At 37.8% G+C, this 142,822-nt stretch overlaps 12 protein-coding genes across 20 annotated transcripts; 4 read left to right on the top strand and 8 right to left on the bottom strand.

Moving 5' to 3' along the window:
- Nucleotides 1–341: 341 nt before the first annotated feature.
- On the top strand, nt 342–31,867 carry LOC129731514 (glycerol-3-phosphate acyltransferase 4). 3 transcript variants are annotated; one of them, XM_055691585.1, is made up of 7 exons: nt 342–781; nt 16,856–17,140; nt 17,196–17,444; nt 17,585–17,821; nt 18,633–18,748; nt 18,807–18,947; nt 29,775–31,867. In XM_055691585.1, the coding sequence occupies exons 1-7, from the start codon at nt 629–631 to the stop codon at nt 30,070–30,072; spliced, it is 1,479 nt and encodes a 492-aa protein (XP_055547560.1). In that variant the 5' UTR covers nt 342–628; the 3' UTR covers nt 30,073–31,867. The 3 variants fall into 3 exon arrangements, with proteins under 3 accessions (XP_055547560.1, XP_055547561.1, XP_055547562.1); XM_055691586.1 differs by lacking the exon at nt 17,585–17,821 and adding an exon at nt 18,256–18,489 and having other exon boundaries at nt 344–781; XM_055691587.1 differs by lacking the exon at nt 17,585–17,821 and having other exon boundaries at nt 344–781.
- A 26,774-nt stretch (nt 31,868–58,641) lies between these two features.
- LOC129731515 (uncharacterized) lies at nt 58,642–68,190 on the top strand. 3 transcript variants are annotated; one of them, XM_055691590.1, is made up of 4 exons: nt 58,642–58,987; nt 59,048–59,250; nt 67,380–67,500; nt 67,564–68,190. In XM_055691590.1, the coding sequence occupies exons 2-4, from the start codon at nt 59,109–59,111 to the stop codon at nt 67,754–67,756; spliced, it is 456 nt and encodes a 151-aa protein (XP_055547565.1). In that variant the 5' UTR covers nt 58,642–58,987; nt 59,048–59,108; the 3' UTR covers nt 67,757–68,190. The 3 variants fall into 3 exon arrangements, with proteins under 3 accessions (XP_055547565.1, XP_055547564.1, XP_055547563.1); XM_055691589.1 differs by having other exon boundaries at nt 58,642–58,972; nt 59,097–59,250; XM_055691588.1 differs by having other exon boundaries at nt 58,644–58,987; nt 59,097–59,250.
- A 10,220-nt stretch (nt 68,191–78,410) lies between these two features.
- On the bottom strand, nt 78,411–79,442 carry LOC129728893 (uncharacterized). The gene is made up of 2 exons (XM_055687366.1): nt 79,141–79,442; nt 78,411–79,086 (listed from the first exon to the last, which is right to left on the bottom strand). Exons 1-2 carry the CDS (start codon nt 79,440–79,442, stop codon nt 78,411–78,413), a joined length of 978 nt encoding a protein of 325 aa, XP_055543341.1.
- An 80-nt stretch (nt 79,443–79,522) lies between these two features.
- Nucleotides 79,523–82,006, bottom strand: LOC129728894 (uncharacterized). Its single transcript, XM_055687367.1, has 2 exons — nt 81,539–82,006; nt 79,523–81,493 (listed from the first exon to the last, which is right to left on the bottom strand). Exons 1-2 carry the CDS (start codon nt 82,004–82,006, stop codon nt 79,523–79,525), a joined length of 2,439 nt encoding a protein of 812 aa, XP_055543342.1.
- A 1,047-nt stretch (nt 82,007–83,053) lies between these two features.
- LOC129728895 (uncharacterized) lies at nt 83,054–83,770 on the bottom strand. Its single transcript, XM_055687368.1, has one exon. It carries the CDS (start codon nt 83,768–83,770, stop codon nt 83,054–83,056), a length of 717 nt encoding a protein of 238 aa, XP_055543343.1.
- Nucleotides 83,771–89,788: 6,018 nt separating this feature from the next.
- LOC129731516 (SAM50-like protein CG7639) lies at nt 89,789–92,070 on the bottom strand. The gene is made up of 7 exons (XM_055691591.1): nt 91,830–92,070; nt 91,580–91,752; nt 91,340–91,521; nt 91,144–91,282; nt 90,393–90,933; nt 90,213–90,339; nt 89,789–90,151 (listed from the first exon to the last, which is right to left on the bottom strand). The coding sequence occupies exons 1-7, from the start codon at nt 91,848–91,850 to the stop codon at nt 90,000–90,002; spliced, it is 1,335 nt and encodes a 444-aa protein (XP_055547566.1). The 5' UTR covers nt 91,851–92,070; the 3' UTR covers nt 89,789–89,999.
- Nucleotides 92,071–93,649: 1,579 nt separating this feature from the next.
- LOC129731518 (OTU domain-containing protein 5) lies at nt 93,650–105,309 on the bottom strand. Of its 2 annotated transcripts, none has more exons than XM_055691593.1 (7): nt 104,875–105,309; nt 104,715–104,797; nt 95,669–96,158; nt 95,372–95,528; nt 94,658–95,309; nt 94,419–94,597; nt 93,650–94,344 (listed from the first exon to the last, which is right to left on the bottom strand). In XM_055691593.1, exons 1-7 carry the CDS (start codon nt 105,019–105,021, stop codon nt 94,196–94,198), a joined length of 1,857 nt encoding a protein of 618 aa, XP_055547568.1. In that variant the 5' UTR covers nt 105,022–105,309; the 3' UTR covers nt 93,650–94,195. The 2 variants fall into 2 exon arrangements, with proteins under 2 accessions (XP_055547568.1, XP_055547567.1); XM_055691592.1 differs by having other exon boundaries at nt 94,416–94,597.
- Nucleotides 105,310–110,010: 4,701 nt separating this feature from the next.
- On the bottom strand, nt 110,011–111,865 carry LOC129731519 (U3 small nucleolar RNA-associated protein 15 homolog). The gene is made up of 2 exons (XM_055691594.1): nt 111,620–111,865; nt 110,011–111,559 (listed from the first exon to the last, which is right to left on the bottom strand). Exons 1-2 carry the CDS (start codon nt 111,707–111,709, stop codon nt 110,054–110,056), a joined length of 1,596 nt encoding a protein of 531 aa, XP_055547569.1. The 5' UTR covers nt 111,710–111,865; the 3' UTR covers nt 110,011–110,053.
- A 2,406-nt stretch (nt 111,866–114,271) lies between these two features.
- On the top strand, nt 114,272–114,880 carry LOC129731521 (protein kish). Its single transcript, XM_055691599.1, has 3 exons — nt 114,272–114,432; nt 114,494–114,603; nt 114,655–114,880. Exons 1-3 carry the CDS (start codon nt 114,430–114,432, stop codon nt 114,758–114,760), a joined length of 219 nt encoding a protein of 72 aa, XP_055547574.1. The 5' UTR covers nt 114,272–114,429; the 3' UTR covers nt 114,761–114,880.
- Nucleotides 114,881–115,299: 419 nt separating this feature from the next.
- Nucleotides 115,300–126,664, bottom strand: LOC129731520 (ras GTPase-activating protein 1). 3 transcript variants are annotated; one of them, XM_055691597.1, is made up of 8 exons: nt 126,490–126,664; nt 126,044–126,243; nt 125,877–125,990; nt 124,829–125,814; nt 124,425–124,771; nt 117,072–117,984; nt 116,847–117,000; nt 115,300–116,679 (listed from the first exon to the last, which is right to left on the bottom strand). In XM_055691597.1, exons 2-8 carry the CDS (start codon nt 126,207–126,209, stop codon nt 116,528–116,530), a joined length of 2,832 nt encoding a protein of 943 aa, XP_055547572.1. In that variant the 5' UTR covers nt 126,210–126,243; nt 126,490–126,664; the 3' UTR covers nt 115,300–116,527. The 3 variants fall into 3 exon arrangements, with proteins under 3 accessions (XP_055547572.1, XP_055547573.1, XP_055547571.1); XM_055691598.1 differs by having other exon boundaries at nt 126,044–126,248; XM_055691596.1 differs by having other exon boundaries at nt 126,044–126,294.
- Nucleotides 126,665–130,710: 4,046 nt separating this feature from the next.
- LOC129731522 (iron-sulfur cluster assembly 1 homolog, mitochondrial) lies at nt 130,711–134,081 on the bottom strand. Its single transcript, XM_055691600.1, has 5 exons — nt 133,854–134,081; nt 133,745–133,798; nt 133,613–133,688; nt 131,715–131,789; nt 130,711–131,654 (listed from the first exon to the last, which is right to left on the bottom strand). The coding sequence occupies exons 1-5, from the start codon at nt 133,935–133,937 to the stop codon at nt 131,551–131,553; spliced, it is 393 nt and encodes a 130-aa protein (XP_055547575.1). The 5' UTR covers nt 133,938–134,081; the 3' UTR covers nt 130,711–131,550.
- A 2,772-nt stretch (nt 134,082–136,853) lies between these two features.
- LOC129731524 (protein prenyltransferase alpha subunit repeat-containing protein 1-B) lies at nt 136,854–142,289 on the top strand. Of its 2 annotated transcripts, none has more exons than XM_055691604.1 (4): nt 136,854–136,962; nt 137,027–137,233; nt 139,407–139,852; nt 141,101–142,289. In XM_055691604.1, exons 2-4 carry the CDS (start codon nt 137,139–137,141, stop codon nt 141,805–141,807), a joined length of 1,248 nt encoding a protein of 415 aa, XP_055547579.1. In that variant the 5' UTR covers nt 136,854–136,962; nt 137,027–137,138; the 3' UTR covers nt 141,808–142,289. The 2 variants fall into 2 exon arrangements, with proteins under 2 accessions (XP_055547579.1, XP_055547580.1); XM_055691605.1 differs by having other exon boundaries at nt 136,900–137,042; nt 137,120–137,233.
- The last annotated feature ends 533 nt before the right edge of the window (nt 142,290–142,822 follow it).

The raw sequence follows: 142,822 nt of genomic DNA on the forward strand, positions 1-142,822 counted from the left end.
GTTATTCGCGTTGAAAGAGATTTTGAAGGCTGTTCGCACCTACGTGAACACTCATATGTAATTGTCAAAATGTGCGTGATGACAAAAGCAAAAGTATTTCCTTCCTCCTTTTTCGCATGCAAAAACCAAACAAATATCAGCAACACCGTCAACGCGAATAAGTGAGTAAGCTTGTGGATTACATTCATTCTTACGTTTTTTTTAAATATCGAATAAAAAAGTATCGACGCACGATAATATTCTCTGACAGTATCGATACATAATAATCGGTAAATCGATAGAAAAGTATCGATGGTTCTGGTATCGATAAAGTATCGCACATCCCTACTTTTGATTAAAGCACCAGCAGTTGCAGCGACGCAAAATATTGTCAATTTGTTGAATGTGCTGGCCGATGAAACATCATTTCGCGTTGTTAGATTTCTGACACTGCTAAGCTTGTGTTACTAAAAAATTGTAAACCAACCAATTTTTCCTTCTGTGAATTAATAATGATTGTGAAGTGGACGATTACCAATCAAGAACTTTCAGCAAAATAAAATCGGTGATATCGAGTGACGCTTCAACGTTCCTACTGCCAAAAAATCCGCTGTGTTGTGAATTGTACCAGCAAAGTGAAACCATCAAAATGTTTCTTCTGAGTTTGATCAACATCGTGTTGTCGATGATTACGATGACATCGGTACTAACGTTACTTTTCTTCATCATATTTCTCGCCTCTATGGGTAAATCAATCGGCGTTCGAAGAAAATATGTAGAGTTGTTGGTGAAGATTTTCGAGGTAATACATTTTTAGTTTTAGAAACAGTTCTATTTTCGAGAACCTTACCATATGCATGCCAGCAAAGGTCAACGTCGTCCACAGCATGAAGAAAAATCGATTTTTAACCTCATTCATAAAGAATCCGGTAATCATTTTCTGTAGACCTCCTTAATAACCGGTCTACTGTTAAACTTATACTGCTGTTTCAGGGGTTTCATTAAATGTGAATTTTAACAGGATCCAATTATAATATTTCAAAGTTTTTCTCCATAAGCAAAGCCGTATTGGAATGAATTTTTAATAAATCTGTCAAATCATTCACAATGTTAGTGCTGCACCATATCCACATTTGTACTCTTCATGCACAGCTGCTGTACAGTTAACCGATTCAATACATTTAAATAGAAGGTCAAGAACACCGCCAATAGTCAGTATTGTGAACATACTTTGTAAGGCACTTTTATTTCTGCATCGAGCGTTTAGAAACTACCGTGCACTTATCATCATGTCCGATTACTAATTATCAATTACCTAACACGTGTAGTAAACAATATACCGCGTCCTGAACTGTTGCTAGTCAGAGGCTATTTACTAACTTTCATCCAGTGAAAACAAAAATTGGCTAGGTGTACAAGTTTTTCTATCAGCAACATTGTGAGAATATAGCTTTTATTTTGAATAGCTACAAAAGTCTGCTTCAGCATTATACCTAGCAGATAATATAAAATAACCTAAAATCAGGCAATTTACATTAATCTTAACATTCCAGAGCACTGTACTAACAAAATAAGCAAACAATATTTTAACAGGCAAGTTATCCTGCGGAAAATATGAGTTTAGTAATTTGGTTAATTTGGTTTGATTACGAGAAAAGAACATTGAAAGTATCTACCAGTGTCGTGACACCATCATCCGACAGCATACTCAAGTTCACTGACAATGATAAGTACACCATTACCTAATTACGCGCATTTAAATCACCCAGTGCTGTTGCGTGTATAACTTCGAACTGTGCTCATGGAATAAAATTGGTGTACGAGAACATTCATATGTTTTTGAAATTCGGTGAACTCAAATCAACGTTGATTGCTCAGCCCATTGTTTTAAAATAAATAAATTTTTGTTTATTGTTTCTAATTTGACAGCTCGGTTGTGAACAACCGGGCAGTAACTATAAGATACTCACATTCAACGAAAACAAGCAATAGGCCAATTCAAATAGGTGACTACGTTGTCTTTCTCGAAATTATATTTATTTTATAATTTTTATAAGCGATAGTTACTCCATACTATCCTCGAATTCGCCGGCCTCTGTCCGGGTCTCTGATGAATATTACCTTTGCCTGTCGCTTATCAGCCATAGCTACGTGACCAGCCCACTGTAATCTGCTGTGTTCTCTCCTGGAAACCCCAAGTGTTTGCCGATCGACCCCTTTCCATGTACACCAAGAAGATCTGCGTTCTGTAGAACGCAAATTTTGTGCGGATCTGTAGGCTGCAGGACACAATCCATAATAAGCCCTGTTCGCTGCCGCAACCCGTCTCTTCACTTAACGACCCTTTCGTTATCACACGTTACTAGTGTACCTAGATGGACAATTTCAGCACCCATTTCGAAAAAATCTCCATCCATGACCAACGCCCGTAGGACTCCACACTCTCTGCCAGCCACCATGTACTTCGTTTTGGCAATGTTTATGCTATGTCCTATTCTCACAGCTTCCCTTCTAAGAGCCGCAAAGGCCTTCTCCACAGCATCTACAATTAACACCGATTATATCACTGTCGTAAGTATAGCCAAGAAATACTTCGTGATGATGCATACCTGCCCTTCGTACAGCACCTCCCAAGGCAATGTTGTACAGCAAGGTTGAGAGTTCATCCAATTGCTTAAGACCAACGCCACTAACGCGTACGAAATTTCACCCGTTGTCCTGACGCTTGATGTGAAACGTTAATCAACAACACTTCGAAGCGTTGTTTCCAATGTCTGGCCACAAGCGACTTGTCGGTAATCAGGTTCCTCTCTATGTCATTATACATGGCAGGGACTGGCACGATAAGGCACACAAATTATGTAACGCATGAAGGGGGAAGAGGGGGGTTCAGTCTGTGTTACTTATTGTTACGTAGGGGGTAGTAGAGACAGTTACGTAACTGATGTTTGCTCGAAATTGAAAATTTCGGAGGGGAATCAGGTTGATCAGCGTTACGTAATTTTAGGGGGGGAGTCATGTCGAACGTTACCTATTGTTACATAGGGGGGAAGGGGTCTGAAATCTTGATGTTTAGCGTTACGTAATTTGTGTACGACGCCTAACACCGTCTGGGGCGCTGTCATGCATTTTCATACATATTTTGTTGTTCCCAATGTGACACATGCACCTACTCTAGATGTTGAAATACAAGACGCTTCGCGAACACGGCGGCAGATCGTGCTAGTGTTTTCTATCGTAAAGTGCTAGTAACATCCGAACGTTGATTTTATTGAAAATTTGTTAGAAGTGCTATGTCTATTAGTCTGTGATTCAACTCAATCTCATAATGTGATATAAGTATAATTTTTAGATCATGCTTTTTATCGAATAAAGAAATAAAGCCGGTTAGTTAAACTCTAGAGTGGAGTCCCAAGTAAAGGTTAATTATACACCTAGGGATAAAACTACTTTATTTATCTGACCTTTTTGTACGAATAACTAAATCTTTAAAAAATGTAAAAAATTGATAAAATAAATCATTAACTAAAAATTTTAAACAGAATCTTGCGCACTTTTTTAAATCCAGTGTTGATGTCTGTTTCAATGTTGTTTTCCGAAATGTACAAAAAAGTTATAATAAAAGCTTGTGGTTTCTATACACTCTAATGAATAACTAATGGTTAGCGACAATTAAAAAGTTTGTTTGTCTATGCGAAGTGAAAACTCCTTTGTGCTATCACGCCATATAAATCATGTTAAATCAAAACAAAATCATCAATCGTCAAAAATGCAGCATCATTACCGGTGCTGATTTTTGAAGGTTTGTCTTTGTATATACCGGCTAATGCGTGATCTTCAGCTTATCAATGTTATATGTTATTGTGCTTGTTGTGAATTGAGCTCCGATTGACCCCTTAGCATATTGCTTACGCAGAGGCGACGCGTGACCAAGTGGGCTACCTGTTCAATCAACATTTGCAACACTGAAACAACAGTATCGTGATAACAGTTTCGAAAACTTTTATCTCTCTACATTTATATATATATATATATATATATATATATATATATATATATATATATATATATATATATATATATATATATATATATATATATATATATATATATATATATGGCAAAATATGGCAAAGAAATATATATATATATATATATATATATATATATATATATATATATATATATATATATATATATATATATATATATATATATATGGCAAAGAAATTCTAGGGTCTATTATGACCGCGAGTTTTCCGATAATTTTCTCGTAGAATAATGATATCTGCATCATTTCATAGAAAAAATCTTTATCCACATTTATCACATCATGATTCTCAATGATCGGTTTTAGTCGTAAATAACTCTTGATCCGTCGAAGAACTAGAAAAGTTCGCTCGATGGATGGCGATGTGATAAGCAATGTCAGTATCATTCAGGTTTTGTCCAACGATAATTAAAATTATGTTTATGATCTTTTTGCCTCTAAACTATCGCATGAGTAAAAACCTAACCTTTGTTTATCAAATCTTAGTTCAATGCTAAAGCGTTTCCTTTGACGATTTTAAAATTTTAACCTAAAAAGAAAGCAGCGCGTAAGAAGACAAACGTATACTATGCGGACTATGCGAGGTTCAAGTTTTCGAATGAACAAAATGGGTGTAGAGGTTTGAATGAAACAATACATCGACGGAAGAATTCCACCACATTGACAGAAATAATTAATGAATTTGCTCGTTTTTCATTTGCACTACGAAAGCTCTGAAGATGGATCTGCGAACTCTCGCGGCCACGTGGTCTCTCTCAAATTTCAATGACGTCGAGAGAAGAAACGGAAAGGCATAACGAAACAGATTACCAGACACTGAAGAGAGGTGGTGTGTAATGAATGTTTTCTCTCGCTGACATCGGTTTTGTTCAGCAGAAAGTTTGAACCAAAAATGTCATTTTTACGCGAGGCGTCGCATTAGTAGTGGTGAGCATAAATGACTGCGTCTACCCTGCCGCACTTGAAGGTGCAGAGAAGTGTTGAACGACGGTTAGTTCAGGTGAAAGGTCTGAACAAACGGTCGTCATTATTGCGTGTGGGTTGCGTTGCGTGTGAGTTGTATGGCGTAGTCTGAAGTGTAGCCCATCAGGTTACATTCTTCACGGTGCATAAATTTCCACTACGTAGAAAATAAAATAAGGATGTTCGGGATAACATTGAAATTACAAATAAATTACCTTCGATGATTTTTCATCCACTCTACAAATATGAAAAAATCACTTTTTTCTGAGATTGTCTACCTGTCCTATGAACAGGTTGAACAGGTCGACGAGACGCCTCTGTGCTTACGTACAGCGGGTGTATGGCTAACGCTATTTCTAGTACACTTGTTGAGTGATAAGATAAGACAGGTAAAACCGTGAAGCCATACATCATGCTTTGAGGTTGTTTAGTTACTATCATAAACCTGTCGTGGTTCGGTAAACGATAATGTTTCAGCACTTAATCGAAACTGAAAAAAAAGTAGATATATATAGTATAGATCCCGATCCACTAAAGCTCTCCAGTCTCCAGCCTTGTATACTCCTTGAAACGACCGTTAAGCATTACACCGGAGAGCAGTTCTAGTGCTTTTTTAAATTTCTAAGGCCTTAAAACTGACTGCTCTAGGACAATCTGGGAGATGGCCGCGCTTACTGCCTTACTTCCTTACACTCGGGAAACGTGGGGAATTTCACGCGCCCGAATCTAAGTCTAAAGCAAACATAGCCTGACAGGATCCGTGTCAAGTAAAATGTAATTTCTTATAGCGCCCCGACCCATTCCGGCACCACCGGAATAAATCGGTGCGTCCATCTACCCTTCGTTGAGTTGGACCATTCCCGTTGCCATTTTCTTTAAACTAAATCTCCTTTTTATTATGGCTAGTTTAAAGCAGTAAACCTGTTACAAACAAATTTCATTTTTTTAGATGATCTTTCAATATCATGCGCATTTAAGGGTTAAAAGCTATTAAGCTAAATGCAAATATGTATGTACTAATTACTTTTTAATAACTATCTGGTATTGAAACGCGTACTAGGTGTATCAAACTTGGAAACCTTTTGGAATATCTGAACACATTGGTACAGATAAGAGCTCAGTTTCTGGCGTAAATAATGGGACTTGAAATCTCTATTGAAGTATCAATCAGCAATGTGTCAAACGGTTATCAATAACAAAGTTGTTTTCAACACATTCATGAAGTTTAACCATTGTAACCATTAACCATTGTAACGCTTGTTTTCGTTTCCGACAACATTTTAAATCTATTTTTTAGTTAATTGCATATTTTCGAATATGAATTTCATTCGATAGGAAGTTTACTTTAAATTTATAAACGTTGTTTTGGAAATCATCAGTGGCGTTGGGTCCACCTGTGCAACAGCTTCCCTGCTCCCCAATATCCGGACATATGCAATTATCGAATTGAAATAACCTTCAAAAGCTAGTAAGCATACGAGCGAAAGACTTCAATTTAAAGCATCAAGCACTTTGGTTTGGTTCTCTTTTTTCATTTAAGGTGAAAGAAATTAAATGAATGTATAGTGCACATGTGACGAAATGAACCACGCGACCTCTGGAAATCATATAAAATTTTCATGACTAAACTCCGCACTATTTTAGTCAATTGCATTATATTACAAGGTATATTTAAATGTCGGCGTTTCTTCAATTTTTTCTATACATGCTAGAATAAATCTTTCACCATCTTTGGATTTAGAAGACGTTACTCTATAAATATAGAGCTCGAAAATTGGAGAGCTAAGTTGAAAACTACCGTGGGAGACTGAGAAAATCAGGTTTCCATGAAAATACGTACTTTAGTGAATTTAAACTCGTTTTTCTCAAAATGTTTGCATGCTAAAATAAATATTTCATCGCGTATGGATTCAGGAGACCTTACCTCAAAAATGTAGAGCTTAAAATTTGAAGAACGGTTTGGTTATTTGAATTTTTATGAAATTACGTAGTTTTGTGATTTTGAACTGAAATAATTTAGAAACTCCAAAATTCAACCTTACATACCATATTTCATCTACCTGACATAATTTGATACATGGAGCAATTGATACGTATGAAAATTCCCAGTGTTTGCTCAATCTGTTTGAAAAATTAGAAAAAACACAGACATATTCGCGTGTCACAGAAACGGGGAGGGGTCCAGAGGGGTGGCACCTTAACCAAAACTTAGAGCAACTCTTCCCCTTGAATAAAATTCCAAGTTTTCCTAAATCGGCCGTTCCAGTGCTGAGAACAAGCATTTTCAAAAAACAAGTTCCGTCCCGGGTCTTACGGGTTAAAGAAAAAAGCAGCTAAACTAAAAGAATGTCAGAGAACAACTTGTAGAGTAGACTCCAATGTTTAATTTTAGTTGACGACAAAATCCATGTTTTTCACACATTTCAGAGAGAAAATTGCAGTTTAGTTCTAAAAAAAACATTTGATTTCACATTTGTCTCTTTTTAAATGCTTCTTATTCTCTCTAGTTTGACGGCTCTAAGACACTATTGATTACGAAATTTTCTCAGCTTTCCAACGAAATGAACAAAATTGAATAACCCTGCAATAGTTAAATTTTGGCCATATGCGTAGAATGATCTTTTTCATCAAATAGGGTCCTCTATCACCCCTTGAAGGTTTTTAAGTGAGCTTCCTAACATCCTTTTTTTTGAATGGTAACCCATAGAGGTAACCCAATTGATGGAATATGGGAAACACATATTTATTCGAATCGTCTTCTCCGTGAAACTTCACAGATTCTTCATTTTCTATTGCAACTTCGGAAACATATTCATTATCACTACCAACTGAAAAGTCTTCATTGCTCGACTTTTTTGAAAAACGCCTAATTTTTTCATTCGATATTTATTCCATCCGACTCTACAATTCAACGAAATACTTTTTTTTCTTCGTTCGAAATAGTGGAATTGATGATTCTACGAATGTAAACAACAAAATTACAATGGCCTATGGAATGCCATATCCATGAAAATCGCACTACAAGATGACGGAACGAAAACGACCCAGTCTAACCTAAAAGGTCCCGAAATCAAATATTACTTCTGCCATAGAACAGAAAACATCTGAAAGTGTTTTTTTTTTGCGTTAATGTTCAAGCAACATTGTGAAGAAATTTCAGCCAAATATTATAATCGGTTCTGAAAATATCGATTCCCAAAAAAACATTTTGGGTTGAAAACGACCCCAACGTAAGTCAATTTATTCAACGTAGATCTGTGGTTAAGCTTTTGTAAAAACAAACTAATATATAACACTGACTAACACAGGATTGGTCCTTAGCTGAATTTGGAAAAAATATTAAATATTATAGCTTTTTAATCATTTGATGCCCCTAGAACAGATAATTTTTTCAGAGCCTTAAATGAGTCTTATCGTGAACATAACGTTGAAGCGACGATCCCGGCGAGCAATCACTATACGACACTCTGATGCACTTTGACGCACTTCTGCATACACCATGGGCTCTAAAATTCACAGCAATGGTTAAAAAGCTATAACCTTTCTAGGGCAACTATTTTGAGCTTTAGACCCGTTTACTTTTTTCTCTTTTGCCAACCAGTGTAATCTAAGATATCTTAAAACTCTGAAAATTCGTGCGAGATTCCTGTCTTTATCCCAATCCTCATCTAAGTACTTATTTTCATTCCATCGTAAGCTACCTATTACACATAACTTTATCGACAATTTATCTTTATTCTCATGAGCGCGGCATGTGCTTTAAGAAGGTGCTTATCTTTCATAAACAAAGTTTAACTTTTCAGTAGTGATATCGGAATAATCTACATTTATCAGTGCTATAGGAATGATTGGTCAAAACCTTTTTTGAAAGATAAGCAAAAAGTACCCAAACCACAGGGATTGTCAACTATTTCATGAAAAAATATGTTTTGGAAAAAAGCATTTCCGCCACGTAGTGAGGAAGTGTTTGGCTGTTTCCTCGTCGTGGGCAAGCTGCTCTCAATAACATTAGTAGTAAATTGTGTTTAACCCGCCTCTAGTCGTACTTGAAAAGCCAATATTGCGAGGCTTTTACACGTAATGCAGCTGCAATGATTAACTGTGAGGTGTAATCAACGATAGTACGGAGACCTGCTTGCTTACCTCGCGTAGACATCAAGAATGAAATCAGGTTATGTTGCGTAGCGTAGTGAACGGTTTGACGAAATACGTTTTTCCTGTTGATAGATGGATTTAGCGTAACATGTCTTTCAAATAAAAAGAACACTTTTTTGTGAGTTTCGAACAATCCTCTCCATCATACTACCTCTGCATGTTTTTATACAGGTTTATAATATTATTGTTTACAAATATTTTTATAAAATAAAAATGCGCTTAATTTGTTTGATTTTTTTATATTTTGTCTCTCTATCAATTTATCCAATTGTTTTCTTATTGTTAACAATACTTATGATGACCCCTGCTGTCGAAATGCAGAAATTTGCAATACAGTAAGCACATGAAGCACTACAACCTGTACTAATCAACTCAACTTCGAGGGACAACAAGACTTGTTTTTCTTGAAACGCCATAGCAATATTATCTCTCCCGCAAACGGAACGATGTCCAGCTGATTACGCAAAGAGTGAAATCTTTAGTCTATCGTTTGCAGTTATATTTTTAACTTAATCAGTTAAAGATGAACTGATATTCTGATATTATAACTGATAGCTGATCAGGGGGGATCTATCTGTCAAACATCGTGTAACCAACATATTCGGCAACATGGCGTTTGTTTTGGTTTTCGTTCTTTTTGTTAATAAAATTGATTGATGTGAAAAATTATAAAACCGGAACGTTTTTAAATCAAAACTCGTGAAACCGCGAAAAACTTTCATGAATGTGTTATGTAGTGATTTTTCCCCCATTATTGTTCATAGTTACAAACGTCATGGACCAGAGTTTATCTGCGATAACGCACACATATATGAAATTTGACAGCAGTGAATCCCCTCTGTAGCTGATATTATTCACTGTAGAGTGGTTGTTAATTAAACCCTATAAAATTTATTGATTCATACGTAGTTTTAATTAGGTGAAACTGGACGGTAGCTTTTTGCATACAATTTTTGAGGTTAGGTTTCTTCTCACTTGACGATTTTGAGCTTAAAAACCTCAGCTTCCACCACTGGCGTAGCGTAGGGGCGGTCCGTCCCGGGTGTCACCCTCTAGGGGGTGACACCCATGAGGGAAATTTTAATATGTGTCACCTTCAAAAGGGTGATATTCGTGAGATTAACTATCAGTTAAGTGGAGGTCGCGGTGAAACCCTCGAAAACTATATAGATTTGCTCCTAAGAGTATAATCTCAACATTTTTTTCAAAAATGGATATTGTACACGTTTAGTTTGATTCACCCCTCGACGAAATATCGGACAGAGTTGCCAAACCTGGAACACGCAACAGCAATCAGGATTGCATCATCATTTTTTATTATTCATTCCATATAAAACTTCGGAGCGTACACACGCATTACCAAGAGGAACAATAAACCACGTTTTTATTTGAGAAAGTGATCTTTATTTAAGAATTGCTATCCAGTAGCTTGTTTATCATCGCCTACAAGTTGGTCCTTCACACCCGGATAATTCAGATCAGCCGCGCAATGGAACAAGCAGTGAAAAAACGAGATACATTATTCGCGAAATTGCAATGGGAATATGAAGTGGCAAAAACTATCCAAAATCATCACCCGCATTCATCGGAAATCATCGAGCGATTAGAGAAGCTGCTGGATACTCGTTCGGCCTTTGAAGAAGCACAAACGGATATTGAAATGGCCACGGAATCCCTCCAAGAAATTGCTACGATTTTTAACTATCGGATGGAGTTCGAGCGCATTTATTATGAGGTAAAAACAACCTACGCAACAGTTTTGGATTTGATCAAGGGCCCACCCAGTTCGGTAGCTGATTTGCAAGATGATTTTAAATCGGCTATAAGATCGCTGGTGGAAACACAGGAACGTTTCCTTCAGGCTCAAGCTGCAGTTTCAACTAATCTAGGAGAGTTAGCTGTCCAGCGACGCCAGCCACAACCGGAAATTTTGCCTATTGATGGTGCTCCAACACTAAACCCGAACACGAATGTAAGGTTGCCAATGTTCACCATTCCAATTTTTAAAGGTGACAGAAAAGAGTGGCGAAGTTTTAAGGATCTTTTTGAAACCGGAATTCATAATCGAGAAAATATAAGCAATACGTTAAAATTACAGTACTTGCTTACATACCTTGAGGGGGAAGCAAAAAGCCTCGTCAGTGCCTTTCCGATAACAGATGCTAATTATGAACCTGCCTGGACGAAACTGAAAGAGCACTATGACAAGAAAAAATACGTTGTTTACTCCCTCGTACGGGAATTTGTTGAGCAGCCGACTGTTACGAATTCAAACACAGGTGGACTACGGAAATTGGTTACATCATCCGATGACGTCATAAGACAACTGAAAGCTCTTGGAGCAGAGTATGAATCAAGAGATCCGTGGTTGATCCATTTGCTGCTCGAAAAGGTTGACAAAGAAACAAGGTCACTGTGGGCCCAGAAAGTTATATTTATCGATAATCCATGTTTTGAGGAGTTTTTGAAATTTCTACAGGACAGATGCGATGCACTGGAAATCTTTTCTGCTCTAGCAACAAAATCGTCGCACGTTAATTTGGATAGAAAGGATAAGAGTGAACAACAAAAGCAGCCACCAGCAAAGGAAAAAACCTTTCAAAGTTTTCAAACAGTTTTACAACAGTGCGCGAAATGCGAGGCAAAAGATCATTCGATATACAGTTGCCCAGTCTTTCGGACCCTTGATGTAGATGCACGACGAGAATTTGTTCAGAAATCACGACTTTGTTTCAACTGTTTGAGGATAGGTCATCCAGCACGTAATTGTCAGTCATCTCCTGTATGCAAAAATGATGAATGTAAGCAAAGGCATCACACTATGTTATGTCAGTCGGTTCAATCAAAGGAAACCAGCACTCCTGTGGCAAAGGAGCCTGCATCACACGAACATACGGATGATAGTAGTACCAATCAAGTGGTAGCCTGCACTGGCGGACTAACGGAAGTCTCAAAGCTTCACACAAATCGTGTCATCAATATTTTACCGACGGCTTTAGTGAAAATCAAAGGAAAGAATGGCACACTACATGAGGCCCGAGTGTTTATCGACTCTGGATCTCATGTGTCATTAGTTACGCAGGATTTCGCAAAGCGTTTGGGTTTACCAAGAAGGAATGCGCGACTAGTCATTACTGGTCTCTCACAGCTAGCAGCAGGAACAACTAAAGGAGTTATTCAACTGATCGTTTCATCTCGGTTCAGCGACTAACCACTGACGCTTACATACTCGGACAGCTCACAGCTCCCTTGCCTCATCTGGTGTATGAGGAAATTCAGTACAGGTATTTGGATAAGCTCACACTTGCAGATCCTTCATTCTACACATCACGAGCAATTGATGTTATTCTGGGTGTTGATGTATTTTTATCTATCTTACGTGACGGACAAATCATGGATGAATACGATAAACCCATTGCGCAAAACTCAGCTTTTGGTTGGATAGTAGCTGGCAAGACTGGCAAACAGGCCATTGATCAGCAGCAAGTAATCAATCTAAATAGCGATATCGATATCGACAAAACTCTTCGAATGTTTTGGGAAACAGAGGAGTTACGAATGGCGAAACCTTTCACAGTAGAGGAACAGTGGGTAGTAAACCATTTTAAATCGACTTACAAACGAAACTCAGACGGGCGATTTGTGGTGCGACTACCATTTAATGAAAGGAAGAAGGATATTGGCGAGACTTTATCAGCAGCAGTTCATCGATTACGTGCGATGGAGCGCAGATTCGAACACAATACAGACTTGGGAAAACGCTATCGAGATTTTATGCAAGTATACATAGATATGGGTCACATGGAACGCATTCTTCCATCGGATATTGATGTGGGCAATAATTGTTTTTATTTGCCTCATCATGCAGTTCTAAAAGAGCAAAGTCTTACAACAAAATTACGTGTCGTATTCGATGGATCGTCTTCTTCATCTACTGGCATTTCACTCAATCAAACGCTACACGTAGGGCCCAACATTAATCCAGATTGATTGGCAGTGCTCACGCGTTTTCAATCATATTCAGTGGTGTTCGTGGCGGATGTAGCCAAGATGTATCGACAGGTACTAGTCGATCGTTCTGACACAGATTACCAGCGAATTGTTTGGCGTTCAAATGCAAATACTCCAATAGAGCATTATCGGTTACTGACGGTAACGTATGGAACTGGTTGCGCTGCATATTTGGTAATAGAGGCAATTGTTCATGCAGCAAAACACGTAGAAGAAACATATCCCGAAGCCGCAGAATGCATTATTAAGGATCGTTACGTCGATGATTTAATGTCCGGTGCAAACGAGCTGGAAAAGGCAAAGCTTTTGAGACGTCAAATAAGTGATATTTTGGAGAACTCTGGATTCCATTTGCGAAAATGGGCCACGAACGTGCCTGCTTTGCTTGATGGTGTGTCAGAAGTAGCAACCGAGTCAATTCCTTTGCAATTGAATGGTGAACCATGTACAATCAAAACACTTGGAGTACAATGGTCCCCGCGAGAAGATGTGTTTAAATTCAAGATTTTGCTTCCAGATGAAGCTGGTGTGACTAAGCAACAGCTTCTTTCTGAGTCGTCGAAGTTATTCGATCCTAATGGATGGTTGGCACCAGCGATTGTCAAGGTAAAGATCTGTTATCAACAAACCTGGTTGTATGATTTGGAGTTCGATGACCCACTCCCCCAGGCTGTTCTTCTAGAATGGCACGAGCTGAGAGAAAACATTCACCTTTTAGAGCAAGTACGGATTCCACGATGGATACCAAATCACAATGGGCGTTTGCAATTGCATGGCTTTTCCGACGCATCGGAAGTTGCATATGCTGCTGTAGTCTATGCAAGGTCGATCACCGACAGTGGAGAGGTGCAAGTGCAGTTATTTGCGGCGAAAACCAAACTTGCACCAGTAAAGCAGAGAACTCTTCCGAGACTGGAATTGGACGTGGCAGTTCTTTTGACTGATCTTATGGAACGACTTTCACAAGCTCTTCAGCATCTTCAGGTAGAATATTACGCTTGGACAGATTCGGTTATAGTATTGCACTGGTTATCATCTGTACCTAAAAGATGGAAAACATATGTGGCAAACAGAGTCTCAACCATTCAAGAACTCCTTCCTAGAAACGTTTGGAATTACGTCTGGACGAAGGATAACCCTGCAGATTGTGCGTCTCGTGGAATTTTCCCGGCAGAACTGGTGAATCATAGCTTGTGGTGGACAGGGCCGTATTGGCTCCGTGAAAGCTCAACGGCATGGAACATACCGACTCCTGATTCTGTAACAGAAGAAGAGTTACTTGAAACACGTGATAATCAAGTGGTGGCTCTTCAAATGTCAGTAAATTAAATAGTGTCTACTTTCGAAATTGAGAGAAGCATATTAACGAAATTTTCGCGGCTTACTAAAGCAACTCGCATTTTGACTTACACGTTCAAAGCATTCAGACGAACAGATTCGTCGAACATGGCGTTTTTGACTGCAGCGGAGCTTCAAGCAGCGGACATGGCGTTCATTCGAATGGCCCAACATGATGAATACAGTGCCGACATTGAACGATTGGAACACGAAAAGGAGGTTTCTCAGCGACGAAGTCATTTGAAGGAAGTGTACCCTTTCATTGACGGTTACGGGGTATTAAGAGTTCTAGGACGGCTACAGAATTCAGACGTTTGCTACGATATGAAGCATCCAATAATACTGCCTAAGAACCATCGTTACACTTTGTTACTTCAAGAAAGGATTCATATCGATAATTTGCATTGTGGTCCAACCTTGCTTACTGCAACAGTCAATCAAAGATTTTGGATTTACGGTAGTGCTTCGTTAATTCGCCAAGTAATTAAAAACTGTTTGATCTGCTGTCGTCTCAAGGGACAAACTGCTTCCCAGTTAATGGGCCATCTGCCTGCCGCGCGCGCAACTGCTACACGAGCCTTCGCCCACGTAGGGGTGGATTACGCTGGACCACTTCTGCTAAAGTCCAGCAATTTGCGAGGTTCGAAAACCACCAAAGGGTACATTTCAGTATTTATTTGTCTTGCCACCAAGGCCATACACCTTGAAGCAGTGGGAGACCTATCAACAAATTCATTTTTGAATGCTTTCACAAGATTTGTATCACGGCGTGGATTATGCTACGAGGTGTGGTCAGACAATGGCACAAACTTTGTGGGTGTGTGTCGTCAGCTTCGCGAAGAATGTGAAAATATGGTGGACGATAAAGACCTGAAGGAAATATATGAACTGTTTCAATCTAATTCACACAATGATGCGGTCAGTAGATTTCTGGCTAACAAGGGCATACGCTGGAGTTTCATAACGCCATCTTCTCCGCACAAGGGAGGAATTTGGGAAGCGGCAGTCAAAAGCAGCAAGAAGCATTTACGAACGGTGATCGGTAAAGCACCACTCACATTTGAGGAATTGACGACGGTACTGGCCCAAACAGAAGCGTGCTTGAACTCTCGACCACTATGTGCGCTATCAACATCTCCAGAGAGTACAGAGGCGCTTACACCAGGCCATTTCTTGATCGGTCAGCCGATCAATCTAATTCCCGAGCCCGGTGTAGAGCACATCCCCATTAATCGCTTGAATAAATATCAGGAATTGCAGAAGTTTACCAACGACATCTGGCGTCGTTGGCGTGATGAATATCTTTCTACTCTACAGATTCGTCAGAAATGGACTCAAGAACAACCCAATCTTGAAGTTGGTAATTTGGTGGCTGTGAAGAATGACAACCTTCCTCCATCGCAATGGGACTTAGCACGGATCATCGCCGTTCATCCAGACAAGGAAGGAAGAGTCCGCATCGCTACACTCCGACGAGGACAAACTGAGTTCGAGAGACCAACCAACAAGTTGTGCCCTTTGCCATGTATTTGAGGCAGATGCCTCAAGGGGGGGAGAATGTACACGTTTAGTTTGATTCACCCCTCGACGAAATATCGGACAGAGTTGCCAAACCTGGAACACGCAACAGCAATCAGGATTGCATCATCATTTTTTATTATTCATTCCATATAAAACTTCGGAGCGTACACACGCATTACCAAGAGGAACAATAAACCACGTTTTTATTTGGAAAGTGATCTTTATTTAAGAATTGCTATCCAGTAGCTTGTTTATCATCGCCTACAGATATATTTAGTGCAATTGAAAACAAACGTGCTAACTCTCACAATTTTGCTAACAAAATGATTCTACTGAAACCTGGTGGGGGTGACACACAGGAGGGAAGGGGGTGACACCCGAATTTTCCGGCCCGGGTGTCACCTGGTCACGCTACGCCACTGGCTTCCACCTAATAAATACCGCTTGAATTGCTGCTTTATGCATGCGTCAGCGGTGCAAACAATTAATCAAAGTTTTACACACGCAGAAAATTTTCTTGAAAAATTCGGGCACGGAGTTTCGCCATAAATCTTTCTTAAACAAAAGCGCTGAGACATATTGTTTATTCCTTTTTGCTACTCATTACATTCAATCTACAAAATAATTACCGCAGGTAGTTCGGCATACAAAACAATAATCGTTATATTTGCTTGGAACGTCATACTTTATCTAACTACAACAAAACTGAATTTTCCAGATTACTGCTGGAGAGGTACAATTGATTTAGTTCAATTGCATGGATGATATTTGCGCAATTTGTTGACGACCCGCAGCAATCTACTACTAATATTAACATCTTTCAATTCTATTTTACAGTACGGTCGTCAAAATATCGAATCGATTCGCAAACAACAGTATGATCATTTGAACACGTCGGATGACAGTGATTTGCTAATAAATACAGAATCCGATGTGAGTCTAACTGATGATGCAAAATCCAAAACAGAGATTACGCAAAATCGAAACGTGGAGAAGGCTCCTAGTAACGGAATTAACCTTGTTAACGGAGGAAACTCTGTGATCAATCGAGTGGAGTCGTTAAAATTGCTTCCTGACGTGGAAGGCGTTCGTAATAAAAACCGTGAATTGAACAATGAAGAGGTATGGACTAAATAATTCTTTTGAGAAAAAAAAATTCAGTTCCAATTTATTTTAGGAGAATGGATCACTTGAATTCAATCTTTCCAACTGTTTGGACTATGTGAAAACTGGGATGGAAGCTATCATTGAGGATGAAGTAACGAGTCGTTTCGAAGCGGAAGAGCTAAAAAATTGGAATCTTTTAACCCGTACTAACAGACATTACGAGTTTATATCCTGGCGTCTAACAGTAATCTGGGTGATAGGATTTTTTATCCGCTATGTTATTCTGATGCCTTCACGAGTTTTCATTTGCTTCATTGGCGTAAGTATAATAATGAACTATAACAATAGTTTGAGTAACCACATTTTCGAATACTTTCCCAAAATTTAAAATCAGACAATACTCTTTATCAATACAATATTATACATTTCACTCACCATGTAATATGGATGTCACTTTAGGTCGTGTATTGCGTAATAGGCTTTGCCTTCGTCGGGATGTTTCCTGGACGCAAGCTCCGCCGGAAGATAAACGACTATGTTTTTAAGCACACCTTCCGTATAATCTGCCGGTCTTTATCCGCGGTGATTCGCTTCCACAATGCGGAGTATAAGCCAAAGAGCTGCGGCTTTTGTGTCGCAAATCACACAACACCAATTGATATAGCAATACTTTCGACCGATAACTCCTACTCATTGGTAAACCAACTACAGGCAAAATATATATTTTAGCCTGAATTTGATATATTTTAATAATATTAATGCATTGGAAGGCATAACTTCCTGGATTGGCCATTTTATATTGTGACGTCCTATACTCAGAATGCATATTGAATGCTTGATTTAGCACTGCAAGGTACAAAGTGAAATAAAAGCACTAAAAAGCCCACTTTTGATCGAAACGTTACGAATCTGTTTCGGAACCGAATTCACACAGAGTAATGTTATGATCAATTACAAAACAGTCATTGTAAGCGTCCTCATTACCTAATTACACCAGGTCTGTAAATTGGCTTGAACACAGTTCACTCCCAAAACACATTCATATACTAATCATTTATATATTCTATTGCACTTAATTCATTGCATTGTAAATACAACAACCTTTTATCTGTTAAACATTGCTCGTCTAGGTAATATGGTTGACATTATGCACAGCAGCTGTTGGTTGTCTACCTGATGGATCCACTAAACGATGGATGGTGAAATTAGTATTAATACAATGTTTCGGTGTACTTTCAAGTGCATTGTCATCCGTCGTAAATTATCATAACATTGAAAATCGCCCATTGAACGGTATCTGCGTTGCAAATCATACCAGTCCCATCGATGTATTAATGTTAATGTGCGATAACTGTTATTCCTTGGTGAGTAATGAATGCTTTGGCTGCATCCGTTTCTAGCATGAATGAAAACTATTCAACCTCTACCAGCTTAAACAGCTGGTTAAAAAATTATATGTTCATGGTGAGAAAGTTTCCTTAAATTGTATTTTTCAATATAATATTAGATTGGTCAAAGGCATGGAGGTTTTCTAGGAGTACTCCAGAGAGCACTGGCTAGAGCGTCACCACACATTTGGTTCGAACGGGCGGAAGCAAAAGATCGTATGGCGGTCGCAAAACGGTTTGTGATCGCTCGCTCGAATGCAGCCTGAATTCACACTAAATGTCTTATTTTTTAGGTTAAAGGAACACGTTTCAGATCCCAACAATCCACCAATTCTAATTTTTCCCGAGGGCACCTGTATAAACAATACATCCGTGATGCAATTCAAAAAGGGTAGTTTTGAAGTCGGTGGTACGATTTATCCGGTAGCAATAAAGTGAGTATATTTGTTTGGAGGACTCGTTGTATATTTTGGAAGCATTTCATGACCATCCGGACTACTTTGTGATTAGAGCGGAACTAGATAGCAAAACAAGGCAACGATTCGCACTTATCACGAAGTAGTCCGGCAGGTACTATTTTTTTCGTTTTGTGCTGTGTATTTTTTTGCGCTTTTTTATTCATGTCAAAATGAAGCAGTCTTTTCACTGCATACTACACAACTTTTCGCTACAAAAACCTGTTCAATTAACTGTTTAACAATAATGAGTATAATCGTTTTAACCAGTTTTTTGACAAAATGACTATTTTACATTGTTTGTGAAACATTCGAACTGAAAAGACGATCAAAACAATTTTCATACATTTTAGCAAAGCAAAGCCTTGGTTCTACATTCCGATTTGGAACTCGACCTTCTGTTTATTTATACACAAACTTCGAAGCCAAATGTTTAATGTACAGGGCAATTGCGGGGCTAGCGCTACTGACACTAAAGCCTGTATCAAGCCTGTATAGCCGTATACCCACCGATCGGGTACGGATCTATCGCGGCTGCTTTATCAGATTAACAATATTCTCATGTTGATATGCCATAATGTAGTTTCGGGAGAACCAGCGGCCTACAGAGCGCGAATTTCGTGTAATCGAGCAGACTGCGGGTTCTCAGTTGCCTACGTACTGTAACTCAGCTAACTGGGCGAAGAGCACTTCCCACAAACGACTAGAATGATTTTGGTGACTACCGGGCTAACGCCTGCTTCGCTATCGTTAAAGATTTTCCCTTTTAAGTTGATCGCCAGACAGAAAATTCGATTAAACAAAGTTCGAGTTGACAATCAATAATAAATAAATAGATCGAATTATATTTCCGTCATTAACGGGTCCGAAATTACACCCGTACGAATCGGCTTAATCAGTTTTGTTGAGAAACCGTGTGCAAGAATAATTTTCCATAAAGCATTGCGCTTAATCAGGGCTGCAAGTTGGTCACTTTTTAGTGACTTGGTCACTTTTTTTAAGCTGGTCACTCAAAAGTCACTTTTTTTATCAAAAAGTCACTAAAGTTACTTTTTTCCGAAAAATAGTCACTAAAGTCACTTTTTTACCAACTTGACCAGCCCTCATCAGCCCTGTTTTTTTGAATGAAATTTTTGATGCCAAATATCTCAGATATGCATGATACGTCGAGATCTGTTCTCTCAAAAAAATTTTTTTTAGGAATAACCGACTTTCTGGCACTAAGAGAAAATTTTCGAAACGGGAGAGTGAATTGAATTTAACATAAAAGATTTGAATGCAATTCCTTATACGGCCAAATACCGATCGCCAATAGTGTTGCTTTGCAAAACTTAAAGTTTGATAAGTCGCAAGCAAGGTTTCGCTACCATTTTTATTCTAGCCTGTGTCTCTGGAAGGGTACTTACCCCACGGTTCCCCTCGATAAATCCGGAACAACGGAAAATTTCGAAATGTCTTCTACTGTCCTAAAAACTATGATAAATTTGTGATCTTTTGAGAAAGGTTCGATCAAAATCGGTTCAAATCTCGTGGAATGGCAGGTAAAAGAATTTTCATTTTTTCGGCTGCGGAGGGGTTGAGTACGCAAGTGTTAAAGTGCTCGACATCGGAACGAAAAGTTAGGTCTGGATTTTGTTGTTGTCTGGTCTGATTGAAAATCGGAACGAGCCTGGTCCTCGTGGTTCTGTGGTAAGCGATGTCGGTCGGCTAGCTCTCCCACACGGTTGTGATGTCGGGTTCGATCCCGATCAGGTCGAGGATCTTTTCGAGCTGGAAATTTTCTCAACTCAGCACTGGGGCACGGTGTATCGTTGTACTTATCCTACAACATGCAAAATGTTGCAAAAACAATATCGATAACGAATTCTCTCAACTCATAATCTAGTTGATCGAGACGGCATTAGCCCTCCAGGCTAGCGTGCGATATTGTTTATTGTTCTGTTGCGGTCCGTTTAGGGTGCAGTTCGTTTGGTTTCGTTCCGGTTCGGCTCCAAGTCCGGTACGGTCTATAATTTGGGAACGATTGTTGCCAATGATTTCAATAAAACGTTATTTTAGTGAAAGAATCAATCATAAATTCATATATGCATGTTAGAAACTGTTTGATTCAAAAAGAACAATTCAAAACAAGTTTTACTATTTATAACTATTTTTAATTTGATGTATTTGTTTATTAAACAAATTGAGGACTAAATAGTGACACACAAGGCTGACTTAACAGTTTCCCTAACGAATGAAATATTTATCGAATTCTAACTCTGCTTCAGGGGTTGCGATGTTTAGTGTTGAGAAATCATTATTTGTGATTGGACACTAGGGAGTCCCAAAAAAAAAAATCGATGTTGAAAAATTCAAGGTTCTCAGCCCTAAATTGAAAGATGATGTTATTTATAGCATTTTTGTAGTACATTTCGACTTTCTAAAAAATTGTTTTCTGGTTGCCCAAACGTGATTTATGAATAAATGACTTTTTTAAGCTACAAACCCACTTTTTTGCACTTTTTTCAATTCTGTTCGATTCCTACCTTTTTTCGTACATTTTTTTTATTTTTGTGGGGTTGTTTTTGAATATTTTGCCTGATTTGGTTCAGCATTGTATTCAGTTTTTTGACTCCCAGAGCCCATTAAACATCACAAAAAAATTTTTTTTTCTAATAATTTTTAGATAAAATCCTTCAAAACACAAATAAAAAATCACAGGAGGGTTGTGTGCAAAGCCACGACCGCGAGGTTGAAGTAGAATACTTTTACACAGCTCTACTTACGGCTGCACATTAACCTACGGCCGGGCGAAACGGCTCACGCCGCTTTTCGCGTTTAGCCTGGCAGAGGCCTAATGTGCACGGCCAACACAATAGAAAGGTGTTTTCACATTTGAAATTAGACACGGCTTTACTGGAGTAAGTGTTGGCAAATGCATCTACCGCTAATACCGCCGCTATCGTACGAAAGCGCTTCGTTTCATGTGGGGAATAATATCAACAACGAAAAATGACGCGCGTCTAAGCACACCCGAACTGTTTCGCCATGCCGCTTCCATTTACTTCCTTATAACATCCGCCTCATGGAAGTACCGGCTGCACTTACTGCTGAGGCTGTTACCATACTGCTACTGGTACCCAAAACTATCAACTCTTCAAATTAAGTGTTTTATTTGTTCTCAAAAGAACAATTGTTCAATTCCATATCGGATATAATGCAATCGCAGCTCTGTAATATTACCGACAGTAATAGTCTTCTGAACAAAATGATCCAACTTTTCCATTAGATGAAGTGCCGGCTGTTGTACTGCAAAAATCTCGCCCGATCGCTCGCGTTGGCGTTCGTTCTCAGGCAGAGGCCTGAGACGAAGTGACCAACCACAGGGCAAGTGATTTGTTTAATTTGAAGGCAGCCACAGGCGCAATCCGCTGATATATTCTGTTACCGCAGAGTGCTGATATCTGCTGCTGCTACTGTCAACGTTGTGGACGGTCCATCCAGCTCACCTTCCGACTAATGAATGTAGCTAGTTTTCCCAGAAACACTCTTTTATAGCCGAAGGGTGCTACGAAATAGGCCACGCCCTATCAGTTCAGTTGTTCCACTCCCTAATGTTCTTCAGACAAATTATTCCACAATTCGCATTCGATTTTTGTATCCAGCGAATAAACACGGATGGTGCTCTCACACACGCGACGGTTTTAACCCGTATCTTATTGCGGTTTGTAACATCAAGCGATTTCGTTTGCTCGCTGTTGCGTGTTGCATCATGTTGCAACTTGGCAGCTGGGAGACGACTAAATTCTGTTCATGCTGATTGATTGAATCGACTTCATATTAGCTCTGCATAGTCGAACTGACGGTCTTTGTGAATACGTTCTAACAAGGTAGTTTGTTATTCAAAGTCGGTTATGCTGATCGCAGCCTTGCGCTATCCCTACAGTGGGGGGTTTACTAAATAAAGTAGAAATCAGACAACTACAACAGAATTTGATTGCATCCCGCACAGAATGTCTGCTTGTGTTGATGCCAGAAAATTAATTACCTTCAATTATTTTTTTATTTGCCTTGAAAAAAGGCATTTTGCGGTTCAAAATCGGTTGCTAATTACAACCTTTGAGCTACCCTAACATTGGGGGAATTAAGATACACGGACAACATGCACTGTGGAAGCTTTTTCACATTCAGTAAATTAGACGGGTGCGACAAATTTAAATTGCTAGGATGCCACACAGAATGCTTGCTTGCGTTGACAAAAATTATTAACTTTCAATGACTTGTTTATTTGCCTTGGAAGAGGCATTTTGATGTTCAAAATTGGATTTCCTGATGGCAATCTTCATGCTGCCCCAACACGGGGGGAATAATGGCAGTCTGGCGACACACGCTGAGAAGAACCGCGCTGCTCCTGAGACGTGGTGACCAACCACAGGGCTAGTGCTGCTGCTAAGGAAGGACGACTGCTGTTGTCGCTGTCTAGAACTAATATGAGCGGCTCCGGCTGAAACAGGCTCTTATATAGGCCAAATACAGCACTCGTGCGCTAATTGCACGAAAGTTGCAGTGCAACTAGCGGATGGGCTTTTTAATTGCATGAACTCAAAACTGTCAAAAATTTTTAGGGGGTGCGCTAATGTTTGGTTTTCGTGTATCCGTTTACGAACCAATTTCGAACCAGTCAGATTTTTTCATGCATTGCAACTTAGTTGGAGTGTAACGCACATTACTGTATTTCAGAGAATCCCACGTTTTCAGAAGCTGTTCAGTGTGTGGACAGCTTAATGCGACATTTCAGTGAGGATTCGACACAAGTGATCAAATTGAAATTAATTAGATCGACTATAATTGAAAACAAATAGGGCAAACGTGCAATGTGATTATGTATATTTGTTATTTAGTACATACAACCGGAATCTAAAATAACAAAATTAAAAATTTTGAATTTATTTTCAGGTAATTAAATATTTCGCGCATTCAGTATCCCCTCGCAAAACTTGACAGAGAGACATTAGCTTCAAAAACCACGTGTAGTTTGACGCAAAACTGCTTTTTAATTGCACTTTCGTGCAACTAACGGACGTGCAATCAAAACGCAGTGCAACTAAATCGCGTGCAATTAGCGAACGAGTGCTGTAGCATGTTTTCAATTGCAAGGTATATGATCCTGTCGACCGTGCTTGGGAAGCAAGCATAAAACGACCAATCAGAGGTCGAATTTTTCGTTTTGACAAGGCTTGACTATTTTCAATAGTACAATAGTGTGAATAATAAATTTACAATTATCTTCTTTTGGGAAGAATCTTAGAAGATTTTCCAATCTATTGCTGCAAGAACGAAAGAAATCTATCGAATACTAACCGATTTATTAGGATTTGAAATTGGACATATTTTTCACTTTTTTCGCTTTTAGATTTTCATTTCACATCCCTATGTAGCCGAACTTCCTGAGAGAAGTATTCTACTTCAAAAAAATTGAGCAAGAACTGAAATTTTCATTGCAGAGCGGGATTTACCACGAAAATTTACACGAAAAAAGATCCTTGATATCTTATCGGGGAGCTGGAATATTGGCATTTTTCTATGTGATGGAAAACTATGCATTTTAACAAACATGTTAAATAACTGTTTTATTTTGGGAGATAAAAAATAACAATGTTCGGTAAACGAATGCATTTTTTGATGGCTGATAACTTAGTAGAAGGTTTCAAAATTTGGAAAAATCTGCGAAAAAAGTTAGAACGAAAATTTTAATTTTTCGTGCCTTCTAATAGAAAACTCAATGCTGCTCGTAATATGTAAGAGATAGAAACATAATGTCTTCGGTAAAGTTTCTTGTTTTAAGATAACCTAAAACTTTGTCGAGGATACCTTGCGTCTATCTTATTCTGATTAAAAAAAAATTTTTTTATCTCACTCATTGGTGGATTGATCACTCTTCTTTCTACATAAAAAAATGCATTTTTGAATATCCTGAAACTTCTCCGAACATACCTCATGGCTATAATCAACATTTGAATCACTATTTAGGAAATCATACACACAAACGGCAAAATAAAACACTGTGCAATGGAGATATTGAGCTTTAGTGGCATTTTTGACAAAATGCATAGTTTTCCATCACATGTAAAAACGCCGATATCTCAGCCCCCCGATAAGATATCAAGGATCTTTTCTCATGTAAATTTTCGTCTTGAATCCCGCTTTGCAGTAAAAATTTCAGTTCTTGATCAAAAAAATTTTTTATATGTGTTTTGAAGGGTTTTATCTGAAAATTATAAGGAAAATTCACTTTTTTGTGATGTTCAGTGGGCTCTGTGAGTCAAATAATTGAATACGATGCTGAACCAAACCATGCAAAATATTCAAAAACAACCCCACAAAAATAAAAAAATATATGGAAAAATTAAGGAATCGAACATATTTGAAAAAAGTGCAAAAGAGTGGTTTTGTAGCTCGAAAAAGTCATTTTTTCATAAATCACGTTTGGGCAACCTGAAAACGACCTTTAAGAAAGTCGAAATGTTCTACAAAATTGCTATAAATAACATTATCTTTCAATTTAGGGCTGAACACCTTGACTTTTTCAACATCGATTTATTTTGGGACAGCCTATTGGAAACTCATACTCATTATACTAATATTTATCATTAATACCTAAACTACTAACAATCCCCTTATTAAAAATAAAATAAAATAAAAGCTTGACGAAATATGGACTTGATAAGCGACTGGAACTGATCTTGCGTTCAACTATGCAATCCAGGACATTTTTGTACAGTTCTTGTCGTGTCAACTAAATTTGTTCTCTGTTCGAGTATGGAGCGTGTTTCTGTGACATTGACTTTGCTGCATTCCAGAGGCGTGGTTAAGGAAAGCGGTCGCAAACTTTATTTGTTTTCAAATTGCTGAATCAACTACCACTGAATCTTGTACATTAGGGCTCTGTAGTAGCTTGTGCTGAATGATTTCAATTTTCATCCATCTTATTAGAGTGCGCAAGGATCATTGACTTTGTTCTTTCTAAACATCCAGTTAGGATCACCGTGCCGATTCGTATACAAGGATACTCATACAAGAGGTATATTTCTGTGATATTGATATTGCTGTTGAGCAATACTAGCAACATAGGAAAATTTTAATATTTTTTCAATTGTCATTTTTGATCTGGCTGGAACTTTGCACAGATCTTCCTATAGGCTAAACATATTATTCTGCGGTATTATTTTTTTTTAGTCACGACTAACTTTCGAAAAAAAAAATAGTAAAATTGGTAAATGGTAATGGATGATTAAAAATATTTTAAAAGCCAGAACGGTTTTGGCTAAGTTGTAGATAAGATTTATTTCTTCAAAAAACAAAAAAAAAAAGACTGCAAATACGCCTCAGTTGAAGTCGTGTCGCATTCCAAACGTATTGTTCAAGCTATACGGAAATGTTGACTGTTTACACTTGCTAAACACATATTTTTGTAATTTTTAACCTAAAGGACCACCTCGGAGAAAAATAAGGGAATCGTTTCAAAGAAATATCACGTCTTACGACGATATAGGCAATGATTTTATGCTATTGACTTCAATATCTCAATCGAATTTAATAATGGTTCATTATGTACAATAAGTTAACCATCATGATAAAATTTTAAATGTCGACAATTTTTTATTTTTTCCTCTTTTTCGACTAAAATTTGCCTTGCCCAATTTTTGAAAAAAGAAGGTCAATTGCGTGAAATCAATGAGAATATTTTTCATGAGTGTCATCTTCATGGGTGCCATCAGGGAGAATAATTAAACTGGTAAACACAGGTTTTGTCCAAAATTGGAAAAAATGAAAGATTCTAGCTTTTCAACCATTCCTTTGAATTTTGATGCTCCTAGCAAAGATAACTTTTTCAGAGAATTAAATAAGTTTTCCCGTAAGCAACGAACGTAGAAGCGACGAACCCGGCGCGCAATTATTCTGCGGCGTTTTGACGCACTTCTACCTTTACTAGGGGCCTCAAAACTTTTAGGAACGACCAGAGAAGTGCCTAGAACAAAAAGCTGGCCAAAATAAGAAAAAAGTTTTTCTAGGCTTTTTGGTGCCGCTATATTTTTTTGCAGCTTGAATAAATGCTTTACGAAATGGAATCACTCTATTAAGTTTTAACTGCATTTACATATGCTGAGAGTACTGTAAACATTGACAAATTTTCAAGCTTCTTTTTTGGGAATCGAATCATTTATACTAACAACTTGTGCCAGGCGTCAAAAAAAAGACATTTGATCAATATTTTTTATATCAATATATTGAAATTCCGGCACTAAAAAATTATAACTACTCTCAGAAACTTTTCGAAATTAGTGATTTTTCTGTATTTTCAAGCTTTTGCAATATCAAAAAAGGTAAAAATTCCGTGGAATCCTATCATATAATCTTCTTGGGAATGAAAGTTCATCACGAGCATATTCTTGTTAATTTCTCATCCGGAAACGTTCGGATTGACACTTGCGACCCGTTTGAAAAATGCTATTTTAAACAAATTTTGACGTTAGGAGCTTACGCGTACATGGGAAATAGAAAAAAATAAAATACCTGATGGGTCTCTGCCGCATGCTCCAAACAGAGTTTCAGCTCAACAACGATTCAATAAAATTAAATTCATTTTCGCTTCACAATCGAATATTACCCAAAATATTGCTAAATAGTAGCGAAAATAATTTTGGCCTGGTTTTCACTCGAGTTAGTCCTCTGTAGAACGGTTCAAAAAGTTATAATTTTTTCATTTTTCCAGTTAAAGTTTAGAGAAATTTTTCTTCGCTTCTGTTAACCAGTGCAGTGCTATCAATTACCAATTGTCAATTGAGAACGACCGTGCTTACTCTACTGATTTTGATGATGTTAACGGACAATCTGCTGTTGCTATGCCAAGACGTGTCAAAATCGGCTAAAACATGAATTTGTATTAAACTGCTAAATGCTGTTATTCCCTTCCAGCTGTTCTTGAGATACGATGGTGGCCTAACAAGCCAGTCGTCGCAGGTTCGAATCCCGGTTCCGGTGAGAATGTTAGTGTCAGTAGGATCGTAGCGCTAGACCCGCAATCGTCCTGTACACTAAACCAGTTGGCTGTAATGTCTATGTAAAATAAACAGAAGGTCGAGTTCCGATACGGAATGTAGCACCAAGGCTTTGCTTTGCTTTAAATGCTGTTCATTTGAAAATATAATAAATTACAATTACTGGTTACAAGATGATTTTACTTGTTGACTTGCAAATTTTCCGCCCGGGTTTCACCACTGATTGTCATGAATATCTCAGCAATTTTAGATGAAGAAAAAAAAATCTCAGCAATTGCAATCAAATCCTCGATTCACTCTCCAAGCTCGATAATTTTCTAAGTACCAAGTCAATTCATTTCAGAACCAAACATTAAAGACGAAAATCGACTTTCCGAAGTAAAAAATTTGCATGAATGTGTCGAAATATATTTTTTATGCTAAATGTCTTGCATTAAAATAATAAAATTATTAAAAAGTCTGAGTTTTTTTATTTTTTTGAAAAAAATTGACTTTCTGGGAACTTTTTACCTGAGGCCAATGGAATGTCTGAAAAAATATAGTCCTTCGAGTATCGTTTAGCGGTAGAGCTAAAAGTTTCGTGTTCTCACCTTTGGATGCAAAATTTCAGCTCAATTGGATTTTTCCACGCTCGTATTGATCAAAGGTTTATTTTTTTTGATCGATGAAAAAATTCGAAGCTCGATTCGTTTCTATACATTCCATTGGCACCGTAATCGATCGGCTGCATCATGAAGAGTTGGTTGTATGTGCAAGTTTATGCTAGTGTTAGCTTTGCAATTTCCCTATTCAATGTTTTACAGGGTTAGGGTCCTTAGATAACATTAGAAAATCTGGAAAGTGTTCATTAGTTAAGGAAAAAATATTTTTTTCTCGTGAAACAATAAGTAACTCATCGGAAAACAGTATAAAACTACGCTTTAGCGGATATTTTTTAAATTTTTAATTGGCAGAGCAAATACAGTTTTTTACTTTGTGTTGGATTCGATTCTCTTTGCGTTAAATTGGAAATGCTCTCTAGTGTCTTTTATCTCTGCTTTTTTTATACTGAGAGGCCTCCTGAATTGTTGAATTGTCATCACCGCTTCTAGTTTTATCGATTTATCGACGTCACTTTTTTTCAAGTTTTTAGGTCACTTTTTTCAAGCTTTGAAGTCACTTTTTGGTCACTCTTTTCGAAATTTTGGTCACTAAAGTCACTTTTTCTTACCAGTTTGACCACTTTCAGCCCTGCTTAATCAAATTTCACGTCGCCTTGAAGTCTGTAAACAGATAATGAGTTTGCAAGTTTACTTTTTTTAACTTATCAAAGATTTGACGGAAGTTGTTTGTTGGGCGATTTTCTAATGCTATCAAATCAAAACTGAGTTCAATTGATTTATTAAATTATTAAGTTATTTAATTTCAGTCCAAGAAAACAATCCATAAAATAAACCAAATTTTGTCTCGGTGTCGTAGATAGACATTGTCCTTGCATGCAATTCGATGTCGTCCAAAAAATCCTATACAATACCACAAGGTCATGTTCAATGGAGACGCTTTATACTCTGAAGGAAAACAGCAATGTTAACTAGATTTGAACTTTAAATTATATTTTTTTTTTCAATTCTAGAATTCACATTAACTCTAATATCAATTAATAAATAAAAAATCATAAATTGTAAATGTGATTGTGCTATACAGTCAGCCTGGGCGTAGCTTTATGATAGCGTATTTAGTAGATGTTTGATGTATGCCGAACAACACTAAACATGTTCACACCTTTCAGATACGACGCTCGTTTCGGTGATGCGTTTTGGAACAGCTCGCGCTACTCGATGATGCAGTACCTGTACATGATGATGACATCGTGGGCAATCGTCTGCGATGTCTGGTATTTGCCAGCAATGACGCGTAGCGAGAATGAGTCAGCAATCGATTTTGCTAATCGTGTGAAGAGTGTCATTGCCAAGCAAGGCGGTCTGGTGGATTTGGTGTGGGACGGTCAACTGAAACGAATGAAACCAAAGAAGGAGTGGAAGGAGAAACAGCAAGAGGAGTTTACCAAGCGACTAAAAGGCGAATGAAAAATACCAATGAAAGCAACGTCCAATAACATTGGTTGACTGAGTCGTTCTGTCATATGACTTTTCTACCAAATTGTGGAGATTGCTACAAAAACTAATGAAGATGTCGACCGAAGTATGAGCATGGAACAACATTACGACGCACTAGTCTGCAAAAGAAAGACAAACTAATTTATGTATTCAAAGCAGCCTAAAATTTACTATGTATGTACCACATAAGGGTAGATTTCAAACTAACTCTTCAGTTTCAAAGTGAGCAAAACGATATTTATTATTATTTTTATTAGAACAATAATTAATTGTACAGTTGCCACTTAGAAATGTTTAGGTTCGATATAATTCAACAATAGCGTCTTCAGAAAATTTATATGTTATAATTTTTTTATCGAAAGGAATTTTCAGGTTATGCACATTTGTATATGCATGGAACACAAGAAGCCGTTTATTTTGGTAAACTAATGGAACGATCCAATTCAATTAGATTATTTTGATATTACTGGTATCACATAGGCATAAAAACTCGTGGTTTTGTTTTGTTCCTTTCTTGACGCAGGGCGTTTAGAAGATACATGAAATTGCTGCATGTTTAATCAGACAATTTACATTAAAATCAGTGTAGTTTTCAATAAAAAAAAAACATAAATAAGACTGAAAATCTTACATTTTTGCTAAGGGTACAGGCAAACGGTTGATATTATGGAACATAAAATGTAGTGTTAAAACTGACAAAATTGTGTACACACTCATCTTTATAAACACACAAGTAAAATGAATCAAGCAGTGTGCTTATTGTTTAGTAGTTTTTGCTAATTAACCGAAAAGACAATCGTCGGATCGATTCAGTTATGTGTCGGGGCGATATTCTACCTATGTTGTTGTTTTCGCACAATTTTCACGCATAGATTTTTTTTCAATTAATGCTTTGTATTTCTATCCCTCAATCTTTCAAATTGCAGTTCACTCGTCGATTTGAAAACCCATAGGATAAGAATGAAATGCAAATTAGACAAGTGAAACTGTTACCCCAATCTTGATTGAGGTCGTTTTTATCATTGATGTTTGGAGTGAGGAACGTATTGTATATAAGATCGAAAAAAAACAAGTTTATCATTCGAGCGCGTAAATAAAATATCATGTGACCTTCATGTTTTATGTAAACCGTTTTTGCCAGAAACAAAAGTATTCCAATTACAATAGACGTACCACTACGTTTAAACAGAAAACTTCCATAAGTTTCATGGCTAGATCAAAAATAAATGAAAACCAAACAAAAGACAAAATAAACACGAATGATCGAAATAATCGATCGGTGCGGTACACATGGGGTCATATAGCGTGAAGTTGCCTAATGGAGTGATTATTTGGCAGTGCAGAAGGTTTCATGTACCTCGTCGAACTTTGGATTACGTTACAATTTAATTAAAACAGCTGACAGCAGAAAATAAAACAATAAATCATTTTTTCCAAAGTTATTGAGGAAAAAAAAACTCTGAGCCTAACCTAAGCATCGCAAGTCCTCCTCACGAGACACGGCGTTCATTCGACCGACATGTGTAAGTTCGGCTGGCTTACCTTGTTGGGGAGTAGGGTCGAGATCCAATTGGCAACGTGTTGCAGCCCGTCAACTTACAGAAAAAAAATACTGTGGAAACAAACTATTTTATGAGTTTATGTTAAACAGCATTGATTCATTCTGCAATTTCCCAGTGCTACTAAACCAAGTAACCTATTAGTTTTACCATATTTGTATTTTGAAAATGAATGTCGGGTAAATAAAATGTAAGAATATTTGTTACATATGTTTTTCATTTTTATGATTTTTCCCAAATATTTGTATCACAAATAGACCGCATGGATTAAAATGCAGACTGAACTCTTTTATTCATATCTAATAAAGCAGAAACAAACATTAGCACATCAAATTAAATGCTATTTTATTGCCATAATTTCTGATATCAAATTCCTAATGCTATTTTATTACACTGGGGTCGCTTTTTACGCGGTTGGTTGTACCGCATTTAAAAGATTAGATATACTTATACTAAACTTATTTGATTCCGCGTACAAATGATCTTCCGAATCGAGAAAATAGTCCGCGTTATTGTTGAAATGTCCCGTTAAAGAAAACGCATAAAAACAACCCTCGTAAAAAGCGACCCCAGTGTACCATATTCATTTTTCATATTTTTAATAGACCTCCTGGGGTTCAATAAGCAACATATAAAAAATTGGTTGAATTCCATTAAAGGGCTAGAGGTGGCGCAGAGGACCTAAAGGTCAAATTTGAAACGAAAACAAAACATATATACAGAGCCGGATTTAAGAGGGGGCCCGGGCCCCCACATTTTCAGGGCCCCCACAAAACGAGAAAAGTACTTTTCTCTATCAAAAATGAGATTCAATCAAAAATTTGAACAGACCATTTCAATTTGAAACTTTTCTTCAGTGTTATTTTTTCGCGAGCGCCAATATCACAACTACATCCATAAGATCCTTCGATTCTCTTGGAATGACACACATTAACACACCATTTGAATCGATCCAGCGCGCATGGGAGATCAAGCAGAAAAGAAAATACATAATCCACAAGTTTTTTTAATGCATTGCTGTTGATTCCGAAAATAAGTTTACTTGTCCGAATCAGGGATACCAGATTTGCGTTGTAAAATGCAGATTTTCAGAGTCCGTGTGCAGATTTTATCGACCTGCAGATGTGTGTAGTTTTTTCCTAGTTCTGTAGATTATTGCCAGCGTAGCCTTATGTATGCGCAGTCTTACTCAAATTGTGTGCAAATTTTTGCCTGCGGATCGAATTTTTTTTTCAAATTGCGGTAGGTTTTTTTCAGATATCAAGAAAAAATTTCCAGATTTCGAGTTGCAGACATCTTTCGAAAACATCTGGCACCTCTGGTCCAAATCATTCAACAGTTAGATCTGTCTATAAACAGTGAGCAAGAACCGAATTTATTATTACATTTATTCAAAATGAGCTGTCACCACAAAACCCCGCGTATATCAAAGTGGAGCTCAAAAAAGATGATTACATGAAGAAAAAAATCAAAAACTCGTTAGTGCCTTGCAAAAATCATTTTATTTAAGGATTTATTTGTGCCTAATGATCTCGAACGCAACTGGAGAAAGGTCTTTTTCGAAGATGATTGAAAATAGATTGCGTACGACTATAGAGAGTGAAAGGAGTCAAACTTAGCATTGTTAAGTTGAGAGTACAATATTCTGAAGGAGCAGAATGTTGATTATTCAATCAATAAGTTCTCTGCAAAAAAACTCGTAAAAAAATTCTATCAATTTTCTGGTTACTTTTCAATAACAAATAAATGTTTTTAACTCGTACGATGAAAAAACGGGTTTGTTTTATTTTGGGGCCCCCACTGTAAACTGGGCCCCGGGCCCCCACAATCGTAAATCCGGCTCTGCATATATAGGTAAACATGTGATTTAGTGTTTGTCCGTTTTGCGTTGAATCTAACCTCTTTTTTTTTGGATATTCGCAATTTCTGTGTACACTCTAGCAATCTCGGGGTATGGAAATGCAAAAAGTGTCTGTACAGGTGAACACGTCATGCCCTCGAATATATTCTTACAATAGAAATCATTGTTCCTCCTAAAAGAGAAAGAGGTCATAGTCTTTTCGGCAGCCGAGCAGGAAAGTCGTTTTTCTAGAGTGCTCTGTGGATTACCGAAAAATAATTTACCGCTCTTTTTTTTTAGCGTTCGCGTGCGCAGTGGTGTTGTTTGGTGTGCGAATACGCGTCGACGACTGCGTTGTAGCAGTCACGGCGACTCTAGCTGTAGACATGAAAAACAGCCTGCAAAATACGCTAGATAATCTGACCGGTTGGGCCAGTTGTCTTGGAATCGAGTTCTCGCTTGAAAAAACGGAGATGGTAGTTTTTTCGAAAAAGCGACCACCACCTCGCTTCGAGCTAGTTCTGTCCGGAAGACCCATCACTCAGTCACCTAGCTTCAAGTATCTAGGAGTATGGTGTGACTCTAAGTGCACATGGGAAAAACATGTCAATTACCTGAAGCAAAGATGCCAACCGAGAATTAATTTTCTTCGGATGGTAACAGGAACCACATGGGGAGCTCATCCAGAGGATTTGATACGACTCTACCAAACCACGATTCTGCCCGTAATAGAATACAGCAGCATATGCTTCAGAGGTGTCGCAGCCTCACACATGCTGAAGCTAGAGAGGATACAATACCTTTGTTTGCGTATCGCTCTAGGCTGCATGCAATCGACACATACCATGTCTCTAGAGGTCTTTGCGGGAGTACTACCACTCAAAGAGAGGCTATATGAGTTGGCTCTTCGTTTCCTCATCAGATCGGAGATAGCAAACCCAATGATAATCGAGAACTATACGAAATGTTTGGAAGTTGTTCAAAAACCCTGTATGTTAGTATACCAGCAGTTTTTGACTATGGAGATAAACCCTACGGATGTTGCTCCATACCGTGAGATTTCACCATCGCTCAACAATTCTTCTGTTATATTTGATTTGACGATGAAACAAGAAATCCAGGGAATCCCCGAACACATCAAACCAACAGTTGTGCCATCAATATTTTCGGCAAAATTCGGCCATCTCCCAGAACAGAACTCCCTTTCACGGACGGATCTGTGATGGATGGACAATCCGGATATGGCATTTTTAACACAGATCATCACATATCCCGCAAACTGGCACAGCCTTGCTCCATATACGTAGCTGAATTAGCTGCCATACACAATACGCTGCGAATTATCGAGCTCAAGACACCAGGTAATTATTTCATCTTCTCGGACAGCCTCAGTTCTATCGAAGCTCTCCGATCGATTAAACCGGTCATGCACCCGTCCTATTTCCTTCCGGAAATTAGACGGATATTAGAATTGCTGGTTGATCGGTCTTTCATTATCTGATTTGTGTGGGTCCCCTCTCATTGCTCAATCCCAGGCAATGAAGAAGCTGATTTATTGGCGAAAAGGGGGGCCATAGGAGGAGATATATTTGATAGACCGATCACCTATACCGAGTATTTTCACCTGCCTCGACAACTGGCCCTGGCAAACTGGCAGGGAAAATGGGATAAAGACGATCTTGGGCGATGGATGCATTCGATTTCGCCCAAAGTGTCTACAAAAGCTTGGTTCAAAGGGTTAGATTTAACTCGAGATTTCATTCGAGTTATTTCGCGCCTAATGTCCAATCACTATGTTGCAAACGCACACCTTTATCGAATAAACTTAGTCGATAGTAATCTGTGCGAATGTGGCGGGTACGAAGATATGGATCATATAGTCTTCGTATGCCCTAAGTACCACAGAGCAAGGACCAAGCTTATTGATTCTCTCCGGAAACAGAAAGTGACGTTCACAATGCAAGTACGGGATGCGCTTGCTAGCCGCAACCCCGCGCTTGTAATACCTATTTATGACTTTTTAAGAGTTATCAAGTATCGAATTTGATTATCTCCTCGCTATTTCTTCTTATTTTTATAACACAACCTCCATCAAAAAGTTTCACACTAATTCTGTTCTTTTTCTTCTTTCTTTCATTGATCTTTTTAGAGACACATGAATTATCGCTTTTTTCTGAGAGAACATGATCCATCGAACATAGATATAAGTTTTGATTTCTAAGAGATAAGGAACCATCACACCTCAACGAATAGTATTAAGAATTGATATTTACCCATACAGAGAAAAATAATGTTATTGTTAGCCGTAGGTTTTAATGACATGTATTTTTAAATTGTATTTATAAAAGAGAAAAGATGAGAGGGTTTTTATGCCTGTTTGAGGAGGAGCAGTCGGGATACAGACTCTACTCAAGCTGGCTTTTCCCTACTCCAAAAGATATTCGGCCCCGTTATGCTTTGCGGTTGGGCCTAAATAAATATTAGAGTATTAAAAAAAAAAAAGAGAAAGAAAGAGAATGGGAAAAGTGAAACCACAGACAAGCAGACGTGCCTCTTCGAACACCATGTGAGTTTATTGCCTACTAACTTATTTTTGTAAAACGGTTTTTGTCTTTGCCAATGCTTGCATCAACACAAGCGGCATTACTGATTACATTATTGCCCACTAATCAAAATTAAAAAAAAACTCGTTATTTTTCTGGTCGATGAAATCGTCATCGAGTGGCACGTCTGTTTGTCTGTGGTTAAACTTAGAAACGTAACATACTTGTATTTCTTATATTTATTTTTGGGAAGCTAGTAAATTTCAAGCAATGCTACACCCTTGCTTCTATTACGTACTAAAAGGTCGACTTGAGCGAATCAAACAAAAATGTTACCATTTTCAAATGAGCTGAATAAAGGGTCTTCAATGTTTGAACTGACTGAAACGGAAATGGTGTGAGTGAATTTTCGATACTTTAGTACGAATGAAATTCAAACGAAAGCGACAATTAGAGTTATAAAGTTCAAAGACCGCATAATATTACTACTCTATAATGGAGCCCTAATTTCAACCTGTCGTCTAAGGTGCAGATTTCAAATTGGCTTGTTCGAAACCTTTATTCATCTCCATTTGAGAACCTGGTCAGCAATGCTGTAGATACTTCACAACGAACAATGATTTCCATTGTTTCACAATAAGTTCGCATCGCATGTATGTAAAATATAAAACAAAATATGCCAGAACCATCTCTTGGTGATTGTTGACATAACAATACTACATTGGCTTAAAAGTGTTTGGTCTAACATACATAAAACCTTTGGGTTTTTCCGATTATACCAACCTTCACTAGTATACTGTCAAAATTTCATCATATGTTATCAACTTATTCTCAAGTTATTACTCTCAAAGTGACGCTAGTGTTATGTTGGCTTCCATGGAAAAGTGGAATCCGTGTTTGACATTGCTTCCTGATAGTACAAAATACTGTTCAAACGATACATTCGTTCGACTCAAGCTAATTCAACCGTAAATTATTGGTTTACTCAATTTCTTCGTAACCGTAGGAGCTCTACAACCGATGTACCACGCTTGTCAAGGACAACCGGGAGTCACACTGGAAAATACCCGAACTGGCGACTTCGAACACTCAAACGTTTGAGAGCAGCTGCTCTCAGGCACCATACTGAGCATCACAACCCAATGTTCAAACGCGAATTCAATTGCACCAATAGCAACTATAGAAATTACAACCGCATTCTCTACAAGCAAAATGTGATAAAAACGCAATCATACCTTGAACGAAATCCAAATTTGTAATCGAAAAACGGAAAGAAACCGGACTCCCATTTACCATGTTTCTTTAGAACGAATCTGCCAGCTCACCTGATGGAATCTGGGATTTATTGCAAAACATTTCTCGAGCGTTGTCAAGCCATATTCAGCCACTGCAAGGCAAGTCCAAAAAGCAATCCAAAACGTTCCAACTAACCTGATTAGTCGGTCCAAAGTGCAGTTTTCTGACAACGATGTTTTGATAGCTCTAGGGGAACTGAAGACCTTCTTATCCGCTGGACCAGATGTAATTCCAGCCATTGTACTCAAAAAATGTGAATCACTGCTATGCGTACTTCTTAGGATTATTTTCAACAAATCGTTGGCACAGTCAGAGTCTCCATTATTGTGGAACAAAAACGTTTATGTTTCCTGTTTTCAAGCACGGCGACAAGCAAAACATTCAAAATTATCGTGGTATAGTCTCGTTATGTGCAAGTTCTAAGTTGCTTGAAATTTTATTCGGGAATCTTCTAGCACGTGCCACCAAATCGTACATTTCTGAGGATCAGCATGGCTTCTATCTCGGAAGATCGACAACAACAAAATTGCTGCACACTGTATTACACCCATGGAACTTGGATTGCAAGTGGATACAATATACACAGCTTTGAATGCAGCGTTGGTCATGCTATTCTAAAAGAGAAAATTGAAAGACTTGGAGTTGCAACTCCTCTTGTTAACTAGATGAAGTCTTATTTTACAAATTGATCTTTATCGGTTAAACTAGGAAGTGCTGAGTACTACAGTTTTGTTAATTTATCAGATGTGCCTTAAGGAAGCAACTTTGGCCCATTGCTTTTCTTGTTATTTTTTAACGATATCTGTTTTGTTTTGCCACTAGAATGCAAGCTGATTAATGCCGATGAGCTTAAATTTTATTTGGCAAATCTATTGCTAACTGCCGGGAGCTGCAGAGGTACGTTGACCTTTTCTGCGACTGGTCTTGCAATAATCTGCTGAACATTAGTGTGACAAAATGCTCCGTGATTTCATTCACTCGGAAGAAAAATCCAATAATCTGGAACTATACAATCAACGGTGAATACTTAATGGTACATTCGTAGTAAAAGATCTTGGTTACATGGGCGTAGCCAGAATTTCAAATATTTTAAAATCAAATATTTCAAAATTTTAAAAGTATAAAAATGATATTTTCAAAAATGGAAATAAATACTAGTGTTTAGTGATTGTTACATCAAGGCAACCAGTGAAAAGTTGACATTGACATCAGAGTGGAAAATTTGTTCATTCTTTGTCCAACCTCAAATATAAATAGATGTTCTTTAATATAAACTCTCAAGTTATTTTAAACCTTTGGGCATATCATTTTGGCGACGACTATCTCAAGAATCCACGAACATGGCAGAAGATAGAGTTGATCAGCAGCCGCAACCGGGAATTCAAGACATGATTCTCAAGATGGCCCAACTTTTACACCTAGACCTAGGTCGGCTCATTTCGCTGCCTTCCACATTCCAATGGTATTGGCTGTTTTAGGGAGGGAAATATTACATCAAGGCAACCAGTGAAAAATTGTCCTTGGTATCAGAGTGGAGAATTTGATTATTCTTTGTCCAACCTCGAATAGAAATACATGTTCTTTAGTAGAACGGACTTCAGCCAGCAGGTCTATAAGATCCAGATCTTCCAATTACTTACGATCTGCTCCCATGCTGCTGAAATGTTGATACCAAACTTCCACCTCTCCAACAAAATTGTCAACTTCGTAAAAAATTACGAAATTTTCGATTTTGCGCTTGAACTCTTCCAACGACATGCGTATTAGCTGAAAGTCTTTTACGCTATTCTGTTGAGTATATTCGAAATGATTTTCAATACAATTTTTTGAGTATAAAAAAAATAAAAAAATTAAATTTGTTCGAATAGTTTGATTATCTATGATAAACTTTTTGCTTATAGTTATAGTAAATTGTATACTCGTTGTTTTTTTCAACGGTCATTGAGTATCAAAATATACTTCCAGGTATAATGTCACAAATCTCGACGCATTGCAAAAAATACTATGGGTATTCATGTCGAGCTCGTAAACAAATACCCAGCCGTAAATATACTCACCTCCATTGACGAGTAATGGAAGATACACAGTTTACGGCTGGGTATTCGTATACGAGCTCGATGTCAAGACCCCTACTATTTCTTAGAGGCAAATGTCGTATAAGGCAAAGCCTGTTTGAAGCCGAACAATTTTTTTTGTTATGATAAATTTCAAATATGGCTTCAAAAATTTAATTACAGCTGATTGCTGAAAAATCGCAAACTTTCCGTAACACTTATAAATTATTATTAAAAAGTTGCGCAAGCTTCATTCTTGGTTTGGTGGCAATTATAAACGTGGTTTAGAAACGGCCCCATACATTAATCTTTACGCCTATACTTTTCCCATGTCGTTTCTGATTCAGAATAGTATCAAGTTTTGAGCACAAGTTGGAAAACCCCGGTTTTTTGCTGGAGAATTTATTAATCCATGACACACAACCACGGTCGTCACTGAAGCCGTGAAAGAACATAAGAAGAAACAAAAATATTTAAATTGTGTACATACGCATTTGGCATTGTAACAACGTCAGCTCATATATCAACTATGAAACGGCGTCATTGACTACTTTCCAGGTGATTTACATTAAAAAAAAATACTATTCACCTATTTATTGAAGATCGTTAAAATCAATACTTTTCTTACGAGATTATTCATTATTATGTTAGAATATCAATCTACGTGACTACGTAACGTTTGACCTTGTGTTGCACTTAAAGTTTGAAGCACCATGTTGATAGGCTCTTTGAAATAACGACGGGGGTAAATATTAATCACCTAATATTGTAAGAGAGACCGAAAATAAAAAGTGTTGATAAGTCCCCACGCTTATAGAGTGAATCGCGACATTTGCATTTTTTTTTTTTTCATTATAAACAGGCTATATTTTTAACTGAACCGATTAAAAGTCGAACCTCAATATAATTTTTCAGGTACCCCTAGTAACTATCATACTATTATAAAACTAAGCACATGATCATGTGGCTGAATGTGTTCTGTTTATGTATTCACACCATTCTTACTGCGCTTGCATTAGTAATGTTGTGTCAGTTTTCAAAACAAGCGGAGATCAGTAGTAATATTGAAAAATTTTTATTATACACACATTTTAGAATACTGTATCTGAGCGGGAAGCCTCCCCAGCTAGTCTCGAGGTACGATGCTGGCCTAACAAGCCAGTTGTCGTAGGTTCGAGTCTCGGCTCGGGAGAGACTGTTAGTGTCAGTAGGATCGTAGCGCTAGCCCCGCAATTGTCCTGTACACTCAACAGTTGGCTGCGAAATCTGTGTATAGTAAACAGAAGGTCAGGTTCCGAATCGGAATGTAGCACCAAGGCTTTGCTTTTTTATCTGAGCAGGAAAGAGTGTTTCTAAAATTATATTTTCAAAAATATGGTCAAATTATAAACTATTTTTGGTCAAATTCGAAGTCGTCAATTTCCGTAATTTAACCACAGACAAACAGACGTGCCACGAAATTTATTTTCGTGGATCAAAATATCGGTTTTTTTAAGGGGGGACTTGTTAGTAGCTTAAGTATTTATGATAAATATTAGTAAATAATGAGTATGTGTGTCCAATCACAAATGGTGACTTCTCAACACTGTTAGAAATTTGTAATTTTAATTGTTAGGATTTGTTTGCTTTCGCAATTAGGACTTATCATTCGTAGGGATTTAAACCTACTTGTCAGAAAAGGGGAAGTAAACTAACAACTAACTTAATTGCTAACTTATTGGCTATAAAGAGAGCATATCTTAGCAATTGAAGATTGCAACGATTTTTGTCGAAAATCGTTAATAATTTTATTTGACATAGCTTCTAATGGTTCAACACCAATAAGTCTATGTAATTCGAGTGTACCAAACCAAGGAGGACGCTTCAAAATCATTTTAAGAATTTTATTCTGAATCCTTTGGAGCGTTTTCTTCCTTGTTGAACAGCAACTTGACCAGATCGGTACAGCATAAAGCATTGCTGGTCTAAAAATTTGTTTGTAAATCAAAAGTTTGTTCATTAAACAAAGTTTAGAATTCCTGTTAATGAGAGGATATAAACATCTCGTATATTTGATGCACTTGGCTTGTATACTCTCAATGTGCTCTTTGAAAATAAGTTTTTAATCATAAATTAGTCACAAGTACTTAGCCTTGTCAGACCAACTTAAAATAACCCCATTCATCTTGACAGCGTGATTATTGTTTGGCTTGAGGAAAGAAGCCCTAGGCTTATGCGGAAAAATTATCATTTGAGTTTTAGAAGCATTGGGAGAGATTTTCCACTTTTGCAAGTAGGAAGAAAAAATATCTAAACTTTTCTGCAATCGACTGCATATGACACGAAGACTTTTTCCTTTTACGGAAATTCTTGTGTTATCGCAGAACAATGACTTTGTGCATCCTGGAGGCAAATCAGGAAGATCTGAAGTGAATATGTTGTACAGGACTGGACCCAAGACTGAACCTTGAGGTACACCTGCTCTGACAGGAAATCTATCAGATTTTGAATTCTGACAACCTGCAGAGTTCGATTAGTAAGATATTTTTTTCAAAATTTTGATTAGGAAAATTGGAAAATTAAAAGTTTGCAATTTCGCAATCAAACCTTTATGCCAAACACTGTCGAATGCTTTTTCTATGTCTAAAAGAGCAGCTCCAGTGGAATAACCTTCAGATTTGTTAGCTCGTGTCATATTAGTAACTCTGAGCAATTGATGAGTTGTGAAATGCCCATGGCGAAATCCAAACTGTTCATCTGCAAAAATTGAATTTTCGTTGATGTGTGACATCATTCTGTTAAGAATAATTCTCTCAAACAGTTTACTTATTGAAGAAAGCAAACAGATTGGTCGATAACTTGAAACTTCAGCTGGGTTCTTATCCGGTTTTAAAATTGGAGTAATTTTTGCATTTTTCCATAATTTGGGAAAATATGCAATTTTGAAGCAGCAATTGAAAATTTTCACTAAAAATTCCATTGTGCTCTCAGGGAGAAGTTTGATTAATATATTAAAGATTCCATCGTCACCAGGAGCTTTCATATTTTTGAAATTTTTAATAATTGATTTAATCTCATTCAAGTTAGTTTCAATTATGTCTGCAGGTAAAAAAATCTGGGAAGAAATTAAATCAAATTGACGTGACTTCATTTTCAATTGGACTCACAAAATTCAAATTTGAGTTATGAACACTCTCAAACTGCTGAGCAAGTCTTTGAGCCTTTTGTTCATTGGATACAAGAAAACGTTCACCATCTTTTAAAACTGGAATAGGCTTTGAAGGTTTCTTAACAATCTTCGACAGCTTCCAAAAAGGTTGTGAATATAGTTTCAATTTTTCAACTTTAGTCTCAAAATTTTGATTTCTCAGAACAGTAAATCTATGTTTAATCTCTTTCTGTAAATCTTTATCAATAGTTTTAAAAACAGGGTCACGAGAACGTTGATATTGACGTCTGCGGACATTTTTCAAACGAATTAGAAGTTGAAGATTTTCGTCAATTATTGGTGAATCAAATTTCACTTGAGCCTTTGGAACAGAATAATTCCTGGCATCAACAATTGCACATTTTAATGCTTCCAAAGCGGAATCAATATTCACTTCGTTTTGCAAATCAAGCTCATTATTGAAATTTCTCTCAATATGAGTTTAGTATCTTTCCCAATTAGCCTTGTTATAATTAAAAACAGAGCTCATAGGGTTTAAAACTGATTCATGTGATGAAGAAAAAGTTATTGGAAGATGGTCAGAATCAAAGTCAGCATGTGTGATCAAATCACTACATACATGACTTTGATCTGTTAGCACCAAATCAATTGTTGATGGGTTTCTTACAGAAGAAAAGCATGTAGGACCATTCGGAGACAAAATAGAATAGTATCCTGAAGAACAATCATTGAATAAAATTTTGCCATTGGAATTACTTTGAGAATTATTCCATGAACGATGTTTAGCGTTAAAATCGCCGATTATAAAAAAATTCGAACGATTTCTGGTGAGTTTTTGTAAATCACCTTTAAAATAGTTTTTGTGCTCGCGTGTGCATTGAAATGGTAAATATGCTGCGGCAATAAATAAAATCCCAACTTCAATTCCCAAAGTTTCAAAAACTTTCGTCTCAAGATGGGGAAGAGCACGATGTTTGATTCGGCGATGAATAACAATTGCAACTCCACCGCCGGAACCCTAAATCCTATCATATCTATGAACCACGAAATTGGGATCATATTTTAATTTTATGTTAGGTTTCAAAATGTTTCAGTAATAACTGCAATATGCACATTATTTACTGTTAAAAAATTAAAAAGCTCATTCTCATTGGCCTTCAATGAGCGAGCATTCCAATTTAAAATTTTGACCGGTTTATTTAAAATCATTGCTAAATTTTAAATTAGAAACAATTTTAATTGTAAAATTTGCTTGTTGCAGAAAAATTGCATTTTAATTGTAAAATTTGCATGTTGCAGAAAAGAAAGTTTACCTGCCGTAATAGGCCCCAGGCAGTTGACATTAGAAAAAATATTTTCGGTACCAATATTAGCTGGGGTAATAGGTGTACAATTATTTTCTAGCGTGTTTTGCTTACCCATATTAGCGGTCATTTTCGAACTACCAATATTAGGCGGTAGAATGTTCGAACTACCTGTAACCTGTGCATATGTTAAACGGGTATGCAAAGGAGTAGGTAAACTATGCGTCACTGGTACGCTTGGAGAATTTTGTTTTAAAGTTTGTTTTGATTGGGAAATTGAATTTTGTTTACCTTGCCTTGCCTTAACAATTGCTAAACGGACTGGGCATTGGTAAAAAATTGACATATGGTTGCCGTTACAATTCGCACAGCGAAAATTTTCACTCTCTTTCACAGGACATGTGTCCTTTTTGTAAGAAGAGTCTCCACAAATGAGGCATTTTGGTCCATGTTACAGAACTTTGAACCGTGGCCATAACGTTGGCAAATACGGCATTGGGTGATATGCTTTTCACCTCCGCCAAACTTCCTATAAGCTTCCCATTTTACACGCACGTTATACAAAGCATGTGCTTTTTCAAAAAAATTTAAGTTATTAACCTCACTGCGGTTAAAATGAATTAAATAATTAACAAGGGAAATTCCAGTGCGCTGACTGTTTTCGCCTCGTGATTTTTGTTTCATTAGAATTACTTGGGTAGGGGCTATGCCAAGTAATTCTGTTAAAGTAAGTTTCATCTCATCAACGGTTTGTTCGTTGGTGAGACCTTTCAATACGACCTTGAACGGCTTGGCGCTTTTCGTATCATATGTAAAAAATTTATACATCTTTTCAGTTAAATATTGAATAAGACGATTACGACCCTTTGTAGAGTCGGCTAATAAGCGGCATTCGCCCCTACGACCAATTTGATACGTAACTTTAACGTAAGAAACAAACGTTGAAAGTTCCTTTTTGAAAATATTAAATGCAGAAGAAATAGTTGCCACAATAGGTGGAACTTTCTCCTTTTTTAAATATTTTACATTTTGTATAGTTTCATTACTAATAACTTCCATTTCACCAGCTTCTTGCTCAGGCAAAATATCAAAAGGATTGTCACTACAGACACTCGAAGTGTCAGAAAGAGATGCCTCTCTTTTCCTCCCCGCAGCGATGCGTGGTTTCTTTTTTCGTCCTGCCATTTCAGGTGATACGAAAAAAGTTAAAACAAATGTTAATTTCAAAAGTAGGTAGTCCTGAGAAAGACTGATGGGAAATAACTTTCAGGTAGTCTTTAAAAGACACACTGACAAAACACAAACTTTGGAGCTATAGGCAGTCAAAGACCAGTCCACAAGCAACCGAAAACACGTCTGATCTGTAGGACAGTTCAAGACGCACTATCAAAATCTCGGTTAATTCAAATAAGATTCAGTTATGCGGAATATGAGTGATATTGGGAATCCCGCAATTTTGCTAGAGTATTCATTAACCAACGACACAACTGTGGTCGTCACTGAAAGTGTGAAAGAAAATAAAAAACATAAATATTTGAATTGTGTACCGAACCGATTCGGCACTGTAACAACGTCAGGGAAAAAACGGCGTCATTGACCACTTTTTTTTATTTACGTCAATAAATACTATCCACTTATTTATTGGAGATTATGGATATGGATTAATTATTGTAGAATATCAAATCTACATTTGACCTTGTGGGGCACTTAAAGTTAAAAGCTCGATGTTGATTGATTCTTTAAAATAATGACCTTACATTGTAAGAGAGACCGCCAATAAAAAGGGTTGATAAGTCGCCAATGATAGATTTTTTTCTTAAAACGGTTTCATAACGGAAATAACTGTTTCATTTTGCTAAATTACCAATAGTTGCATATTTCATGCTTGACTTTTTTGTCCCAAAGCAAATAAAAAAAAAGATCTAACCGGTCAAGCATCGCCTTAACTGAATTGGAAGAATGAACGTTTTTTGTGCAGCATCACACGACTGGTCGTTAGCTTGTATAGACTGTTCCGAAAATTATAAATACACTTACGATCAACAGTAATTTCAAATAACGTGCAGTATTCAACCAAACGTTGACTGCGTCCTGTTGTTTACATCCAAAAGAAACAGATGCTGTCATTTTCTAACATTTAGTGCGAAATTTTGAAAATGCGTGGCCTTTCTCCCGAGCAAAGAAAGCGAATTGTGCACAAATGGGGCACCGTGAGTGGTCTTTCTATAAGAAAATTAGCCAGAGAAGTAGGTATAAGTGTCGGAGCAGTTCAACCCGCATTGCGGAAGTATTGTGAAGAATGCACATTTACTGATACCCCAAGACGTGGTAGAAAACCCGGGCCTGTTGATCTCACTATGGACAAAAAGGTTAAGGAATACTACAAGCGGCATCCTTCAGTATCAGTACGAGATGTGGCGAGAAAGCTTGGAACCTCGGCGAGTAACGTTATGCGTGCCAAGGGAAGAATGGGTCTGCAGACCCGTCGGAAGCAGAAGCAGCCGAAACGAAATCCAAAACAAGCTGAATCTGTGAAACCGAGAGCTCGGAAGCTTTATGACAAACTTCTGACCAAAATGATGGGGTGTGTTATCATGGATGACGAAACCTACATAAAACTGGACTATAAGACTCTGCCAGGACCGCAATTTTATACATCACCGAAGGGAAAGGATGTCCCTGGACCAGTGAAAACCATGGTTTGGCAGGCCATTTGTGAATGTGGGAAAATACCTCGTCCATTCATCACGAATGACACAATGAATGGTAAAATTTACGTGAAAGAGTGTTTGCAGAAAAGGTTGTTACCCATGGTTAAGCAGCATAACAATCCTCCAATCTTTTGGCCCGATTTTGCTTCCTGCCATTACTCTGAGGATGCACTAGGGTGGTATAAAACAAATAATGTCACATGTGTCCCAAAGGAGATGAATCCTCCAAACTGCCCTGAAATTCGCCCTATTGAAACTTTTTGGGCTTTGATCAAGGCAAAGCTGAGGAAATATGTCAAACCAGCGGACAATGCTGAAAAATTTAAAAAAGATTGGCTTAAAGTGGTAAAAATGGTCGGAGAACACACTGTGCAAAAGCTTATGAGTAGTGTTAAGAGAAAAGTTAGAGAACTCGTGTATCCTACGAAAAATAATCCCAACATAAATTGAAACTGGAAAGAAAACACTTATTATCTATATTTCAGATTAAAATGACCCGAAAAATCCTGTATTTTTTGTTTTATTCAAGAAAGAAGATGTATTTATAATTTTCGGAACAGTCTATATTTTAATGCTTTTGTTTTCCGATTAAATAATCACAATCTTCATTTCGACCAACAGTAACCCGACCTGAATTGTCAACAAACTGAATGTTCTAGCACATGTATAAAAATCTGTAAAATGAAGTTTATTCAAATGCTTTGGCTTTGAACATAGTTAACAAATTCGTTATCAACACATTGTATCATTATGTTGATCTGGTATTCTCCATCACAGCAGTACCGCCACACGGCATTCACACAAATAGATCTTGCTAAAGGTACATGTGAAGATGAGTCAGTTGTTTGTCAATTAGCGACTACCATTTTGGTATTTTTATGTTATAAGTCGTCATGAATGCCTAACAATGTGATAATGATATTTGTAAACGAAATGTGACTGATTGCAATCGCATCGTGAGAAGAAAATTGTTTTGTGCAGAATTACTTAAAAATTTGATAATAACTTCTGTATAGAGGGTTTCAGGCATATATCAAAAACCGTGATCATACTAAAAAGTACATATCGCTCAACGGAAAATGTAAATCGAGTTGTAAACCGAACGATGTACGATCAGTAGAAGTTTATTATGCTTTTCTTTGAACGCAAGTGTAAATAAAGATGCTAGGTTTTCCGACTGGAACAATCAACCATACGAATAGTAAGTACCTGAATGCAATTTGCGTGCTCACTATGAATAATGAAAAATTTAGTTTTCACTTTTTCTCGCTTCTGTACACAGCTATACTAAAACAAAACTGTTCCGATTCGTTGTTTTCCGCGTTTTTACCGTTGTTATTAAGTGCATTCGGTTCAGGGTTCATCGTATAATCAAACAAATTCGACGAGAAATCTCTAGCTATTGTATGGTAATAACAAACAGTAGCTGTGGGTTACTTGGAAGTATGCAAAACAATACAAAGGCCTTCGATAAATAATAGGTAACATAAAACAAATTGTAAGAAAAAGCTACAGAAGATTTCATTTCGCCAATTAGAGATAAAATCTGACGTGATATACTTTGCTGTCACCAACCAGAATATTTATGAGTAGATGTCAAAGTCAGTCTGGAATTCGGATTTTTTATATGCGAATTTTCTCCACTATTTAAGAAAAAAATATATCAAACATTTAGCAAAAACATCAAAAAACTTCTCCTGGTGATGTTCAGAAAGTTTAATTAAGATTGCTTAAGTATTGCTATGATTAAAAAAGTTTTAAAAAATGACCCATTTTCGAACACAATTTGCCCTTACAACTGCTATCATGCCTTTTTTAATAACAAACTGCTATCATGCTTTATTTACAAGCAGTGATAATGGAATCAAATATTCAAGGATCGCAGTATATTTCTTCGTTAAATGCTTCTGTTCCAATCATGATTCAAATTCTATGATCATACAAAACGATATATTTGAATAAATTCACGTCGGATTTATGTACTATAAATTGTTTTTTTTTTTCTGTAAACTAGACATACATTTTTAAACATAAATTTTCTTGTGATTTTTTTTTTAATACAAAATGTTCCTTTCACGTATATTTTTTTCGGAAAGACCAAATATTATCTACAACTTTGCGGAAGACGTAACGCCGATCAAGCAAACCGTGGCTCTAAAAATATTTGTAATCATCAATGTCTTCCCAATATAGCCTTTTAAATAGCGGCTCAAAAATGTTTCAAAAAATTAAACCAATAGCACAGAATAGCATCTTTTGCCCATAGAAACGTCTACGCAAAGTTTCAGCCTAATCAAAAATAGTCGATTAAATTGGTTGCACGTTTTTGTGTTGAATTTAGCAGCACGTTACGTTACGCTACGTTGAACCCGTACTACTTTCGTGGAAAACGACAGCTTTACAGACCAACAATAATTTTGTCGAGTTTTAATTGAATTTCGGTGGGTTTTCCTTACTATTTGAAACAAATTTGTTGACGTTTCGGTCTACTTGTCCTTTGTTTCGACCATCTTCAGACTTATATTTTTTTTACAAATACACAAAATCAAAAAATTAAAGAGCCTATTTATTTTGTGACACTAATTATATTTATTGTATTTTCGTTATTTTTTTGTTTTCATGTGTTTGTAAAAAAATATAAGTTTGAAGATGGTCGAAACAAAGGACAAGTAGACCGAAACGTCAACAAATTCGTTTTAAATAGTAAACAAAACCCACCGAAATTCAATTAAAACTCGACAAAATAAGCCACACGGTGATCGGAGCCCGAAAATATATATTTTGTTGATCAAGGAAAATGTTTTTCGTGAATAACATCAGAATAAAATAAAATGAAAGAGCCTATTCTTTTTGTGACACTAATTATATATATTGTATTTTCGTTTTTTTTTTTGTTTTTGTGTATTTGTAAAAAAATATGAGTCTGAAGATGGTCGAAACAAAGGACAAGTAGACCGAATAAATAAATTTGTTTTAAATAGTAAGGAAAATCCACCGAAATTCAATTAAAACTTGACAAAATAAGCCACACGGTGATCGGTGCCCGAAAATAGACCAAAAATAAGTAAACATATTCAGAAACACCAGGCACCTAGTTTTGATTCTGTCCCTGAACAGAAGATGTCTAGGTTTTTAGGCATTTGATTCTGCTGATTTTTCGGTAGCCTAGTTTAAAGCGGTAGCGGTAGTTTAAAACGTTTTCTTGAAAAACGTCGACTACATTTATCTAGTCAAAATAAGTTGGTCTGACTGAGTCAAGACGTTCAAAAACCGACTGATGGTAGATTATTTAAGAGCATAACCTTCTCCGTGTGTGATGTTGATTATTTTCAAGGCCTCTGGGAACCAACTGTGATTTCAGTCACGATTTACGTTCTCATCAGGTCACGAACAAGTACAGTAGAAGCTTATCATAACAGAACCCACTTCAGGGCGACAAGTGTTTCGAGCAGGACTAGTATTTCTTGATACAGGATAGTATAGTATTTACATTAATATCGTAGAGAAGAAAATACATGTAATTTTCTCTCACAACCTTTTGTTAAATCCAATCAAAGTATGACCAATTAAATTTTTACCACTGAGTGATTCATTAACAAATTAATCTAATCCGAACGAGCTAAGCAAACGGTTAGCAGGACTAAAACTAGAACTGTTTTCGGAAACAAACCAGTTTCACTTCACGTGTACCTATTAGACTATTTGAACATCTTCATAATCTTTAGCATTTATAATCATTTTTATTATTATTACTCGCACTTGTTTATGCAAATGATTATTAAACTTACTACAATTACATTCTTTTCTGTTTCCGTATTATGAACATGCCAAAATTAATTTAGTAGAAGGGTGCAGTTCATTGAAGTACAATTAGGCTGATACAAATTTCGAATTCTTTTTATGTCCAAGGTTATCAAAGTTAGCAAAGGGGGTGGCAAAAAATAAATAACACCGAGACGAAAAAAAAGAAATACCTTTGATCAAAGTTTGCGTGCAAGTTATGACGTTTGTAACTTGCACTCAAATAAATGTTGAAAAATAACAGTTTTTTATTATTATTATTTATTTCGCTTGTCTTTTGACGACACTCTCGCTGTCACTGGATTTGTTTGTTGCTAAATAAAGCATTTATGCTGTCGGAAAACCAATAAAATGAACAAAACGGTTTGAGCTTTTTTTTCTTCCCCTTCCAATATTTAAGATTTTTGAAGGGGGGGGGGGGGGGGGTGACATAAAATGAAAATAAAATTTGTAACGGCCTTATATAAATTTGATTACGATGTGCAACTTTCGCGATCTCTGGGCATCCGGAGACTTTTTTTCTGTATGGACCCCACTGTTTGATCTTTTGTGACATTGTCCGGACGGTTTTGGTGTTTGCACATTTTTTTTTACTATTTTACAGTGCTACTTATTGAAAAAAGTAACCTGCTCTGTGTTATAATAGTGCTTTTTGTCTTCTCCATCGGACTTAGTAACCTACTTTCTTCCTTATCGACCCTATCATATCCTCCAGCAAGCATATAACCTCTAATAGCATACACAGTACCAAAAAATGAAGTTTACAGCTAATACAAATGAATGCACATGTCAGTTTCTAGCACATAAAGTGAAAAACATATACAATTTCACACCGTTAATAATGCACAGTACAGAACCGTTTTAAACCATGTAAATTTATACGTTAAGTGATGTAAACTTGAAGCTTTGAATATAAATATGCATGCAAATTAACAATATATTCATTTACTTTGCATGTGAATATAATGCCACACGGAATATTACATGGTTTCTAATGCTCCATTTATGTGCATTTAAAGAAATGTAAATTTTTTTTACTGTGTATAACGTACTATAGTCTATGATATTATCGAAGCTTCAGAACAGTCAGTCAGTTAAGTCAGGAGGGATGTTTTGTGTGGAAGAGCCTGAGAATAAACCCATACTTTACATCCTTTTGCCAACGAATGGCTTGGTATCACTACTCCGCTTGTCAAAACGAAATCTGTAACCTTATGACTACGAAGTTCTACTAAATGTAATAAACTGTGACCAAATGACATCCTACTACCCTGGAAACATTCTTCGGCGTCTTCTGAGCGAACAGCAAACTCGTAACATCTACTTTTTTAGCATACAAGTTCAATTCGGATGTTCTGATGCATCACTTGAGAAAACGGAATGTTTATTAACTCTATTTGAAGGCATAAAACCTGTTTGCAACAAAATAGGCCATATTTGCTAGCTTTTATCACGAAAAACATCGTTTTTATCCCTAGATTGATGCGTTTTTTGAGTGTATAATATTGTAATCGAGAAAAAAAAATTAAAAAATTAAATTAAAAATTAAAAAAGTAAGAGATTACTCATTTCTGTGACTGGAAACATACCTACTTATAAACAATAAAATTGACCAGGAATGATTTTTTAAATTCATACATCTTCTTAAATGTGGAGTGACTGTACACTAGAATAAAGTCAAAGTCATTAGTTACACAAATTAACCCAATACAAAATCTTCAGCATTTTCGTATTTCTTCCTGCTGCACTATGTATGTCTTGTTTAGTTGCTTGCAGTCACGAAAAATGCGATAACCTCGTATACGGATTCTTCGAATTATACCGGATGGCACCCGATTCATCTAACAACAATTGTACGTTCACGGAAACGAAGCACATCACACACATTCGACTTAGTCACTTTTCGCGATTTTAGTACCTGACTACGCCAGATTTTTAATATGCGAGTCCAAAATCAGATTTGTTTTCACAGCTTCTATCCTGTACAACTTTTTCAGAACAAAACGGATCAATGTAAAATTTTTACCCTCGAAAAATGCAGGTTCTCCAAAACCTTTAGTTTCACCTTCTCGACTGATAAAGAAAAGCACTGGTGGTAGCAGTTCATGAAATTGAAATGCATGAAACGTCGAGATCTGGTGTTATCTCGAAAAAAAAAACTCGGAAAAATTGACTTTCTGGGACTTAGAAACTTTCGAGATGAGGAGGTTTTCCAGCTCAAAAATTTCATCAAGTCCAGAAAGTTGATTTTTTACGAAAATCTTTTTTCGAGTTAACAACAGATATAAACAAACAGAAAAAATGAAACTTTGACCGCTACCCCAAGACCGATTGAGCTGAAATTTTGTATGATTTACATTTTTCAAGGAAGATGAAACTTTTGAGCCCTAAACGAAATTCGATGTTCAATTTTTTCAAGTCTCAGAATATTGATTTTTTACGAAAATCTTTTTTCGAGTTAACAACAGATTTAAACGCTTCATACATTTCTAAGTCTTTTGGCATCAAAAAAAAAACGATAACGTATCGATCTGTGCTTTTCTTAATCAGTCGAAAAAATGAAACTTTGACCGCTTCCCCAAGACCGATTGAGCTGAAATTTTGTATGATTAACATTTTTCAAGGAAGATGAAACTTTTGAGCCCTATCGCTAAACGAAATTCGATGTTCTATTTTTTCCATATGTATATGGCCCAGAAAGTCGTTTTTTTTATAAATGTTTCTATAAATCGGTCAAAAAGTTGAAATTTTGACCGTTTTAAGGCACGTGTTCCCGTTGCCCTGCGTTCTCTTTTTTCAGAAAACCTAATTTTGTATTGGTATTTGTTATGTATCGATGTGATAACACTGTAATGATCACTCATCATTCAATTTTGAACAAGAAGAGATTTAAAATTCATTTCAAATTTTATAATTAATCAATTATTTAATTTTAAATGCATGGGTTAAGCTACTAAAAAACCCACATTTATGAAAATAAATATTACAAAATTGTCCAACATTTTATCTATCCAACGACATATTGATTATTGTGATCCATCATGTGGTTCTACATTTATTACCGTGTGGAATCTAACCTAATTTTTGGTGGGTTTCATTTTCACTTTCAGAGAATGTATCCCAGTATAGAAAACATAAACGTAGTTTTCGTCAATATGATCCCAAATGTATATCGATTTTTCATAGCTATTAGATGATTAAAACCTCACAGGAAAATGTGTTATGAAATGAGAGAGAAATCTGCACGCACACGGTTAGACGTAATTCTACGTCAAAATGTATACAAAAAGCGTCAAAATATAATTGACTATTTTTATTCAAATGAAACTTTGCACACGTCAACTTAGTAAACTAATTTTTCTCCTGAGAAACAATTTTTTTCGACTCAAGAGTAATTTTCTAGAACTTACCATACCATATAATCTTAAGTCGTAATAAGGCCTTTGCTGTACTTAAGAGTCGTCTGCCTTCACTCCGTCCATAGCAGCAGTTCGCCAGCTCCGAGGACTACGTAGATTCCGTAAATCGTCTTCCACCTGACCAATTATCGCCTTACCCGCTGAGAACCTCGCCGTCTGGTTCCAGATGGATTGGTTTCAAAAACCATCTTTACTGGGCTGTCTTCCGACATGCCCAGCCCACAGTAACATGCCGATTTTAGCGGAGTGGATAGATGGCTCTCCAAGTAGTTTCTGCATTTCGTGGTTCATTCCTATTTCTTCATGATCCGTTCTCCATCCGCAGTTTACAAAAGATGGTACGCAACACCATTCATTCGAAGACCGTAAGCGTGCGTTGGTTTTTTTTAGTCCGTAGAGGACTACCGGTCTAATCGGTGTCCTGGTCAACTCGGTGCGGCTGGGAATTCTACTCGATCGAAGCGTCCTCCAAGAGCCAAAATAGGCGCGATTTCACAATGCACCGATGAGTTTTTCTTCTGGTAGCGTTGTCGGCAGTTACCAGTGAGTTCAGGTACATGATCTCGTCGACTATCTCCATTTCATCATAACCAATCTGAACACGAGGTGGGAGCACTATCAGCGCAATCTTGAAGTTTGTCCTTTCATTTATTTCAATTAGGATGCTTTAAAGACCAGTCCAATCCGTTTGGCTTCGGCCTTTAGTTTTTTGTAGTATTCGCCATATTCACAAAGGCTCGAGCCACGATGTAGTTTATTTCAGCGAAACCAAAACGTTGTATGGATTTTCTGAATATCGTGTAACTCGTGTCATTCCTCGCTTTTACTGAGATCTCTCTAGATACAATCAACACACACTTTCAAGCTTTATTTTACACGAAATTATTTGTTCAATGTTAAGACTAAAAATGTTCAACGTTAAGACGGTCCTCAGATATTCCCATATAAAATCGAATGTAACTTAAAAAATCGGGCGCAAAATTATAGTTCCACCGACCGATCTGAAAATTTACGCAGTAGTTACATTAATTTTTTGTTCTGCCCTAGTGGGTACGTGTATCCCCGGTATTTCTGTATAACCAGCCGAACCGCGAATATCTGATTCTTGGTGGCGCGGGAGCCCATAAATCCTACCTAGGAATGCCTCCCGAACTGCTTCATAAAATGGTGAGAGTCGACAGCAAAGTATTTATGAGATGTAGGTGGCGTTCAGCCGGGAAATCACGGTAATTGCAGCACTCCAGCTTGTCGCCCGTTTTGTAGGTGATGTGTACGATGCCCTCCATCCATACCTTCGGTATTGGTTCTTCCTCCCAAATCTTGGGAATGACCCAGTGTTTCCCCACTGTTTTTAAATAGTTTGCTGGGAAGCTCGTCCACTCCAGGAGTTTTGTTGGTTTTTCGCCAGCCAGTCATCTTCATGAGATCAGGGGCCGGAATCCTGTTGTCTTCTGCCCATGCACCAAGAACAATTGTCATACCGTCCTTGCGCTCTACTGCATTGCCGTTCAGATTCTCATCGAAGTGCTGCTTCAACCTTTCGATCACCTCACATATCAGCTTGTAGTACGTAACCTTTGTGAGAGCTGTTCAGTTTCTCATAGAACTTCCAAATGATCTTAGCTTGGTACAGCTCTTTCATCGCTCCAGCCACATTCAATAATAGCTGTGCCAAGCTGCACTTTTGTGGATAGCGCTACCTCAAGCTGTCAGCGTGTTACTGTCAACCCAAGCATTCCGCGATTGCTCTGTATTTGGTCGAGGCGTTCGACGTCGGCGGGTATTATACCACCAGGTAATGGTCCACATCTAGGTGCGAACGATGGGTGACGTCAGAGAAGAACCTACCGTCGATTGGAACGTAGTCGATTTGGTCTGTCTGTTAATCGGGTGATCTCCAGATGACTTTGTGGATATCAATGCGGGGGAAGAAGATACCTAGCACTACCATACCACGGGAGGCTGCAAGGCTCACGCACTACTGGCCGTTATCATAAGACGTGGCGTGCAGACTATTTGGCCCGATTACTGGTCTGTACATTACCTCTCGTCCTACCTAAATGTTCATGTCCCCGATGATGATTTTCCTGACCCGTCACAGGCAGCTATCGTAGACCTGCTACAGTTGCACGGAGAACGCTCCCTTCTCGTTATCGAGTCTCCTTTTGTTCGAATGTTCTAAAAGCTGAGTTGCTACACGTTCTACGTTTTTCTGGTAGCTGAGCTGCGATATGCTCTACAGTGTTCGAGAAGCATATCCAGCCAATCAGCGCAAAGTAAACAACAGCGAGAAGAATACTATCACTAAGAAACAATTTGCTATATATACAAATGTGCGTCGCGCATCATTCATTCAATGTTTATCCTTTGTGAAAGACGAATCGCGAAATATAAGTAAGAAGTAAACGTTAACAGTTGCGTTTTCTTTCGGTGAAAATTACAGTCCACTATTGAAATTAAACCCTGAATGTAGGCAGTGCACGTGATGGTGCCTTAGGCGTCGTACACAAATTACGTAACGCTAAAAATCTAGATTTCAGACCCCCTCCCCCCCCCAATATAACGATAGGTAACGTTCGATATGACTCCCCCCCCCCCTAAAATTACGTAACGCTAAACAACCTGACTCCCTTCCAAAATTTTCAATTGCAAGCATACATAACAGTTACGTAACTATCATTTTGATTTTTTTCTCCAGAGTATACTCTTTTTAAAAGTTTACGTTTGTTCTCTGCAATTCTCTCTCAGATAGTTTTTCTGTACAATCAAAGGTTTCTGAGCTACAATGCTTTTAATAACATCTAGGCCGGAATGCATACGTCCGTTTAAGAATTTACTTTTGGTGTCTAAAAAATACTCCACTTGTGAAAAATACGCAGTTTGCTAAATCAAATACCTGTGCAAAGTTTCGTTTAAATCGAAAATGGTCGATTGATTTTTTGCGAATTTCCATCTCATTCGGCATGGAAACACTCTATAGTGCCTTCAAGTTTTCACAAAAAAAAATTGAAAATCATTCTAATCAGACATGGATGAACTTCGAAAATAGATCATTTGGTATGAAATAATTTATCTTTGCTATAACCTACTCTGCCGTGATATAACATTGTGACGTACATCCAATTGATCAGTCAATACGGTCCAAAAACGAACGGGCTACTTGTCACTTTTGTATTGAAATAGTGCATACGTCATTTTGTTTTCTTGATTTTATGCAACGTACGAATAAGTAACAACTAAAAGAAAAATACCAAAAGATGGGTCTTCGAATAACGAACAAATTGGCATGAGAACCCCATATTTGAAAAATGGCGCTCACGTCAAACTGCGAGATTACGGCAGTACTGTGCAAAGTTAAAACACAATCTAGAAGGTCAACTGCTTTTAAATATTTTACGAAAACTGTTGAACAACAATGTGTTTTACTATTTGATCAAACTTGTGTTATTAAATGCGTCAGCCAAAAAGGCTTCAGTAATAATCAGAACATTCAGTTACAATCCATTGCTGAGAGCACGTGTTTGTTTCTGCGAAGTTATTGCATTCTAAATTAGGAAAACTAACATTGCTGGAATAAATTATTCGTTGATTGGTTTTCGTCTATTTTTTTCAGACTTGCGTTTTGGCAGCACATCTAGATCGAACTGATGGCCTTTTTGAGGTTTAGACAAGGAGTATAAAATACTTTTTCCAAAAATACCATAGACCTATTTTTACCTACAAATTTTCATTTCAAATAAAATGCAAAAACTGATGGTAATTTACCATAAATAAAAATCTGTCTCTTAAGTTTAATTGAAACATAGAAAATAACATAAAATAATATATAATATAATCATAAAATAAAAACTATTATAATAGCAATAATGATCAGATATGCCAATACAGGTCGGACTCGCTTATATACAGTCTCCGATTTTTTTTCACTATATACAATCGAATTTTATATATAATCGAATCAGAGAAAAAAAAAGTTTTATACCTATTCATTTTTCATAAATGATTTGTTGTTTTCGAATAAATAAGAAAAAATCTATTTTTGATTCATCCCCCTAAAAATCAGAAAACACATTTCTTACAAAAAAATACATATCTTGTAGTTATTCCTGATGTAATTGCAGTCAAATGTAAAGGAAAATTATTAAAAAAAATTGTAAAGGTATATGTAGATTTGTCAACTTGTTTGTATTTAATTTTTCAAATTTTAAAAATTTAATTTTTTTTATTTTTTTATTTTTGAAATTATTTTTATACAGGTTTTTTTATCCAAATATTTATAGTTTTTTTATTTTTAAATTTTTTCAAACTATTTCCAAAATTAATTTTTTTTAATATTTTTTCTATATTTTCCCCTTCTTATCAAGCGGTAAGTATTTTGTAGATATTCCCTTACGATATATTAGCTCTAGATAAGTCATATTTGAAATTCAAAAATTTTTTTTTTGTTTCTATATATAATCGAGTCTAAAATTATATATAATCGAATCATATATAATCGAGTCAATATATGATGGAGTCTCTATATAATCGAGTCCGACCTGTATATTGGCTTCGTGGTATTTCCCAGCTAAATTATAGTTATCTAAAAGAAAGAAGCAGTCACACTAGTATCGAGTAAAGATTTGCAGTGTGTTAAATAAGAGTAATCGAGTGTGAAGGCAGTTACTACTAAGATAATTCAGATATCCTATAAACTAAGTGAAGCAGCCAGTAAAGCGCATATTGATCGTTCCACACGATGCAACACGCCAAGACCCTATATCGTACAAGAAGCGATAGAAGTTTGTCCCCTCCATCAGTCCACATCTCTGTAGATACTCTAACCATCTGAATCGGAATCAGCGGGTTTGGTTTAGTAAGTGTAGGACCTGCGTGCGAGCGAATACAGGAAAGCCGTGTTTTCGGGCGGACAATCGTCGTTGGCTCGACTTCGGCGTTCCTTTCACTACTATAAATACGACTGATTATTTCATAGCCGAGTTTACTTTTGAACTGACTTTCACTGTGTCCACGTCTCTCTGAATTTCGCAGCTCGTTCTTACCGTTTATTCGGGTGCGCTGCCAAGAAGCAGAAAGGCATTGCCGGTCTACCTTCAAACAAGTTTTGTACTACGGATAAAATCATAAATTTTAACAGTGTGGTGTCATTTGGCTCGTTAGCGCGCGTGGTCAATTACGTTACGCCAAGTGGACTCGTAAGTTCCGTCTGGGTGCGTAGTTCAGCAATAACACTTTGATTAACGCCTATATAAGAAAATTGCACTAATCAGTGCAAAAAGTGTTTTATAGGAGATTACTGTGATTGTTACGATATTCCAGCTCAGTATAAAAATGAAACCATTCACTTTCGGAATCGTTATCGTTGCTGCTTTCTGCGTGGCCAATGTCATCGGTGCCGACGAGCCAGCGAAGGAAAGCGATGAGGATGGCATCAAAATCTACAAACGATTGATTCCTGCCGATGTGCTTAGAGGTGAGATATATTTCGAAAATAGTTGTGTTCAATAGCCTATAATACGCTGAAATACTGTGACTTATGAATGGCAAAAAACAATTGCTCTTAGGAATGGCAAGCATTTCTGCTGAAGAAGCGTTGTAGCTTTCGATTGCCGGGCATAATCGACGATTGCTTACACACCCCATTCAATCCGGGGTATTGATACGAACCATGATTGTGTAGCCCCACGGATGCATCGATGTACCAATTTTTGTCGTGCATTCTTCCATTGTACCAACGATTTGCTGCCTTGCTAAAGCAAATGCAATGCGGAATGGACATACCTGTAGCAATTACCAAACTCTTTTTCCGATGCTGGTAGTCATGCACGTCAGTCCGCAACGTTCGAATGCTGGGGTTTGGCATTTTACAGCATATTAGTGTCACATTCAGAAGAGCCCCAGCCTTCAAAAGCCTGCCGTTTGTAGGTTGACGTTCGTTATAAATTATTTAATAAATATATCAAAGAGAGACAACAAGCTATTAGCAGATATGGCTACCTGTTAACCGTGTGCACCATGTTTCAGATCTTGCGTAGCAATTTCCATAGTAAATGTGTGACTAAATAAACCGGTTGCATATTTTTCTAGATCTTTCGATTAATTGAGATTGAGAAACAAAGTGTTCAGCCTCAAAGATACCTGACAGGAGCACCTGCCACTGCAGCAACGTGGAACAAAAGTGTAAAAAATAGTTTGTGTTTAAATATGTTTAAAATCCTTGTACAATACTGACGCATGTGGTACGATTCAATGTATCGTTATACCGGATACTCGTATATTGGTCACGTAATTCAAAAATTGGTTGCACATATAAATTATTTCTCGAACAATTGAAAATTGATAATTAGATTTATGACCTGCGCTTATTTATTTGGCTTTTCTCTCGTTTGGTGCTAAACAATATGGAAATAGCATACGATACTAGTATCCACTGTACTGCTAATTTATTCACTATATAGTTGAAAACATTGTTGCATTAATTCCAGCTTACTGCACCTACATCGGTTTCACAAAAAATACCGTATCAAATAGCTGCCGTTAGATGATCATGTTAATTGCTTAAAAAGGTTATGCGATAAAATCTATAGCACCGGAACCTTGTAGGCTAGTGTCATACATGGCGGTACTTTTTGTTCAAAAACTTTGCATTGGTTCCGGTTAGAAGCAACCAAGCATCGTTAATGAACTTATTTCCCTGTAGACTGCCATACTACAGCATAAAGCTTTTTTTTTTTTTGTTGTAGCTGCAACTGTGTTGAATATTCACCCACATGAGCTGATTTCAAAGGACAGTTTGTTTTTTTTGCTTGTGGAAACGAGGAAGGGGAGGGCTGCATGCTGTGTTCGTCTATTATGTTTTCAGCAGCAACAGGGGGGAAGTGTTTTGCATGCATATTGACCGTCTGTTAAACTTGACCGTAGCTAATCTGGTATAAAACCGTCCACCGAACTTCGAATTCATTCGCGTAAACTAAATCTGCGATGACCTTAGCAAAAATTAGAAATGATTGAATTGATCGTTTTTTGAGCTCTCCGTGGCAGCTCTGATGAAAAATTGGGATCAGTTGTTTTTCTGAATGGTCAAAGGAAGAAGGAATCTGATGGAGGTGAATGTTAGAGGAAGCTTTGCAGCGTTTTGACCTCATCAGAAAAAGTTTATAATCGTTTTTATATTGAACGCGTGTGTCTGTGTCCTACAAATTGCACAGGTTTCTCAGCAACTATTAAGCAGTTCCATAATAATATTTTTAATCCCGTACGCCCCACTCGACAACGATTTTTTTTCAGTCGAACCCGAACTAGAATTTTATTTCTGTGAAGCCCGAACTCGAAATTTGTTCATGTGGTCAATTTTTTGTACTAATATGAGCCTGACCTAAAACTTTGAACTTCGAACAGTATTAAAATGCCACTTGCTTGATATTATTCATCATTATCGCATTATTATGCTTATTTCAGATACAGTTGAATCGCTTTATAGCGACATCGCAAGGGACCGTCGTTATAGAGAATTGTCGCAATAAAACGAAGAATTTTTATGAATATAATGCAGAAGGGACCATTGAAAATGTCGCTATAGAGAGATTTGTTGCTATATAAACTGTCGTAATAGAGGAATTCGACTGTAGTCGGGTTTCTGTTTTTCAAAACCGAACCGGAATACTTTTTACGAAACCTGTACCCGACATTTTCAAAAGTTTTCAAACCCAAAACAGAGTTGTGTTCGGGTAAACCCCCAAATCGACCATCTCAATCATTTTTGATTTGAATAAAATTTTCAAGAAAAATTCCTATGGGCTGAAGATGTCATTTCCTGCTAATACAGGTCGGACTCGATCATCCGGAGACTCGATTATCCGGAGACTCGATTATCCGGAGACTCGATTATCCGGAGACTCGATTATCCGGAGTTCGATTATCCGGAATTTTATTTTTTTTGGTGTTCGTTTTTAATTTTTATTCCGAAATTTTACCTTTACTATCCCCTCTGACATATTTGTGACCATTTATGTCACTTTCGGCATGTTTGGGACATGTTCGACCTGTAGTATTATTTTTTTTAATCACGACTAATTTTTGAGAAGGTAATAAGTAAAAATGGTATTGATGATTACAAATAATTTGGGAGCCATAACTTAGATATTGTCACCGAGTACGATTAAATAAAAAAAACCGAGAATTCAACAGATGAAATCCCGCAAAAATCTCGGTAAAACATCAAAATACCGAGATTCTCCGAAACGTATTTTAATATACTATTTAATAAAAACTATTCAATATACTAATACTCGTAAATTTCAACTGTTAATTAAGAGAACTTCGGAACAAAACATTTTTTTTTGTCTGACGATGTATATTCTTTCTAGAAGGACAGAATTGCTGTCTACAACTTCATCGAAGCCGTCATGTCAATCGAAGAAACCGTTGCGGCTTTAATTTAATAAACCATCAAGGTCAAACTAACCTTCTGTCGTATTCATGAAAAAAAAATCGAATCAATGAGCTTTATAAGATAATTATTTCAATTTTTTTTTTTTTTTGTGGTGCATATTTTCCTGGAAAGACAAAATAAGTATTTACAACTTTGCTGAAGACATCATACTGATCAAATAAACCGTGCTGGCCAAAAAAAAATTTTATCAGGGCTATTCTACAAGAAAAGAAACATGCTATAATTTGGTTGAAACTTTGCATAGATGGTTCTATGAACGAAAGATGTCAATTTTTGCTATTCGTTTTTGAATCACGATTCGTTTTTGATAAGCTATGTAAAAATGCTATGCAGAAAAGGTATTGATAAGTACAAATATTTTTGGAACAAAAACAGTTGGTTCGATTGGTGTGACGTCTTCGGCAAAGTTGAAAATAATAATAATGTCTTTCAGAAAAAATATACATTAAAAATTTTTTTTTGAGAAAAATAGTTTCAAGAAAAATCAAAAACTAATTAATTATCTAAGAAAACTATTTTTTTCAAAACCTGTTTTTTATAAAAACTAAAATATTAGCTAAGCATTGATGGCATGAAATAAAAAACAAGAAAAATAGAATTTTCCAGAAAAAAAGAAAAAAAAATTAAAGCTAGAACGTTCGGTTTGGTTGGTTGGTATAACATCTTCAGAAAAGTTCAAGACACTAGTTTGTCCTTCCAGAAAAAATATACACCGTGAGACGAATGATTTTTTTGAAAAAAAAAAACAAATGTGATTATAAATTAAGTTTATCAAAAAACTATTTTCTCATGAATCTGATTTCTCTCTACAAAAACACATACACATCATAAGATAACCAAAAATACAGGAAAAACAAGAAATAAAAAAAAATCAAATTTGTCAAAAAAATAATTTAATTTTTCATTTTTTTACCTTGCTATTTTTTTTTTTTTTTTTTTTTTTTGAAGGACAAAATGATTATCTACAACTGAGCAAATCTTCAAATTAGATTTACAGTCAGTTTTTTAATGCGGTTTTTTGGATTTTCGAATTAACGCTTTTTTACGCAGATTTTTGAATTCCTAAGAATAATTTTTTTTCATAGTGATTTTTTTCTGAAAGACAAAATTATTATCTACAATTTTACCGAAGACGTCACACCGATCGAACAAACCGTTATGACTCTAAAAATATTTGTAATCACCAATACCTTTTCTACATAGCATTTTTACATAGCATCTCAAAAATGAGTCGTTACCAAAAAAGCGTTTTGATTATATCACGTTCAAAAAATATTTTCGGGTGATACATATTTGAAACAGGTTTATTCTGTTAAATCGATTAAAACGATATTTTAAGTTCAACATGCATATCTCAACTGTTTAATAAGAACCAATCGAAGTTTAATGTAACATATACCAACTCAAGAATATATTTAAAAAACTAAAGATTTAGTAAATTTTTCGTAGCTATTTCACGTATTTTTCGATAATATTATATACACTAGGTACCTGCCATAAATTTGGAATCGCTTCACTGAGTGTTGCAACACCCAGTTTAAATATTGCAGTACCCCGAAACTTTATTTTGTCACCTGTTATGGGCAAATTTATATAACTCTATCTCGGATACCGACAACCTAGAGAGTTGCGGTCTTCAGAAAAGTTGTTCAGGAAGTTGTGAAGGCTTTTATTTGGTGCACAGTTTGTTCGAAATTTGAGCGCAACGTGGCGCTAATGTGCATATAGATTTGAGTATAGTGAACCTTATTCACCTCGTAAATCCGACCATTTAGAAAATTGCCGTCATGGCTTGTCATGGGTTGTCAGCATGGCTAAAAGAGTTTCATCTTCATCGATAAGATGATCGTTTTAAACCACACATACTCGCTTGAAAAACTTTGTAATTGTTGTTGTTCCATGTGGATGGCCTCCGATTCATCCAAGGATTAGCCTTTGTAATACAACGGAGTTGTTATATTTTTCATGCATCTAGGCATTTTTAGTCTTCCAATAAGCAATAACAGTGATTTCTGAGTCCCAAATACGTTCGAGCATGGCATGAAGTTACAATTTTAATCCTCGAAGCGATTTTGTCTCTGAATGAGTTAATGTTTTGGGGATTTTTTGAAAAAACAGTCTAGAACAACACAGGTTTGCTCAAAAAGCTCAAACCGGAAAAAATGGCCCCGTTTGCAGCTGCTATCAGCCTTTTATCTCACGGCTAACCTTGTTGCCACATGTCACTAGTGTACCCAGGTAAACAAATTCGTCGACTACTGTAAAAGTTTCCAGCCACTAGTATTTCGTTTTGGCAGAGTTACTGATCAGCCCCATACTCGTGGCTTCCCTCATGAGAGGTCCGAAGGCCTGGGGGTCCGACATCAATTTCCTCTGACTGTCGAATAACAGCGAAAATGTGCTTCGAATTATACTTTTATGCGTTTGTCATTTTATGTATCATTTATAGACATAGATCCTTTTTTCAATCAATAGAGTTTATTTGGCACAGCACGACGGGGAAAACATATCCTTAGATACTCGCCCCCCTTCTTGTTTATGGCTGCATCATATCCATACGAAAGTATCGTAGATTTGCATTCTCGTTTTCGTTCGAAACAATTTGAACGTTCGAACGCTTTTTTATATAATAATCGTCTAGCACGTTTTGGTCAATTTTTTTCAGAAAAGAAACCAATTCAGAAGTAACACTTAGTGATTATGTTGGTTTCAGAAGGGTCAGCGTGTATGTAAAGGAGATCAGGGGTTGGCTTAAGTATAAACTTTTTGCTAATTGTAAGCTGATTTCTAAACACGTATTACATAATCTCTACCCTTCTTGTTTAAATTCTTCATAACGATTTCACACGGGGTCGAGAATTCTGAAATTCATTTCAGCACTGTTATATTCAAAACTTTGAAAACATCTAGGCCCCTATTACAGGAGACGAGGCGAGCGATTTTGGTATTGCAGGTGGCGAGTCGGCTGGATCTTGAACAAGTAACTCGTCTGCGAAACTGCTCGACTCAGCTGTCACCAGCCAAATTTCACTCGTGTTCCCTAATACAATATTTTGCTCGTCGCTGACTGCGGGCGAGGCGAGTTGCTCGTCTCGTCTTCTGTAATAGGGGCCATAGTTATAGCCATTTCTGAATGTGCATTCGAAATAATATTTTTACTATGCACATCACGTTGCCAACCATGACCAAACAAGTTTCCGTTTTCCATCGTTCTATTAATATTTTTTGAATATTAATCATATTAAAAAATATATACGACAATAACGTATAAACCATTTGCTATCCGGTGACATCAACAATGTTGGAGACGAACCCCATTGTTTGGTAATAAAATTATTCATAAACACATCACGTATGGAAACATCATTACCCTCTAGCTGTTCTACAAATATAAAGTTGAAAAAGATTTATAAGGTACAACTCGAAAATTATTATAGGAAGACAGTTTAGAGTAAGTTTTAAACTGCTGTTGGATTAAGCATAACGATAACGATTTTTTCGAGATAAGAGAGAGAGTCACCACGAACAAAAATAAACTACCATGGTCTATTAGGCAAACGGTAGAAAACAATGTCGATTTCCACTCTCACAGAGCGGTGATGAATCATAATTCAAGGTCACTGCATTTAATAATCGGTTGAATCTATTAACATTGAAGTTGGAAACAATTAAATCGCTTCTACCAGCCAAGTTGATCGCATGGCAGTCGAAATTAAACATTTAAACCGAAAAGGAACGAAGTTGTTCCGGTAGACAAACTACTGCCTTTAATGTCAATGGTAACCGGAGCAACATTCACCTGAGATGATGTATTGTGTCATATCAGATTAAAAAGTTGTTCACAGAATACAACTGTGCAGTCACGATTCGATTTCTTACGTTCAAACAAATTATAAAATCAACCCGCTTATCCAGTCACTCTACTAGCTTTACACAAACAATGACTGCTATGCATATTAATAATGTTAACTATTCTCAGACATAGTCAAACTTACTAAAAGCACTCTAATCATACGAATACAATTTACGAACAGCTTCAGCACAACGAGGTAAATTAAATTAACCCTTTCGACCAACTAACAACTCATTCTTCTCCGTTTTTTTTTGTTATGTGTAAAGTGGCAAACACACGACATGAGTCAAACATTTCACAATAATGTGCCTTGAGCAAACCATACGATTGCGGTTAGACAATAATGAAGGATTGTGGTGGTGAAGGTCACATCAGTCATAATCGGAGACTGATGCACCGACATAATGCTACAGACTTCCGGCCACGAAGAACTTATTTCGTATTTGCACAGGGTTGGAACGTTTGCTTCGCGCAATTACCTGTTCAGTTTAGGGTTAGCAAACAAGTCATTTAATTATTGTATATCGTTAACGATTGTTTACTGTAGATATGATTTTATGATGAACAATAATTGATGATTATTTCGTGTTTATGCCGTTGATATGAATTGATGTAAGAAATGTCTATTTTGTCGTTTTATCGATTTTTTTTAATTTAAAAGGTTAAAGAATCAAGATTTGAAAATTCTCTCATTTTTTTCTCTTTCACCACTAAGAGGATGTTCATTTTGAAAACATTCAATGTGTGGGTAACAAATGATCTATAATTGGTTGAATTCAGGTATATCGAAATTCAGACCGCCAAACTCGAGTGGGCATGTCTCAGAGTCACTTTTCTGTTACGAGCTTTGCGTAACGATGAAACGGGCGTCTGATCAGGAGATGCAAATGGCAACAACAAAAGCCGCCGTCCTTTCCGATTGTTCGCTGATCTGTAGAGCACTGAATATATTATAAACTGCAATCTGCAAACCAGTTTCTCACTTTGGCTCCTCTTGCTTAATGCACGCGCCTTTTGTGCCAATGTTACATAATGCTTGAGTCATACTTTCGTATGGTCGGGCCCGAACGTCATCGAGACTGTAGGGTGTCACAAACATGGTACGAGCATCGAGTACGAGCCACACCAAATTGGATCACTTAACGCAACCACTTGAATGATAATCGCACCGGACATCGTAATTTAAAAAATCTCGAGCGAGCATCTTAGATATGATTCCGACCTACTCACATATATCTACTAGACTACTGAGCGTATTATGAAACTCAACTGACTTACATTTCTTTCATTGCTGCAGATTTCCCCGGCATGTGCTTCGCTTCGACCCGTTGTGCAACCATTGAACCAGGAAAGTCGTGGGATCTTGCTCCATTCTGCGGTCGTTCCACTTGCGTCGTCTCCGATAACAATCCGTCACAGTAAGTCAATCATATAATGAGACAATGCAAACTCCTTCTTTTTTCAACATTATCGAATTGCAGGCTGTTGGAACTGGTCGAAGACTGTGGACCACTGCCATTGGCCAACGATAAATGTAAGCTGGATACCGAGAAGACTAACAAAACCGCTCCATTCCCGTATTGCTGTCCTAAGTTTAGCTGCGAGCCAGGAGTAAAACTGGAATACCCAGAAATCAAAGCTCCCGAAGGAACCCAAGAGGAAAAGCAAAACTAAACACGCAAGCCAGCCGTAACATGCAGCGACATGAAAGCCTACAAGAATAAAACCTCAATCTTTTTTTTTTAAATGTACTTCCATATATTGTGCAGAAGACACGTTCAGTTGCAACATTTTAAGGGTAATCTAAAAGTAACAAGAAAAGAATGCGTATTATCGAGCAAGATCACCGTATACCTATTAGTCAAGTATGTGATATTAGAAATATGTATTTATCAGAAAACGTACTACTTTTTAATACACTGATTTTCGCTACTCTTTAGATCCCTTTTGTAAAACTTTCAATGTATAGTTGTTGAACACGGGAATTATAGTATATTCACTATCTGTATCCTCCATATCATCAAAAATTACAGAAAACTACTTAATTTTTTGTTCTGTCAGTTCGAAAAGCTATGACTGTTTTGAATAAAGTTTTCGGTCGATCAAAAGTCACGCAGTTTATATTGATTAATTTAAGAAACGAACACCTCTTCTCATTTGATAACAAAAAATGTTATCAATATTAACTCTATCCCAGCGGAGAGAAATCAGCTTTCACCTTAAAAAGTGACCTTCAAACTTTTCTAACTCATCAACTATATGCACAATTGACAAAAACTATTGCATATCAAAGACCAATCTGTTCTCTTACCGTATTGAAAATTTTCATCGAGCAAATTTCCAAGTATAATTGTTAAATTTGAATCAAAGTTCAAAGGGTAGGACTCAGGTGATGGCATCACCCGCCGGCAATGGGTTAATGATTGCTTTGTGTCACTAATAGACGTTGGAGGTTGAAGGTTTGCATACATTTTGTACAAGGAAATCAAATATAATTTACATTCAAATTTAAAACCATGGATTTTTTCTCTAAGATTTGATGTCTTGTAACATTTTTTCAACAGTTCAGTTTTGGGCACCACTGATTGGGAACAAAGAGTACAAAGTGAACCAATATTTTCTTGAGCTGCAAAGGAAAACTAGGGTAGGGAACATATTCTAAGCAGCTTTAGAAACCGCCTGTGTATTGAGACGAATGTGACCAAACTCTTTGACGGTCACAATAAAAACCTTTTGGTCGCTGAGCCAGCTTGATCTTTACTTGTATTTATATTTTTTTTTTTAGTGTCAGCAAACCGCAGTGCCAGGTCCACAATTTGTGTTTGACGATGCCTGTTGTTTGTTTACACGTATGAACAATTGTCAGTAAATGTCTAAGCAAAAATTATGCACTTACATACTCCAATGTTATGTTTGAGTTTTGTTTAATTTTTGTTTAATAGCCTCGTTTGGTGCCGTTTTGCTTAGTTTTTGTATATAAATTATTTCTATTGTTTGTTTATATGAATTATTTATTTAAACTATTTTGTTGTATTTTGCATGAATATAAAATTTAAATTTAAGAGAAAACAAGTCGTAGATTAGGTAAAATCAAAAAAATTGTTCTAAAAAAAATCAAATAATGATAAATAAAACCCTGGCACCAAACTAAACGATAAGTTTATAAAAGCTTCGAGTCGTCGGGTACAAACAACGAGGTGGTGCGCTACGCGGCAGGGAGGATCTACGATGGAAAGCAGACAGGTTTAAAATAAAAAGGTCAGATAGCAAATATGCGGGAGAATTTTTGATTATAACCCGGAGGAGTGTAGTCGCGCACTGAATATCCAGTTTCGAAATTTTGGCGGAATAACGCCCTAAGTGAGACCTTTTGTGGCCAAATTGGAAGGCCATTTTATACGCGAAGTTTTGGCGCGTCGTTGAAAACCGCGCCCGTGTTAAAAGGCGAGTTAAAGCCAGTTGAAGCCATCCAGATAGTGCAACAGTGACACCCTCCGGGTTACCCGCCAGCCGATTATCCAGCGATCAACAAGCCGGTGCTACGCTTGTAAAGCCCCACTGGTGACCACCGACGCCGCTGCGTCCGATACTACAACGCCCAGCTGGCCAGAAGACCGGATCCGACCAAAGAATCCACCGCATCTCTAAGGCAGCCACCCGATCAGCATCTACACCCCCAGCGAGCGGAGTGCCCGACGGACGTTTTGCCGTGAAAAAAGAAAAAGAGCACAAGTAAAATTATTCCTACTAACTCTTCCTTCCCGCGAAAATAATTTTAATAAAAATTTTGTATGGTCTCGTAATTTTCAAGCTGTTCTTTGTTAAATTAATTGTGAGTCCTTTTGACTTGTTTCCGCTCAGTATTAGTGTGTAATCCGTGAATTTCGCTCAGTGACCAACGGTATAGGTGGGTTGAAGGTCCGCCCAATTGAATTTTCTACAGGAGACCAAAGTAACGACCCGAAGCTGGGAAGCAAAAAGCAACTAGAAGCGAGTGAATAGTAACACGAAATACTCGAAATGTGTTGAGTGAAATTCAAAGAGAAGTATATCAATCCCTCTATCTTTTTCTCTGTCAGAACTTGTTTTCAGATTGTAAAACTAAGTTAGCAAACTTTAACAATAATCAATTAAAGTTACCAATCGAGGGACACTATTACAATCACCCCGAACCTAGCAGTGGCGTAGCGTGACCGGGTGACACCCGGGGCGAAAAATTTGGGTGTCACCCCTTTCCCCCTGGGTGTCACTCCCACCCGGTTGCAGTGAAATCATTTTACTATCAAAAATTGTGAGATTTAGCACGTTCGTTTTCAATTGCAATAAATCTATCCATTTTTGAAAAATTGGTTGAGATTTCACTCTTAGAAACAATTTTTTTATAGTTTTCGAGAGTTTCACCGCGACCTCCACCCTAACTAATGGATAGTTAATCTCACGGATGTCACTCTTTAAAGTGACACTTATGAAAATTTTCCCCATGGATGTCACCCCCTATTTGTAATGAACTTATTTCCTTCTGTTTTGCAGGCGTTTTTTTTCAGCACCCGAAGTGGCTCCTGAATGGCTGTAATAGAGGTCGTTTTGTTCCGATTTGTTTGTTTGTTCACAGATTTCTTTGTGATTTACGGTAGACAATTAAGGTTATCGTTTCCATCATTGAAATTGTTGATATTGATCAAAATTCTGGAGTTTGAGGCTTGTTTTCTCCGACTGATTAAAATAGGTGCCACTGCTTAAACCGTTCCTTACCCTATATTCCTTGTCAAAATATTTAAAGAAACTCGCGAAAAGTTTCCAACCCTGAATAAGGGAATCCACGGGTGACCTTTCACGGTTTGTCAACGGTTTTGTTGTTGTTTTTAAAGTTTCAAAGCCAAAACAAAACCGTACACGAAATCTTTAATACCGTTAAAATAAAATCACAGGAGGGTTGTGGGCAAAGCCACGACCGCAAGGATGAAGTAGAATACTTTTACAAGAAAGAAAACTCGGCTGCTTGCTTGTCAGTCATTTTTTAACTTGTTGTTCAATTCAATATCGGATAAGATACCGATCACATCTTGGAGTTATCACTGACAGTGAGAGTAAAGTATTCCTTGTGATAAAATAAACAGTGAAAAGCTGATTTAACACTCAAAACTAGACGGCTCATGTGTTGTCAAAATGAGTCAACATTGAATGCATTTACTAGTGCCCGCTATCGCACAGAGACTGCATTTCACTAAAGTGCCTCACTGCATCAGCTGCTATCGATGCTAAACCCGCTGCAACTGCTACGCTATCCGTAGCCATGCCAATGTCATGCTGTCCCTGCATCAGCTGGCCTAGCTGCTATCGATGCTGAGATCCGCTGCAACTAGTGTACCATCCATTGCTATGCCACAGCTGTGGCCGCTATCCGCCTGGTATCCACTGCACTGCTACTGCTGCTGCTAGGGGAAGACTGCTGTTGTCGCTGTCTAGAACTAATATGAGCGGCTTCGACTGAAACAGGCTCTCATATAGGAATGAAAAACCTATCGATAGTTATCGATAGTAGTAGGAAATCATCGATAACTATCGATAGCCATTTCAGTCGATAATTCCCATCCTTACTCTTAGACAGACAAATAGCAAATTTAAAATGGCAAGGTCTATGATTCTGTCGACCGTGCTTGGGAAGCAATCATATTAACGACTAATCAGATCAGTCAAATTTCACGCTTCAAAAAGGATTGACCATTCTCAATAATATAATTGCTTATCATGATTTGGACTTGATAATTTTTGAATTTTGATAATGCGAAAAATTCATTTTTATGCTGATATTGAAAGCTTTTCGGATGTTGTGCTCATGACTGAAGGAAAAGATAATTCAGTACGTTCTGAGACACGGAGATGAAGCCAAATATATATCTGTTCCAAATTTCTTGAAAGTGTAAATTGATTTAAGAGAAAATATTAACTCTTCAATTAGGTTTTATTTTATCCTTAAAAGGACAATTTGCTGTTTAATTCAATGTTTGATAAGATGCCGATCACATCTTTGCGTTGTCACTGGCAGTGCGAATAAAGTATTCCTTGGGGGAAATAAACACTGAAAAGTTTTCCAGAACGTTCTTTTCAAGGGATGCATTTGCTAGTGTGCCTGCTATCGCTCAAAGACAGCATTTCACTAATATGCCACACTGCATCAGCTGGCCCTGCTTATATAGACGCTGAGACCAACGTCAACCGCTGCGCTATCCCCGTTACCACAGTGGTGGACGCTTCCGTTGTCATTGGTATCCGCTGCCCTGCATCACCTGGTCCTGCTATCGATGCTGAGTCGCGCTCCGCTATCCGTTGCCATACCACAGCTGTGGCCGTTATCCGGTGCACTGCTACTGCTGCTGTATCCACTGCTGCTGCTAAGAGAGGACTGCTCCTGTTGCAGTCTAGAATTATAATGAGCGGTTTCGAGGGAAACAGGCCAAGTTGCACATTTCAAATGGCAAGGTCTATGATTCTGTCCACCGTGCTTGGGAAGCAATCATATAACGACCAATCAGAGGCCGAATTTTTCGTTTTGACAAGACTTGACTATTTTCAATAGTACAATAGTTTGAAAAATAAAATTACAATTATCTGCATTTGGGAAGAATCTTAGAAGATTTTCCAATCTATTGCTGCAAGAACTAAGGAAGTCCATCGAATACACACCGATTTATTAGCATTTGAAATTGGACATATTTTTCACTTTTTTCGGTTTTAGATTTTCATTTCACATCCCTATGTAGCCGAACTTCCTGAGAGAAGTACTCTACTGCAAAAAAACAAAAATGATATTTCATAGACCATTGTACGAGACGTTTCTGAAGTCAATTCATGAATGAAATTTTAACAGAAAGCTCGGAACCGCTGACATAACGCACGTAAAAGCAGCATCAATATCAGCAGGATCCGTGACACCTGTCAGTTCGTAAAATGGTATATTGTTGTGTGAACAGTAAAAACTTGCAACCGTCATTTAACAGTAAGTGGTAATGCTCCCGCTATGTAGCGCTCGTGTCACCTAAAAACGAAGCACAGATATCGATAAAATATCGATACAGCGATATTTATGCAGTGCAACTGGGGCACCACAAGACAGATGTCGTTAGTGTATTAATGTATTTGGATTCAAATTTTTACACACGATTTTCAAATTTCTTTATATGAACATTAATGTATGTTCTCTGTGCTTTCGGTTCTAGAGCAAACAATCGGACAACATTTGTTTTCACGTTTTTCTGTTCCGGATTGTATCCAAATTGCGACCGTTCATAAGGTTCAGAACATACCAGTGGCTGTCAAAAGTTGTAAGCAAACTGAAATCATATTGAAAAACGCCTTCAAAGTTACCTCTTTCAGAAATGAAGAATAGTTTTTCTGTATATGTTGGAATATAAAAAGTCCTACTAAAGTTGTTATGGTCTGTTTGCATACAAAACTAGAAAAGTAATGGATTTCATCCCCACAGAGTATGGGTGCCCGACAACGGAACAGCTTTCGAGAGTGGAACGAACGAGTGAACTTCAGACAATACCACCAGTGGTACACCCTTAGATAATATCACCGAGTACGGTAAAATGAATTACCGAGATTTCAACAGCTGAGATCTCGGTAAAAATCTCGGTAATACATCAGAATACCGAGATTCTGTAAAATCAACAATTCACAACTTGTCAAACTTTAACGAAATTCTCGGTAATATTTCACTGGGACTCGGAAATTCGGGAAACTGTCGAATTATTACGAAAATTTCGGTAAAATTTACTGAAGTACGCATTTTGCGATTTCTCAGATAAATCCAGGAAATGATGACAACGATTAATTATCCGTATAATTTTATTAATTATTTTGTCAAATGATTCAACTTATTTCAGCATTGGTAGAAACAGGAGAGTTGTGTTGCTTCCTGGAAATAAAACAACATGCATCACTGCAACTTACATCCTGCGAAGTTAGTCGTTAACCTACAAAATCGATTAAGGAAAGAATTAATTGTTTTCTTCTAGTATTATATTTGCAATAAACACAAACAAGATCTAAAAAATAACATTGTATACTTACTCCACATTTTAGGTTATTCTGAATATTACAGATTTCTCCGGAATGATGATCAACCGCGAAACCTGTTCCTTTTACATCTAAACCGAAACACGAACAAAATTGATAGTGAAGCTTTCGTTATTTTGACAGTTCTATTTTTCGGAATCCCGGTAAGAGCTTTTTTGGTTCAACGAGATCTCGGTTAAATGATGTCAAGCTTCCGAGATTCGGTATCATGTCGTTTAAACGATAGTTATTCAAGTTAACGCCGAGGTCCTTAACATGGTAAACACGTTGGATTTCGGTACTTTAGAGCTTGAGCTTCAAAGACAGCAGGTAGATGAAAACAGGTGAAGGAAATTACGGAGCATTTCTCAGGATTGACAAGCATGCAAAACAAGGTCCACCAACTCATGAAAGTGTCAAACTCTCGCTGGAAGCAGATTGTATCCATCATCTAACGAATCTTCATGTGTGACTTCAAATCGGAAGCGAAGGACAAAAAAACAATATCGCACGCTTAGCCTTGGGGCTAATAGCAGTCTCGATAAACTAGATTAGTTGAGAGAATTCGTTATCAACATTGTTTTTGGCACATTTTGCATGTGTAGGATAAGTACAACGATACACCGTGCCCCAGTGCTGAGTCGAGAAAATTTCCAGCACGAAAATATCCTCGACTCGATCGGGAATCGAGCCCGATACACACTTAGATAATATCACCGAGTACGGTAAAATGAATTACCGAGATTTCAACAGCTGAGATCTCGGTAAAAATCTCGGTAATACATCAAAATACCGAGATTCTGTAAAATCAACAATTGACAACTTGTCAAACTTTAACGAGATTCTCGGTAATATTTTACCGGGACTCGGAAATTTCAACTGTCGAATTAAATATCCGTATTATTTTATTAATTATTTTGTCAAATGATTCAACTTATTACAGCATTGGTAGAAACAGGAGAGTTGTGTTGCTTCCTGGAGATAAAACAAATTCCATCACTGCAACTTCCATCCTGCGAAGCGAGCCGTTAACCTACAAAAATGAGTGAGGAAAGAATTTATTGTTTTCTTTTAGTATTATATTTGTACACAAACAAGATCTGAGAAATAATATTGTATACTTACTCAACATTGTAGGTTAATATGAATATTACAGATTTCTTCGGAAAGATAATTAACCGCGAAACCTGTTCCTTTCACATCTAAACCGAAACACGAACAAAACTGAAAGTGAAGCTTTCGTTATTTTGACAGTTCTATTTTTCGGAATCTCGGTAAGGGCTTTTTTGGTTCAACGAGATCTCTGTTAAATGATGCCAGACTTCCGAGATTCGGTATTTTAGTTTACTGAACTCGGAAATTTGCTGTTTTACAGATTTTTTTGGCAAACAAATTTACGGTATTCCGGTAAACTCATCCGGTTTCCGATTTCTCAGTAATTTTGTTACGGAACAACGGTAAACGAAAATGTTTTCAAGTAGTTCGGTATTTTACTTTACCGAGAAAACATTATGCAGTTAAGTGTGTACCACAACTGTGTGGAAGAGCTAGCCGACCGACATCGCTAACCACAGAGCCACGGGGACCACACCAAGGGACCAAGGACAAACGAGGGCCTTTAAGTACATAGTTCACATTATTGAAGTACAACCAAAAGATCAACGGTCCCAAGTGGCTACGTATCTATGACGACGGGATGCACTCCAGTGGAGTTAGCGCACCATAAGGCGGAGGTCACCGCAAATCAGAGCAACAGGCGGTGATCAGAGTCGAAGACTGCACCATTACCTCGCAGCGGTGCTTGTTACGGGAGTCACTTCACGGTGAAAACAGAGTGAAGTGAATAAAGCCCTATTGCGGGACTCACCTAAGTGAGAAAAGCGCCGCAAAGTGACATCTGCCGTGAAATCTGGGTTATTATGAGTGTTATATTAGAGAATTGAAAACGGAATAAGCGACGTTTCACGTTCAACTATTTCACGACCATTTTGAACGGTGAAATGATTCCACGAAGATGAAATAAGTCTTGGAAATTGATTGATTTGTGATCTAATGATAATATTGGATTTATTTTTCAGGAACTTGACAAATCAGAATTCGATCCGTTTCTCAAAGCAGCCGAACTTTCAACTTTGTGACCGATGAAAAAATGCACAGAAGTTCATGAAATTATCGATACCGAAGAAAAAAAATTTTTTGATGCCAAATGTCTTAGAAAACGTCAAGATTTGGTGTTATCTAAAAAAATCAACTTTATGGGGCATTTTTGAGTTGGGAAACATTATCATTCCACTTGTCCTATTCTCAATTTCACTTCACTGTCAATCTCACTTCACGGAGGTAATTTTTATCACCTCACTTGAGGTGAAATCGGGAATAGGTCTCAAAAAGTGGAGTGAGCGTGAGAGTGAAATATATTTCACCGTGAAGTGACTCCCGTAAAAAGCACCAGCGATCTTTGAAACTCTTGAGTGTTATGGTTGACGATAAGCTCACATTTAAGAGTCACGTCAACTATGCTTGCAAGAGGGCTTCAACGGCTATTGCAGCACTATCTCGAATGATGTCGAATAGCTCAGCGGTGAATAGTTGCAAGCGTAAACTTCTTGCCAGTGTGTCTGAGGGTTGCGAGTGCCTTTCGTAGGATGCTTCGACCAACGTGACACAAGGTGCATACAAGGTACAAGAAGATCATTCTCGATTATCAGATGGCAGCAGGAAATGTCCAATTCGGCGAATGGTAGGTGGACACACCGACTTATTCCGGTGGTATCCGGATGAATCGGGAGGCGCTATGGAGAAGATCCTGTAAAGTCATGGCTACTTCAGGTAGTATCTACACAGAGTACGCTACGAGACTGCTACGCATGTCTTCCTCGTTTTGCGCGTGCGCGGAGTGACATGATCCTCCTGTCAAATAGTTCTAGAGTTGCAAAGCAGGTGACAAGTTGATCGATCACCGACAAGCTAGTGTTAGCTAACTGCTGGTCTCCAGGTTAGTTAGCTAATTAGCTAGGAGACTTGATAGAGCCAGGGGGCAAGCATAAAAGCCGCTCCCTGAAGCAATACCTAGCGGTCGTCCCGGTTATTATTTTGGGCTGGAGAGTGGAGGGTTTTAGTGGGTCAAACCACACACAACCTGAGGTTGGTCTTTCAGGTGTTTGACAGCAAAATTTCCCTCTACCTGAAAAAAATGTGTCTACCTTGTGGAATTCCAGACGAGGCAGGAAAAACATTTTGCTCGAGAATCATCGATTGTCACAATTAGTTAACGACCGAAAAGGTAGGAACAGCACTAACGCAACACACTACCGCGGCGCTAACACCGAATCAATCGTAATGACATGATTGATTTTGTCAAACGCTACAGACAAATCGTTGTAGATGACGTCCATTTGAGCGCGATTCGCTAAACTTTCTGCAATATAGGACTTGAGACACAGTAAATTTGTATTAGTTGATCTACCCGAGACTTTTCCATGTTGATCCTCGCTCAGGTATTGTTTGCAGTGAGCTGTCGGCATCACGTCCGAGAATAGCAAACCAATGGATAGCGGCGAATACTTCAGAAATGCGTCGGTGGTCAGCATTCCGAAAGTCGTGTGAAACAGGTGTGATGGTTTTCGTATGATTTAATGAATGGTTCTTAAGGGCTAGAATTAATGGAAGGTGTTGCCATACAAGCTTGACCAGAAGTCGAGCGAAACAACGGGGAAAACGTTCCCGTCTACAACAGAAACGAAATACGAATAAAAATGATTGTTCACAAACCTGATACAACTCAGCTAATGACATTTTATGGGTTCGATGTTTTCAGTTGCCCTGCTGAACTTCTATTCTAATCAAAAACCTGTTGTAAAAGGGGCTTATAACTTAATGTAAAAAAAATTGTTACGCACCTTTAAAAATCCAAACTTTCCTTATTTTTTTAAGAAAAACGGTTGTTCGCACTGGAACGTCTTGTGGTGGACTGTAAACACCAGAGGGGAACGGAGTTTGCAATTGGCTCAAAATTAACTCTAATTAGTCCTGAAAAGAACTGGGGGAATTGCCTTTTGCTCAGCTCCAAAGGAAGAAGAATGCAGGAAAAACAACTTTGCTGCTATGCTACCAACTATTTATTCTCTTCTTTGATCTTCTGCTACTGCTGCTACGATGTGAATGGTTGCGCGACAAAAAACTGAATGAATGCTTTCCCTTTCAGAGGGTTCTTTTATAGCAGCTGCGGTGGCTCGCAAAGATGCTGCTTGATGCTGATTGGTCGTGGTTAGTTTTGGTGGGGAGACGGAACATCCTCCCCCGGTTGCGGAACTCGGCGATCGTTGAAGTTTCCAACTAATTGGTTGTCCTCAATCGGTAGAATTGAAACCTTGTTGATTGGACGTCGAAAATGGTGACCGTTGGATAAGACATCTACTGCTCGTACAAGCCCATCATCGCCAGGGTAGACTTCTTCGATGCGACCTAGTTTCCAATTGAGAGGAGGTTGATTTCGATCATGCAGTAGCACAATCATGCCGACACGAACGTTGGGCATCTCTCGTAGGTACTTTTTCCTGGGTTGTAGGGTGTTTAAATAGTCTCGGCTCCAAGCACGCCAAAATTGTTCACGGAGAAGTTGGAGATGCTGCCAGCGGCTCAAACGAGAAACCTTGACATCTTCTAACGATGGTTCAGCGGGAGCTGTAAGTGGTCGACCGATGAGGTAGTGAGCTGGCGTGATCACAAGTGGATCTGCTGGATCATTGGAGATGGTAAACAGCGGTCTGGAGTTCATGACAGCCTCAATCTGTGCTAAGACTGTAGCCAGTTCCTCAAAAGTTAACTTCACGTTACCGACAATACGTTTAAGATGAGTTTTGCAGGATTTCACCGCCGCTTCCCACAAGCCGCCAAATTCAGGGGCATCTGGTGGGATGAAGTGCCACTCGATTTCACGGCTGCTACAGAAAGACTGAATCGGCTCAACGAATTGTTAATTATGGAATTGTTGGTACAATGCTCTTAATTCATGGTTGGCGCCTCGGAAGTTAGTAGCATTATCCGAGTGCAACTCACGAATCATGCCCCGTCGAGCAATCAGTCGTCGAAGAGAAGCCAGGAAAGCATCGGTGCTCAAATCGGACACGGCCTCCAGGTGAACAGCCTTAGTCGTCATACAAACGTACACTGCTACGTACGATTTCACTATTGCAGGTCGACGTGATCCTTGTTTCGTCCAAAAGGGCCCGGCATAGTCGACACCTGTTACGGCGAACGGAGGGGAAGGTACTACTCTAGACTCTGGTAGGTTTCCCATTAGCTGACTGGTAGTAGTAGGGCTGGTACGGAAACATCTGACGCAACGACGGGTGATGAAACGAATGGTAGATCTTGCGTTTAGAAGCCAATATCGCTCATGGCATTCAAAAGTCCAGTTTGTCCTACGTGGAGTAACTCGATGTGCATCTGTTGCACTAGCAGCCGCACCACCGGATCCTTATCCGGCAATATTATAGGATGACGATTCTCGAAAGGTAGTTGCGAGCGATCCAACCGACCACCCACGCGGAGAAGCTTATTGACGTAAACCGGGCGTAAATTACCAAGTTTTCGGCACGGTTGATTGGTAACAACGCGCTTGATTTCATCGGCAAAATGGAACTGCTGTACGACATATGCAATGGTTTCCGTGGATTGGCGTAGCTCACTGACGGTTAAATGTGTCCCAAGCTCACGTTCGGCACGCTTCTTCTTACAATTCTGAGCGAAGCGCAAAATGTATCCCACGACTCGTTGAATTTTACGGAAACTACTTTGCTTGTGGAAATGGGCCAGCAAACCATCATCGTTTGACACTGTCACCATGGATTTAAGTTCTGGTAGCTCTTCATCAGGTATAGTTTCGGGCACGTCTACTTTATACTTTTCCCTATTCAGGAATTCGGGACCGCTCCACCAGAGCGGATTGTTCTGAAGATACTCAGGAAGTTGGCCTCGGGAGATGATATCGGCTGGGTTTTGCTGCGATCTGACATGCTTCCATCGATGCTCACTAGTCTGCTCTTGAATCAGAGCGATTCTATTGCGCACGTACTGTTGTAGTTGATTCAGTGGTTTTTTAATCCATGCTAAAACAATCGTACTGTCAGACCACAGTACTGTTTCCTGGATTTTCATCGTTAAAGCTGGCAACACCTTCTGCACTAGTCTGGATAGCAATAAAGCGGCACACAGTTCCTTCCGCGGAATGGAGAGTTCTTCCAAGGGGGCCAGTTTTGATTTACTGGTTAGAAGACAAAGCGAGGCCGACCCATCGGCAAATAGACTTCGGAGGTAAATGCATGCTCCATATGCTACTGTAGAAGCATCTGAAAAACCATGTACGTCATAGGTTACCGCACTGTCGGAGAGCACGCATCTTGGAATCTCGATATCATTTAAATGAATCAATGAACTTTGTAACTCTTGCCACTGTTCCTTTATATTGTCGTCCACAGGATCATCCCATCCAATCTTAGCTTGCCACTGTTGCTGCGCTAGAAGTTTCGCCTTCACTATTACCGGTGACACCAGGCCTAGGGGATCAAAGAACTTAGCGATTTCTGAATACAGTATTCGTTTCGTCAACAATTTTGGGACCGATGGATTCGTATGATTTGCGATGGAAAGTGTATCTGTGGTAGGATTCCAACGCAATCCGAGCACTTTAATAGCTGAATTCACACCACGGTTTTCGGAAGCATCCATTTTCTCCTGCTCATCGACCGGTATGTGCTCGAGGAACTCTTGCGAGTTGGAACACCACTTATGTATAGGGAAGCCTCCCTGGCGAATAAGCTGCTTCAGCTGGTTCTGCGCCTCAAGGGCCTGTTCCACTGAGTCTGCACCCGAGAGTACATCATCCATGTACGTCTCTTCCTTTACTATGCGCGTAGCAATAGGAAATTCTCTACCGTCCTCTTCGGCAAGTTGCAGTAAACATCTTGTTGCTTGGTACGGTGCCGAGGCAGTGCCGTACGTGACAGTGCATAATTCCAACACGCGCAAAGGTAACGACGGCTTTTCTCTCCAGAAAATTCTCAAAAATTGACGGTCCGATGGAGCTGCGAGTATCTGGCGGTACATTTTTGAAATGTCTGCGGTGAAGGCCACTCTAAACGTACGGAATCGTAGCACAATATGGTATAAGTCGTTTTGTACTACTGGGCCGATCTGAGGTACATCATTAAGGGAAACTTCCAATGGTGAAGATTTTGCGCTTGCGTCGAACACGACACGGCATTTCGTGCTCGAGCTGGACGGCCGCAGTACTGCATGGTGCGGGAGGTAATACACTTGTTGGTTTGGTACGTCCTCCGACTCGGCTACCTAACGACAATGACCTAAAGACTCATATTCCCGGATGAAGTTTACGTACTGGGTTTGCAGCTCAGGGTTTCGAATCAATCGTTTCTCCAGCATGAGAAATCGCTTCAAGGCCAGAGAACGACAATTACCCAGCTGGGAAAGATTCTCCTTGAATGGTAGCTTGACAATAAACCTTCCTGTTTCATTACGTTGGTAAGTGGAAAGAAAATGTGCCTCACATGGTATTTCGGCTGTTGACAGTTTTGGAACGTTAGGCACTTCTTCTGTTTGCCAGAACTGTTGCATTTTTCGCTCGATGTCTTCGACGGTTGTGTGCGAATACTGGAGGGACACGTTGACTACGTGCGGATCAATGATGACACCAGCTACGACCCATCCGAAGTGAGTGTCTCGTAGCTGTGGTAATCTATCGGCAAGATGAATCGAACTCGGTTTGAGGATGTCGAGAAATAGTTCTCCACCAATAAGCAAATCAACTTTGTCGGGTGTATGGAACTCAGGATCGGCAAGCATTATTCGTCAGGGATCATCCATTGCGAGATGTCAATTTTGGAGGTTGGGATTATGCCCGTTACTCTCGGGGTAACTAGACATTCTAGCTCGGCGTGGTAAGCAGACACGCGGGAACGGAACTGTACTTTCACCTTATCACGGGCGTGGGTACGTAAAGCATTGATACCCACGATAGGAACGTTGGCTGGTGTCTTAAGGAGGCCTAGGCGGTTGGCCATTTCTTCGGTTACGAAATTCACCTGAGAACCACTGTCCAACAGAACACGACACAGGTGCGGTTGACTGTTTATGTCGAAGACCTCTACTAGCGCAGTTTGTAGTAACACTGTTTTGGCGGATTTCGTAAAAAACGAGGAGCAAGTGGTTGAAATAGGTGGCTCAACCAGAGCAGGTGTTTGCGGTGCAGTAGCTTGGTTTGGAACGGCAATAACCGATGGCTGATTTGCCATTTCAACAGGAGCAGAAACATTGGATCTGGATTCTTTGTTGATGACTCCATCGTGGTGAAGTAATGTGTGATGACGGCGTTGGCATTTGTGACACGCTTTATCGGAAGGACAATCCTTGGCTCTATGTCCTTTGCGTAGACAGTTATAACATACTCCAGCAGCTCGAATCTTCTCGTTCTTCTGGGCAAGTGTAAGGTTGGATAGGGCTGAGCACTGGACATTTCGATGTGAACCGCCGCAAATGTCACAAACAAGCGTAGATTGTGATAAACTAGTCGAAACGGCATAGCTTTTCTGTGGCTGAATCTTTGATTGGAAAGGAACTTGCTTCGATTTGATTGGAGCAGCAGCTGCCTGGAAAGCAGTTTCGCAATTGTCTAGGATTTGGCACCTAGTTTTCAGATACTCTATGGTTTGCTTGTACTTCGGGAGTTCTCCCTTTTTCATTGTAGATTCCCAAGATTGACGTGTGGTACTATCTAATGCCGAAACGATAAGGAATACAAAAAAATGCTCTGCAGTACCGTTGATTTCTTGATCGAGATAACGAAGGCTTTCGATATGATTGGTCGCTTCATTCACGAGGGCACGTAGTTCTTTATACGATGGTGATGACATTGTCTCTCAAGGATAACAATCCGCGGTAATGAGTCTCGATAATCGCACGCTTGTTGTCGTAGCGATCCATAAGTACATCCCAGGCTTGTTTGTAATTACCTTCACTCAGAATTTTAGCATCCAGAGCTCCGGCGGCATTTCCAATAAGCGCTTTATCAAGATGATATAGCTTAATTGCATCTGTATCCCCGGAGTTTGCCATCAGATCATTAAAAATAGCCTTAAACTTCGGCCATGCGGCATAACTTCCGTCAAATGTTGGAATTGGCATCTTTAATGGTTGCTGTTGAATAATAACTGGTTGAGCTGGTTGGTTTATTGGAGACTCTGGCACCGCTGTATTCTTTGCTGCCAAAAGTAACTCCTCTACGGCATTGCACACGTCATAATATATGCTCTCGAACCCAGCATATTCCTCTTCTTGCTGATCCAAAGCATCGTCCGATACAAAGGAAAGTACCTTACTGTGGAATCCACTGTACTCCGAATATACAGCAGACAGATTTTTCGACAGCACATTTAATTGTGCCAATCCAATATTAGAATTAGTGATAAGTGTACGTTGAATCCGCACCAACTTTTGTTTCACTTGTGAGCGCTGACGGCACTCGGGATTCATAGTAATTCCTTCTTCGAATCCATGAAACGACGCAGATCCGTCACTATCACCGTTTTCCGAACGCGACGGCGAATGCATTACGGGCATTCTCGAAAATTCTACTTCAAACGCGCGCGAACACGTTCAAACACGTTTACTTTTGCTTTTACGCTTTAGCCACAATCGCAGTTGCTGTAGCAGGTTCTTCTACCTGCGGGCGAGTTGATAGCACAGAGCGACTGCGTTTTCAATTCTCTTTTGGTAGGAAAATAACGCAGCACGGATTTTGCTTCTTCCGGGTGGCTCGTGATCCGGTTCGAAGGACCAAATTGATGTTCGCACTGGAACGTCTTGTGGTGGACTGTAAACACCAGAGGGGAACGGAGTTTGCAATTGGCTCAAAATTAACTCTAATTAGTCCTGAAAAGAACTGGGGGAATTGCCTTTTGCTCAGCTCCAAAGGAGGAAGAATGCAGGAAAAACAACTTTGCTGCTATGCTACCAACTATTTATTCTCTTCTTTGATCTTCTGCTACTGCTGCTACGATGTGAATGGTTGCGCGACAAAAAACTGAATGAATGCTTTCCCTTTCAGAGGGTTCTTTTATAGCAGCTGCGGTGGCTCGCATAGATGCTGCTTGATGCTGATTGGTCGTGGTTAGTTTTGGTGGGGAGACGGAACAACGGTATACCTTTTAAAAGTGTAGTATTAAGCACAAAATCCGTCGTCATTAGTGATCAGTCAGTCATTAGTCAGTCGATGCTTGGCATTCAAGCGATACAGGCTTGTTTTTCGGATTGTTCGTCAAAGTTATTTTGCAAGTGTAGCATTTACCTGCAATATTTTGTGATTTTGTCAACCATCGCTGTATATTTCTCGAATAGAAAAGTAACAGACTACATACAGCGAATAGGAAGTGCAAAAAGAGAACACAACTGATGGCGGCGGCGGCGTGCTGGGATCCAGGTAGCCAATATCCTGAGATTGGAACTGTGCCTCAGTGGATGTATAATAATAAATTTGGTCAACTTAACATTCTGCAACTGGAAGCTGACGACAAAGCGGAACTAAACCCCTTCTTGGTCGGAAAATGTCTGGAAGCCTGCGTTGGTGAGATTGAAGGAGCAACTACGGAGAATGATGGAAAAAGATTTGTATTGCGAGTGCGAAACCCGGAACAAGTGCGAAAACTTCTTGCATTAAAAGAACTGAAACAAGATGTGGGACAACCGAGCGTGGCCGTCTCTGTGATTTTACACCCAACACTCAATAAGAGACGCTGTGTTATTACCTGTCGTGAAATCGTAGAGATGAGCGAAACTGAATTAGTGGAAGAGTTTAAAAGCCAAGGAGTTATTGCTGCCAAACGATTCACTGGGCTCGTGGAAAGAATTCACTGATGGAAAGAAACAAAACCTCCCTACGGTGGTCCTAACTATCGAGGGCACCACCATCCCGGAAGTCATCAAGGTTGGTCCACTGAGAATTAAAACTCGAGTGTTTATTCCTGAGCCGACGATTTGTTTCACGTGCTACAAATATGGACATACTAAAAATCGTTGCAAAGCTGCCGCTCGATGCCGAAACTGTTCGAAAGTGCATGACTTTGATGAGGAATGCAAGAATAAGCCCCACTGCCTTAATTGCAAAGGAGAACATGGACCTTCCAGCAGGAAATGCCCAGTCTACCTAGCCGAAAAAGAAATCACCAGAATCAGAGTGACGAAAGGAATCGACTACAAAGAAGCCGTCGCGCAATTCAACGCAGGGGCAGGATCTTACGCCGAAGTGAGCAAAGTTCAACAGCGACTGAAAATCAACGATAACAATGCAGTAGCAGACCTGATCAAACAGAAGGACGACATGATCCAGAAGCTGATGGATACCGTGGCCAACCTAACCAGTAGAATTAAGGAACTCGAGCAGACTAAAAAAGACAAGAAGCAGAAGAAACAACAGAAGAAGAAGATTGTGATTGAGGGAACCGACCAGGACATCGAAGACGAGATGGACACTGACTCTAGTCTGCAAACAGCTAAGACAGTAAAGGTAAGTGACACTTCTTCCAAAGTGAATTTACTTCCGGTATCAAACTCTAAAACTGCCCACAAAAGACACCCTACCACTGAAATCATTCCCCCTTTAGTTAAAAAATCATCGGAACAAATGACCGTTGAAGTTGACAGTTCTTCCAATCCCGATTATCTCTTCTCCACTGACTCATCTTTTAAACTACCCAATTATGGCTTGCCCTTCAAATCAAACCACTAATCGATACTTAACCAACCCACCTGCCACTTTAACAAATCTTGCAATACAATGGAACTTATTTGGTTAAAAGGAAGACTCGCTGAACTACAATTATTAATTTCTCAATATAACCCTCTCATTATTGCCTTACAAGAAACCTTATCTCCTAAGTCTAAACTTCCTTCTAACTATCAAAGGTTATACCCTTTACATCCACGAAAACTCAAGCAATCCAAATATAAATGGTGTTGCAATAGCTGTTAACTCAGAATTCCCTCACCGCAAATTGTCTATCTCCACTCCACTCCAAGCAATAGCAATCGAAATTGACTTTCCCATCAAAGTTACAATAATCTCAATCTATCTTCCTAGTTCAATTAATACTCATCGGCTTAGAAAAGAGCTTCGTGTACTTTTAGACCAAATCTCAACCACTACCATCCTACTGGGTGATTTTAATGCTCACTCCACTTCATGAGGTGGGCACAGAGATGACCACAGAGGAAAAATCCTCGAAGTTTTCTTTCAGGAACAAAATCTCATTCTTTTAAATGATGGTAGCCCTACACGCATTAACCCTTCTAATGGCAACACATCTGCATTAGATCTGTCTGTCGTATCTTGGAGCCTATTAAACCGATTATCATGGAAAGTTCACGATGATTCTTGTGGTAGCGATCATGTACCTATCATAGTCACTCTCAATCGTCCCTGTCCTATCTCTGCAGCTCGCCCGAGGTGGAAATATGAGTTGGCCGATTGGTCTAATTTTCAACGTGAAATAACCATTCGCTTTTCTAATAATCTCCCCTCCTCTCCTGAATCTTTCACTTCTACCATACTTGAAGTAGCTCGAAGTCATATCCCCAGAACCAGTGGCAAACCCGGGAAGAGGTCAGTGCATTGGTGGAACCCTGAAGTTGAAAAGGCCATCAAACTACGTCGAAAAAAGTTAAGAGCTCTTCAAAAGACTCCCAAAGAAGACCGTCAGAAATCCTTGAAATTAGAAGAGTTCAAAATAGCCAGAGGAGCTGCTAGAGAGGCAATTTCTAGGGCTAAGTCTGATAGCTGGAAAAACTTTATATCGGCAATAAACCCAGAAACTACTTCCAAGGAATTATGGGATAGAGTAAATCGTCTCAGTGGCAACCGTAACAAAGCTCCCATTAAAATCAAAATTAATAACCAGATCTCCGATGATCCTTCTTCTATTTCCGAACATTTAGCTGATCATTTTGCTTTTGCTTCTTCGTCCTCTAATTACAAACATAAGTTTTTAACCAAGAAAAATTTATCAGAATCCTCACCTCCTTGTTTTGAAACAAACTTAGACCTTCCATTGAATATAGATTTTTGTTTTTCGGAACTTGAATGGGCTCTACGCAGAGTTAACGGCTCATCGTCAGGACCTGACGACATCGGATACCCTCTCCTTAAGAATCTACCTCACTCTGGTAAAATAATTCTTTTATCTCTGTACAACGACATATGGGACAAAGGGAAAATCCCTCCTGATTGGAAAATTGGTCTAGTGATTCCTATTCCTAAACCTGGAAAAGATCGCAGTGAGGCTGATAGTTATAGACCCATCACCCTAGTTAACTGTATTGGAAAAGTACTTGAGAAGATGGTAAACCGGCGTCTCTTGAAAGAACTCATTTCCAGAGACCTTCTCGATAGCAGACAGTTTGCTTTTCGCCCAGACAAAGGAACCGATGATTATTTCACTGAACTGGAAGATCTTATTGAGAGTCACCTTCAACGGGGCCATCAAGGTGATTGTGTCTCGCTCGACTTGTCGAAAGCTTTCGATCGTACATGGCGTTACACTATGTTGAAATCCATGGAAGAATGGGGCATTAAAGGCCGCATGGGTCTCTTCATTCGAAATTTCCTGGAAAACAGGAAGTTTAAGGTACTCATTGGAAACACACAATCCGAAACCAGACTACAAGAAAATGGTATACCCCGAGGTTCAGTGCTATCCCCTACTCTTTTCCTCATTTGTATGCAGTTTCTTTTTGCCGATGATATTTTGTTACTTTCCTTCAACCCTTTCAAATCCTTAGCCCGTAATAGACTACAATCTGCGGTTAACACCGTAGCTCATTGGGCTGATGAAATAGGTTTTACCATCTCTCCCGAAAAATCCCAGCTGCTTCACATTAGTTCCAATAGAAAAGGTATAAGTAAGCTTCGAGATATTAAACTTAATCAAGTAATTATCCCCAGTAAACCAACTCTCAAAATTCTTGGTGTATATCTTGATAGACGTCTTAATTTTAAAGAACATGCTAATGCTGTTAGAAAAGATACCATAAATAAAATGCGGGTCATCAAGATAATTGGATCTCGATCCTATGCCCATAGGTCCACTATGCTCAAACTTGTAAATGCTTGGCTGCTTCCTAAAATCTTCTATGGAGTTGGACTCTACAGTAGAGGAGGTGAATCAGTATTAGGAAGACTCCTCCCGCTGTACAATCGCGCCATTCGTTCTACTTCAGGTGCCTTCATCACTAGCCCTACATCTGCTATCATGGCAGAATGTGGTCAACTGCCTTTCAAATACTATCTTCTTTTTTGCCTTGTCAGGAAATCCATTCGATGGTTGAGCATTACCGGTCAAAGCGACGTTCCCCTGGTAAATAGAACTTTACAACTTTTCCAATCTACAACCCGCTCTAATCTTCCACCGATTGCTATATTACCTAGAACTAAAACCCGACCTTGGAACCAACCCTCCCCTTCCATAGACCTCTCTCTTCTCAACACTTTAAAAGCAGGTTACACTCCTTCCATAGTTCAACAGTACTTCCATCAATTAGTTTCCGACAAATATCAGAACTACCACCACATATATACTGACGGATCTGTAGCCGACGGCAAGGTTGGTTATGGTATATTTTCGGAATCCTTAAACTTGAATATAAGTTCCTCTCTCCCCTCTATCTCTAGCATCTACAGTGCCGAGGCCTTCGCCCTAATGAAAGCCTCCGAAATATGCCTAGACCTCAATAAAAAAACTGTCATATTCAGCGATTCAGCCAGTTGCCTGCAGACTTTAAATTCTGATTCATCCTCCCATCCTTGGCTAACTAAAACTGAACTAACGTCCATTAGTAATAAAGTCACTCTCTGCTGGGTTCCCGGACACTCTGGAATTAATGGCAATGAAGTTGCTGACAAGCTTGCCGGTTCAGGTCGAGAAAAACCGGTTGATTTACTTCCTCTCCCCGCTATTGATGTCTCAAGATGGGCTAGAAACAGAATAAGGGACTCTTGGGATATCGAATGGTTTAAAAACACTTCATGTAGTCTAAGAAGGTTCAAACTGTCAACTCTTTGTTGGCCCGACAATAAAATCCCGGCTGTTTGCCGTATTTTAACCCGCTTACGTATTGGCCACACACGCCTTACCCACAGTTATAGACTAGATTAAACTAATCCCCCTAATTGTATTACTTGTGGCTCCCCCCTAACCATACACCATATCATAACTGACTGTAGAGCTTTTGATACCGAACGATTTAACAACAACATTCCCAATACTTTGGAAGAAGCTTTGTCACTGCCTAACGAAAAAAACTTAATAAAATACCTTAAAGACACTGACCTTTATAAAAAAATATAGATATAATGATTTTTTTTATAAAAAGATATAGATATTAAGATTTTTTTTATATAAAAAGATATAGATATTAAGATTTTTTGTGATAAACTAAAAATGTAAATTTGTGTAAGGAGGTGAATGACTCCTATGTTAAAACCTCAATAAAATCAATAATAATAATAATAACAAAATCCGTCGTATAACGTGTTAGCGATCTAGACTTCCAGAGAATGTCATTTTTCCTGGATAATAGTTACTCTTTTAGGAATTATTCATTCAAACAAAATATTGCATTGTACATTTGTATGAAGCGAACAAATGTTTCGCACTCAGATTGTTAGATTACTGTGAAACACAACAAATGACTTTTGATAAAAACTTCTCGGTTTTAATCAACCAGGATGCGAAAGGAAGAAGGTAGCAGTAGCAAGGCTATAGCGGTTTTATTTCGAATGACTATCTACCTAAATGAACTCATAGCCGATACCAAACTGAAATCCTTTTTTAACACGATCTCCACTTTCAAAAGAGAGAGGTTGGCAGTAGTTGAACTCAATGCGCGCTTTTTGGCCTATCCTAAATGCTATTCCAGCTCCAGCAGTACTTCGCAACTTATCTAAAATAATAAAAGGAATCATTGCAATCTTTGTGACACCCATTAATTTTTCTATTGTTACCAGTAGTGAATGTATTACACGTTCCAAAATTGTAAAACAAATGCGTCCTAAAAAGTTTACCGAAACCGCCAAAGTAACTACTGAAAGGTAAAGGACTCCACAGATGCAATCCAGATGCCCAATAGGACTGAAGAGGAAAAAATCAAAACCGAGTTCAACGAAATTATGTTGTGTAATTACCGTGCAACCAGCGGCTACCCCTTCGCGATAGGGACCAGCTCCGGCGAGTTCAAATCCACGCAGGGATTGAGGACCACCCAGGAAAAATAAAGAATTAATCGGAATCGCTTCTTTTCGTGCATCGTTCAGCAACATTCCAACTCGTCCGCTCATTTGGAGTGAAATTCCCGCAAAAAGTGGCACGTTCAACTCACAGTGAACGTCGGATTTCATCACGCCGAATTGAGATAGTGTGCTTCCCATTAGTTCATTTGTGGTTTTTATTAGAACACCATTCGAAGGAAATACATTGCTGTCACGGCCCTCGAAAGTACCAATGTAACGAATAATGCTAGCCAATTTTGGTCCGCAATGTTCCCGCACAAAAAACGGTGTTGTCTTGTTCATTGCCACTATTTCCTTCATGCCAACCTCATATTGGAAACTATTGCTCAAACCAAATGGTAACGTGAATGAGAAATCTAGCAACACTCCAGCCTCTTCCGTTCGGAACTTTGTCCAGGGGGTTGGGGAAGAGTGTTTGAAAACTGATATTGATGTTCTGGAAGTTAATTGATTAAATTAATGAAATCGTTTACATTACACACATTTCTCTTCATCATCTACATTGGATCAAACATGATATACCAAATTATAATATATTTTTTGGCTTTGTTTTCGGTAATTTTTTGCTTATGAGGTATTTCTCAAGAGCAGCGGTACTTTTCTAATATTTTTTAGTATCGAAATAAAATTTAAAAGTAACACTTACTCTGGATTGTATTCACCGACATTGGTGTGGTAGTACGGTTTTGTAAAGCGCAGATTAAGTACACTACTTTTCACATAGCTGTAACTGTAATTCAGACTAACCCGTTCTCCTCGACCAAACACATTAGGAGATGTCAGTTCTGTGAATTGAGAAGTTGTTATAACAATTCCCACTTTATGTTGTAAACAAAAATCACCTGCAGTAAGTGCCCCATCATTTTGTCCAAGTTCTGTTCCGACGCTACCGGTCAGGCGAGACAGCTCGTCGCCGCAGAACGTCACCTCGTAACCGTTTTTAGTTGCCTCACTTCCTTTGCTGATGTCGATGTTAATTTTTAAATTTTTAAAAACACCTAGCTGCAATAAATTATCTTTTGCACTGGAAAAGTATAACAAGCATTATTCGACAATCGATATTAATATCCATCATGACGAACTTTGTCGTTTCGATGATGATGTCCTGAAAGTTTGAAGCTTTGAACAGGTTCTCGACAGCACGTCTAACGTAGTCATCGTAGGTCCTGCTCAAACCGCTAATATTAATGCGATCTACTCTCGCTTTAAAGCGGGTGAAATCAATGTTGTTTTTCTGGTCAGCAGCTGGAGATTCCTGTAAAAAAAATTATAACATCATTGGTAAATTTATAACATCAGTGTTGCATAAAACAGCTGTTCTCTTCTATCTACCTTTGATTTACCGCTCCCCATCCTAAAAGCTGGAATGCTTTCGGATTATGTAATTTTTTTTCGAAGCCTTAGTGCTTTCTCTCCGCTTCGCAAACGTGTGAAATATAAGGTAATATTTTATTTTTAGAATTAAATCATAATCTTTATCGGTAAACTACACATTTTATTCGTAAATCGAAAGCGGCTTCACGCATCACATGCAACCGATAGAAATCACATCACATTCATGAATGATTTTGACATTTCGTTTCACTACCGTCTTCTAAGCAATGCGTTGCATATGTAATGAGATTTTTTTCAAAAAAGTTAAGCAAGAAACTACTTGTATGCAACTTAGAATGAAAGGTATTGGGTCAAAATAAAAAGCACAAAACTATAAAAGGCCTATGCACGAAAATGTAATAAGCTCTGTATTAGAGATGGTCGGGTATGGGAAATTTGTTACCCGTACCCGACCCGTACCCGACTCAACGAAAATTTTCAAACCCGTACCCGACCCGAACCCGAAGTCTGGTTTGTTTAAAATACCCGTACCCGACCCGAACCCGAAAAATATCTATTCCAACTACCCGTACCCGACCCGTACCCGATAGAAAAAAACGCCGAAATTGCCGGTACCCGACCCGTACCCGACCCGTCCTGGATTTTTTTTTTAAATTTTTTATTTCAAAATGCCTGGGTACCTCGCACATTTTATGCACTGATTGTCATATGTGGTCTCTCGAGATGATGGCCGGAGTTAGGCTAGAACCGAGTGTGCGTGTGAACGAATGATAATGAACCCAGAGTTTCAGGCGGGTGGTCCACTATAAGGAATCGGTCCATTATGAAAAGTGCATGTCTGGTAAAGTTTAAAATAAACGACGAGTTTTATAAACACATTAAAGGGTCAAACGAATTTCGAAAGGTCAAAATTAATATAGTTTATAACGTGAGAAAAATTTTATAATTCACTGCATTTGCCAAAAACCTGTAATTTTGAGTATAGATTCGGTGTCATCGATAATTGAATTACCCGTACCCGACCCGTACCCGACCAATTGAGAATTTTTCAAACCCGTACCCGACCCGAACCCGAAGCCTTGGTTTTTTAATTACCCGTACCCGACCCGAACCCGTAAAATATTTTTTGGCGTTACCCGAAACCCGACCCGAACCCGTCGGGTACGGGTTTCGGGTAAAAATACCCGTACCCGATCATCTCTACTCTGTATTGGCTAATATGAGGCAACTGTCCCTCAGGCCAACAAAATCAAACCGAAGAAGAAGAAGAAGAAAATGTATAACCGCAATTTTTGTGGTTTACAATCAAGTTTATCAACACTAACGAATCATTTCTTTTTTCAGTACAATATTTTTTTACTTTTTCTATATTGTACTAAGCGGCAAGTTCAGTATACTCTGTATCTCTGTATAAATATGCGTGTATGTTCGGTTCGAGTTTGAACATTTTTAAAAGTATCGCGTTCGCGTCGGGTACGGGTTTGAAAACCTGAAACCCGACAATTTCAAAAGAGCATAACAATAAGATAATGGTGTCTTATATTATGCAACTTTAAAAATTACTGACATTTCAATATCATTCAAGATTCAAAGTTCAGGGTGATAAAATCGACCCCCACAAAAATCTCGGGTTCGGGTTTCACTTTAGACGTAATTTTAAATTCAGATCTAAGGTCTAAGATCTAAAACAGGATAGGGCTTTAATAGCATATCGATAAAATTTGTCATATAGTTCGCCATGTTATAAACATCACAAATCAATCAATCAATTCACACTGAATTTGTAAGTGATATTTCAAATAACAAAGAACACAGAATGCAACCTCACTTTAAATTTATTTCTGTGGTATTTTCATTTCAAACATATAGCTCACGCTCTAACTAAAGCGTCTACACTTATGAATGTCTTTATTCTACATAATAGCGTATATAATAATTCACTTATGATTAGTAAATAAACTCCAGCAAAATCGTATTTAAATTTTGAAGAGAAATTCAATATGCTAAAATGGTGTTCCGCCGTCGTTCGGGATCTTTCGCAATTGCTTTTTGTTGAAAAACAAAAATTTTGATACTAGGTGATACGCGGAGGAAATGAGGATCGATGAAAAGATTACCTATAACAGCTGTGCACACTCCTTATTCCACGGAACTTGAGTAATACAGTAATTCTAACACTGCAGCTTACAGGGTCTCGAAGAAAGTAAACATTAATGAGACTTCACTTAGTTATTAACAGTGCATAAGTTAGCAAATATTGTTGCCTTAATGCCTTCTACCGTTACATGAAGATAATATTTTCCGAAAATAGAAAAAAAAACCTCTTCCTTGTGCCTGTCTGGATTGCTACTCATTTCACTAATTTAAGGCGACGGGGAATCGTATTCTTCATCTGTGGTGCCATATCTGTCCTCCTGGGATCCTTTTGTTCGGTCACATCGTTTTACGAAATCCATAGCCGACTCTGCAAGGGCCTTTTGTATCATCTCACGCTCGCTCAATTGTGCAAAACCTGTTGAGAATAAGACATACAACAAAAACCACAAGAAGCATTGCAATCATTAAACAATTGACGCTACTCACTACCATCTTCAGTATACGAAGATTCCAGTAAGGACTGATAAAATTCCGAAACTGGCTCGCTGCGGGTTTCATTCTTTGCCGTGCCCGATGTGCTTGCACCTATATCCGATTCGCCTTCGCTCGTTTTATTACCGCTTAGCTTTGATTTTTTAGAAAGAATGTCTGCGTTGGATTTGTCCACTCTGTGAATATGAATATTAGATACGACAACTGTTCAAATGGCTATTACTTTGCATACTTACGGTGAATTTAGGTTCCGTTTCTTTCTCCTATTACAATTGTTAAAGTAATAAGGAACTGAACAGGATGACTCAGCTAAAGAGCAATCCAGATCAAATGAACTGTTTTTCGAGCTGGAGGAGCTTCCTTGATTAAACGATAGATTCGATGGCGCAGGAGACGCTGATTTGCGAAGTTCTCGTAATAGCGTGTCAGGGTAGGTTGTTGCAGTTTCTAAGTTATGCTTTGGCGATTTTTCTGGACTAGTCGCCGTGCTGCAACCTCCACCACCACTGACATCGCTAGATGTGATAGTGCTAGTGCTTTTACTATTTTTACCGGGGTTATTGCGCATATTGTCACGGCACCATTGGAGATAGGATTCTCTAGCTATCTGTTCTTCTATAGCCTCATTGGTGGCTTCCCAATCGGTAGTCTTCAACTTATCCTCGAACATAGTTTGTTCAATCTCTAACTCTTCGCTCATTCGAACAGCATCTGCAACTTGTTTAATGTCTAACTCATCTGGCCGATATCCTGCTAAACCTAAACCAACTCCTACTGATGCTTTATATGGATCCATAATCGCATTGTAGTGAGAGCAACGCTGGTACGACAACCGCAATGGTTCATTTCCGTTGTTAATTTGATCGGAATTAAAGATATTGATCGGTTCTACGGAAAGCAATTCAATAATCAAACATGCCAAGATCAATAAATGAAAATAACTGTCATACCTAACTGGTAGCAATACAATTCGACTGAGCGGTTGTACATTTCAGACATTGCTTGAATCTCTATGTGATTACCATGGACATGATTCGCTCGTTTTCGAGAAACGTAATTGTCTATATCTTCCGTTACAAATTGTGCAAAGTATTCCCGATTTTGGTACTAAAGTTACAGAAAATATAATTTATCTAGTAACAAAATATAAACTAGAACTATACTGCCTCTGTATTGATAGTTATCCCATGTTTATAGAAAACTTAATGGACATTGGGACAACTATGTGTAGAGCGGTATATACTTACAATATAATCCATCGTTTGCTGTCTGATGACTTCGTGCATATCTTGATCACCATAAATTTGCAGTGATATGGCACGAAATAGACAGGCGCCATCTTCAACCATCTCCTTAAGAATGAATCCGCGGTCAGACATTATTTTAGCAAAAGCTTCATCGCGTTTCTTCCATTCGTCCGGGGTAAGCTGTGCGTCTTTTTGACCAATATGTTCGTCACCGCTGTTGTACCCGGAGAGTGCTTCATCGATCGCCGCAGATAAATTATTGATCGAATTGTTACTGCCGCTGCCTGTGGCCACGCCAATATTGCTTACAGCAGGGACGACGCTTTTAGGAGAACGACCACCTGCACTTCCCAGCGGGCTAGAACAAGCTGGGGTCGTTTGCTTTTTGGTGCTTACAGAAGGCAAAACTGCTTGATAGTTAGGTGAAGCATTTTTATCTCGCTCTCGATTTTCCCTTTTGTGATGGTGTTCACGTTTGATACGACCGAGACTATACAAACGATAAAAAATAGTTTATTCGTTGGTTCATCTGAAGTGATTAGATTTGAGGCCTACTAAATGCTTAACGCTTAACACTAATTGGGATATTTCTGTTCAGCAAACAATGAAAAAACAACATCCATTGTTTGCTACATATTAGAGCAAATCATTATTCGACGATTTATGTAACACGAGAGATATATCTCTGCGGTATGTTAAATGCCAACAGGGAATGCTCATCAACTTAGGAATTATATTCTCAAGGACATTGACTTATTTTATAGTACCTGATCTACGTGCGTTTTTGTCTTTGGGTGGTTGAATGTCCAAAGAATCTTGTGTCAAATACGGCAGATTGTCATTTGGCTGCAGCAAACTCTAGTATTGTCTAATAAAACATTAAAAGGTCACCAGTTTGTCTCTGATCAACATCTTCTGTTGATTTTCTTGAAAAATACCGCTAATAATAGAAAGGAATCGCGGGTAGTAATTCATGCCACTGTTCAAATTGATTCTTTGGAAAAAAAGTTGAAAAAGTAAACGGCCGTTTCAATCATAGTAGTCCCATGTTCTACACAAACCTTATATACGCTGGGACAAATATGCTTGGAAGGGCGGTTAGTAGTGTGACAATTATACAGGGTGGCAACATAGAAGTGATACACATATTCAAGTGCCTCTCGTTGAATTTTCTGTCACAGCATGACAAACATCTGAGCATGTTTTGAACAAGTTACGTGTTTACTGATTATTCGCAATAAATACAGTTACTGTTTAGTTCCGCTTTCAAAAAAATGCAATGGATTCAAACAGAGATCAATAAAGGATATTGCACCTACAAGCATTGACTAACATCGAGATAAGGAGGAAGCTGTCAAATCTGAATTTAAGCAGATTATTCGTCTACAGAACCATCAGGCGTTTTAAGGATATAGGCACGGATGTTACCAAGAAGAAACCTGGTTAAAAACGGAGTGTTCGGACTCCAGCGGTCATCAAAGGAAAATTTCCGGCGAAATCCAGCCCGTTAGACAAGAAAAATGGCGTGTGGGCAACGCCGACAGGGTTGCTAGATCTTGGTTGCTGCTGAAGACGCACGCAGGTCAAAACATTATTTTTTCGGACGAAAAGTTGTTTTCTCTGGAGGCAAATTTAAACAAGCAAAATAGCCGTTCATTAAGGCCGTCGGGATGCGGTATATTTTTCCAAATCTGTATCATATTTCCAGTTCGCTTATTTTTCGGTTCCCTTGCTGCACACATTGTCTGCCTTAATGATATTGAATATTAACGGGTAAAAGCCGTTGTTAAAAATATAAATTAATATACTTGCAACACGTTATCAAAAGCCATTTGCACCCTTACGCTAAAATGCTTTTCGGGGAAAGACAGTTTTTGCTTTCAACAGGATTCAGCACCAGCGCATAAGGCATCGATCGTACAGAAATGGTGTAAGCAGATTTTGCCCTGTTTCATCAGTTCATCTGAAGGGCCTGCATCGTCAACGGATCTTAACCCGATAGACTTCATTGTCTGGGGATACATGCTAGGAGAGTTGGACGACGTTAGACATTTGAGTGTGGACAGATTTAAAAGATCGTTTGGTGAAGATTTGGGATGAAATGCCGAACGAAGTTGTGCGTGCGGCTTGCAATGACTTCGGAAAGCGTCTACGGGCCGTTATCAAACACAAAGGTGAAAGATTGGACATATCATATCAACTAAGTAGATTGTAATTTTACTACTTATAGATGTTCGTGAAATCGATTCCGAAGAGAAATAAAAACTGGTTTGAGTTTTATGACATAAATAAAGTGTGTCACTTTCACGTTGCCACCCTGTACGGTTATTTACGCTGTGACAATACATAGATAGATTTTACGACATGTTTACAAACAAATATAAACATATTTTTGCAGATGCAAAAAGTACAGTTTATTTTAGTTGTTTCTCCATAAAAAAACACAAAACATATAGAATGTCGAATGTTACAGTTATGCGATCATAGGCAGTACACATACGGCCCAAAATTTCAAAATGTATGTTGTCACTACCGCTTATTCGGATTTAACTCAACCCAAAGGTTTGAGTAAACCTAGTACATATAAGTGGCGGCATTTGGCAAAAGGAACGAGGCATGGTATACTGCCGTAAAACGCAAATCAGTCCCATCTGCGAAATCATCGAACAGAGAAAACAGCGATAGAGGAATTGAAATGGTTAATTCAATAAAATACGATCCGCTTGAAATTTTGATGTTTTCTTCTCAGATTTATGGGTTTGAGGAATCGCGATGAAGTGTTCCGAGGGTTGTCGTGTACGATTGAGGATAGTGCAATAATGTCGACGTATTTTATTTAGCCTTCCCGTCGCGTAATAGTTATATTTTAAGTGCAAAGGGTGGAGTAAAAGGTAATACGAAATGTGGCGGTTTCGTATTATCGGTGAGAGTGACGTCAATGTTGAAATCCGTGAAAGATTCGTGCAATTTTGTGGCTAATTTGTGAGAGCTGCATTTCTTTTTCGGTGGCGGAGCACGTTTCCCGCTAGCCCTTGCCTTGCCATAAGTGTGTGTGAGTAAGTGCAAGGTTGCTCTTGCGTGCGGCACGTTCTCGCACCAGCATGATGGTTCAGAGAGGACGCGAGAATTAAAGGATAAGTATAAGTGTTGGTGACGGTTTGCCTGTGTTTTTTTTTTTTTTTATTTGCATGCAAAAGGGAACCAATGTTTTTTTTCTGCTTTTCACAATTCCTTTTGTGGGGATCCTACATTTCTGTATACTGAACATCGAAAATGTTTTACAGATTTCCAGTATAAAAGTCTGTATAAAAATTTGTAAATTTCGTAGAAAATCGTAGGAATCTATATGGCTTTACAAATCTGTAAACTGTATGGATGAGAAATTTATAATTCACAAATAAATTTAAATTTACATATGTGGCATCTCTGATTGTTATCGCGGTTTTTTAGATGCCGGTGGAATTTTCTCACTCAATCGTTTACAGTAGGTACGGTGCGTACTGGGGCCGATGCTGTTCGGATGACTGCGTCGAAACAGTTCGGGATGTGTTTTAACGCGCGTCAGTTTTCATTGTTGTTTTTTTTTCTCCTTGCGTGAGAAATAACGCATTTCGCGTCGCGTCCTTTGCAGTGTGGCGTCGGCCTAACATCGGCCTGTATTTTGAAGGGCGCGTTTGCAGTTCTGTATGTACATATACTTGTGTGGGAATTTTGTTTTGCACAGATTGGTCTGTGTTTGTGGCATCCCTGCTTGTGACCGCGGCTTCGTGGAAGCCAGTTTTGAATTTTTTTAATCTACCGATTGGGCCGAAACTGCGTCGAAACAGTTGCGTGTCAGTCTTCATTGTTGATATTATTTCCTCAGGTGAACGGAGGCGCTGTTACGAACATTTTGAGCAGTTTTATGCCCTTGTTTTATGATTTTTCTAGCTTTTGAGTAAATACTGAAACACATAGACAATTTTAAATTTAATTAAGTAGAAATCTTGTCGGTCAGCATGGCAAATAAATTTTGATTGCGATTGTTTTGGCATTTTGTTAAATCTAATTAGTACTCGGTCTTGTTAGATATGCATATTTGCATTTTTTTAAATTTTCTAGCTATGAATGCATGAAACTTTGCCAGTTTTTCATACTCAGTGGGTATCTTCGCTTTATTATTCAGGAAGTAAGTGGTAATCAACGCGAAATACCGTGTCTCCGCGCGTATACGTCGGTAAGAGGGAATAGAGCGGTCGCGCATAACTTTCCGGGGTAAACGTGTTTTCGGCCCAGGTGAGTTTTGCTCAAATATAGATTTTCGGTGTGTTGTGACTTACGAGGTGTACCAAACCATTTATTCGCAGACTGTCCACCCGTTGGTTCTATTCCAGCACGCAGTGATTCAGAGTAGGTTCCGTTCGTTCGATAAATATCGTAAATAATTAATCGCGACAAAACATTGTAATTAATCGCCACCAAATATCGCAATTATTTGCAATTAATATCAGGATTATACGCGACTCGTCTGCCGACGCACACATCTTTTTTTTTCTTTTTCTTTTTATTTCGTTCGATTCTAACGGCGATGGCCAAGCAAATAGGCCGTTTTTGAAGCTCTCTTGCTGACCGCTTGCAGTATGTGTTGAGGGCCTATATATTTACTTTTTTCTTGTTTTTGGTTAATGCATATCTGGTTGCTTCGTAACATTGTGTAGTCAGCTGAGATAAATCAATGAGAGATACGTTTCGGTAGTTGCATAATGACTTCATAAGCATATTTTCGAATATTTGAGTCTGTCTTGATTAGGTTATAGGTCCGGTATCCTCGCGTGCGCTTCATTTTTGCGGTGTTACATCATCAACCGGAATGAGTTCGGATCGCGTTATGATTTCCGTAGAAGATATAATGAACTCGTACGCGCGATATTTGTTATTATGAACCCGGTATTAGAACTCAGCGCATCGTTTACCAAAACGAAACCTGCTGCAAACCTTACCCTTTTCTCCAACATCCCAGTGATTTCTCGTGGAAGTGCAGAGGTGTTCTCGGCTTCCAATAAAGCGAGTATCACGTCAACATATTCCCATACACATTCCTTCTTTGACCTGCATTCGGATGCGGCCGGCGCTGGTATTGCCTAATATAAAGATTAAGGTCACCAGTTTTTACACATTGAGGATGAATGTTAATCCCAAGCATCATCCATTGGTTCTCTGTGTAATTACAGCTGATCTGGCAATAACGGAGTAGCAACCGCGGGCGGTCAATCATGCTCATGCTCATGCTTTCTCCTCAGATTTATGGGTTTGAATGTTTTTGATTATTATTAATACTCGGCATTCGCAGAGTAGATGTTCCGAGGTTTTGTTCCCAAGTCTGCTGAAGCGGCGCCTCTCATCATCGAGTTTACCTAACTTCTTGAGATGATGCTTGCTCGGACAGTGACCAGTTAAGAGTCCTGTTATCGTACTTAGGTCTTTGTTGTTGAGCCGGTTTTCTCGCAGTTTGGTATTGTATTTTTTTTATTGTCGTAAGCCAGCTACAGCATTTCAATTTTCTCTTATGATCCTCCTCTCCCATTCATCAAGTTCCGTTCTCAAAGCCCTTGATGAGACGTTACATAAAGGTTATCGTGCCAGTGAAACGGCTTTTTCATTGCCTTCAATTCCACAGCGTCCAGGTACCCAGTATAAAAAAATCTATTACTCTCATTATTATTATTTTTCTATATACACATGTGTGTATGCATGTGTTTGTACCCGTGTTTTTTATTCTCATTCAGCTGTCTTAACTGCGCGAATTTATTTGTTCCCAGTGTCAATCCCAGTTGCGATCTAATGGCAATTTTTTTATTCCACCCAGCTCACCCACTTTTGCTTGATTTTGACCCAGTATTGACCCGGCGTGCTGCCCAAAGTGCACCGTAAATTTGTCAGTTTCAATCCACCGCCGCACGTGCTCAGTTCATAAACAATTATCTGACATCTCTTTCTTACTTGCATCGTAAATCTTGATGCCGTTTCTTCATTCTTGGGTAGATTTGCACTGACCCAGTGTAATAAAAAACTCGCTAAAGCTGCTGTCAGAACGATTCTTCTTCGCTTTGATTCGACCCATCATTGCGCAGTTGGCACCCTGAAATGGATAGTTGCGCAGCGTATTTTAAGTCAGTTTTGGCACACCAATACATGAGCTTTGAATGTAGACAACTGCCTAGCATCTCTCTCATGATTGCGTCGTGAGTCGCAGTACCGTTTCATTATTCCAGGTGTTGGCACTGACCCAGTGGAGTGGATAAATTCGCTACCAGTTATACGTTTTTGGTAGAATTAATTTCATTGGGTGATGGTATATGTCGGCGGTCTGAATGTGGATGTCTGTGACAGTACTTCGGCTCTGTCGTTAACCACTCCCTTTTTTTTGCGGTTGCGAGAAAAAATGTTTAATAGATAACCAGAACAACCAAAAGAACCATGGCAAGCAAAGCAGTAACGCGGACGGACTTGCATGGGATATGTCGAAAGGTGCGACCGAGGATGACCGTTGCCCGTTTACCACCCCTGATCATTTTACCCACAATTCTCTTATACAGTTAGTAAAACTGCATTCGCAGGTTCTCCATTGTATACCCTTTCTTCAAGCTGAATCCTATAGTACTCCTGCTGACTTTCATCCTAACAAAAATAAGTCCCTCTTATAATAAATCTGGTCTGAGTAAAACGTATAACAGTTCTTCAGGGAAATGTAATTAAGATGCGGTCTTGGCTAGAAGAACGAGTTTTCGATAAGACTCCTTCCTCTTGACAAGATATAAATCCTACTTATGATAAAACTGACCAGAGGTGAAGCATTATGTGCCCCTTTAGGGAATTGTGATTGTGACGCGGTGTTGGTAGGAGGAACGAGGTTTCGATAAGACTTCTTTCTCTTGACACTATAGGTTCCTCTTAGAATTCACCTGGCCACAGAGGATCTAGTCTCACTCCAGGGATTTGTAATTTGGCGATATTGGTAAGATAGAAAAGGGGCTCGGTATAGTAGAGAAGTAAGCTTGAAACGAAAGGGTAAACTCTCACACACAAGCACGGATATAAATGATAAAAGAGTATCATTTACTTCGATAGTGATATTGCTAATAATATGAAGTGCGGTGTACAGAAAACACCTGGGCAATATCACAATAGATCAAATGTCTCTGGTCGCAGTGATGAGTCCACACAAAGAAAAAAAAAATGCACACAACACTGTCAAAGTTGCCGATGATGACGTTTTTACTGGTTGTGATAAATCGCATACTGCTGATGTTTAGTTTGATGTTTGTTTCAGCCATTTTCGAGCAAGTTTCCTGTTCTAAAAAGCTTTCTCTTTAATCTCTTGTAATTTAAGAATTCTGCCAGATTCGGAATTTTGGTAAACTGTTCCAGGGGAAGAAGCTTCAGATTTTTTTACTCTTATGATATTAGCTCTGAGCGAAATCCAAACTGTTCGTCTGCAAAAATTGGATTTTCGTCGAAGATCATTCTTTTAGGAACTGTGCTTATCGTAGAAAGGAAACAGATTGGTTGATAACTTGAAACTTCAGCTGGATTCTCATCCGGCTTTAAAATTGGAGTAATTTTTGCATTTTTTTATACTTTGGGGAAACATGCAATTTTGAAATTGCGCACTCTGGAAGTATTTATTAAAATTATATATTTAAAAACTAATATTCATTTTTAAATAAATTTAATCTCATTTAAGTTGGTTTCAATTACTTTTGCTGGCAAAAAAACCCTGGATAGAAGTTTGATTATAAACTTTAAAGACTTCAATAACTTAAAAAATTCAAATAGGTATGTAACTTGGCTGAGTAGACTACTCAATGTGCTGATAAAAAAAAAATAACATTGTTGAAATACTGTCATTCAAAATCCCTTTCAATCAAACTATTACTTTATCCCTTCAATACATTTTCATACATATCTTCTGAACTAAGTCTCTGATTAGCCTGAGACAAAAATGACGCTGTGACAAAAATGCGTTGAAAATTACACAGAATCTATCGTTCCAGGTGCAAGTAGATACGCTGACAAGTTCTTTTCAGGAAAAATTCAAATCTTCAGAACATAGGGTAGATGATGATTACCTCAGGTGTTCTATTTTCGTCACTTTTGCTGAACTAAAATCTGCTTTGCTCATCATCAAAGAGCAACTTGCTTTTACATGGAGATTGAAACACAACGTTTTTTAATGTACTTTCTTGTTTTACAGTGGTATAAGCGAACGTGGCAAAAATAGAAAAACTCACAAAGCCATCATCCACCGTATATACTTAGTATTTCAGGTTTGTAGCAAATAATCCCATTTTCGTAAAAAATAGGAGAACCACGTCCAACAGCAAGCACGTCAATGTTTTTTAAATATTAATCTATAAAAATTGAAAAAAAAAAATGAATTTAAATAATCTATTGAGCATACACCATTACTAGGGGGATAACCAATAATAGTGTCATGACAAACATTTCAATAACGAATGTAAACAAAGCTGCTGCAGTTGTTTAAGCTGTGGTGACGTCATGAGTTAATATGCCTCAAATTGAGTAATTGCATTTAGTGTCTCATGTCAAAATCATTCAACAGTAGAGTGTTTGATGAGATCAGTTCCATTAAATTCAGAGATATGTTGCATCCATCCATAATCATATGTTGCTTTTTTTTTAATCAAAATTACAAGAAACAAACTTCGTCTTCTATCATATTTATATATGATGCATCTCTGCGCCAAACTACGACAGCCATCACATGGCAAACACGGGAATGCAGCACAAGTGTAAAACGAAGAACAAAATTCTCATCGCATAGGTACAAAAATATCAGAAAAAATCAATGCTAGCTGGTCGTCCAAAGCAAGTCGTATTTTCAAAGCAATATGTGAGAGAATGGATAAGATGGCGATTATTTAATTTAAACTTGTTCTTATTCAAAACGATACATTTCGTTTTAACAATTTTTCTTTTCTAATCACTTAAAACTTGGTAAGAGGCATAAAGAAAACCAGAACAGACAATGCTTGTATGTACTTACTTTTTATGTGGGCTCCGTCTGTGTCGAACAGATTCACTATCAAAATTGTGTGGTGTATGAACCCTTTTCTCTCTTGGAAGTTGCTGGAAAACACGAAGAAAATAATCACAGTGTCCACGTACGCCATGGGATCGTCTGCTGCATAAGGCCATTATCTTACTTGACTTTCTGACGTCGACAGCTGATTCAGAACAACATTCCTGTGGGTGTTACGAACTACCGTTCCATTGTTGACCAAATTTTGTGAAGTGCCTTCCTGGCTTTCATCCTTCGAATTTTTCTGGTTCACCACTGGTTTAATAGTCATGATTATAACCAGCAGCAGCCACTTTCGTCCCTTAATCTCTTAATTTTTGCACAAGTAATGAAGTTTTCAGTGGTAGACTGTTTTCACTTCACTTCCACTTCCTCTAAATGAGTATTCGCATGTGACACAACGCAGAAAATGTAGGTAGCAGTCAAACTGCTTTGCTTTAGCCCGTAGCCATGACGAACTCACTCAATATGAAAAAAAAAAAGAAAATATTTACGTTTTGAAGCGACAAGGAGAAAAATGCACACGCCACAAAGAACCAACAACCCGAACGCAAGAAAGAGCAACAAACAACTGATTGACATTTAGCAGTTGTTATGTTGGTAGAACCCAATGTAACTGCGATATAGGTGCACTTACAACAAGTAACATTTGGATCATGAAACACTTTATAATCTTTTTTGCCTAAAAATCACTATATCGAGATATTTTCAATTTATGTCGAATTCGTTTTCGCGACGGTACTACATCGTTCCCGGAGTGCGTTTTTTAGCTTAAAAAAATACTCAAACGACACTACACCACAGACAAACAGACGTACAACGAATTTTTTTTTCGTGAATCAAAATAACGGTCAATTCAAATGGGTTCAGTTATGCGGAATATTTTCGCCGCAGCGGTGGTGTCGCTGGTTTTTCCGCTGAACTCAGTTGACAGTTGTTGCGGGCCGGGCTGCCAAAACAGTAGAAAGACTGAAAGTTTATTTTTTGCGGAATACGTCCAGTAAGGATCGCACAAGTTAGTCGGAACCACAATTTTCTTAGAATTTTGTATGAAGTGGTACGTCTGTTTTACTACACTCAGCTGTCTTTTTATCATACGGCATTTGAAAGCATGTTTTCTATTGTTGGTGTTTATACACCCTGTCTCTCTCGGGTTAAAGATAACTAGAACAAGATACCTGACTTCCATATTTTTCATACATTTTGAACACGACCGATTTCCGACGGTTAGTGCTGCCATCTGATGACTTAAATTCTCATAAAATTGTCACTATGAGCAAAACCGATTTATCGTGCATAGTCCGTCATCGATCGTTGAGCTGTTCAAGATTGTATATGAAAAGGGTGTAGCAGTTTAGTCAGCTCGACGCTTAAGATAACATGCAGATTAATGACATTGTCATTTTTTGCACTTAATGCTATTGCCATACTTTTTGCACTTCAAAGTACGACAGAAAAGTGTGACATTGACTATCAGAGTGGGGGTTTATATTGTGGAGTTATATTTTTTTTTTCAGATCCCATCCTACCAAAACTTAAAGTTTGATATGTCGCAAGCCAGGTTCCAGAACCATTGTGCATATGGTCAGGGTCATCGAGGCACCCGATTTTTGCTTTATTAACCTCGGCAAGAGTGAAAATTTGGCTACAGACCATGCTCATAGCTCATAGGTTATCAGGAAGTTCTGATGGTACGCTTAATTTTAGATGATGCGCCGATAATTCTTGATTCTTCCGGAAAGTTTAATGTTTGAGAACTAAAGATTCGTACACATTGTTATCATTTTTCGGATGGCAGCCCCGTACAGTCATCCACATGGATACTGAAAACATTGTTTCACCTTTCAGCAGTCATATCTTGGCCTTGTCATCAGTTGATTTTGACGTTAAGTATACATCATATTAACAGTGTATAAATTAGTTCGACTTTTGCTCACGCGCAGCGACAATCATGTCCGATGAATTCTGCAAGAGTCAGGTATCTTGTTCTAGTCATCTTTGCTCGGGTGTAGTCCGGGACAGAAAAAGTGTAGTCCGGAAAGTGAAAAAAAATAGATACAAGGGGGAAAAAAGTAGTCCGAGTGTAACCACGCCATAAAAACGAATATATTAGATGCATTTTAACTAACTATTAAAAAGTACGATGTTTGTTAAGGGCGAAATCTACTTTATATCAAAACGAAATAGAATGAGGAATACGCCATTTTTGTTGTTTAAGTTTGTAGAAGGCGAAACTTGACTTCGGCTTGATGAATGGACGAAATCAAAGTTGTCAACAAAATAAACATTAAAAGCAAAGGGCGTATTCCAATACAATAACGTAAACACGGCCTACAGTAAAGGGCGATACTGTCGAGCAAATGAAAATAAGGCGCATAGTTAAGGGCGGTACTGTCGAGCAAATCAAAATAAGGGGCATAGTAAAGGGCGATACTTTCGAGCAGATCGAAAAAGTTGCATGGTAAAGGGCGAAACTATAAATTCTCGAATATACAATGTAAAGCGACTGAAATTCAAGTTATAGGTTTACCATGTACAAAGCTAGAACAATTTTGCTTTTATTAGAGTATTTGTATGGCAAATATATTGTTCCACCGTTATTTAGGATTTGAATTTGTGATTGAAAACTTTGTTTGTCTTTTTTTAAGTTTTGTAGTCATTGCCCTAATCACGAAGTAGTCCGGAATTGGGTCCTAAAGCTAAACCAGTTTTTATATATCATTTAAAGAAGCCGCGTTTTCTGAGCAAAACGTGATTTTTAAAAAATGTTTATCGTTTTCCTTCGATTTTTAAATGAATAATCAAAAAACTGCTCGAAATGTCTTCAATGACAGTTCACCCATGTACGGTATATACACACTTAATCGTATAATGTGGCCTCGGTAAAACGAAATACCGAAATACTTGAAAATGTTTTCATTTTACCGTAGTTCTGTTATTTTTTACTGATATATCGAAAATCAAACATGTTTACCGGAATATCGTAAAGTGAATTACCGAGATAAACTGTTAAATAACAAATCTCCGAGTTCAGTTCAGCTGCTAAAGGTTTATGCTGGATGAAACGTCAAACTGAGACGATAGCAACGACCGGTGTGAAAACGGGTGAGTGAGCAAAATAGCCGCGCTGTACACAGCCGCCATAACAACTCAAATGGTACCGCACTGTTAAGGATGCCCTAAGGGGCGACATCTGGCTTCTTACTCTTCTTCCTCATCCACCGCGATGATCCCTGTTGAATTTTTCGTAAGTGATGCCATTCACTTGGAAAATACTTGAATGTTTTTAATGTTTTCATCACCATTATGCACAATTCCTCCTGCAGGCGATGATTTTACCGTCTGAGTGTTACCGGAGAGTCTGCATCTTTAATATACTTAAAATCGAACGTGTCACCCATCAATGATTATGATTCATTAATTGACCCATCTGAATTGTACTCTCCGCACAAACAATATGCCTCAACAGGTATGTTCCAAACTTAATCCAGAACGGTTTCAAAAGTAGAACCACAGATAACAGATATCCAAGCAGACTTTGCTTCATGTGTAAAAAGACGCAACGGTTTTTTAGCATGTCGCAATACGCAGTATGGTGGCGCCAAGAACACTTATTGGTCAATGATTCGATAAAATCGATAGTTTTCCAGCTTTTATCGATATTATCGCAATGAGAATGGTTGCCGTTTTTAAATGTAGAAATTTTGAGCAGTCGTAATGTGTACATTATCGAATTCTTTATTCAATCCCTCTGTATATTTGCGATAAATTTGTTTGTTTTAGTGTTGGTTTGAAAAAAAATACATAAACCTCACAAAATCTATGTCATATCGTTGCATAAACAGCGACTGTATAATCTGTAAGAATTTTCATGCGTCTGGCAGCTTCGACCGTAAACCAGCGCTGCCATCACTAAAGTGGTTAAAGTCGCAAGTTGCAGGAAGATGTCGTTAGCATTCCAAACGAGTAAGAATTTGAAATCTTACACACGATTTCTGGAGTTTTTTGTTCTAGCTTGGATGTCTGTTATCTGTGGTAGAACTAAGCTCACACTACACTATTTACTCTCGACATTGAGCAGCGGTATGCTTTTCTTATGCTTCACTAGTCAGCCTATACACCAGAGAGATGCCGAGACACTCACCGTTAAGGCAACTGTCAACATCAAAACGGATAACGGCAATGCAAAATTATACAACTCGCCCGTTTTGATGTTGACAGTTGCCTTAACGGTGAGTGTCACGGCGTCTCTCTGGTGTATAGGCTGACTATGCTTCACGCAAAACCGTCATAACTCCTTGTGCACTTTTGGATCTTTTGGTAATTGATATTAGTTAAGATCCAAGTCGGATCTCTTACTACGCCCGTATTTGTACTTTTTTTTAATGCTCACTTGAAACTATTTTAGATTATAACAGGTGACATCATTAAAAAACATAAATCAAAACAACGAACAATGTTGTTCAGAAACACTGCCATCAAGCCTGATGATAAATTTTAACGCACTCGGGGTTTCCAATTTCAACCAATCAGCGAGTGGTTCCCAAAGTGGATGCAAATCTATACCCAGTTGTCTCCCCTTAGATTTTAAAGATTTTAAATGAGACGAGGATTTGCTCGTCGAAGCTTCAGTAATTCGCCCTGACGGAAGTAAATCATCTTCTTCGCACACATTGTGTGCGAATTTCAGAGAAAATTACGAATTATTTCAGTTTTATATATCAATCCCAAAAATATGCAGTTTTTTTTATTCTCGCTTGTTTTCCGTCGGTCTGGTTCCGCCACTGTTGTTGTGTCAATCACCGACGCCCAGGAGGCGACTCCACCCAGGACCCTAACTCACGATCCGTTGATTGACGGACCGGCGCCAACGGCTTTACTTCCCAGAGATTTTTCGCCTCAGAAAATCTCCCGGTATCGGCTAGGATTGAATCTAGACCAGTTTGGTTGGTTGTGAGTGGATCACGCCACCTCACAACCATCGACACCTATGTCGGCGGTGGGATTCGAACTCAGGCGTCGAGCGTAGTTTGCGGAGATGTTACCAACCACGCTAGGCCCCAGCCTGAATATGCAATGTTTAAGATGGAATTATAGTTGGTTATGTTGCTAGAACCAAGCATAAATTCATGAAGTATTTCAAAAATTTTACTAGTTCATTTACTTCCAACACAAAACGCACGTTGACAAAAAAGCAACAAACAGGGCGAAAATGAATGACAGAATAAAAACAAAGCTTTTCTAGCTTTATCATGAGATTTTATACCAAGGTCATCTCGAATCAGTTCAAAATTTATTAGGAATTAATCAATATTGATAACTGCTTGCTTTTGAGCATTCATGGAAGCTTCGATTTCTTTCATCAATATAGTTTCTTTATCTCCTTCGCTGTCTAAAGGTTGATTCACGTCGGCTGCAGCCGATATCATTTCAAGTAATCCCTGCACTTCAAGGAAATCCCTTATAATTTGCTCTTCTTTCTTCAGTCTTCGAGAAAGATTAACGAACATTTTTGCAACCTCCGAGCCTGCGAACTGTTCGAAATCAACTTGATACACATCAAGTAGAATATTTGACGCATCTATCAATGTCGGTGTAAATCGGTAATCGCCGATAAAGCGCATGACAAAATTCAGGAACTTGACCAGGAAAGCGTGTGTACGGTTTTTCAATGCCCGGTGCAGACCTTTGCGCCGAACAAGTTCTTTTATAAGAGCAACAGTCTTTTCAGGTGTTTTGTTCATTACACTAGGTATAACTACGCTATCTAAAGCTTTGCTATATTCGTACTTCCTCAACATCCGATCAAACTGCTCAATTTTGTCGTGGCGAAATTCGACGATTTTATCATCGGCACTCTCAAAAATGTTGTCGTATCTAGCCTGAAGTTTCGATCGGCGTGCTGTGATTTTCTCCGATTCATGTTTGTCCTTATCAGCACTATCACGTCGATGAATTGCTATTAAACCATCAACCATTCCAGTTACAAGGGTATCATCATTTCTGGAAACGCCTAAGCTTAATACGGCATTCGGATTATCAATAGTATGCACAACTTGATACGTGGCGATGTCGTAGATTTTGACATGTCGATCTAAGCTTCCTGACAGTAATCGTTTTCCATCAGTGGCCAACTGCAAACAGGTTATGGTTTTATGATGTTGAGAAAGCTGGGCTATCTTTCTTCCGCCAGCCAATGCATCATAGACATTTACGGAAGTGCCACCGGCACTGATGAATATTCCACCGCTGGGTAAGAAAATTAATGATTCTACTGGACTACCATGGTCTAAAGTCAATACTTTTCCTTGAGTTCGTGTATCGTACATATTGATTTTATGATCATATCCTCCCGAAACAAGAATGTTAGGATTGACAGGGTTTGTACAACCAGCTCTGATGTAGTCCGTATGCTCTGCAAAAGTCTGGATATGTTTCTCTGTAGCAATGTCCCAATATCGTACAGTTTTATCATCCGAAAAGCTACTGATGCAATGTCCGTCTGCATTAAAAAACGTTCGATGCACCGGGGCTTTGTGACCAGTGAAGAAACGCAGTATAGACTTTGACGAAACATCGAATAGTCGAATTTTGCCTAAGTCGTCGCCCGCTACTAGTAAATTACCATCTTTACGGAAGGAGCCACCGTGAGCTCCTTCCTGAAATTTGGTAATATTTTTAACCACTAGTTTTGTGACGGGGTTGTAAATTTGTACACGAACCGATGCAGTTACGGCAAACAAATAAGGTTCGACTGGACTGAAGTCTATATAATCGATAGCTCCAAATTCTTTCACCAGAGTAGGAATCTATTGATAAAAAAAATTACATTTCACTTTTCATGTTCATGATAGTTACTTTCTGCTTACCCCAAGTTGCTTCCAGTAAATCGTATCTGGCGAGTGTACGTTGGTCGATTTGGCATAGATTTGCGATTGGGTTTTTTTAAACTCACCCATTATAAAATGTTACACCTGTAACTCTATTGATTATAACTGAATCTTTGTATACTTTGTGCTTTTTACCACCAAAGGAACAACAGTTTATATTCAATTATCACAAACTTTATATTCTTTTCCCATGGCTTTCAAAGGCACGTGTTGTTTATTTTTATTGTATTGGGCAGTTTTAGCATCGATACACTGACGTCAAATCAGAATCAATAATATCGATTCCGTTTGGACCTTTCGACCAGGGGCCTATAAACGTCAACATTTTGCCTACCAATCATAAATTCATCACGGCGGTAATATTTCATTTCAAATACTTACAAAACTTATCTTATTCATTGAAAGTGCACATTGTACTGAAAACAAATGTTGAGCTCTTGTTTTTTTTTTTCATCTAAAATGACATTTACTCGAGACTAAGTCTACCGAAAAAATGGGACGTTTACTCTATTTCACTTGCGGGGGCCTAGTGTGGTTGGTAACGTCTCCGCCAACCACGCTCGACGCCTGGGTTCGAATCCCACCGCCGACATAGGTGTCGATGGTTGTGAGGTGGCGTGATCCACTCACAACCAACCCAACTGGTCTAGATTCAATCCTAGCCGACACCGGGAGATTTTCTGAGGCGAAAAATCTCTGGGATCACGCCTTCCATCGCATGAGGAAGTAAAGCCGTTGGCGCCGGTCCGTTAATAAACGGGTCGTGAGTTAGGGACCTGGGTGTGGAGTCGCCTCCCTGGGCGTCGGTAATTGGCCACAACGGTGGCGGAAATAGACCGACGGAAAATAAGCGAGAATAAAAAAAAAAAAATACTCTATTTCACTTGCTTTAGGGCAAACCAACCAAAAAGTGGGTACCAGAAACGCTGGTACCAGGATCAATGAGTGGTAGATGGAAAATGTATGGAGTTTGACAGCCACAAGAGCCCCCTGCTTTCGACCGTTTAAGTGGAGACCTACACTCGAAAAATTTTTCACAAATTGTTACATAAAAGTTGCTGTATACAGCTTATTTTTTCATTTTCTATAATTTTGCATAAATTATGTGACAATCATGACATCTATGTATTTAAAAATCACATACAATCTATGTTTTATCAGTTATCTTATATGAACTTGACAACTTCAAACAAAATCAGTAGAGGATCAGAGGCATCGAATAACACTTCGCACCTAACATGCGAAAGTGTCTGGTTGCACTACTTCCGTTCCTTCGAAATTTTCTATAAGTTGAAATTATAATGGAACGAATTAAAAAACAGATCAGAAGTTATATTATACTAGATATTATATTCAAAATACGACAAACGTTTTCAAAATTGCTTGATATACTGTACGATTAAAAATTTTCACTCTATTAGAAACAATGACATACATATTTATTAGAAATTTGACACTGATCGCTTCAATAAATAAATTTGGCAAGTTGTTAAATTCATTTGCGTCATACCCGAATTTTTGAATGTTTTTGGTGTGTTCATTCTGCAGCCGCATGTATATGATGTATATACGGCCCGGTCCGCACTATTTATGATGATCTGTATGATGTAACTAAACTAAATTCGAGTTTGAAAACTTATGCATACATGGGCGAACTGTCATTGTAGCGATTTCGCGTAGTTTTAAATCGTGATTTAGAAACCGAAAGACAACGATAGAATATTTTTGAAAATCACGTTTTGCTTATAAAATGCAAATCTTTGTGATAATATAAAAAACTGATATAGCTAAACAACTCGGTTGATTGGTTTCGTCAAAGAATGTACACCGAAAGTGTTTGAATGCCAGTTGTATCTAAGGGGAGACAACTGGGTATAGATTTGCATCCACTTTGGGAACCACTCGCTGATTGGTTGAAATTGAAAACCCCGAGTGCGTTAAAACTTATCATCAGGCTTGCTGGAAGTGTTGCTGAACAACATTGTTCGTTGTTTTGATTTATGTTTTTTATTGATGTCACCTGTTATAATCTAAAATAATTTCAAGTGAACATTAAAAAAAAGTACAAATACGGGCGTAGTAAGAGATCCGACTTGGATCATCACTAATATCAATTACCAAAAGATCCAAAAGTGCGCAAGGAGTTATGACGGTTTTGCGTGAAGCATAAGAAAAGCATACCGCTGCTCAATGTCGGGAGTAAAGAGTGTAGTGTGAGCTTATTTCTACTTTTGAACCCGTTCTGGATTAAGTTTGGAACATACCTGTTGGGGCATATTGCTTGTACGGAGAGTACAATTCAGATGGGTCAATGAATGAATCATAATCGTTGATAGATGACACGTTAGATTTTAAGTATAATAAAGATGCAGATTCTCCGGTAACGCTCAGACGGTAAAATTATCGCCTGCAGGAGGAATTGTGCATAATGGTGATAAAAAGCATTAAAAACATTCAAGTATTTTCCGAGTGAATGGCATCACTTACGAAAAATACAACAGGGATCATCGAGGTGGATGAAGAAGAAGAGTAAGAAGCCAGATGTCGCCCCGTCGCCCCTTAGAGTTGTATAGGCACAAAAGGTTAAAATAAAATTAGCGTGTATTGTTCTTATTCGATCATTCGAAGAAAGAAACAAACAATTGAAAAAGTCATAACAAGAACACGTCACATTATAGAAATTCAGCTTCTAGAGCTACAATCGAAATAATTGTGATTTGATAGCAAAACGTTTTCTGAGAACGGCTGAAATCAAAAAAATTGAAGGAGCTCCGGATTAATTGACAACCATGGTAAAATGTTTTTTGCATGTATTTATAGAGTATAGCTCGTTATATCTTAGTAAATTTCTAGAGCGCAATTTTCAACTTTCAAAGTTTACTTTCGGTTCTGCTGTTGATGATTTGTACTTGTGCATATCTGCGGTCGCTGTTTCCCAGTCTAATTGATCGGAATAAAACAGGGTATGCATTTTAGTGTTTTTTTTTAACTCATACGACAAATTTCTTCCGTAGTATGCTAGGTATATTCTGGAAATTAGCAAGAATTGGCGAAAGGAAATCTCCCTGGGTTGCAGTGGCCTGTGTGCTGATGGCGGCGTCGATACTATTTTACACCTAAGCTTTTCGTTGTAATTAATTCTGTTTATGTTATCTTATTTAACTTACCGACTAACAGCTGTATTGAAATTATTACTTTCTGAAAATATAAAAAATATGTTTTGAGAATGTCACTGGTAAATAGGTAATTATTCTTCTTCAACTTTGATAAAATCCATTGAATTTTAGTATTGTACTTATCATTCTAGCAAATACATTCATTGATATTGAAGAACTATTTTTTCTGGATAATTTTGGAACCAATCAATTCAGCATTTTTTCAGGTTTAAAACTGCTACAAGGACTTAATTTAGTAACGTATAACGTTTAAATAGTAGCGTTCATCGGAATGTTTGTTGAAAAAATATACGAATAGTGTAATGTAACTATGTAATGTACATAATTATGTATTTGTAGCACTGACTTTTCAACTTACCATATGAAACATTTTTTAAGAAAGATGCGAATGGTTTATTTGAGTCGCCTTCAGAATATAAGGTAATCACTAGCCACCGAAGAGCTAGAAGTTGGGGTTGTATTTCTTTCAGTGAAAAATGCATGTTTCCGTTTCGTTAATTATTTGTAATATTCTGCGTTTAAATATGATTATAAAAATGCATTGAAAATTGTCTGGGCTGAAGCATGGCCTAATTGATCTGGGTGACAGTAGAGAAAATAATTGAATAAAAGCATATAAAAAGTAGAAAATAACATATTTATAAATATCTGTGTACTAACTAAAATGGCGTTTGTTGCACTCGCTGTCAACATCCCTGCAATCAACTTTCCAATACACCGTATTCGTTAGGTGACCTGTGATGTAAACCTGTGGGTTTACCTGCAGGGCGGAAAACGCAATTAAATGCACATAGACAATGTCTCCTAAACGCTAAACTGAGGACTGAATCTCCACGTCTTTTTGGTATAATATTCTACTTTTGAGTTCCTGTTTGTTTCCAACATTCCACTATCATTAAAATTACTTCGTTTCTCATTATGGTATTGGTTGATTCTCGTTTGTTTCGCTGCCCCACTATTCTACGAAAGTAGTTTCTTCGGTTTAGACAGTCTAGTTAAAACTGATTCATACTTGGTTTTAATATATCCGCTTGTTGATGATGCGCTCTAATGTAAAGTATTCCTATAAATGATATTGGTTTTTTTATTTGACAGTTAAAAAAAAACAAGAAACAGGATGCAAAGAATAGCCCAGTGCATCTACAAAGTGGATCTGTTGTTTTTGTTATTTATTTATGAATCTAAAGTGGATATTTTGAATTAAAAATAACCAAATCTTTATCTTTTAGGCATGCATGCATGCTGTTATGGCGGTACAAATCAACATCAAAATTTTGAGTCGAAAATGTTCTGTACTTTTTGTGCGATGGAATATATTTCCACTTTGTTTGCTCCGTTTTGTCGAAAAATGTATGCCTAAAGATATCTCTCCTGAGTACCGCAAAATGCTATAAAACGATTGTGTTGCTGTAGAATACAATTCACCATTAGAACAATGCAACGAATAAGCAGCTTTAGTCTAGTTTTACCTACTCCAAAAATACAGAGTAAACCACAAATAAGATGTGCAACATCTCGATTATTTAAGAGTGCCCTAGCTCTGGAAATTCTGTTATATACGGATAGTATTTATACTCTCAAACGGGTAATTTAGTCCCGCTCTTGTGTTCAATACTTCAACGTCAAAGGAAGTAGGAAGTGTAAGATTTTAGACCAATGTATTACATTCATATTGTTCGACTACGCATAATTTTGCTCATTTGCTCACAGATTAACTAATCATTTCGCGATATTTGAGTTTATGCTTCGACAGCATATCCGTGACTGTGACCAGTTTTTTGAGCGCGTTGTTAGCCTTACTCATTGATTGCAATTCCGGTAGGTAGGAAACGCAGATGTGATGCAGAGTGGCCAGCTCACGACCTGTCAATTAAATAACATAAGACTTGTATTGCAAATATTGACATTTTCAATATTAGTTACTGCTGGATTGAAAAAAAAACTTGAAAATAGTAGAATCTCAACGCAAGCAATAACAAAAATCTATAACAGTAGAGTAAAAACTCTGTTTTGCGAAATGTTTATAGTACCTGCATCTGAGCTTGAAAGTGTACAGTTGTTCTGTTCTACCATACATCCCGGAGGTGGATTCGGATCCGTAACTGATGACAGCTGGTCTAAAAAGACGATCATGCGTTCCTTATTTTTCAGAATAAATGGATTTACCACTTCCATATATGGCTCCTATTGTTTATGTAAAAAAGGGATATATTGTATTAAAAAGAAATAAACCGAGTTTTTTTTTCGCATAATACCTTTCCTCCAAACTCTACCAAATTTGCCAAGTTTTGCAAACATTTGGCAACCATTATAAGTGTCCGAGTAGCCATTTGGTGAGGTGTTTCGCTGACTAGACTGAATTGACGTGGATTGAGCAATGCTGGACAGAGAAGACGCAAAAATATGAATCCGGAAACAACACGAGTGCGCACGAGACGCTCAGTTGGAGATGGCCATTTCGCAACCACTGCCTTTTGAAGACAGTTGCAGATATAACGCACTGTTCGAGGGCATGCATCGGGTGAAGTGAAGATTGATTGAGTGACTTGGTCCAAAATCATTAACAGGAATTCAGCATTTGAGCAGGCGTCGTCACTCACATCCATTTTCGTTGGATTCAATTCTCCCGACTGCTTACTGTCGAGTATTCTTTGGATTGTGTCAGAAACGGCAGACTGAAGGAATATTGTGCACTCGGCACGCATGTAGAGATCCATGAGTGTGGTTGCCAATGAAGCACCTCGGAACAACGTTGTCGTTTCATTCTCACGTGCGACTTCCGCTTGGCAGAGTATTCTCAGTAATTCTGTTTCACGTTTCTCATGACGAAACACTTTCAGTAGGGAGGTTGCCAGCGGAATGCGGTCGTTGTGACAAATTTCAGCCAGCGCACGAACTGCATTTAATTCCGGCTCAACTAACAGCTGTTGCAGTGGGCTGTATTCTTCGCACGGCATAACCAAATCATCCAAGTAACGTATACGCAAGCGAATGGAACCCCATTCACCCATTGGAGTCATTCCGATCAAGGGATACCATTCTTCTGTTTCCTGGCCATTTTTAAGTCCACATAGATCAACGATCAGTTCTGCAACCTCAGAATCTTTACCACGTTTACCCTTGCTTAGAACAGTTACCGTCACAGTAACCACGTCTGGTGGGACATCGCTGAAAAAGAGAAGGGACGAAAAATTTTATGTTTAGAGCCCTTGTTGGTAAGTTTCTGAATGTTTTGATGTTGCAAATGTCTTAAATTTATTTTGGGTATAAATCCATCTTGTTTCTATTTATTTTTTTGTCAAATACAAGACCTATAGTGATACATTTGTTACAGTGTCGTCGTTCTAAGGTAACCATATTACATATTGGAAGAGCAGAAACTTACATTAGAAGTTTTGCTGCATAATTGTCAGCTTTGGATTTGAAAAAAAAGGGGACAAGGAGCTTCATCTTAGGAAAATAATTCTCTACAGCGATAAAATATTTTGTTTTGGAACGACTGCATAATTAAAGTAGGCTGATAAACATGAGCACCTCAGCATTTGCTTAGACCACTGTTGCAGTCATCCTTTGCTTTAGACCAGTTGTTCCCAACCTTTTCGGCTTCGCGGCCCCTTCGCTAAATACAAAGAGCTTCGCGGCATCTAAAAATAATTCCAGATTTAAGTTTCACAATACGAGGCTGTTTGTCAGTTTCATATCGCCCTGCAATCTCATTTGTTTCATGTTTTGGTCTTAATTTGCAGAAGGGTTTAAAATCCGCTTCTACAGAGGTATATACAAAGAAGTTTTAATCATCATCACCGTTCAATCATCCGATCAAATTCACTAAAACCTTCGCGGTCCCCTTTGCCGGCTGCTTTCGACATTTTATCACTGAAGTCCTTTGATGTATGTGTATAGCGTGTTCAAATGAAATTGGTTGTTGGGGAACGATTGGTTCTTTGTATGCGCAACTTCGACTTTGAAGCTGTCGAACCGGTACTCGATATCTGACAAAGAACGTTATCCCTAAGTATAGAAGCAGTACGTTCTTGACTTTGGTGTAGCTTTTTATTTCGGAAATCACACAAGCTGCCCATTAGGTATTTCGCCTACGCACATTTGTATCAAAACATGCTGTCCCGCAAAATCCGTTCCCTAGTCATATTGCTTTTGTGTTTGCCGTCTCTATAACTTCGTTGTTTATTGTTTAACATGGTGTGGGTGGCAAAGAGAATCGATTTTTCGAATTTCGCTTAGAAGTATCCAAGTAACCAGTAAGCACTAAATCATTGCCGTACAACAATACTATATTTGATTACAGAATTCTGGGTAAGAACTTATTCTGACCTAAATGCTTGTATATTATATCAGATAATGTTGAAAAGGCGAAATAGCGAGCTGATAAAATGCTGCAGGTGGCAACCAATAATATGCATCACTAATGCTGATTTGGAGCACCCATGAGGTACGAATGCAAATAAATATTCAGAAGGAATACATGTGTTTATTTTGTGCATGTGTTTTTCCTTAACAACATTTGGAATTCAACAGGGACTTTTTTCATCTTTGATATTGACGGTTCAGAAACCACGAGCCCAGGAGATGTAGATCCTGGATCCAATTCACTACTTTGCAATTGTTTTGTATTGGGTATTTCGGAAAGTTTCATGCTTTCATATACCCGAAATTTGCGTCGAAAATTCCCACTCCTCAATGTTTTTTTCCATTTACGTGGAGTATCCATGTTCCGTCTATTTTTAATTGACCACTCGATATCGCTCGTTATTGGCACTTGCGAAAAAATGTAATGCGTCTTCTATATGCATTTAAAACACTACATCGTAGCACTTACGGTAGCCTTTTAAGTGCATATTTTGCTCTCAGTAATGCTAGTTTAGCATAATGCCCTAAGCATTAAACAACATGACTGAATTAGTGCTAATAAAATGCTATATCCATATGCTCATGGTTACGTGTGTAGTGCTCAACAGTTTCCTATTCTCGAGAAAAACGCAAAGTTTAATTTAATCGGACTTTGGGAACACGTGCCTCAAGCAATCAAAGGTCCACGGAAAATATCGATGACAAAAAGTAGAAGGTTATATCTGACACACAACTCTATGATTGACGTAGGACAACGAGGCAGGGCTGCAAATTTTCGACACTGCAAATGAAAATGACAAAAACCGCATTTTCACTGTCTCAAGTTGAAACGACCTTCAGTGTCAGCGGTGTCAATTTTCAATGAAAGTCCGGTCATTGAAAGAAAGGATATGTCTGATTTAATATCGAAATTATTTGATTTTAGCCAATTCCTTGCATGAAGTCGATGAACAATATGAGCACCTGAATTCTCAACCGCATAAACATCGCTGAAGCAACACAGCGTGTGCGAAATCGCCGAAATGCTGCTAGCCAACAGTCACTGTCAGGTGATTGGAGCTGAAAGTCTCTTTCATTCTCAGCTCGTACGTCAATTTTTTGAAAATCTGGAAAGAACAAAAATAAAACCTGAAAAAAATCTGGCAGTCATTTTGTGAGGCAAAAGGTAGTTTTTCCGGATAAAATTCTTGGGGTACTCAACATTTTAAGTAACAAAATTGCAAAGTTTTGCCCCAAATTTGAAGTTATGACCTTTTTGCGAAACAGAGAAAATAAAATCTGGATAAAATCTGAATAATTTATGAAAAATCTGGATACCTGGCAACGCTGCTCGTACGTTGAAAATTTGCAATTCAAAGATTTAAATTTCAACTGAAAATCTTAAAATCGTTAAAAATCTGTCCATGTGGTATGTGGATGGCCCCATAGTTGCAAAGATTGGAAATGAACACAAGCCGCAGTCTGTGCTGCTTTCATGAATAAAAATGAGACCATCTTTTCCACGGAAACAGTTAGATGATTGATGAACGACTAATCACGTACTAAGGATGAAGATGCGAGATGTAAAAGCAATATTTGGTACATTTTTGTGATATCTGCGTATGGGAAGCGTGCACGTGGTTGGTTGAATGATATTGATTTTGAAATAATTTTGGATTTGTTGATTTTTTTTAATAATAACTATTTTAACATATTATGTCGTACTGTTGATGCTTATAACAACTCTCGTAAAATATGTCTTGATTTGTACATCGCTAAAACGTTTCACAGAATGCGAGAGAAATCTTGAATGGACCCTTACGGAAAGACGTAATCCTACGTCAAAAAGCCAAATGTCTTATGCATGAAACGTCGCGATCTTGTGTTATCTCAAAAAAAAAAAAAATCGAAAAATTCGACTTTCTGCGACATAGAAAATTTGCGTGCTTAACCCTCTCTCTACTATGGTTACTGTGTATAGCACCACAGTTTTGGATGCAAAAAGCCTTATGAAATATTTACCAATGCTACTCAAACTGCATAAATATATTCTTGAATAATAAGCTGATTGTTCAAGAATATATTTCTCGCCAAACATGTGAAAAGGGCCCATGTGCCATATGTAAACAAGCCAAATTTTCTCGTTTTTTGATCAATACAAGCGAAATCTGCTCTTACCAATAAGGTTTATTGATAAAAGAATTCACTCTTTATCAAAAAATCTTATTTGTACGAGTAGAATAAGCTTGTATTCATTGAAAAACGTGAAATTGTGGCTTGTTTACATATGGCACATGGGCCCTTTTCACATGTTCAGCGAGATTTATGAATTTTGAGTAGGATTGGTAAATATGTCGAAAGGCTTTTTGCATCCAAACCTGTGGTGCTGTAGAGTAACCATGGTAAAGAGAGGGTTAAAACCAATGCAATATATGGGAAATTTTGATCTACGAATTTCGCTTAGAAGTAGGGCTCAAAAGTTTCGCCTTCATGGAAAGAGTACCCATGTAAATGTTTAGGTCAATTGGACTTTGGAAACACAGGTTGAGGCACGTCAACTTTCTGGAAATTAAAAATTTTTGAGACAGAGCCCACTTGGGGCTATCTGGTATCTTTTTCTTGCATCGTGAATCTGAATAACGTTTCTCTATTCTCTATTCCAGTGTAATTAAGAAATTTGCTATTAAACATATGACATCAAAAAAAATGCGATATGGACAATTTCATGAACTACTACTACCTGTGCTTTTTTTAATCGATATTTTTCGTGAAACTTCGACCGTTTTGAGGCACGTGTTCCAAAAGTCCGATTGAACTGAAATTTTGCATGGAGGCTTGTTTCGAGAAGACGAAACTTTTGAGCGGTATTCGAAGGTATTTTTTTTTTTCATACAACTCATTACCGCTCTAATGCTGTATCTTATTACCGCTCTAAATCTTCAATGTACAACAATTCAGTAGCTTCTGCCTTTTGTATAGAACGATAAAGCGCCGGTTACGGGAAGGGAGGAAGAAAGTTGTTGCCAGAGACCGAGTTTGCCTCTGCATCTCTTACGACTGTTACGGAAAGAAAGGGTACCGTGGTAAGTGACGGATTGTTATACTTTTTACTAAGTATCGGTAATTATAATTTTCGCGTAATTTTTCATAAGGACCTATCTAACATTGAGAGATTCTCTTTGTTTACTTTCTCTTTGATCAATAACTAGGTTATTTTTCCATATTTCATAACACTCAATGCATAGTAAGCAAGACAGTATTACTATCTCTCGATTAAAGGGAAGAAAGGTTGGAAAATGTTTATAATAACGACGTAATTAACGAAACAAAGTGAGAGAGAAGAGAATCTCTCAATGTTAGATAGGTCCTTTTGAAAAATTACGCGAGAATTGTCTGGAAAGGTATGCATTACTTGACTGTGTGTCGGATCACAGTTTTTTAGGTATAATGGAAGGGTAAAAAATGGGGTTTGGGAGCCTGAGAATAAACCCATGCGTGAAAGTTTCTCTGACACCTAAAGGTCTCATTCCACTTAGATTCGAACTCATGACCAATCGCTTATCAAAGCGGAATCTATAATCTTGAGGCTACCAGCTCCCCGTATTCCACGTTACTTGAAATATGATACAAAAAGCCAAACTTATATTGCTTTCATGGCAACAGGCTGCAGACCCACTGTCGTATCCAAGATACATTTCCACATCCGTCAATATTCTTCAATTGCCTCTAGCACCGGTTTCGATAGCCTGTCACAACTTCACAAACAGATCCAAAATTATGCCTGGAGTTTTGACCATCAAGAATAGCATGAACAAGCTCAACCAGTTTCGTTTGGAAATCGTGTTTAAGTATAGTTTGTATAAAATTCGCTGCGACTAACTCAATTATAAGCCCATAAACAAGTTAACGTTAATGATTTAACTCAAGGTGAACTTCTGGGTGTTGTGGATCGGTTTCCTCACGAATCGCATCGGTACTCTTCATCAAAGACATGAACAGTATACAAGAGTACTGAAACCGACTAGGTTGCCTTTTTTATAGGGCAAAAGAGTGCGTCTTACAAGCCTGTTGATATTATATCTTAAGTCTACACTTTTGATATGAGCCGAAGGATTGCACGAAATAGCTGCTCGGTCGCGACTTTTAAATGCTCGGTTGAGAAGCCGTCTTTTGCAGCTTTTAAGTTCTCCAAAGCTCTCTCCAAGGCTGGCGGGTATACAGCTTGTTTATCCTGTTTATGTCGACAGTACTATACCCTTCACCGTTCAACAGCAATGCTGTTTCTAGCGCATGGCTATAGCCGTCTCGTAGGTTATCAGGTTTCCTTCCCTGCTGTTGCATATGACAGGGATTGGCATAGTCCGGTTTCAGATACCGTGGCCACTTCATAGAACCTCCTCATACCGAACCTAGAGAGATCCATTCCTACATTTGCCTCAAGAGATCCTTTCTCCCGTTTCATGCGTCCGTGGAATTTCTTCTACCGCGTTAGCCTCTCAGTAAACTCAGTAACCATAACAGTCTACTTGTTACGTTCATTAAAGCTTTTAGACTGAATACATAATTAAATAGTGGACACTTAGAAAGGTTATAGTAATTTACACATAGTTTAAAAATTGAAATAAGATAATAGTTATCGTTAGCTCAATTGAAATCTGAACGAAAAGTTTACTCATTAAACTATGCAGTTAAAATAGTTCTTTTTTAGGATTATAAATCGTAATTATAAAGTGAATGAGTTTCCCTGTTTAATGAAATAACTTGCGAACAACGATTTGTCGAGATATTTCAAGATTAGTCTACGTAGGTAATGAGGCCGTTACAAATCTTATTTTCATTTTATGTCACTTCAAAAATCTTGAATATTGCAAGGGTAAGAAAAAAAACCTCAAACCGTTTTGTTCAGTTTATTGGTTTTCCGACAGCATAAATGCTTTATTTAGCAACAAACAAGTCCAGTGACAGCGAGAGTGTCGTCAAAAGACAAGCGAAATAAATAATAATAATAAAAAAATGTTATTTTTCAACATTTATTTGAGTGCAAGTTACAAACGTCATAACTTGCACACAAACTTTGATCAAAGATATTTCTTTTTTTTCGTCTCGGTGTTATTTATTTTTTGCCACCCTCTTTGCTAACTTTGATAACCTTGGACATAAAAAGAATTCGAAATTTGTATCAGACTAATCTCCAAAAAAAAAAAAAACAGAACTAATTTAAGAGCAAATCAAGGACCGAGCTGAACTAAATGTCTACTTACTCTAAGACGAATTCCTCCTCCCAGACTGGATCCGGGGCGGTTTTGACACGCGTTTTACCCACTTTTACTTGATTAAGGGACACAATGCAGTACGGATGCGGCACTAACTTAAAAGGTAGCCGATGAGCTTCGAGAATTTGCAGATTGAGACAACGCAATTCTCGCAGTCGGGGTACCTTTGATTGGGCCTTACTGAGCTGAGAAACACAGTGGGATTTGAGCGCAGTAACCCACTCAATGTAACTTTCCTGGCTGTTGGCACATAGATAGGAAATCGTTGCCAAGCATGGAAGTGCACGCTCGACAATCTGGAAGCAATGCTGTCTTTCCCAGAACGATTCATGGCACTACAAAGCAGAAACACGGTAATCTATGTTAATGATATTTTGAAGAAAAATATTTACCTGGTAGAGATAAGCACATGAGAGATCAATTAATCCTTTTGGTTTTGTTTTCTTCGGGCTATCATAGAAACATAAATGCGTTTCCGATCCCTCAACCAGCAAAGCAAAGTACAATTGTTTCCATTTGGCCGTTTTGTCCGATTTTTTCAGTAAATAACCATGATGTTTTATGCCCTTTGTTTTCTTCAGAATATTTTGATCGCGACACTCGCGCAAGGTGGCATAGATTTTCTCAGCAGCACTAGCGACGCTGGTAGGCGGATGGTACTCAGGTTGACTACCGTTGATCACCGCATGCATTAGTGTGTGGCCTTCAACTATCTGTTCTTTCCGATATCGGTTTATAACCGCATCCAAACACTCAAAAGTTCGTCCACCCATTAAATAGCGAACTCCTTTTTTCTCGATACGAAAACGTTGAATTTGATTGTTTATGTGGAAAAACAAAGAATAATCTCCAGGAGAATTATCGCTTGGTCGAACCAAGAAACTTCCTGGGCCGGCTTTGACCAGCATATCAACTGCTTCGTTCTTCGAACATGTTGGATGAAACCAGGAAAATACCGTATTTGGGTCAATGCTAGGATCCAAATCTTCTACCAATTCACGGAAAATCATTCCTTGTTCACCAGTTCTATGTGCGGTCACCCAAAGCCAGCCGTCTCCCATATCGTTGTGTACGAAGAATATGTCCCCTTTCTGGAAAGTCAACTCGTCAGTATCGGGCATTTTCGTGTATGGTAATATAGCCACAACACGCTTCTTGTCATTGACCGGCTCAGGAGGTGGTATCGGGTAGACTAACTTTTCTCTTTTTAACAAATCACTGCACGATGTATAATAACCGACTAAATCACTTAGCGAGAAAAACTGCCGTCCTCCAATGTAAAAGTCTCCACAAACGGCCGTAATGCGGAAATGATTGATACCCGTTCTTCCGGAGTAACTCAAAACATAAGAACCGGGCTTACGATCACTTTCACGAACTATAGATTAGAGAAATAAAATATAATGTACAGACAAATTAAATCTTCTGCCAGGTGCTCACCTAAATAACTTCCAAGTCTTGAAGCTGACTTCAATCTCTGCTCTGCACTAAATCGATCCAATCGTCCATGATACCATTCACTCTCTGGAGGAGCAGTTATCGCTGGACGATCTCCTGTAACGATATTGCTAATTAGTTCGATATACGGTCAAATTTAAAACAATTACCGTTCAAGGTTGTCGGTCCATCGAACTCATCCTGATCCAATTCCTGTGCAATATCGCCGAGATCGATTCCGCCGCCATCCTCCGATCCAGTGGAAGGCGACCCGAGCTTATCCCGCTGAAAACCTCCTAGCGCTCCACTTCCACTCATTCTCATCATATCTGCCATGGCTATTTGCTTTGTTCACCTACTAGACTAGCTTCTGCTCTTAGTAGGGGGTAGACAAGAAAGCCACTTAACTACCTTATAAATACTGAAAATTTTATGTTAAATAATTTAAGTTATTTTATCATTCGTAGCAACAAAAAAAAACATTGAGAGCAGTGAAAAGCAAATTTTTTCACCCAGAACAAATTTGAAACAAAAAAAGCAACAAAAAGTTTGTCAATAAAATGTCTGATAAAAAGAGACTCGAAAGGTTTATTTTTTCCAATTTTTTAGCCTTTACCTGTGCCCAAAAGATTTCACATCGGAAGTCTACACCATTCTGACACCGTGAAATTACTTTTATTTGCACAATCAGTCAACAATATAAAATAAAATTACACATTCGAACAGTTCTTGATGATTAATCGGAAAAAATATTGAACGTCGCACAGCAATAAAACAAGAATAATTAAATCGGCCAGTTGTCACTTTTGACATTTTTTCTAATAATCGACATACGTTACTATATTTCACTTTTCACACACACAACACACGAACAAAAAAGTACCTGATTCTAAGGTAAAAATCGCCTTTCGAGAGTGAGATCACAGCCCATTGTGTATAATTTTTATGGTTTTCACAAACACTATAATGGCATATTCGCAGCCTTCCCGAAAAAAATAATATTGATAAAAACTTAAAAGCTGCTATAATTGCTGTAATAATAGTTAAAATCTACTAAATTTGTGTTTGACGCGATGGGGTGCAATATGCATTTTTTAGTTTTATATAACTTCAACAAATAGTTGTTGAGGGGTTTTTACATTTAACTCCCCTGTTAATCCGTTCTTTGTGTAACCAACACGTTAAGTTGGAAAAACAGAAGTTATTCATTCACACAAAGAAAATATTACCATGCGAATACGTAAAACAACGTAAATTTACGTAAACCTAAATGTTTTTGCTGGAGCGGGGGCCTAGTGTGGTTGGTAACGTCTCCGCCAACCACGCTCGACGCCTGGGTTCGAATCCCACCGCCGACATAGGTGTCGATGGTTGTGAGGTGGCGTGATCCACTCACAACCAACCCAACTGGTCTAGATTCAATCCTAGCCGACACCGGGAGATTTTCTGAGGCGAAAAATCTCTGGGATCACGCTGAAACTTCCTTTTCTAGAAGTTGTTGTTAAAATTGCCAAAGTCGATTTTCCGACTAATGTCGTACTTTGAAATTGGCTTTTGAAGGAGAACACTTTGTTGTACTGGAGGAAAACTTAAGTTTTCAGAAACGTTCCTTGCATCACTACATGCATTTCCGAAGGTTTGACTTTATGATGTGAAATTATTGTTCAACTATTCAACTGTCCGAATGGAGTAAGTGGTTTGATTGAGAGACATGGATACAGAGGTTACGAGTTCGCGAACGGATTCGATTGTCTGAGGTATGCGTATAAAATCTCTGATTTTGATTTAACAGCAAAAAATATCGTGCAGATACAAGCATCTGGACTTATGTATACGAATTCGAAACGAGTGATAATAGTAAATAAAAAAAATCCCGTTTTTTTTTGTTTGAATAAAGTTTTGTTTAGAGGTGTAATTAGTTTTGATTTAATGTTTTGGCAGCTGCTATACAGTTGAATCTATATTTAGAATTATTTGAATGCTCGAAAAAATGGTCATGAACCAGTGTAATAAAAGCATTACATACGTTGTTCAAACCAAAGATTCAAGAGCATGATCTATCAGTAGTATTTTATGACTGTGCAGTTTAACAAACACTAAACAAGCTAGGAATTGATCGAATATGCGTTTGACCTGACCAATGTTTTTGGTTTAACGTATTATCAACCAATATTATTCAGCGTCAGTAAAACATCCTTGGAGCTGAATAAATTCTCTTTATTTGAGTGAACAAAGTTTGAACAAAAGTTGTGATTGAAAATAGCTCGATGATTATTTAGTATCCAGCTGAACAAAATTACTGAGCAAACGTTTTTCTAATGAAGAATTGATTGTTGGAACGTAATTGAATAAACGTATTCTAACAAATATAATGCAACATCAATAAAACTACCTTGGGGCTGAATAAATTCTCCTAATTTGTGTGAACAAAATATGAACAAAAGTTGTGGTTGTGAATAGTTCGGTGGTTATTCAGTATTTAGCCGAATAAATCTGTTTTTTAAACGTTATTTCAATAAGTAGTTGTTTGTTGGGTTAACTTTATTGAACAAAAATTTACAAAAGTCATCTTAACACTACAAGTTACACACGCGATCTATAACTATTCGAAAAAATCCTTATCTATAACTATCCCTTAAGATGCCAGAGTTTTCATTAAAATTAGAGAAAATTTATTTATTTTCCTTCTGGCTCTAACGGGTCCTTTCATTGAACACATTACAAATGTTGTTCATTCTTCTATTAAGTCCTAACGTTAGAAAGAGAAAGTAAACTTCTAATGCGCCTTGGTCCCTTCACATGCGAGTGGCTTATCCTAAAGTCCTAACTAAACAAAACGTTTAAAATACACAATCTACGCGTGAGACCGTTTTCACGTTCCTTTTCATAACTCCATTCTAGAGGTCTCGCGCGGATCTAGCATGCTCCTAGTCAGCTCGATCGTGTCTTATGGCCTGTTGCTATGCGATCTTATATTTTCTCTCGCTTCTAAGCGACACTAAATTGTTCAATTGTAAAAATATCGCTTACGGAGCGACACACGCCTTTCATCGTATGAGGAAGTAAAGCCGTTGGCGCCGGTCCGTTAATAAACGGGTCGTGAGTTAGGGACCAGGGTGTGGAGTCGCCTCCCTGGGCGTCGGTAATTGGCCACAACAGTGGCGTAAATAGACCGACGGAAAATAAGCGAGAATAAAAAAAATAAATGTTTTTGCTGGTTTAGGTAAATAATACGAATAAAATTGGTGAAATCAACGCAACAGCTTGATAAAATGCGAATACTTAATTCCGGGTGAAAATTTGTATGGAGTTTTTGATAGGCCTTAGACGCGCCTATGATTTTGCACTGGGTTGTTTGTGACTTTTTTTGTGGCTCCATTTCCATTTCGAACCCACTGTGGTTCCAATATTTTGCTTGTTATTTTTCGGTCATAGAAAAATGGCGTCTTTTCATAGGCCTGGTTTTTGATATTGATCTTGATAATTCAAGGTATCCAATTTTACCTGTGTTCTGTGTACACAGAAAAAATAAAAATACCCACACATACATATTTTTGACGCAAATCAGCCCTTCTGTGATGGAAGGTATTTTAAGGTAAAAGTGATTTACCTACTTTCGAGTACCTGCACGGAATTCATTATTTAGGTAAAATTGGATATCTTGAATCATCAATATCAATATCAAAGACTCCATACATATTTTTACCCAAAATTAAGTATTCGCATGTTATTAAGCTGTTGCGTTGTTTTCACCAATTTTTATGCGTATTATTTGCATAAACTATAGTGAAAACATTACGGTTTACGTAAATTTACATTGTTTTTACGCGTTCGCTTGGTAATATTTTCTTTGTGTGTACACCTTGTATTTGACAACTGGGGATGTCAATGCCTCTTATCTATCAGCAATATTACAGCGAAATTACGGACTACTTCATTATTAGGGCCCTTATCACGAAGTAGTCTAGAATTGTATAAACTGATGGTATTAAACCTCAACATTGAGGATAATTTTTATTATTAAAATTTATTCATGATAGAAATAGATCGGTTTTGTTATTGTCGAGAAAATAACTGTAATAAAACTTCATAACATTTCGTTGTCAATTTTTTTTTCCATTCCCTGTTGCATACATGACTGAAACTTCAAGTTTTTTTAAAGAGTAGAGAATTCTTTCAGATAGTTAAAAAAAAATGCTATCATCATTAACCATAACCAATTTGCATAAAAAAATATGTTTTGCCTTAGAATTTTCTTGAAAACTCAGGCGAATCAATGGCTTAAGAAAGCAATGTAATTCGAAATAATGCAAAGTTGTTTATGTAGAAAACCTCCGTGAATACAACAACATACTAATATTGCCATTACTGCTTCTTTTTTATACTTGCAAATGAGGAAATTTAGAAGGGCATATTATCACTAGGGTTTGCAATCCCGGGAACGATTTCCCGGGATTCCCGGATACCGGGAACAGAAATATTGATTCCCGGGATTCCCGAGCTCTTCAAAAAATTTCGCAAGATTTAATATAATTTCCCATACAATTTTGCAATAAAACTTAATATACTATCAAAACTAACGTCATTAAAGTGTATAGCAGCTTTAAAGTGGGCATTATACGAAGTAAATATTTCTTTGAAATGACGGTCAATATTCACTTGCCGAGTTATAGCAATTTATTTGCTTCGGGTATTTGTCGAAAATATTTGCTGTCTTATTCAGCAAACGCAAAATTAGGTAAATATTTGCTTCGTCCAATGTCGTTCTTGGACAGTTAGTTCACTACTGAGCGAATAGTGATTTCTTTCTTTGTCCATTGATAAAAATTAAACTAAATTGATCAAGAAAATTTGAAACCCGTGAATCAATGCGACCAGAAATAAATAATTTAATAAAAACTCAGTCAGCGTAATTTGGCTCGTGGCCGCGATTTCACACGAAAAATCATCTTTGGGATTAATTACGTTTACATTCAAATGCTCTGAAACTAACTTATTTAGAGTCATATTGAACAGATTATTAATTATTCTATCATTTCCTTCCAGTTTGTCTAGGTCTTTCAAAGAAAACTACCGAGAGGCTGAATAACGTTCCAGTTGAACAATCAAAATTCTTACATGGAGTCAGACTCTCTAATCAATGGTGATACCAATTCCAAAAGGGTTTGTTATGTCAATGGAAACTAAATTTACTAAGCAGTTTATTTTTTGAAAATAGTTCGCATCGTGTAATGGCATAGTTAATATATTTGAAAAAGTTAGCGAAGAGGCTCTGATGTAAACTTGAATAAGGTTTGTTTTGTAATTCGTTTTTCATGCGAATGGATAATGAAATTGTAAACGATTTTTAGATATTTTTTAGTTTCAAACTTTTTTTTGAAATCTCATTTTTGCTAAGAAATTTTACTTATTCCCGGTTCCCGGGAATTCCCGGGAAATGAGATTTTTTATTCCCGTTTCCCGGGAAATCAATTCCCGGGAATATTGCAAACCCTAATTATCACAATGTATTTTTTTTTTGCTTTTTGAATAATCTAGAATTTATTCATGCGTTAAACTAACATTGAATTTGTCTAAAATTAAGTAATAACAGCCATCTGAACTAAATTCGATTCTGCAATTCGACCCGCTATTTAGTTTGTCTATGGCATCACTAGCACTGCATTCTAAAATATATTCACATATTAAAAGATTCGCCACATCCACACGTTCCCTTGATGTTTGGATTATTAAAAACGAACTCCGACGCCAGTTTGTTCTCCACGTAATCCATTTCCGTACCTTAAGAAAGAGCTCAGTTAGGTCTGATTAAAAAAATATACGAATATCATTTTTGCGTACCTAGCAGTGTAAGCTGCGCTTTTTTATCGATTAAAACTTTAACACCATGCTGCACGACTTCCTCATCTAATTTATCTGAAAAAAAAAAGTGATTGTGTTACGGATGCGAATGTAAAAAATTTGATATATTATCAGCAACTAAGTATTTCATGAGCATAAAATACAGACAATTGTCAAATCATACATAATACTATCGGAGAAATTGTTTAAAAAATATTGTTCAGCGTGAAGCTAGAAGAATGATTCTAACCTAACTTATGTAATGATCTCCTGTTTGAGATGTTGACGCTAACGGTGTAACTACGCAGCACTGTTGGCAGGAATTTATAAATGTATATTCACTGATGCGATCTGACCTGACAGCGGGCACAAATGAGCTTCAGCCCCTAGGGGCAAGACACTACACTGGGGTCACTTTTTACGTGGGTTGTTTTTATGCGTTTTTTCAAACGGGATATTTTTAAAATAACGCGGATTATTTTTACTCGATTCGAAAGATCATTTGTACGCGATATCTAATAAGTTTAGTATAAGTATATCTAATATAATCTTTTAAATGCGGTACAACCAACCGCGTAAAAAGCGACCCCAGTGTATTGATATATTGCGAAACATTTCCAATATTCAATATTATAAAGTATTCATCGTTACATTTTCAGGTACCCGTCTACCTATAATATCACAACTCCTTGACAGCACATTATTGTCGGAGTCTATCGGAGTGATATGAATGTGACAGATAAACGATAAATATTGAAATTTATCTATTATTATACTATATTACCGATATATTTCTTTTAAAAATAAAGTTGTCTAGCCCCTAGATCATTGCAGGAGTGTATAAACGTCAAAATTTTGTTTTCCAATCATAAATTTTTCACGGCGTCGATGTTTTATTTAAAATGGTTACAAAACATATCTTATTCATTGAAAGTGCACATCGACGGATGACGTTTCACGGCTTGTACGTTTGTTATTGTTGTTTCTCAAGTTGTAAAACCAAAACACAACCGAACACGAAATCTTTTAATGTAGGAAAAATATCTAAAGTGATATTTTATTGTTGTGTTAAGGATTGCCACTCACAATACTAGAGCAACCGATCGAAAAACGTTTGTTTTTTATGTTTTTCGATCCGGATTGCATTCAAGTCACGGCCTTTCGAACATACAAAAGTTGAAAACAAACTGAAATCAGCTGATCGCAACTGTTTCGTGGATTGAAATGAAAATGTATGGAGTTTGGCCGCAAAACAAGCCCCTTGATTCATAGACCATTTTACGAACTGACAGGTGTCACGGATCCTGGTGATATTGATGCTGCTTTTACGTGCGTTAAGCCTGTAGTACACTCTTTGTCTAATGGTCAAATATTTGACCTTCTGACATAATGGTCAAATTAATTTGACATCATGGTTGTTGTATGCCCATGTTTGCCCCATGTTAAAATTGAAGAGTGACAAACAATTATCTTTGACCAAATTTTTATCTGTCAAAAAGTGCCAAATATTTGACGCTTGGTCAAAGAGTGTAATACAGGCTTTATGTCAGCGGTTCCGAGCTTTCTGTCAAAATTTCATTCATGAATTTAGTGCAGCAGCGTCTCGTAAAATGGTCTATTGTTATTTGGTGTAGGGATGTCAATGGCTCAGGGTGTATCGGGATTACGCAAATTGACGTTGTTTTTATGTGTTCGCTCGGTAATGTTTTCTTAGAGTGTATGAATGCGTGTAGAGCGAAACTGATTTCTTCATGAAGTGAAATACGCGTGTATCCATTGTTGACGTTAATTTTAGATAATAAAAATATGAACAGCGCAAATAAACATTTTTGCCGTTTATATAAAACAATTATATAACAGATTAGCTTATGTTGTTGCGTGGCTGAAAACATATTTACCTTTGCTAGTAGCGTAATCTAGAGTATAAGACAGTCCGTTACAACCTCTTTGACGAACTCCGACTTTCAGCCCAATCTGATTAGATATTTCAAAGTTAGTAAGACAATCGTTTACCGAATCAATAAACTTACGTATTCAGATTTTCCATCTAAAAGACGCTTTATTCTTTCAACAGCAGCGGGCGTCTGCAAATAAATTAAAATATTATTTCAAGGATAAAACCTTGTTTTGAACACTCACCAAAGTCAAAGCGGCCCTCGCAGGTAAAAGTTTCCTGCCTTTAACGGCCCTGACTGTTGCAGTTGCTACCACTTTTGATGCCATTTCACTTCACGGAAAGTATGAGTATTGACAAGTCACGAAAATTTATTTATTTCATGATGTTGAAAGATTCAATAACAAATTTCACAATGATCCTGAATGTTCTTCAGCTTAGCAATGGGCGATATTGTATCGGTATCGGAAATATCGATACTTTCGAGGCGATATTTCGATTTTTCGAATCGATACACATGCGTCCGATACTAGACCGTATCGATACTGAAAACCGCGATATTTGTATCGATATTCTTTTATGCATACGGACCAGCTAGCTGACATCGCGCCATGTTACAAGGGCTAACATCTCAATGTGTACACGAGATCACCGCCACTTTTCATACGCTATGTTATGCTGTCTGTCAGTGTCAGTGGAGCCCACACATCGTAGAACCGCTGCGATGTTTGCTGCGATAAAGCCAGGGGCCTATAAACGTCAACATTTTGCCTACCAATCATATATTCATCACGGCGGTGATATTTCATTTCAAATACTTACAAAACTTATCTTATTCATTGAAAGTGCACATTTTACTGAAAACAAATTTTGAGCTCTTGTTTTTTCCATCTAAAACGACATTTACTCGAGAATAAGTCTACCGAAAAAATGGGACGTTTACTCTATTTCACTTGTTTTAGGGCAAACCAACCAAAAAGTGGGTACCAGAAACGCTGGTACCAGAATCAATGACTGGTAGATGGAAAATGTATGGAGTTTGACAGCCACAAGAGCCCCCTGGATAAAGCAAAGCAAATCGGATAGATAGATGCCAGCTAATTGATACGAGCTGGAACCACTGAAAAGCTGCCACTGTCAGTATAAATATCGCACAAGTCTATTTGCACTAGCAAAACTTAGATGGATAAATAGATAGAGATAATGTTGTGAGCCAAACGAACTGTCAAAATCTGAGCCAAGCGCAGCATAGGGCCAAATTCGAAATTTGTTTTACTTAAGCTACACATTTAAAGCCAAAAAGGAGTGCTCAATAATAACGTGTTCTCAAATACTTTCAAAAATAGGCATAGCTCTACGTTGCATTATTAAGCCACAAAACTTATATTGTTTCTCTGACAATTGATTAAAATATTGTTTGTTTACATTTATACTCAGCTTCATTTGTTTTTATTTGAATTAATTCTACTTTCTGCGTTAAAATGCATCCACAAACCCCTCAAACGAAATTCAACGTTATCAGAAATGATGTTTGGCTTCGATTTAGTTGGGCTATAACCCAACGAGCGGGAGCCCAACTAAAACGTAGCCCAACTAAACATAGCCCAACGAGCGAAATTAGACTGTATTTTAAAAACAAATAGAAGTTTTCTGGTTACACTGTTCAGATCGAATATTTGCAAGCGGAAACTAACTCATGCTTTCCGTCGACACAAGTTAGAGTACAAGTGAAAAAAAAAATTGCAATATTTATTAGTTAGAAAAATTAAGCGGTAGACTTCACTATCTTATTTTCGCTGACATATATAACTTTTTTATGTCATCAACTTCCTCATCAATTAATATGGAAGTGTGCCAATAATTTGTACAAATAAGACGGGAGCTTCACAGCCCATTGGGCCAGTGAATACAAATCTTGAAGATATAAGTTGTTTAATTCATTTGCTCATTTAATTCATTTGCATCATTCAAGCTCAGAATTTCTGCATTTTCTGTATGTGTTTGTTTGTGAAGTCATTTGATTCACGCTGCTCTAGAGAATGCGGATAGATACCAGAAAAACAACAAAAAGTCGGCACATCAAATTTTTATTGCTGGAAACCACCAAAATTTTGCTGATTTTTGGTGTGCTGTGCTTCCAGCAATCTGTTCAGCAAAATGAAATTTGCTAATTATTCAGTAATGCTCAATTGCATAAAAGTGACAGGTCGTTTGCTGCATGTTCAGTAAAACAAAATACAACTTGCTGGTTGTCAGCTATGACAATTTGCTGTTCATTCAGCAAAGCATAAATCAATTTGCTGGTTAACCAGTTAGTTCAAGGGAACCATGTTTCCGTCAGGCACCAGATTCCATCCGCCCATCGGATCATAGGCAAATTACTGTTGAACTAGAGATGTATGATTATCATTTCAACTTTTAAGTTCATCTATCCCAACAAGGATTTAGCCACAGACTAACAGACATAACACTTCTAACAGATTTTCAGTAAAATCATCGTTCGGATGATTCCAGTACTTTACGTTAGTAACACTAGCACCATCTGCTGTCGTGTTCGCGCTGCGTCATGTATTTCAACATCAGCGCCAGCGTTACTGCATGTGTCAAATGGGGAACTACAAAATATGTATGAGATTGCATGACAGCGCCCCAGACGACGTTTTCGCGCGATGACTGTTATTCGATTGAAAATTTGAAATGAACGTTTTTTGTGGCGATGGAGCTAGGTTCCAGTGTTACGTCTGTTAGTCTGTGATTTAGCTATGGTCCCATATTCGCTATCAGGGGCTTAGCGATGATCCCGTACCAGCTGCACAGCGATTTGGCGCGTTTTACTAATGACAGCTTGACGTAATTTTTTTGCCATATCAATTCTTTTGCTGGATTCCAGCAAACATTCATTTACTGTTTTCTGTTCAGCAAATAGTTTTGCTGTATTTTCGCGAATCACTGAATCGATTACTGGTTTTCAGTAAATGTAAATATCAAAAATTCAAAAAATGATCTCAGCTTTTGTATCGATACTTCTGGTATCGATACTTTTGACCGATATTTTGGGTATCTCGATACTTTTTGTTCCTCGGGTATCGATACTGAAGTATCGATACTCTCCGTCGTATCGCCCAATGCTACTTCAGCTGATTGTGAAAAACAACAAGAACAACAACAACCACATAAACCGCACGAGACTAAAACCATCTGAAACGTCATTACGTTCCATTTTCCAATTTGGACCAAAGTCTTAAGCTATGAGTAAAAGAAATGAAGAAAATCTGACATGATTATCGATCTCATTCTAATGACAAAACAAATGTCATTCCAATCAGTGATTCTCGCAATTTTTTATAAATATAGGTACGTGGGAAACCGTATGTATATATTTGCAAATTTCACGACAATGTCGATCATTATTTGGTAGAACTCGCCGTCGTAAGGTTCGTGATCAACCGTGCTCCCGGGCCGGATCGCGTGTGAATTTTAACTGACTGAAAATTCTCTTCGAAAAGTGCAGGCGAAAGTTAAACGACAGGATGACCTCGGATGCTGTCGACTTGGATGACGATAATGCTTTCTGCGAGAAGATTATCAACGAGATTCATGCAGTGTTTCTCAAAGATTCAGAACTGTAAGTATATGAAGTTCTTGCGAGAGGAATAGTGAATAGTTGATTCGTGCCTGAATGCGATGATTGCTGCAGAGGTAGTATGTGAGCTTTACTTCATGACCGCAGCATCGCAGAGTTCAAGGTCTCCGTTCAAATTTTGAACTACTGCTTTATGATAGAATAATTTAGAATTTCCTATCAGTTTTAAATTGATGTGTAACCCTTGAATCGTTTCTATTTAAAGCGAGAATGTAATGAAATGTTTGTTTAACGCAATTAATAAAAGCGTTTTTTCCCTTCGAAATGTGTCGATGCGTAGTTGGTGTCAAGACTCGATTTGATTATATACTCGATTCAACTTAAAACTGATACGAATCAATGACTTATCACATATAGCGTGTATGATATTTCATCTTCTGAAATTCATGGTCATGCGTCAGAATAATTCGTTATCTTTTTTCATAAATTAACGTTAATTCATAGCAATTGGTTGTCAACAATTTAGCTCGTTAAGGTTCGCATAAAGCGACAGAGGAAAATAAAACTTGAAAACGGTTTAAAATATGTTAGCAATGCTAGTAGCCAGGATGGTCCTAAGACTGATGCGATATTTTGCACAGTGGGTATGCACGGACAAAAATTGAAGAATAGTTCCCAAATACTTAGACTAATTCAACGATTCCCTTTTAATATAAAGCTATTTTAGCTCAAAAAATAAAACAAAATGCATAAATAATAATCTTGCAGATTATTCAACGAACTTTTTTTCGTAAAAGCATTCTTAAATGACAAAAATGTTTTAGTTTTGATTTTATTGGCTCGTCTATTTGCGTTTTATATCGTCATCAGAAAAACCAACAAAACGTATCACAAAGGACAAATCTTAATCGTTCTTTGTTCCATTTCTGTCTCGTATACCAGAACTGTATATTGAATGTAGCCTTTAAAAATCCAACATATTTGCTTAATGGCTTGAGTTATTGAAAACGAATCTGGGCATCATCTATCAATATTATAGTGTTATTGCGATAGATCATTTATCTATTCAACGTCGCACAGTGCGTTGAATGTACGGGTACGCGGGACAAAATCAAAACAGCCATTCTAGTATTTTTTTCTATTGGTGTGACACGAAAAATGTTTAGTACCGATGAGAGCTACTATTTGCGTAATTGACGAATGTCAAATTCGTAATCGCAAATATGTCTCAAACGCCATTTTTTGAACAGAAGCATACAATGATAATTTTCCAAGAATATTATCCATTTAGAGATAAAAGGCTTGAAAAGCATATTCAAATAATTTATAGGCGATGAAAAAGTGACGTAAACGCCATAAAATTATTTTTACTATTATTTTTTATTTCATTCCCTTTTAATTATTTTTATATATGGTTTACTGTTGCAAAAAATTTAGACTTCATTAATCCAGGCATTTTTTATGTGTTTTAGACATAAATTACGTGTTATAACAAAAATAAGGGACAGATGTACGATAAATTGCTCACTCTAGGTTCCAGAGGTATCATTCGAAAATGCGAATTCCGATTGAAAGAGCAAACTTGAGCAATGGCAATCGCTTCCAAAGTTTGAAGGATATTTCAAATAAGTGGAAAAAGTGAAATTCAGAGAGATACTTTCGGGTACTTTTTTTGACGATCGATTTTAAATCGAAAGTATCTTTTTTCTCTTAGCATAAACAAGCACCACCAAGAAGCCTTCAACTTCCACATGCGCTTCGTTATGTCTCAATAGTTACATTTGAAATGTAGTACTTACATACCTCTACCGTTGCCATTTTGGTTTTAACTTGAAAAGATATAGAGTTTATTGAAAAATTAATTTGGAAACTAAGAATTTTTTTTTAAATAACGTGTCACTTGAATAGTTGAAATCACTTCACAGTAGATGCGTTTCATAATCGTATGGGTGAACTTACGAGGTTAATAATATCATTACTGTGTGGTTCAAACATGTATAAAACATATCAGCATATAGAATTGGTTCAATAAGAAATCCACTTTTTTGATTTTTGTCTATGGAACGTTGCACTGTGCGTCGTTTGGAACTCATTTTAAAAATATCTGTATTTGTTGTTAAACAGTGCATTTAGTTATTATATTTTATATGATTTAAATTCTAATTCGATAGAACTACCATTTAAATGTAGACCCAATTGAATTATTCAATTTCAGAACGGGATTCGAAATCATTCCGATGCCATCCAATACAAACAAGTCGCCTGTGGTTCACCTGGAGCACAATCTGGGATTGCAGTCTTGGTGCATCAAATATATTTACAAGTACTCACATCGTCTGATTTTGCACCACAAGGCCGAATGCTCAAAACTCTTGCTGGGAACCAGTCCCGTATCGGGTGGATTGTTCACAAACAGCACCACCGGTAGTTCGTTGCTGCAGATTTCCGGTAACACTGGTAACAACTCAATCATCAAGTACCTGAATTGTGCCATTCTCGTCAATCCCGATGTGGCAACGTTTTGGAATTTGCGCCGGCAACTGTTTGCCAAGAATCGACTCGATATTACTAAAGAGTTCCAGTTTGCTGCGGTGGTGTTGAGTAAAAAACCAAAGTCGAACGAAGCCTTTGCTTATCGGCGCTGGTTGTATCTATTTCAGAGTAAGTTGCTCTTATTTTAACAATAATTATAACGCCTGCTGTAAAAATTGCATGTTGTTTCTAGCATATTGATTTTCATATGCAGGTAATATACAATCGCTAATTGAAGCACCGGTATAAAAACGTTAACCAGTTTAGACTTTTGAAATCAAGTGTAAACCAATTCGAGGACAATGGATTTTCTTGACATAACTGCTCACTAGTATACAAATTTGGAAAAGTTTTACTTAAAGTGTCTCCCCGCTTTACGATAAAATGCTTTCGTAATCAAGACACTTAATTATTGCATGATACTTAAATGTAGTGCAAACAAAGCTTGATGTTCACCAAATAGTGTCAATGAGTTAAGAAACTACTAAAAGTAGTCAAACGATTTTAAACTGTTTATTAGAAAACTTTTTTACACTTCTAGTGAATTATATTCTCGAAAAATAACTTATAATACGAATCGAAATTCAAGTTATATCAAAATTTGACAGCATAACTTTGCTGGAAACACCAATATTACATAAAATTACTCTTAGAGAATTTTTTTCCGCTGTACTAAATTGTTTTCATATACTTTTTGAAATTATTTCGTACTGCAAACAGTGCAAAAACAAAGTGATTTCCTCCACCATGAAGCAAAGAAACTAAATATGTTGTCTTGACTCATTTTTCAAGTAAACTTTCTATTTTCTTTGATCTTTTTCTTTTCAATTTTCAATAACTAGCAGATAAAAAAATCAAAGATGTGTTTGAAAGACATGATTGACTTTAATTTGATTTTCACTACACTTTTTCATATAGCCCTCCTAGTCATTAGGCCAAATACAATAAAATAAGCCATAAACCGTAAAACTAAAATAGTTTTCAGGTGGTTACTAACATTTTACAATTAATTACTACGGGAACGAACTGTTGACGGATGTTTTACAGTATTAAATATTGTAATATATCAAATAGAATTGTTTTGCAGCTGTTTCAGATTATCTCTGTATCCGCATCCAACTGTTGTGCATACTTTGTTTCTTTTATAATGTTGCAAGCATTGCATGATCTGCTTTTCGAATTATCTGAAATAGAGTAAATGTTCTGAACTAGATGTGGTAAAATTATTCTATGAAAGTAATACGAATTGTTTTTATGAATAGTTATAATTTCTGGACACATAGAATTTGTCATATTATTTAGCAAACATTGTTCAACTAAGCTATTTTGCTATTCCCGTTTACGCTTCGATCTAATTACGCAATCTATATTTCATAGGCTTTGACGCCATCGATTGGTCGTTCGAGATAGGGCTGTGTGAGAAGTGTGCGGACAAGAGCACCACCAACTATCACGCCTGGTGTCACCGCCAATGGGTCGTAATGAAGGCGCCGCACCTGCTGAAGTTCGAAATCTACAAAACGGAGAAGTTTATCCGCAAGCACATCCACGACTACAGCTGCTACAATCATCGTCAGTTCGTGCTAACTAAAATGCTCGAGGGAACTTACTTTGATGAAGACGACGATCACGATTTCAGCGAATTAATGAACTACGTGGGACAATTAATGGATAGTACTGTTGCAAACGTTGATGATCTACTTCGGTGGATCGTTCCCAGTGTTAACAGAGAGCAGATTAATGAAATCAAGCTGCGATCGTTCTTGTACTGCCTCAATGTGGCGGCATATGATTTAAGATTCTGTGAAGAATTGAAATCGCTGTACGGTGAATCAAAAGCTTTTGAAAACCATCGTCGTTATATGATCAAATTTATAGTTGATTGGTGCCGTAAAGCACCGTGTACTCTAACTTCAGGAGCAAAGAGCACACAATCAGTTGGCAGCCAACCATTGAATAAAATTACTAAACTAGATGCCCAAGAGAGCGCTTTTTTACGAGCCGTAAAAGATGGTGAGAAAAGCCGTATCACTCCTCAGCATAGAACGTGGTGCAAATTGTTTTTAGACTTCGACATTGAATAGGAAGTGTTTTTTATACCTCTTTTATTTACAGTAACGAACGTTAACCCTAGCACACACTGTTTTGTATAGTTCCTAATTTATTAAGCAGCTAGAAATACTCACCTCGGCCGTTCTTTGTACACCTACTGTGTTTTAGTCGACAATCTTATTTTGAAAATGATTTACTCTTACCAATATTGCGTTGATTCTATGATTTCGTTGCTATGTATCATTTAAATTTATCATTAAAAATTAACGTTTTTAATAACAGTTCTCGAAAATGCTGCATTTGTTGGTTGTTATATGAGTATTATATTGACAAAAAATGTTTTTATGAATCACAGCTGTTTATAAGATGTAGAAGGAAAAGTCATTATATTAATGATAGTTTATTTTTCTACCATTTTCATTTATCTAATTCGAGTTATTCAGCGATAATAATAATCTTAGTATCATATCGCAAAAAGCAATAAACCGTGTATTGAGCCTTGTTGCTATCGCCAGTGGTGTATGTTTTTATGATTCCTGAATACTTCCTATAGGGTTTGCCGAGAAAGTTTATTGTGAAGAGAATAGTTTTCAGGTAAAAACAGTAAAAACTCGCTCCACGTGTTGGTAAGTCTGAAATATTCACTGTTTGAATTTTTGAGATTTTTACTTACTATTACTTGAAGATGGTTGATAAGTTCATCAACGTGATTTCCGAAAGCCTTAATTTTTAAGGTGTTAATTTTGCCTCACTCGGTGGTTTGACTACGACTGGAAAAGTGACTAATCTTCAGTTTTTTTCAGAGTCTGATAGTGAATTTCTTTATTCCACGGAGTCAGTGGAAATCTACGCAGGAATAGTGAAGCGATATTGCTATTTACGATGCATGAAAGAAATGCCATATAGCCCAGGTGGGCACTGTGAATAAAGAAATTCGCTATAAGCTTGTGTTTTATTGAGCTTGATTGTCTCTCGGTTACTGATCAGAATTAACTGGAATTTATTGCTTGAAATTAGGGTTATATGTACAACTCTAATGACCCCTGA

This window comes from Wyeomyia smithii, chromosome 3 (genome assembly GCF_029784165.1).
Source record: "Wyeomyia smithii strain HCP4-BCI-WySm-NY-G18 chromosome 3, ASM2978416v1, whole genome shotgun sequence".
In the NCBI taxonomy this organism is placed as follows: Eukaryota; Metazoa; Arthropoda; class Insecta; order Diptera; family Culicidae; genus Wyeomyia; species Wyeomyia smithii.

What these genes read in the sequence shown, in the direction of transcription:
- LOC129728893 (XM_055687366.1), bottom strand. Translation starts at nt 79,442, where the DNA reads ATGGGAAACCTACCAGAGTCTAGAGTAGTACCTTCCCCTCCGTTCGCC. An exon ending in AACCATGAATTAAGAGCATT is followed by an intron (nt 79,087 to 79,140) that starts GTACCAACAATT and finishes GTCTTTCTGTAG; the next exon opens with CAGCCGTGAAATCGAGTGGC.
- LOC129731516 (XM_055691591.1), bottom strand. Translation starts at nt 91,850, where the DNA reads ATGGGGAGCGGTAAATCAAAG. An exon ending in ATCATCATCGAAACGACAAA is followed by an intron (nt 91,522 to 91,579) that starts GTTCGTCATGAT and finishes ATACTTTTCCAG; the next exon opens with TGCAAAAGATAATTTATTGC. An exon ending in TGATGGGGCACTTACTGCAG is followed by an intron (nt 91,283 to 91,339) that starts GTGATTTTTGTT and finishes CTCAATTCACAG; the next exon opens with AACTGACATCTCCTAATGTG.
- LOC129731520 (XM_055691597.1), bottom strand. Translation starts at nt 126,209, where the DNA reads ATGGCAGATATGATGAGAATGAGTGGAAGTGGAGCGCTAGGAGGTTTT. An exon ending in GAGGAGGAATTCGTCTTAGA is followed by an intron (nt 117,985 to 124,424) that starts GTAAGTAGACAT and finishes TCTCTTTTTCAG; the next exon opens with CGATGTCCCACCAGACGTGG. An exon ending in ACTTTCAAGCTCAGATGCAG is followed by an intron (nt 116,680 to 116,846) that starts GTACTATAAACA and finishes TTTAATTGACAG; the next exon opens with GTCGTGAGCTGGCCACTCTG.
- LOC129731518 (XM_055691592.1), bottom strand. Translation starts at nt 105,021, where the DNA reads ATGACTATTAAACCAGTGGTGAACCAGAAAAATTCGAAGGATGAAAGC. An exon ending in TGTCGACGTCAGAAAGTCAA is followed by an intron (nt 104,798 to 104,874) that starts GTAAGATAATGG and finishes CGTGTTTTCCAG; the next exon opens with CAACTTCCAAGAGAGAAAAG. An exon ending in TTCGTATACTGAAGATGGTA is followed by an intron (nt 94,345 to 94,415) that starts GTGAGTAGCGTC and finishes TATTCTCAACAG; the next exon opens with GTTTTGCACAATTGAGCGAG.
- LOC129731519 (XM_055691594.1), bottom strand. Translation starts at nt 111,709, where the DNA reads ATGGGTGAGTTTAAAAAAACCCAATCGCAAATCTATGCCAAATCGACC. An exon ending in TTTACTGGAAGCAACTTGGG is followed by an intron (nt 111,560 to 111,619) that starts GTAAGCAGAAAG and finishes TTTTATCAATAG; the next exon opens with ATTCCTACTCTGGTGAAAGA.
- LOC129728895 (XM_055687368.1), bottom strand. Translation starts at nt 83,770, where the DNA reads ATGCATTCGCCGTCGCGTTCGGAAAACGGTGATAGTGACGGATCTGCG.
- LOC129731522 (XM_055691600.1), bottom strand. Translation starts at nt 133,937, where the DNA reads ATGGCATCAAAAGTGGTAGCAACTGCAACAGTCAGGGCCGTTAAAGGC. An exon ending in CGAGGGCCGCTTTGACTTTG is followed by an intron (nt 133,799 to 133,853) that starts GTGAGTGTTCAA and finishes ATTTATTTGCAG; the next exon opens with ACGCCCGCTGCTGTTGAAAG. An exon ending in AGCGCAGCTTACACTGCTAG is followed by an intron (nt 131,655 to 131,714) that starts GTACGCAAAAAT and finishes CTCTTTCTTAAG; the next exon opens with GTACGGAAATGGATTACGTG.
- LOC129731521 (XM_055691599.1), top strand. An exon ending in ATTGATCGGAATAAAACAGG is followed by an intron (nt 114,604 to 114,654) that starts GTATGCATTTTA and finishes TTTCTTCCGTAG; the next exon opens with TATGCTAGGTATATTCTGGA.
- LOC129731524 (XM_055691604.1), top strand. Translation starts at nt 137,139, where the DNA reads ATGACCTCGGATGCTGTCGACTTGGATGACGATAATGCTTTCTGCGAG. An exon ending in TTTCTCAAAGATTCAGAACT is followed by an intron (nt 137,234 to 139,406) that starts GTAAGTATATGA and finishes ATTCAATTTCAG; the next exon opens with AACGGGATTCGAAATCATTC. An exon ending in CTGGTTGTATCTATTTCAGA is followed by an intron (nt 139,853 to 141,100) that starts GTAAGTTGCTCT and finishes TATATTTCATAG; the next exon opens with GCTTTGACGCCATCGATTGG.
- LOC129728894 (XM_055687367.1), bottom strand. Translation starts at nt 82,006, where the DNA reads ATGCTTGCCGATCCTGAGTTCCATACACCCGACAAAGTTGATTTGCTT. An exon ending in CTGAGCTGCAAACCCAGTAC is followed by an intron (nt 81,494 to 81,538) that starts GTAAACTTCATC and finishes CATTGTCGTTAG; the next exon opens with GTAGCCGAGTCGGAGGACGT.
- LOC129731514 (XM_055691585.1), top strand. Translation starts at nt 629, where the DNA reads ATGTTTCTTCTGAGTTTGATCAACATCGTGTTGTCGATGATTACGATG. An exon ending in TGTTGGTGAAGATTTTCGAG is followed by an intron (nt 782 to 16,855) that starts GTAATACATTTT and finishes TCTATTTTACAG; the next exon opens with TACGGTCGTCAAAATATCGA. An exon ending in GTGAATTGAACAATGAAGAG is followed by an intron (nt 17,141 to 17,195) that starts GTATGGACTAAA and finishes AATTTATTTTAG; the next exon opens with GAGAATGGATCACTTGAATT.
- LOC129731515 (XM_055691590.1), top strand. Translation starts at nt 59,109, where the DNA reads ATGAAACCATTCACTTTCGGAATCGTTATCGTTGCTGCTTTCTGCGTG. An exon ending in TCCTGCCGATGTGCTTAGAG is followed by an intron (nt 59,251 to 67,379) that starts GTGAGATATATT and finishes TCATTGCTGCAG; the next exon opens with ATTTCCCCGGCATGTGCTTC. An exon ending in TCCGATAACAATCCGTCACA is followed by an intron (nt 67,501 to 67,563) that starts GTAAGTCAATCA and finishes ATCGAATTGCAG; the next exon opens with GCTGTTGGAACTGGTCGAAG.